The sequence below is a fragment of the Ictidomys tridecemlineatus genome, chromosome 6 (assembly GCF_052094955.1).
Source record: "Ictidomys tridecemlineatus isolate mIctTri1 chromosome 6, mIctTri1.hap1, whole genome shotgun sequence".
Taxonomy (NCBI): domain Eukaryota; kingdom Metazoa; phylum Chordata; class Mammalia; order Rodentia; family Sciuridae; genus Ictidomys; species Ictidomys tridecemlineatus.
In genome coordinates this window covers 96,193,468-96,337,646 of record NC_135482.1, presented here as the reverse complement: position 1 = coordinate 96,337,646, position 144,179 = coordinate 96,193,468, and the positions used below count along the sequence as shown (strand labels likewise).

Here is a 144,179-nt window from a genome sequence, read left to right as displayed (position 1 = left end):
TAGTCTATAGAGGACATGGCTATGACCGTTTTGTTCCAATGGCAGAATTTTCCGAAGGACATGGTCTTCTTATTCACTCTCTGAAACAAACAAAAAAAGGGTGGAGGGGTTTGTAGGGAAATGTGACATGCAGGAGCTTTCTAAAATCTGGCTGGCATCACTAAAGCCCTGCAGGGGAGAGCCCACCTCCTCTTTTCCTGCTTCTCCTTCCACCCTGGTTAGACATCTTGCATTGAGCATACTCTACATTCACACTTACAATATGAGGAAATAAAGATAACTAATGGAAGGGGAGGTATGAGGATTGAAACTCAACATGTTACATTTTTCACTGTGTGAATGTGTGGTTTTAACACATCCCAATATCATGTGTTATTATAATGTATCCATAAAATAATTAACATACCCCATATCATGGATAATCATAATAGATCAATAAAAATAGAAGAAGAATAATTCTGGGATACTAATTTTGTGAATGGTATTGAAAATAGTCATGATCAGATGTACAAAAAGGATAACTGCAAAGTCCAACAATAGTAAGGGTATTACACATGGCTTGATTAGAGAAGGTTTGAATCAGTAATTCCATGAATTATTAAAAAATTCAAAATAATAAACAAAGAAGGAGGCAAAAAGATGGAGAATGAGGAGGTATTTTGAGAAGAAGAAATGGATAAATTCAAAAATTAAGGTAGAGATTTGTTTAGAAAAGAAGAAAAAAGAACAAAAGGAAGAAAAAATGAGGGAAGGATGATGGTAAAATGATTTGTGTATCTCGTAAACTGCTCTGAAATTGTTATAAAATATGGTACTTGAAAGGAGAAACAACGAGATTTGAGTAGAAATAATGATACTCATTTGTAGAGTAAAATCGAGAGATGTGCTCATATGTGTATGCATATATCCAAGAGGATATACAAAAAAATTAATGATCGAGATTTATGGTGGAGGTTATAAGGAAGTACGATAGGTGCATTCCTGATTTAGTTGAACACCTTTGTATTCAGTTGGACTTTCCAGTCAGGTGTAGATTAATTTGCCAAAAAGCATATAAAAATCAAGTGTCCAATTAGGAGCACAGAGGTGAATTCACATGGCAGGGATTCTGGACTGAGAGGCCAAGTGATTAATGGAACTGACTTTACATGGTCACAAGGAAACAGAAAATGGGCAATCATCTGAGTCTGAGCAAGGAGACACAGAACAAAGGGAGATCAATGCCCCCTGCCTCCCAAAAGCAACTATACTCAGTAACACTGACAGAAAGGACATTTGGTACAGGATAACAGATGATCAGAGTTACCTTCAAGAACTTAAAAGGTCATCCTACACTGCCCAAGAATGCCTGATTTTACACATTTAGAAATGGGTTCCATGACCCTGTACTTTCAACATGTTTCCAGATGATTTGTTAGCACCTTCAATTTTGAGAAGCACAACAATTAGGGCCTTTGTTAGAGAGTGAGCTTAAATCATAGCTGCCCCAGAATTCTAGGGTAGACTAGGTAGGTTGAGCTGGGGAGGACTTTATACTCTATCCACTTGGGAAAGTGAAGGTGATGCCCAGGGATTTGCAGGATGATATGAGGCAGAAGCTCCCAATTACCTTCTGATTGGGGGGTTCCCTGTGGCTGTCCAGGACGAGGAGGGCGACCTTGCTGCTGCTGCTGCTGCTGGCCTCCTTGCTGTGGGGGACCCTGTGGCTGTCCAGGACGAGGAGGGTGACCTTGCTGCTGCTGCTGCTGGCCTCCTTGCTGTGGGGGTCCCTGTGGCTGTCCAGGACGAGGAGGGCGATCTTGCTGCTGCTGCTCCTGGCCTCCTTGCTGGGGGGGTCCCTGTGGCTGTCCAGGACGAGGAGGGCGACCTTGCTGCTGCTGCTGCTGGCCTCCTTGCTGGGGGGGTCCCTGTGGCTGTCCGGGACGAGGAGGGTGACCTTGCTGCTGCTGCTGGCCTCCTTGCTGTGGGGGTCCCTGTGGCTGTCCAGGACGAGGAGGGCGACCTTGCTGTTGCTGATGGCCTCCTTGCTGGGGAGGTCCCTGTTGCTGTCCAGGATGAGGAGGGCGACCTTGTTGCTGCTGCTGCTGGCCTCCTTGCTGGGGGGGTCCCTGTGGCTGTCCGGGACGAGGAGGGTGACCTTGCTGCTGCTGCTGGCCTCCTTGCTGAGGAGGTCCCTGTGGCTGTCCAGGACAAGGAGGGCGACCTTGTTGCTGCTGCTGGCCTCCTTGCTGGGGGGGTCCCTGCTGCTGTCCGGGACGAGGAGGGCGACCTTGATGTTGCTGGCCTCCTTGCTGGGGGGGTCCCTGCTGCTGTCCAGGATGAGGGGGATGACCTGGCTGCTGCTGATTGCCTCCTTCTGGTGGTCCCTGCTCTGAGTCATCACCTTCATCTTCATCTTCATTGTCATCTCCACCATCAGCAGGGGGTCTGGGTGGGCGTCCTCCAGGAGGTGGTCTGTGAGGGACTTGTTCGGAGCTCTGGCTTGGGTCCTCAACCTCTGTGTGAATACAGCACAAGGGCAGATGTGATGGCTGGTGAAAGAACCTCAGGGGGCACTTCTCTGGCCTTGGTACACAGACTCTTTATTCTAGAACTTGCCTCTCAACTCTAACCTCCACTTCCATTTCCTCCTCACTGGAGATCTCTTAACTGACATACTCATCACGTGGACTGTTTCTTATCCAGATTTGAAAGTTTTTCTCCTCTGAATTTCCCTTAAGGGAAATCTTTGATACCTTCCAGTTGCCAAGCAAAGCAAAGGGATTGCATATCCAAATGTTACTAGCTTTACTTCTGCATGCAGTGATAACTTGTTGGCTATGAATTCATGTCAGACATCTAAGCCACATGTTGAATGAAGACATGTAGACATTTAGTGACCTACACTAACCTTGATAACATATAATAGAGTGAAGGAAACCCAAGGTGATGGGCCACAGGGAATTGGATTAGAACGGGTAGCATGTATTGATCCTCTAGAAGTACTGATCCACAGTATCACAAGGTACACAGACACACAATTCTGTGCATTTCGTTCCAGAGCTCCATCATCCAGAAGACTTAGGAAGCATTGAATGACCACTGAGGATGCAGATTAGCTCATTTGCATTTTCTGTCACCTCTCAGAAATTCTTTCTCTCAGGGCAACAGCCTAAATCTGCCTTTTGTTATCACACTAGCAGTTCTGGTCATTTTCCCCAGAATAAATCTTTGGAAAGGCTTTTTTATATTATTGAGGGAAATGACCTTCATTAGTTACTGAAAATAAAAATGATGGTAAGGAGGGGTTGTCGAAATGAACTTTCCTGAGGAAAAGGAGGAGAAGGTCATCTTAGGATGAACTGGCCTTACCTGTTGATAGAGTGGAAGGGCCTTCATAGCTGACCTCTAGGAAATAAGGACAGATGAAGTGAAAAGTTAGTCACCAATCTCAGGGGTCACCCATGTTCTCCTGGGAAAGGTGACTTCCAACCACAACCTGGACCCCCTCTAAGTGAACTCAGCCATGCTCTCTGATGCTGAGGAAAACAAAAAAAGATGTGAGAGAAAGGCCTGGTGGGGCCTCTGCTTAGCCTCGCCACTTTCATGAAAATATGAAAACCATTTAGGTCTTAAGTAGCATCTGTAAAACATTATGGTTAATATATTGTAAGAGTTCTGGGTATTTCAATATCACAAGTGGGTATTTTGTTTTTGTCTACCTCTTTGAAACCCTTAGTGCATCTTCACTTCATTTTTTGAGTATGGAAATCTTTCATGCACTTTAAGGCCCACATCATGCACACAGCTCATTGAAATACTGATTGTAAGTAGAGATAAATGAGAAATTGGACCCTGATATTTACCTCCCTCTCTATAGGCAGAGTCCAGTGTAGTCTCTGGATCTCTGTCTCTGACATAGCTCTGATGTTGGGATTTCTCCTTCCTGTGTCCTGAATCTGCTAGAGCCTGGAAGCCTGCAGCCTGTCTGCTTGGAACACAATAATGTCTCCACAGCTGGTTTCCCTGTGCCAGTCTCCCACCTTCCTTGCATCTCTGACAACATGGAACAATGTTTCTTCAAATGCAAAACTTACATCTCCATGCTTCTAGTTGAAAATTTAGAGGGATGTTCCAACTTTACCTAAAAGTCTAAAGCCCTGGCATGAAACAAAGCCATATGCAGTATTACAGTTTTCATAAAAACTCTGTTGTACTGTCCTCATAATCTTCCCTCCCTCCCCTTTCCTCACTGTAGTGTGGCTTCCTAAACCACAGAAGCTCCTACAATCCCCATTTGCTTTTACCTTCATTTGAGCTCTGAGCTGGGCTCAGGGCCAGCAAGGCCACTGTGAGTAGGACCACCAGCATCTTGGAGGAGGTTCTGCAGTTGCTCCCAAATCTGTGCTGGGAGAAGCCCGACAATTCCCTTTATAAAGAGGAGCAGAACAGTGGTGCCTTTGAACTCCATGCTGGGTGACCTCACAGCTGACACACAAGGATGTCTTGCATCCTTGCTTTCTCTTTGGGACCTCAGCCCAGCAGGATGGGGTGGACAGGAGGTTGTCAGTATGTCCTTTCTAGTAGGTACAGCATGTGAGTTGAGCAACAGTGTTGAAGCAAAAATGTCCTCACAATCAGCACCAATATTAGAACAGAAGTTCCCTAATTATGTGAATTTGTCACTTTAATGAGTCTATGAATCTGTCTTTCTACTGTGAATGTGGGAAGTTGTACTGCACACATGTTTTTTGTGTGTCAACAATGACCTTATTTGCAATGTGTTTTGGTTGGTGCATGTGTTTTTAAAACACAAACTCAGTCAATGAAGATGTATGAGTCCCTATGTGTATTGAATATTGTGAAGGTGTTATGAGTTACTGCTATTTTTCCTCAGAACTCTGATCAGTCAGGAGCCACACATGAAAACGTGGTAATGAAACATTGACCCTTAGCCTGCTAGAACCTGAACAATTCCCCAAAAATCATAGGACTGGCAATTATGAGGGAAGTCTTGATGTTCTACTAACACACATGGGCATAAAAAGTTTTGTTTTCACTAATATCTTTGGTTAGATTTAAAGCAAAGTTGTGAGATTATTATCTGTGAAATTCCTATAGCAGTGAAACACATATACACAATTCCAAGATCAGCAGTGCTATTCCACAGTCTCACACTTGTTCAAAGCATTGCCATTTTTCCACAGTGTTCTTTATCACTTCCAGTGAAAATGGGTTGGGCATAATTATTCACTTTATTAGGGCAAGCTCATAGCCCCTTGGAATTCTCAATTTCATCGCATTCACATTCTTTGTTACAGTCAGATTCTATCTGGTTGTCTGAGATTGGTACTCACAATGAGGAACATTCTTTGCAATAATATGAGTGGTCATCATCCCTACTCTCACAAAAATAGGTGATTGATTGTGTTCTGAACTCATCCTCCCTGCATTTATTTATCATTTTATGTTTTCCCCCTTCTTCATTTTGGGAGAATTCCTTTATTTAATCTTACACATCAACTTTTATTTCTTTCTTCACTAGCTGTGTTTCATTTTTTTATTCCAGAATTCTGAAGCAGGGTACTGTGTTTTTGCCAGGTCTCTGCATGACTTGCTGTACCATCTGCTATTCATTGTGCTCTCTAGTAGTTACCTGCTCACCCTTATCAGGGACAATCTAAACCCTTCTGTACTACCAGCTGCATCTCATCCCTTCAGACCTTCTCCAGGGGTGTGCAAATGTTCAGTTATGCAGGACTGGTGATAAGTTGAGTGGCTTGTTTGGAGGTATGGCAGGGAGAGGTATGGGATTGGAAATGGTAAGGTGGGTGCAACTGGATCCTTTGTTCTGTATATGAGTGTCCTTTTTGCACTTTTCTTCCAAAGCAAACTAAAGGAAGTTTCCTCGTAGATATGAACAACTCTTAGAAGGTGACCAGGCTGGCTGTATATATATATATATATATATATATATATATATATATATATATATATACACACACACACACACACACACACACACACACACACACATACACACACAGACATATATATATACACACATATATATATGAAACCATATATATTTGGATATATTTTATATGGGGTGATGGTGTGTATATTACAAGTTGGAAATCCTTTGCAGACTATGTTAAAAAAAGAGACATTGTCCCTCGGCTAATGGGTTTTTTAGAAGACACAGCAGAGCTGCTTTAGCCTGGCACATTCCTCTATTTACTGCCATCACAGCCTGATTTCTGCAGATACAATATGAGAAGAGAACCAGGTGATGAGTGGTCCTCATCAAATGACACACTGTTGATCTTCAGATGGGAAAGAAACTACAGAGAGAGGGAACAAAGTGGAGAGCCAGACTGAGGTTCCTCCTGCTCCATGTGAACAACTATGCATGTTGCAGTCTGGTGGCAGTCATCCTTGTCCTTGGCTTAGTGGCTCCTGGCAGAGAGCAGGTGATTCTTCCAAATATCACTCATTCTGGGCCTCTTCCTGCCCTTTTCCTATATCAGCAATGCATGAAAGCGGCTAGTGTATCCTGAAAGAAAAATATCACTTTTGAATGCACCAGACACAACCACACTGAGGCAATAGAGCACTGATAGAGCATCTGTCAGTTAAGAAGAGTGTGGTTGAAGCCCTGAGCAAGGCCACACCAGGAAGTTTTGGGAGCTCTAGGTGAGTAGACACCCTCCAGCAAGGGTCTTGTCTGAAATGTGTAATCTGTCTTGATGTAGAATAATCCCAGTTAATCTCGATGCACAAAAGAGGATCATAGCTTGGAAAACACACTGGGAAGCTTAGCAAGTGCTGTCTGAAAACACAATAAAATGAGCTGGAGTTAAATTCACTAGTACAGTGAATCTCTTTTCAATGCCAAGTACACAAAAGACAAAATAAAAAATATGAACACATGAAATATGCTAACACAGAAATCTAGATTTCTCCATCTGAATCACCCATCTTTCTTTGTGTTGTCTGCCCAAAATAAACATGTACTGGGTCTAATTAATAACATTAAATTATTTTTCATCAAGTGTGGAGAGTCAGGTCAGCATTTAAGTTATTTTCTCATTATTAAAAATAAAGGAAGGAATAAAATTAAGTAGGATTCATAGGGCATTGGTTCCCACGTTTTAAATTTCAGGATCTGGGAATATAAATTAGGAGGAGTGTGAGTTCTAGGTCAGCCTCACCAGTATAGCAAGATCCTACATTAAATAATAAATAGATAATTAAATCATAAATCAAAATTATATAAAATAACAAATGAATAATTATATGAAATACTTAGAATTTTCAATAGGTTATAATCCCTTGGGAAATAAGATATGTCTTTTCAACTTTGTATATTCTTATAAATTCATATTATTGGTGTTGATATTGGTATTGGTATTGGCCCAAGAAATTGTATAAAATTCTCATGTGCCTGATACATCATGGTGCACTATTATCAGCTACCACTCTATTCTATAAGCCTCATGATGGTCAGAGACAGGAAAAAAAAAAACTAAAAGTTATGTATGAAGATCTCCAGGTTTTAGGTCTTTACAAATCCACTCTACTGCCTACATACCAGATTCACACAGGTTTGGATGAAGAAACATGGGAATCTTGAGAGGGACAGATTTGAGCAATAATACATCTGAGGAGAGAAAAGTTGGGTTCTAGTTAAAAGGTGTCTGAATTTACATCCCCATAATTGGAAAATGGGAACAATGGTTTTGGAAATGTGTAGAACCTCTCAGCCTGTGCAAATTCCTCACTGATACTCTATATCCCTTCTTTCTTGAAAATTTACAAGCACCTTAGTACATATGTTCTCCAAGACTTTTAAAGCTTGCACTTGTCTTATGAAAAGTAAGTGATGCAGGAAACACTGCAATAATTACACCTGACTTGTGGATGAAGAGGAAGGGAAGCTTTCTGGAAGTATCCATGAGAGGGGTCCAGGGTGTTTTTACACTGTGTCTCTGACCCTCACATTCCCCAGAAAGAGAGAGTAATCAGAAAATGCATACTGATTATTTTGTTGGTCTAGAACTATTACTGAAGGACATTGTCTTTCTATTCACTCTCTGAAACAAACAAAAGGGGAAGGTTGTAGGGAAGATGTGACATGCAGGAGTTTTCTAATTTCTGCCTGGCATCAACTGAAGCCCTGCAGAGGAGAGCCCAATTCCTCTGCTTCACTTTCTTACCCTTCCCTTTTTGATTTTCTTTTCCTTCACTCTGGTTAGCCAACTAGCCTGGAGCCTGCACTGCACTACATTGTTGCTTATAAGCTGAGGAATAAAAGATTATTCCTAGAAGGGGAAGTATAAAGATTGAAACGCAACAAGTTTTATGTGTGATTTTTAACAACACATTCTAATATCATGTATAATTATGATGCATCAATAAAAATGATACTATTATTTCCACATTACTAATTCTGAGGATACTCTTGAAAATATTCATGATTATATTTACAAAGAGGATGACTGTAACAATGAACCATAATACTCGCATTAAATAAGCATATTACCAGGGCTTAATTAGAGAAATTAGGGTTAGAAACTTCATGGAATATTTCATGTCCTTTCAAATTAATAGATAAGGATACAGAGAGAATGGATACATGGGAATTTTAGAAAGAAAGCCATAAAAGTTCAAAAATAAGAAGGATTTCCATTTAGAATGAAGAATAAAGAACAACAGATTGGAATGAAGGAAGGACTATGGTAGAATGATGAAAGGCTCTGAATGTATTGTAACATATGACACTTGATGTGAACAACATAGAGCAAAATGGAGGCATGTGCTTATATGTGTCTAAATGTTTTCAAGAGAACACATAAAAAAATTAATGATCCAGACTCATGTTGGTAGATGTGAGGAGGTGCAATAAGGCTTTCCTGATTTAGTTCATGTCTCTCTATTCTTTTGAATTTTCTAGCACAACATAAATTGATTTACAAAACTGCATAGAAAAATCAAACTTATATTTGGCAGCAGAGACTTGAATTCATGTAGCAGGGATTCTGGACTGAGAGGTCCAATGAGAGATAAAACTGATTAGTCCTGGTGACAGGTACAGTAAATGTGAAATTATCTGAGTCTGAGCAAGGAGACAAGGACCAAAAGAAAACACTGCTGGTCTTCACAAAGCAGTTACTTTCAGTAAATATTGGGAGAAAAGATGTTTGGTGCAGTATGCCTCTAATCAGAATTACCTTGGAGAACTTAAAGGGTCATCCTACACGATGCAAGAATATTTATACATATCTAGAAATGGGTTCCATGACCATGTCCTCAGATGATTTGTTAGCACCCTGAATTATGAGAAGCACAAGAGTTAAGGCCTTTGCTGGAGAGTGAGCTTAAATCACAGCTGCCCCTGAATTCTAGACGTGGGGTAGATTGAGCTGGGGAAGAGTTTATACTCTATCCACTTGGGAAAATGAAGGTGATGTCCAGGGCTTTGCAGGATGATAAGTGTCAGGAAGCTCCCAATTACCTTCTGACTGTGTTGAGGCTTGTTTGTTTCCAGGATGAGGATGATTTTGTTGCCATTGTTGATGCTACTGGACTCCTTGAAAAGTCAGCTGGTGTCCAGGAGGAGGAGGTTTAGGAGGCTGCTGATTACCTCCTTGTGGTGGTCTCTGCTGTGAGTCATCAACTTCATCTTCATTCTCATCTCCACCATCAACAGGGGGTCAGGATGGGCATCCTCAAGGAGGGGGTCTTTGAGGGCCTTGTTAAAAACTCTGGCTTGGGTCCTCCACCACTGTGTGGCTACAATGTAAAAGTAGATGAGATGCATGTTGGAAGATTCTCTTCAATGTGCACCTCTCTGACCTTGGCATAGAAAGAAATTTTGATCTTCAGAACTTGCCTCTCAATAGCAATCTCCCTGGTTACCACTGTCTCCACATGAAAATCTCCTGTGATAATACACAGTCATAACTTGTTGCCTATGAATCCATATCTGACACCAAAGCAAGATGTTGAATCAAGACAGATGCTTAGTGACCTAGACCCATGTTGATAAACTATAGCAGAGTGTAGAGAAAACAAGGTGATGGCTCACATGGAACTCATTGATTATCTGTGGCATATAATTATTTGTTACAAGCCTCAGCTAAATGAAGAAACCCAGAGAAATGGGCCACAGACATATATTTTAACAAATAGTCATATAATTGGACAGAGAAACATTGGGGAGGAAGGAAACTTTGAATGACTTGTATTACCACTGAGAAGTCAGAATTAGAACATATTTGAATAATCTACCACATCTTAGCATTTACCTATCCCTGGGGCTACAGCAAATTATTCCTTTTGTAACTGAAGCCATTCCCTGCCATTCCTGCTAATACAATCCAGAATCAAAATTTAGTAAGGTTTGTCTATGTTATTAGGGGAAGTGACCCTTAGTAATTCCTGACAATAAAATGATGGTAATGAGACATTCCTGTGGAAGTGTTAGAGAAAGTGGACTGATGATAAACAGGCTTTACCTGTTGATAGGTCTGCACATGCAACAATCGCTGTCCTTATGAAAGCAGGTTTGATTCATAAGTAATTACTAGGGAATTTTAAACAAAGAGACAAGACTCTCATTTCCTTTAATACCAGATCTGGGATGGCTTCTCCAAGTTCCCGCCTCCAGCCACCTAATGCTGTGGCGAGGTTTACAGAAGAGACTAGCGAGAGAGAGAGAGAGAGAGAGAGAGAGAGAGAGAGAGAGAGAGAGAGAGAGAGAGAGAGAGAGAACATGCCAGGGAGTGGGATTTTATTGGGGAACAAAAACTTCTGGGCTAAATCCCATCCAATGAAGGTTAAGGGGGGCAGCATCCCAAGGTCAGGGGTGACAATTGGGGCAGTGTCCAGGCATGCCTCTGCACGAACAAGCCCTGGGACCTGGAAAAGGTTGGGGAAGGCACTAACACAGCTGTGTCTAAGCACCTTTCACCCAGCCAGGGAGGTAACTCAAATCACGTGCAAAGATGGCCTCACACACATTGCCCCTTTTTTCTTTTAAAAAGCAGGCGATGATTTACTTTCTGGAGTTTATGCACTCTCGCTCTGAAGACTCGACATCCTATCATTACAACACAAAAAAGAATTAACAGCAAAGAGAACAATCCAATAATGTACCAGGCCGAGTGTTTTACAACTTTTCCAGGGTTAAATCCATTTAATTCCTTCAATATTTGATTAGCCAAAGAAGAAGCATCCGAAAAATTAGCTCTATTATTTTGAATATCTTGGATATGATGATGGAGTTCCAAAAGATCCAAGCAATTATTATTCTTTTGCCAAATACCCAACACATGGTTCTTAACATTCTCACAATGCCAGAGAGAAGCATTGTACTTGGCAGATGTAGAATACACATATTTATATCTTGCATGGCATTTAAGCCTTTCTTTAAACATTAAAGGTGAAATTTCATTACCTATATTTATAACAGTCGCCTCTAAGGCATTTAACTTACTCTCAATCCTTTCATCAATATTTACTTTATTGTGCAGAGCCTTGGAAGTATTTTGGGTTAAATTATTAAGAAATTTTGCATGTTGAATATTTTGAGATAAAGTTATTGAGGCTGTGACTGTGGATAAAATGAACAAAACCAAGGCCAAACTCCCACAATTATAAGTCCAATGGCATGTCTAGGTCTCACTAGCTGGATATAAATTTGCTGTGAGACTTGAAAACCACCATCAGTGTACCATGGCTCTGAAATATTAGCAGGCAATAAAACAAAAGAGGGCTGATGAAATACCAGCACTCCTTTTCCTCTATTATATCTAGTATTACAATTGGTTAGGTTACATTTGTTACATGTTACAACATATCTGTCATCTATTAATTTAACTTTTACATTTCCAATGATTAAAACATACGGAGATTGAACACAGGCTTGTAAGCCATAGCAAGATGCCTCCTTACAGCTCTTGCCAACAATGTTTGGTAAAGGCTTGTCTGTAAAATGTAAGAATTGTGAGGTAGCAATTAAGTGCCAGACATCTTTTTGAATACCACCCGCACTGTAAGTCAAAATATTACTAACAAATCTTGCAGGTGTCATAGCAGAATTTTTTTATAATTGTCTTCTATCAATTTGTGGAGATGAGTCTAAAATATACCCACTACCTTTAGACACCTTATGTTTTACTGGAAAAGTATTTATACAATCTATCCATGTAGGAAAGGTGTGAATCTCAATTGTAGAACTATTTGGACAGTGAGGTATTTGTGGAGGTTTTGCAGAAATGACTGATTTGTTATGGGAAAGTCCCATTTTAATCACTGATCTTGTATAAGGTTTTAAGTCTCCATAAATAGTATGATTAGTCAGTCTAGGTCTCCCAACCGCTATCTCTTCCTCAAATGATACTCTCAGACAGCCAGCATGTTTATTGTGGAACCAACACCAATGTAATTGGGCACTGTAGCCAGAATAATTAAATCTAGTCACATGATTGGGAGTAATATGAGTATCTGTAAATCCTCATACATGAATGAGTGATTAGTAAACAATGGAATAGATTCTCCAGTCCATACAGCTGGATATACCAGGGGTGAATCTGGGAAATACATCCAGTAAGTATCTGCTCGACTCCCTTTTACCTGACAGCCCAGCAGGGCAATCACTGTAGCTATCATCATCAATGGAGACTTATTCCTTCCTAGGGTCGAAATATTTGTGAAGCGTGTGTTGTCAGCTTCTTCACATCTTCGCAAGAAATCAGATTTTCAGCTGGGTCATGTTTCCTCTTCATTCTTCTTTGATATCTCTTCCTTTTGAGTGGAGGCTTCTCTGGGTTGATAATCAGTCGCCTGAATCTCAGTTCTATCTATTCAATGTCTGGTTGCGTGTTCAGGCACCCAGATAGGCCAGAAAGCACCTTCTGGAAAAATACAAGCATGATCTCTGCCCCACATAATCACTGGGTCTGGGCCTTTCCACTGACCAGTCTTTAAGTCTTTCCACAAAACTCTGCCTAAACGGCCTGTTGTGGAAGACATATGTCTCTCAGCTGCAGTGTGACCTTGTGTGTCACAATTTTAAAAATTAAAAAAAAAACAAGGCATGGTTCAGGCTATTTGGGGGAGTTATAAACCAATTCCCCCCTTTTAATTTTTTTGTTATTGCAGCTTAATAGTTAAATGAGCTTGTTCCACAATGTCTTGACCTTTCGGGTTATAAGGAATTCCTGTTTTATGGTCAATTTGAAACTCTTGGCAACATTGTTGAAAAGAAGAGTTTACATAAGCTGGTGCATTATCTTTTTTAATCTGTATAGGGCATCGTAACAGAGCAAAGGCTGCTAGGCTATGAGAAATTACATGTTGAGTATTTTCTTTTGTATGTGCTGTGGCAAAAATAAATCTGGAATTTGTATCAACTATCACATGTACATAACATTGTTTACCAAACTGAGGAATATGAGTTACATACATTTACCATATTTGATTGGTTTAAATCCACAGGGATTTACCCCTGATGGCAGAGATACAGTGTGAATAACACACTTAGGGCAATGACTTACAATTTGACAAGTTTGTTGTCTGGTAATATTAAATTTTTTATGTAAGCTAGAAGCATTCTGATGATGCAAGGAATGTTAAGCTTGTGCACAATCATGTGGAGACATCTGATGACAAACAGCTACTAATTTATCAATCTTGTCATTTCCTGAAGTTAAAGGTCTTGGAAGATTTGTGAGCTTGTATGTGTTCTATGAAACTTGGGTATTTTTGCATTTGCACTTCCTTTTATAGATTATGAAATAATTTAAATAGCTCTTGTGATGAAGTATACCCAATAACTGAAGTTTCAATATCCTTGGTAACTCCAACTGCATATAAGCTGGCAGAATAAATATTAATAGGATCATTTGTAAAGTAATTTAAGGCACAAATGAGAGCTTGTAGCTCTGCTCTTTCGGCAGAAGTATATGAGGTTTGTATTACCTATTATCTTTGTGAACATGGATATAAAAACCTGCTTTACCTGAGGTTGAATTATCAGTGAACACTAATAGGGTTCCATCTCTGGGCTGGGCACATACAATCTTTGGAAAAATAAGCAGAGTTATTGATGCAAATTGAAATATTTTATCACGAGGGTAATAACTTTCTATCTGACCAGGAAAATCAACAAAAGTTATTTGCCATAAACTAGAAGCTTGAAAAAGCCATATATTTTGATGAATAGAAAAGGAAATAATTATAATATCAGGTTAACATCCAATTAATTGTAAAACTTTTCTTCTACCTTTAGTTACTAATTGAGCAATAGAGTCATGAAAAGGAATGATTGTCTTTCGGGGAGAGTGAGCTAAATGAATCCACTCAATAACTCCCAATCTTTGCTATATGGCTCCCTTTGGGCTATGCACAGTTGGAAATATTAATAAATATACTAGTTCTTTAGGATTAATTCTAGTAATCTGTGCATTTTTAATTGCATTTTCAAGCTTTTTTAAAAGCTGTGCTAGCCTCCATTGTCAGCTGACGTGGAGAGGTTGGAGAAGGATCTCCTTGTAATATCTGAAATAAAGGACTTAAATCAGAAGTAGTCAGTTTTAAGGATGGCCTCAGCCAATTAATATCTCCTAATAATTTTTGAAAGTCATTAAGTGTATGTAATTCCTCAACTTTTATCCATAGATTTTGAGGATGAAGTGTATACCCTTGAATTATCTGACCTAAATATTGGGGCACCTTTTCTATATTTTGGGGAGCAATGCACAAACCAATTGCTGTAAGTGAAGCCTGTAACTGAGTAAAAATTTCTAAAAGTACTTCTGCATTAGCATGAGTGAATAGTATAGCATTCATAAAATGAATAATATATGCATCATAAAATTTATCTCTTATAGGAGCTATCGCTTGAACCACAAATTTCTGACATAAAGTAGGAGTATCACACATCCCTTGAGGCAAGACCTTCCAGCAATATCTTTTAACAGGTTCTTTAAAATTAATTGCTGGGACAGTGAAAGCAAATTTTTCAGAAACCTCAGGATGCAGCCTTATTGAGGAAAAACAATCTTTTAGATATATTACCATTAAGGTATAGTTTGGAGCAATTGCTGTGGGGGAAGGGAGTCCGAGCTACAATGATCCCATAGGCTGAATTGCATGGATTATTGCCCTTAAATCCTGTAGTAACCTCCAATTACCTGACTTGTTCTTAATAACAAAATGGGGGTGTTCCAAGGACTAAGTGTTGATTCTATATGACCAGCCTGAAATTGTTCCTCAACTAACATATGAATTATCTGAAGTATTTCCAGTGAGATGGGCCACTGAGAAATCCATATAGGCTCTTCTGTGAGCCAGATCATCTTTTGGCTGTCTTTTGTATCATGGATACACTCAAGGCCTCTAGTAAAAATTTTGGTTTGGAATATTAATCTTTGTCAAGGAGACTGGTTTATAAGCAGATACTCTCCTGGATAAGTTCCCTCATTATCTCCAGGAAGAAGCCCTTGATTAATTGCCTCAAATGAGCTCATAGAATTTGTAGTTACTAAAAGTAATCCTATTTTGCTTAATATATCTTTTCCCCATAGGTTTACTGGTAAGGACTCTAACACATAAGGTTTAAGAACTCCACTGTTCCCACAGGATCCTCCCAAGGGAGATAATTTGCACTTTGAGCAGGCTGTGAGATTTGTCCAATTCCTTCTAGGTTAGCTGGTGCTATATGTAAGGGCCAAATTTTAGCCCAGAAATGACTAGACAGAACAGATGTCTAGTCATTTCTGGGCTAAAATGTCAGCTCCTGTGTCCACCACGCCTTTAAATTTTTTTATGATTAATTTTAAGTTCCAGTAGGGGGCACTCCTGCTACACTAATTGAGACTAGTACACTGTGTCTGGTAGTTTGGAAACTGAATTTACTCTTGGGTGTCCATCCAAATTACAGGGTAATAAAATTAATTGAGCCAATGTATTTTTTGGAGTAAGCCAAAGGGCATAATTAGACTTTATAGTAATATTTAATTCTCCTTCAAAATAAGTATCTATTACTCCAGGTATTACCTGGATGGCCCCTTTTAAATTGTTACATCCCAAAATTAACCCTATACTCTCTGTGGAGAGTGGCCTGAAAATCCTAGTAGGGATTTGATGTGGCCCTAATTCAGGATTTAATTCAATAGTCACTGAGGGTCGTAAAGAAACTCTGTGAGATTCTCTCAGGTAATAATGGTGGTTCCCCATGGTCGGCGGTGATGACGTTAATTTGCAAGACCTTCCTTCTAGTTCCCCTGTTTATTAAGCCTGAGGATGGACCAACCACAATTTTTTTGTCTTCTTACCAGGCTGAAGTGATGATTAGAAGGCAGGCTGAAGGTAGTCTGCCACGTGGTCTTCCATCATGTAATATCTACTACCAAGAGCACAGGGAGCCCTGGGCTTAAAATTATGAGCATTAGAGTTTTGCAAGTAATGACCACTCCTCCCACAATGAAAGCCCTTCAGCGGGGTCTGCATTACCAATTCTTGGGGCTGCAGATTTTGTTTTAATGCCACGGCAAGCATAATTTTTTGTAAATGGGCTGGATTTATATCAGAACACAAGCGAATACATTCTGAATCTGTGCCCTTTTTTCTATGGGGTCTGAGAACATCCTGACAATATTTATTTGCATTTTCAAATGCCAATTGCTTAACAATAAACTCACAAGCCCCCGGGTTGCCAATGGAACAGTTTGCAGTTTGGTAAAGTAATGCTAGGAAATCAGAATAAAGCTCATTGGCACCTTGTTTAACTATAGTCAGAAATAAGCTCGGTTGTTCCCTGGAGGCAATCTGTCTTCAGGCACACTTTTCACAGGCTGTAATCTGATCATACACCACAAATTCATAATTTAGATGCCTTTCCAAATCAATAAATTTACCTGTTCCAAAAAACATCTCCATGGGTGTGTGAAGATCTTGCTTCAGATTCCTCTCTGCTTGCTCAGAAGAGAAATCTGTCTAGTATGACCTCCAAAGTTGAAAATCTCCCCCACTCAAGCAAGCCCTGGCAATGGAAATCCAGTCACTCAGCGGGAGTGGTTGAGACCATATAGTCTCAAGCAAGCTCTGCACCAATGGTGAATTTGGACCGAAGATCTTGCAGGCATTTTTTTTACTATTTAATAGTTTTAAAAAGAATTACCGTGTGGAGGCAAACATGCTGGTTTTGGTCATTAACCTGCTCAAAAGCTGGGAAGAGCTGAAATTCATTAGTATCTTCTTCAGCTTCTTGTGCTTTCCTAAGTCCCCACTGCAATGGAGTAAGAAAAGTCATTGCTAGCTCAAAGTATCTTTAAAATTTGTCCTTTTAACAGACAATGGCCATATTTGCATAGCCAGGGTAGGTGCTATTAAGCACAGCCTGTTGGAAATTCCCTGGTAAATCCTGGATTTCATTGTCGGATTCCTCTCCCTCAGTCTGCAATTCCTCCATAGAGTCTCCATTGTCGCCATGTTGAATTTGGGCTTGTAAGCCATGTGGAAGAGCTCTATGAATCTCTTCTGGATTTTCCTCTCTGGGAGAAGGACTATCTATCCCCCAGAGGCTTTCTCTCCATGATCTCCCTCTCTATGGCTTTCATCTAGATTACTCTGGCTTGGCTCAGGCAAGGCTAAGTTTTTTCTTTCTGTTTTGCCCTGAGATTTTTGGTTTGAATATAATTTGTCTTAGTTTTTGTTTTTAGCTGGCTTAGAGGAAAGGAGATTTACTAAGCCTCAGGCAATTTTTCCATTTGAATAGACTTAATGGCTCTCTGAATACCTTTCAATAGATCTTCCAGGGGCCACAGACTATGGCCCATGTAATCAAAAATTCAGATGTCTAATGCAGTCCAAACTTTGTGTACATTCTCAGTTTCCACCTAATTCATTAGAAATGCAAATTTTATCTAATTTCCTTCTTAATTTGTCCCAAGTATGTAAATTTGGTGAATCTTGGTCACAAAACCAAGGGCAAAATTCACCTACACCTTTTAAGAATTGTAGCAACTGAGTCTTTTTAACTTGCTTTTCCTTCTGATCAATTATGGTCTCTATAATAGTCAAATACATGTCTTTATCAGTAGAAGTTGAATTCCCCATTATTAAGATTTTTAATGTCCCTTCACTCCAAAAACTGCCTAGTACTTCCATGACCCTAAAAAAGGTCACAAATTCCGTATTTCTTTAGCCCTCTCCAAACTCAACCTAGTCAATTTACTTATGCCTCACTCCTTGGTGCCACTACTGCAAGTGACCAGCACTGGCTTCATAAAAGAAGGTTCAGTTAATAAGTAATGGATAGGGAGTTTAAAATTAAAGAGAAAAGACTCTCATTACCTTTAATAGCAACTCTGGGATGGCTTCTCCTAGCTCCCGCTTCCAGCCACTGGATGCGGTGGTGAGGTTTGCAGAAGAGACTAGGGAGAGAGAGAGAACATGCCAGGGAGTGGCCTTTTATTGGGGAACAAACACTTTTGGGGAAAATCCCATCAAATGAAGGTTATGGGGGGCAGCATCCCAAGGTCAGTGGTGACAATTGGGTCTTCGGGAAGTGGCCAGGCACACCTCTGCTCTGACAAGCCCTCAGACCTGGAAAAGAGTGGGGAAGGCTCTAACACAGCTGTGGCTAAGTGCCTCTCACCCAGCCAGGGAGGTAACTCAAATCACATGTGAGGATGGCCTCCCACAGATAAGTAAGCAGAAACTTCATAGTTGATCTCTAGGAAATAAGAAAGTGTGAAATGCAAAGTAAGTCACCAATATTGTGCTCCCTGGATCCTACTGTGAAAGATGACTTCCATTCCAACTTGGAAACCCTAATGTGAACTCTCATCCACACTTTGTGATGCTGGTGAAAAGGGAGGAAGATGTGAGAGAAAGACCTGGGGGTGCCTATTCCTAGTTGCCATCTTTGAGTGAAAATATAAAAACCATTTTGGGCTTCACTAGCATCAGTGAAAACTATCAACAATATTTTTAAAATATTTTGCAAATTTCAATGTCAAAGTTAGAATTTTTTTAACCCCTTTGTTTTTTAAACCCTTTGCTCCCATTTACTGCTTTTTCACAATTAAAAACCAGCAATGAATCTTTGCATCTAGTGGTGCAAATAGTTCTCACAGAACACTGAAACACTGAATGTATACAGTTTAGAGGCAAATGAGAAAGTAATTGGGCCCTGATATTTTTAAGTCACTCAATAGAGAGAGTTCAGGTTAGTCTGTAGATCTCCATCTCTGACATAGGCTGATGCATGGATTTCTCCTTCTTTGTCCTACATCTGCTTGCAGTACAATAATGCATCCACAGCAGGCTTCTCTGTGCCAGTCCCCCCACATTCCTGTGTATCTGTGACAAGGTGGAGAGATGTTTCTTCTAATGTGAATTTTCCTTTCCATGTTTCTGGTTGAAGTTTTCATTTAAAGGGGGGAGCACTTCCAATTGTATCTGAAATCTGAAATCCTACCAGGAAATGGGGACATAACTAGACTTGCACTTTTCTTAAACATTCTGCAGACCTGTCCTTCTTATAATCTTTCCTCCCTCACCCTCCCTCTATGCACTGAGATTTCCTAAGCCCAATTGTCACAATCCTCCCCCTTTCTTATACCCACACTTGAGCTATCAGCTGGGCTCAGGGCAGAAAGGCCACTGTGACAGCAGGACCACCAGCATCTTTGAGGAGGCTCTGAAGTTGTTCCCAAATCTGTGCTGGGGGAAGCAGGCCAGCTCGCTTTATAAGGAGGAGTAGAACAGTGGAGCCCTTGTACTCCATGCTGGGTGACCTCACAGCTGTGTCTTTGGGGAAGACCAGGAGGATGGGGTAGGCAGCAGGTTGTTAGTGTCTCCTTTCTGAAACATACAGCATGTGATTTGGGCAACAGTGTGGAAGAAAACTGGTTGCACATTCAGTACAGATATTACAACTGAAGCTCTGTCATTATTTGAGTTTCACTCTGTATTATGATAGTGTGATTCATCTGCACTGTGTACTATTTTGCTAGGACTTTCATTCTTTCCAAGTGTCCCTGTTTATGTCAACACTAACTGTATAGCCAAAAATGAACATGGTCACTATTTCTGAATATATTTACAACTCTAACCCAATCAAACATGAGGGATATGTCCACAAGAGAAAGGGGAGTACAGGGAAACAATATTGATCATATTATATTCTTAGATTGATGCATGCATGGATTAGCTAACTAAAAATCCCACAATCATAAAAAATTATAATACACTAATACATTGATGAGAAAATAATGCTTTATATTCATGTTCTTTTCTGCAGTCTTATTAATTTAAAAAAAGTGAACCTTCTCAACATTAAATGCCTCTTTTCATCATGCTGCTACATAAGTTATGCATTTGCCTTACAAACCTTTCTCACTTTAGTATGGTTTTACAGTGAGGTGAGATTTTATTTATTGAAGTGTTCTAAACTTTTTTTTTTTTTTGCATTTGACAACTTTCTAACATCAAAAGTAAATGAACTCTTTATGTTTTTTTGTATGAGGAGATTCCAGAGAGTCTTGGAATATTCCCCAAATAACATACTTTCTGTTCTAATTAAGGTGAGATATTAACTTAATTAAGATTTCATTTTTTTTTTCATTTGATTCCATCCCATTTATTGATTCTTGGTTTTACTTGTTGTGCTATAGGAGTCATTAAGGAAGTTGGGGCCTAATCCCACATGAAGAAGATTAGGGCCTACTTTTTCTTCTATTAGGTGCAGAGTATCTGGTTTAATTCTTACATCTTTGATCCATTTTGAGCTGAGTTTTGTGCATGGTGAGAGATAGGGATTTAATTTCATTTTGTTGCATATGGATTTCCAGTTTTCCCAGCACCATTTGTTGAAAATGCTATCTTTTCTCTAGTGCATGTTTTTGGCACCTTTGTCTGACAGAAGATAATTGTAATTTTGTGGGTTAGTCTCTATGTCTTCTATTCCATACTATTGCTCTACAAGTCTGTTTGGGTGTCAATACCATGCTGTTTTTGTTACTCTTGCTCTGTAGAATAGTTTAAGTTCTGGTATAGTGATACCACCTGCTTCACTCTTCCTGCTAATGATTGATTAACTATTCTGGATCTCTTATTTATCCAAATGTATTTCATGATTTCCTTTTCTATTTCTAAGAGGAATGCCATTGGGATTTTGGTCAGAATGGCATTAAATCTATATATTGCTTTTGGTAGGATGGTTATTTTGATAATATTAATCCTGCCTAACCCAGAGAAAGGTAGATCTCTTCATCTTCTAAGGTCTTCTTTGATTTTTTTCTTTATGGTTCTGTAGTTTTCATTGTATAGATCTTTCACCTCTTTCATTAAGATGATTCACAAGTATCTTTTCTTTGAGGTTATTATGAGTAGGTAGTTTTCCTCATTTCCTTGTTAGAGGCTTTGTCTCTGATATACAGATATGGGTGTTCATTTGTATCCTGCTATTTTGCTGAATTCTTTTACTAGTTCTAGAAATTTTCTGTTGGAACTTTTAGGGCCTTCTAGGTACAGAATCATATTTTCAGCAAATAGTGCTAATTTGAGTTTTTCTTTACCTATGTGTAATCATTTAATATCTTTCATCTGTATAATTGCTCTGTCCAGTATTTCATCAATTATGTTAAACAGAAGTGGTGAAAGAGTGCATCCTTGTCTTGTTGCAGTTCTTAGAGGGAATGCTTTCAACTTTTCTCCATTTGGAATGATATTGCCCTTGAATTCAGCATACATACCTTTTACGATGTTGAGACACGTTCCTGTTATCCCTAGTTTTTCTAGTGTTTTGAACATGAAGGGGTGCCATCTTTTGTTGAAAGCTTTTTCTGCATCTATTGAGATGATGACATGGTTCTTATGTTTATGTCCATTGATGTGATGATTTACATTTATTGATTTCTGTATGTTGAACCAAACTTGCATTTTTGGCATGAATCCCCACTTGATCATGGTGTAAGACAGTTTTCATGGTGTGCATGTATGGACAAAGAAGAAAGAATGAGACTGAACATAGAAGAAGAATAAGAAATGCCATGGATATCTCTGAAGCTTCTTCTCCAAATGCACTTATCTCATTTTCAAAGATGAAGCCATCTTCTCCTTCCTGAAAAGGAAAATGATTCTGTATTCACAATCAATGGTAAATTTCCAGTGTCATTCCAGAAAAAGTAAGTCATTTCATATTTATTTGAAGAATGAGGTTTATTTGATAATACAAAATGGAGCAACCGGGGAACAAAAATGTTATTCAGATGCAAATAGTACCACGGAAGAGAGTGTTCTAAGTTAGACAGGATTATAAGTTCTGTTTATTATTGCTGAGAAGCAAGTTCAAAAAAACATAGAGCCTGGTGCAGTGGCACACACTTGTAATCTCAGCATCTCTTTGGAGGATGAGACAGGTGGATCATGAGTTCAAAGCCAGCCTCAGGAACAGGGTGGTGCTAAGCAACTCAGCAAGACCCTACCTCTAAATAAAATAATAATAATAATAAGAGGGTCTTGGTATATGGATCAGGTTTTGAGTGCCCCTGAGTTCAGTCCTCAGGACACCCCTCAAATTAAGAGAATTGACAAATATCCATTGATTGCAGCCAGGTGGAAATCTTTCTTTACCTGGATGAAATCTGTTTTAGTAGACTGATGAGGACAGTGTCTTTTTGGGGGGATTGGGGCTACCTGTTGTTTTGATTCATTAGTATGTTGGTTAAATAAGTTATAATGTGGTTCTGCTGAATGAGGAAATGTGAAGTGCTCACATTCTTGCAAATTAGAGGAGATAAAGGCAGGATGCAGCTAACTGAGATAATCTAATCAGGATCTGATCAGAGATGCCAAATTCAATAGGTATTTGGCACCAAACTACCTTCATGAAAATTAAGAATGCCAGATGAGAAATCACATTGTCTAGAGTTGGTATAATAAAGGGAAAAAAGTATTGAGAAACTCTGGAGGAAAAGAGATGGTCATGTAACTCCTTCTTGAACTCCAGGCAGGCAAGTTGGGAGATACCTACCGCTTGTGGGGCAAAGAAGGAATTCAGTCCAGGACTTAGTCTTTGAACCCAGTATTAGGCATAGTTTGATGAATCCCACTTCCAGGCAGATGCTCACAATCCCTCTCTATAGCCCGTTCTTAAAACCTGAATTGCTATACCTGCATTGAACAAGTGGCCAAGGGGCTGCTGCCAGCACTCATTACTCACCTTGGAAGGAGAGGGGATGTAAGAGTCCACTACTGGAAAACAGGGCAAGAAATATAGGACAGGCTTCTGTCTTGAAGTTGAGTGTCCATCATGGAGAAACTCACCGCTGGGCAGACATCAAAACTGCTTTTCTTAGAGCACATCCTGTGTGAGACAGTCATGAGACCTGTCTGCCATTAGGATAAAACACTCTTACCAGGTGAACTGTGTTGAGTTCAGGCCTGCATTATTTTCCACCTTGGAGTGAGACTGACTCATACTCAAAGCCTGGATACTGCATATACCTGCAGGTTTCACACTCAGTTGTGAGTTAATCATGACCTGGAAGCCAAGGTACTGCTTGCACTAACACTACTGACAAATTTAGTGTCATTGTGTGAAGTAAGACTTTGATTCCAGAGGGGAAGACAAACTGCTGGGCACTATACTTGGAACTCAGGACCAGTCTGGTTCAATCTAATAGTGGGCAGAGCCTAAAAGCACACACAGCCAGACTAGTTCACTTGGTAGAGCCTCTAAAATAAACCTGTACAAGGGAGAGACAAATGAGCACAGTCTAACAGAGTTCCCTTGGATCCTGGTGACCTATGGCTGGTTGCAGTAGTTGTGGCTCAGGAATTGACAGACTTATTGGCAATCAATAAAGGGGTGTCTTTTTCCTTCTCAGTGTTTCAATAGGCTCAGAGAGCTTTAAGTACTGAATGTAATCGCATTAAGGTGTGCATGGCCATAGTTCTGGCAGAGTCCTGTGAACTGTCACCCTTAGATGATCCTTTACAGAGTAGAACAGAAATAAGCAGTGACTGATCACAGGCAGCTGACTGATGATAAAAACTCTTTGCATTCTCCAGCTAAAGAGAGAAGCCTGAAGGGACAAAGTACCATTCTGAGGTGCTCTACCTGTTTGTTTGGAAAATACCAGATAGGAATTGGGAGCTAACTTGGACTTGGATTGCCCTCTTCTGCTGAAACAGTGACAACACACCAAAACCAACCCACAGTACTCCTCTACTTCGGCCATCCTTGAGTACTAAAAGAGGAGAAGTGACTAGAGACTCAGAGAAAAGAAGCAGCCTTCTTGGATTTAAGGCAAGATAGTCACAAAGGTTTTCACGCTGTGAAGACTGATATAAGTACCTATCCTTGAATAGGCATAGTATCTTTCATAACAAAAAGCTTCCAAAGCTTTCAGGGAATTAGGGCCTTATTTATAGGTAGAGTAAATTGACAGACTCTGACTGGAAAATATCCAGTATGGGCAAATGCATAGATGAAGAAACTAACTTTTATCTGATTTAAGGAAAATGAAGATAAACTAACTTTCAGATAAACTAACTTTTATCTGATTTAAGGAAAAAAGCTTCCAAAGCTTTCAGGGAATTAGGGCCTTATTTATAGGTAGAGTAAATTGACAGACTCTGACTGGAAAATATCCAGTATGGGCAAATGCGTAGATGAAGAAACTAACTTTTATCTGATTTAAGGAAAATGAAGAAGCTCCAAGAGAGCCCAAAGAAATAATTCAATATTATAGCAGAAAAAAATTAATAGAGAGATGGAAGCGATTAAAAAATCCAACTGAAATTCTTGAACTGAAAAATACAATACATGGAATAAAAAATATCATAAGAAGAATCAATACCAGAATTGGTTACACAAAAAGGGAAATTAATGATTTTGTATAGTGGATTTGAAATTGCAAAGTTAGTGGAGAGAGAAGGAAAAATAATAAAATAGAAGGAAGAAATGGTGGTGGAAACTGGAACAGAATTAAGAGTAAATATTCTAGCTATTGAGGTTTAAGAGGAAATTAAAATACCCAAGTTTTGAAAAGAGATCATGGCAGGAAACTTCCAAAGACAGAGAAAGATATAAATTCAAGGTACAATGAGGTCAAGCAGTAAGACTTGACTCAAATCCACACCAATTAATAGTAATACAAATTAATTAATAGCAATACCTGTGACCAAGGTCACAGGTAAAGAGAGAATTCTCAAACCAGTAAGAAAAAGGGGAGAGAGAGCACTGAAGTGTGTCTCATTTGACCAGACTACCAACTTCTCCAGAAAACCTTTTTGACAAGAAAAGGAAGACATGAATATTTCATGGTAATGAATGAAAAAAAAAAACCCTGTGAACCAAGAATACTGTACCTAGCATAGCTCTCCTTTAGAAATTAAGAAGAAATAAAGATATTCTAAGAGAATTAAAAGCTGACCTTACATGATCACCACTGGACTGATCATATAAGAGCTGCGAAATGGAGTTCCTCAAACTGAGACTGAAACCTCAATGACTAAGAAGAGAACACAAGAAGCAATAAGACTCACTGGTTAGAGTAGCTAAAAAGAAAAATAGAAAATGGCTTGGTACTGAAAACACAGTGAGTAAGCCATTTATGTTTTACTATGAGATTGAAATAAAATAGTTAAGAATAATAATTATAACAGTATGTTAACAAAAAATCGGCACATATTAAAAGGGACATCAAAAGGTCAAAATGTGCAAGCCTATGGTTTTATATTAGTATGTATTATGATTATTTTTTCCCTTCTTATATTATGGTGATACCATTTCAAAATAGCTTTTTGAAGTGAAAACCAACCCTGGTTACATTCAACCAAAAGTTTATAATTGACAAATTCAAGGCAATAAACGAAAAATCAAAAGATACTACTAGATAAGTCACTTAAGTATAACAGAAGATTATAAGAGAAAAAGAAACACAATGAAATGACAAATAAGCTAAAAATTTTGCTTTTGTAAGTCCTACATACTAAAAATTACCTGGAATATAAATGGTTAAAGTATTCAATTAAAAGACATGTTTTGATCAAATGAGTTAATAAAAATATTCAACTATTTGTTGTTTATGAGGATCTCTATGAACATGCGTAGACTGAGATTAAGAAACAGTTGACAAACACTTGACAGTTTTATGTCAAACTTATGTTTAAACTGTTGTAATAGTAGGATTGTAATTTTCAGGAGATCAAGATAATGACCACAAGAAATAAACATACAAGCTAAGAACAGAGAAACCCTGAGCTCACTGATTCTCATTGAACATTCAAAAGTCAACACTAGTAGGTCTTAGATAAAGCATTCATCTTCTTACTATCTTATAAGGATGATTTTCAAACCATGAAGACTTTGCAGACACTCAAACCATATCCAACCATAGCAAAGGGCATAACAGATGATTTTCAAGTATGAATTCCACACTTTTGTCAAGTAGCCCATATATATTTGAGCATTTTTAATTCTGATTAGCTTTAAACATCCCCCTAGTTTCCACTTCAGAATTCTTACAGAAAATGTACTAGGAAAGTAAAGAGTTATCAGGTGGAAAAAGTTCAAACAGACAGCAATAATGGCCACTTTTCAATCCAGGGTCTCTGATTCTCTAAACGTGTAGAAACTGGAATTTCTAGAGAATTGGTGAACTTAAAAAGTTGAGAGTATCATGGCCATTGAGAGGACTTTTCAACCTTAAACATATCATAGTCATCCCATGTTTTCTGAGGAATCTCTAAGCTGCGTTTAGCTCAATTCACAATAGCCAAATTATGAAACAGAACTTGATGCCCATCAAAGAATGGATAAAGAAAATTTGGTATATATACACAATAGAATATTGCTCAACCTTAAAGAAGAATAAAATTATGGCATTTTCAGGTAAATGGATGGAGGTGGAGAATATCATGCTAAGTGAAAGAAGCCAGTCCGCCAAACTAAAGGCCAAATATTTTTTCTAATGAGTAGATGCTAATTCACAATAATGGGGATGGGCAAGAGAGAAATAGAGGTACTTTAGATTAGGTAGAGGAGGGTGAAGAGGGGCGAAGTGGCATGGGGGTATGAAGGATTGTAGCATGAATTAGGCATTATAACCCTATGTACATATCTGATTACTTGACCATTGTGATTGTATAAAATGTACATCTAGAAGAATGAGGAGTTATACTCCATTTATGCACAACATATCAAAATGCATTCTACTATCATGTGAAACTACTTAAAACCAATTTTTACAAAGGAATAAAATCATAGCCAGCCATTGTGGCAGATGCCCATAACTAAAGTGACTTGGGAGGCTGAAGCAGGTGGATTGCAAGTTCAAGGCTAGTGTAACCAAATGAGAAAGGCTCTAAGCAATACAGAACTCTATCAAACTAAAAAATAAAAAGGATTGTGATTGTAGGTAAATAGCACTGCACTGCTAGTTTCCATCACTAATATGAAAAGAAAAAAGATATATATTGTTTTTCTCTTCAATATATTGTAAACCATAATGGATCTCAAAAGTCTTAAAAAATTGGATGTGTTCCTTGTTATTCTCTAATACTGAATGAAAAGTACAATATCAACTTAAATCTGTATATGTACAAAGAACTGTAGTAGTAACATAGTAGTAAGGGAGGAGTCAGTTTGGTGGGCCTTTCAATGAATTATTCCCAGTTGGGAAGGCAGCCTGGATGCTCATAATAGGCCAGAAATAAATGTGAAATTAATGACTGCCATCTCTTTGGTGGTCAATAGCCTCCTTTCTTTCCAAATGACTGCATGGGAGATCAGGACATGGAATATGTATTTGGAATCTGTATATAGGGAGAGGGTTTTTCCCTCTGCTACCTCAAATGCCCTGGTGGCTGCTATGAGTTCAGCTTGTTGGTTGGTGGTATTGGGTGGGAGAGGTTTTGCCTCTATGATGGATGAGAGGGAAACCAAATCATACCCCACCATTTTAACCCCTTAGTGTATAAAGGAGCTACTATCTGAGAACCAGACGAGGTCCAAAGAGGGCAGGGGTCCCTCAGAAATTGTGGCAGGGCAGGGTAAAATCATCTCTAATACCTCCAGGCATTTGTGGATGGGATCTTGTGAGGGAGAAGATGGGAGGAGGGAGGCAGGGTTTAATAAAGAGCAGGACTGAAAAGAGATGGAGGGATTTTCAAGGAATGACACAAGGAGGGATAGAACCCTGGAAGGAGAAACTCACTGTAGCCTCTTGTAAGTGAGGAAATCCTTTAGATTGTGAGGAGATGAGATGGTTAGCAGGGAGCCAAAGGTAAGATTTTATGCTTCTTTCTGGAGGTCATGGGCCACTGCTAGGGCTCTGAGACGTGGGGGACAGCCCCTAACATTGGGGTCGAGCTGTTTGGATAGGTATGCCACTGTTGCAAATGTGAGGCCATATTCCTGACCCAGAACCTTAGACATTGTCCCTGTTTTTCATTTACATAGAAAGTGAAGGGTCAGGAGAGGTCAGGGAGATAAAGGGTGGGTGCCTGGAGGAGGGCCTTTAAAGGATTGTAAAGGGCTTCCCTACCACTGAGGGTAGGGGTTCATCTTGGGGGCTTTTGGCCAGATTATATAGTGGCCTAGTGAGGAGGGAGAAATTAGGAATCCAGGCCCTGAAGTACCCAGCCAAACCCAAGAAGGAGAGTATGGCGTCTTTTGTCTTTGCTGTAGGTATAGACACAATAAGCTGTTTTCTGTCTACCGTAATGGCCTTCTTCCCTTGAGAGATAGAGAACCCTAGATATGTGACCTCTTTACATGCTATTTGGGCCTTTTGAGGAAAATCCTGGTATCCCTTTAAGGGAAAGAAATTATGTATGAGAACTGTGTCATCTATTAAGTGCCTTTTGGATGGGCTACAGAGGAGAAGATCATCAACATATTGCAAGAGGGTGGATTTGGAGCACTGGGGGTGACAAGATTGGAGGTCGGAGGCCAAGGTTTGTCCAAAGAGGTGTGGACTATCTCAAAATCCCTGAGGAAGGACAGTCCAGGTTAGTTGTCGAGAATGTCTGATGGTGGGATCTGTCCAGGTAAAGGCAAAAAGATCTTGTGATTCAAGGGCAAGGGAAATGGAGGAGAAAGCATCCTTTAAATCTATGACTGAGAAGTGTGTGGCAGTGTGGAGGATCTGAGACAGCAGGGTGTATGGGTTGAGAACCAAAGGATGTATGTTCCTAATTGAGGTGTTGATGAGTTATAAGTCCTGAACTAAGCGATAAGACCCGTTGGGCTTTTCTCCTGCTAATATGGGAGTATTGTAAGGAGAATAAGCTGAATGGAGGTACCCCTTGCTAAGAAGGTCCTGAATAATAGGCTGTAGACCAGAAGAGCTTTTGTGGACAGGGGGTATTGAACCTGATTGGGGAAGGTGTTAGGGTCTTTGAATGTTAACTGGTAAGCAGGAAACCGTGGAGGGGATGTGAGTGTCTTATACAATTGGGTCAACCAGGTTAATAGGGAAGAGGTCCTTTTTCATGTCTGTCTCACAAGTGGAGTAGAATGGCCAGTCTTCTGCCAAAAGGGCCAGAAAAGGTGAACAGGCTGATTCTGGGGCTTGGCTAATGCCAGGAGCCCAGGTGTTGATTGTTGTATTAAATTTAGAGAGAATATCTCGGCCAAGCAAAGAAACTGGACATTGGGGCATAACTAGGAACATCTGCGAAAATGGGAAGTTGTCTATGGAACAGAGTAATAGGAGAGTCTTTTGTGGATAGATGGTCTTTCCTCCTACCATGACAATAGGAGAAGTGGACGTCACTCTTTGCCCCCAGAATTCTGTCAGGACTGAGAAGGTAGCCCCGGTGTCAAGGAAAAGTCAACCTTGTGGCCATCCACCTGAATACACACCCTGAGTTCTTGTTTATTAATTGTTAGAGCCGGGGACAAGGACCCTAGGCTCTGTCAGTCTTCCATTGCTATGCCCAGAAGGTCAGAGGGTTCCCTGGCTCTAGAATTCCTACAGAATCTAGGACAGTCAGAACCCCAATGACTTGTTGTTCACATTTAGGGCATGGGTTATGCAGAGTGTGAGGTGCGGGGGATGCCTTGGCCCAATATCCCTCCTTGCCACACTTGAAGCAGACTCATGGGGGGTGGGGGAGGTTGATGATGGGTGGTGACCCAAGGAAGCCCCCTGCAGCACCTGGGTGAGCATTTGAAATTTACTGTGCTTGGCCCTGTGCTTGTGGTGCTCGATTTCCTCATTGTGGTTGTGAAAAACCTTAAAGGCTACCACCAAGATCTCAGTCTTGGGAGTTGTAGGCTTGTTCGAGCTTTTTTAGTTTGGAATGGATGTCGATGTAGCTCTGCAAGAGGAAATATGTCATAAGGACATGACGGCCATCTTGGGTTTCGGGATGTAGGTTAGTATCCTGCTGAATGGCTTTTGTAGGCTGATCCAGAAATTCTGATGGGTCTCCTCTGGATTTTGAAGAATCTCTTGTAATTTTTGGAAATTGACAGCCTTAAGTGCTGCTTTTTTGAGCCCAGCAATAATACATGCAGAGAATTGGTCCCTAATCTGTATGCCAGCTTGAGTATTATAATCCCAGTCAGGAGTTTGATCTGGGGCAGCAAGTGGCCCCAGAGGGTGATTGGGATGAACTGGGTGAGTTTCATCCGCATGGGCTCTGGCAAGTTCCCAGACTCTGGTATGTTCCTCAAGAAGGAGAGTATTAGCCAATAACATATATATATATATATATATATATATATATATATATATATATATATATATATATATATATATCATGGTGAGGCTAAGCCTGGAGGACCCATTGAATCTCTCTAATGTAAGTGGTGGGATTTGTAGTGAATGAGCCCAACCTTCACTCTAGTTGCATGAGGTCTTTCATAGAGAATGGGACATGTAGCCGGATAATGTCCTCAGGTCCAGCAACCTCTCTTAAAGGGGCCATGGTTTGTGGGACTAGGGAGAGGGACCTAGTTTGGGGGGAACTAAAGGTGTCAAGGGGATCAGGGGGAGCCATCTGGGGGGACACCAGGGAGGAGCATCATCTGCCAGATTGAAAGAAGGGTCAGTAGTGTCATTAAGGTAAGAGTATAGGTCCGGATAAGAATGAAACAGATAAAAAGCCTCAACATAGGGGATCTCCTTCCACTTTTATAAGCACTCACAGAAGTTAAACAGATCTCTGAGAATTGCAGGATCTAGGGATCCTCCTGGTGACAATTGACTTTGATTGTCCAATTTTTAATAAGACCAATCTTGTGTGCAGAATTTCATGAGAGTCTTGGGATTTCTATCAGGAGTGAGGGATAGCCGATCCAGATTAGCCAGGGGCATTTTAAGGAGGAGTTTTCAGGGAGGGAAGAAGAGGCACCCCATAATAATCACTAAGAAGGAAGTGGGAAGGTGGGAAGGGTCTGGACAAGAACAGAATTGGATGGGCCTCCTCACAGGCGTCCCTGCAAGGGGAGTTCAACCAATATGAATTAGGAGAGTCTGGGCCGGGTAGACGGTGAAGTAGTCACACGAGATTCCAGATGGCAGGCCCAGAATGGCCAGAACTCATGGACCACCTGGCACCAGGGTTTTTGGTTTATTTAGGACAGGAGACGGACAAGGATGGATAAAGAGGGAGAGAGAGAGAGAGAGAGAGAGAGAGAGAGAGAGAGAGAAAGAGAGAGGTGTGCCTGTTCTTCCACCACTCAGGACCTCCTGCTCATGAGCCAGGTTCCAGAGAGTCTACCGTGATAGTGAAGGTAGTAGTGGGGTGCATTCTTCCCTCCAGAAAGGATGACAGAGGTTTGCTGGACCATCAAGGTCAAAGCCCCTGCGTAGCCCGTCTGAAGTTGGATACCCAATAGGGGAAATCACCTACTGAAGAGCCAGTGTTGTGAGCAGTGCTCAAAAGAGTGGACAAGGACAGCAAGCCTTGAGAGAGGGGGTCCTGGTGCAGCATGGAATTCCCCTTTCCTGGGTTTCAGCACCAATGAAAGAACAATCAAGGCTTGCCATCAGAGAAAATGCCCATTTATTGAGGCAGCTCTGCATATTTATAAGAGCCAAAGTTGGTCTGAGGTTGCAACAGTTTAACAATTTAATGGTTTGGGCAGCTGGCATGGGGTACTTTCTGATTGGTGGTGGGTAAGGATCATGTGAGTCATCAGGACTCACCATTGGATGGCTCTTCTCAAGGGATGGAGAGGTTAGTCTTTGGAGCCAGGGTGACTCCCAACAGATCTCAAATATCTCAAAAAATTGGATGTGTTTCTTGATATTCTCTAATGCTAAATGAAAAGTATCAGATCAACTTGAATCTATATATGTGAAAGAACTGTTTATAGGTATAGTATTTTTCAACTATGTGGTACTAACCAAGGAATTGATAACTCTGTTCAAAAACTGAACAAAAATAAATGCTTATGTAAATTGAATAATGTCTCTCAAAACTATTAAATGACCAGAAACATTATTAAACTTTCTGTGACTTAAGTAAATCATAAGCAAATAGGACAAGTGTCACTTTTTAATTTAATAAAAATATCCATTTGGTCTAACATTTCAGCTTTCAAGATTATATGAGTGAAACATTTTGTCTTCCTTGGGATTTACATCTCTAATGAATGTGAAGTTGACACCACTCTGTGTTCAATAACAAATGTGTGAATGGAAATGCAGAATCTGTTACTTCATGTAAGTCAAACAGCAATGAGAAGATACTGTTATGGTTTGGCTATGTGGAATCCCCCAAAAGTTTCTGTGTCAATGGAGAAAATGAAATGATTATGAGAGCCATAATATAAGCAGTGGATTAATTCATTTAATAAATTAATAATTTGAATGTATTACTAAGCCATAGCTGTAGGTGAGTGAGGTGTGGAAAGAGAAAGTGTGTCACTGGGATTTGCTTTGGGGATTATGTATTTTGTCCCAGGCTGCTCACACTGTTTCCCAGCTGTCATGTGCTGAATAGTTTTTGTCTAGTTTGCCCTACTGCCATGACTTTCTGCTGACCTTATGCTCAGAGAAGAGCCATAATCCAACCATGAACTGAAACTCTGAAACCAAGAGTCAAAAAAATTTTTTTTTCCAACTGCTAACACAGCAGTTGGAAGCCAGAAATGGGACCATTGCTGTGACTAACCAGAACATGTTGTATAGAGTTTTAAAATTAGTTGGTGTGAAGGTTTAGAAAAGTTTGGAGATGCAGGCTAAGGAAGGCTTAAAATGTTGTAAGCACAGCTTAATGAGTGATTCTGATGAGAGTTTCAATAATCAGAATGCAGATAGGAATGAGAAGTGTAAGGAATGTGTTCGTGAGTTTTCAAGGGGAATGGGCACTCTGTTGGAAATTGGAACAGAGGAAGGACAGCTTACACCCTGGTAAAAAAAAAGTTGACATGAGACATTCTGCAAGGTAAATTTAAATTTTATGGACTAATGAATCTGGCAGAGAAAATATCAAGACAGCATAGCATTCATGTACTGTCATAGGTGTTAATGGAATCTTTCAGCCATGTTTACACTGAGAATGGGGAGAAAAAACAAGAAGAAAGATTTAAAACATTTGCAGTTTAGCAAAAGAACAAATACTGGTAATGTGTGTTTGCTGAGGAGATTACCACCACTAATGAGAAATTGAGTGTTTGTATGAGACGATAAGAAAGATGCCTTAAAGGTATCTCAGCATAACCACATCCATTGCAGACTCTGGGGTGTAAAAGTAAAACCCTAGAGAACATGAGAAGACCCTGTTCTCACAGGGGTGCCTAGGAAGTTGTTTCCCCAGGATTTCTTTCACTATGCTCTATCATCCAGGCACTAAGAAGCTACTATAGGCCTGGTCCAAGAGGGTTCAGTTTGGCTCCAGCAGGCACCAGACTGGTATCCTTCATGTGGAGCTTATTTTTCAGGAAGACAGTTTGCTGGAGTTAATGGGAAATTAAAGCTTCCACCAAGATTTCCAAGGAAGGCCTGAGAGATCAAGCAAAGAGTGACAGGGTTAGAAGTCCTCCATGCAACCCCTGAGAGGGTGTATATGAAGCTGTAAAGATGAAATTATGGGTGGAATGGGAAATGCCAGAATTAAGGTACACCAGTGCTATGATATGTCTGCTGAGGAAAGACATTGTCTATGAACAGAGCCAGCTTAAGAGAGGGTCCATGTGGACTGACTGGCAAGGCCATGGGTGTGGGGTTGCCCAGGCCCCTTTGAGATCACACTTTATACCATAGGGCCCAAAAGCTGAATGTGGGATTCCTGGACCTAATGTTTACCTGCTGGGGTTTAATCTTGTTTTTCTCCCAACCCTTCAGTGTTGCCCTATTCTTCCCTTTTGTAATGGAAAGGTGTCCTCTGTGTCTTTAGATATTGGCTGCATATAACTGGCTTTCAATTTGGTGGTTAGGACTCAAAGTCAAGAGTTTCCCTTTAGTCTCAGAGCACAATTTAGACTTGGGTTTTGGGGAAGTGCTAAAATTGTTAAGGCTATAGGGACCCTGGAGATGGACTAATCATATTTTGCATTGTGAGATGAAGATGAGCTTTCTGGGACCAGGGTTGGAATGTTATGGTTTGGATATAAGGTGTAGTTCAAGAGCCTCTGTGTTCAAGTGAAAACTGAAATGATTCAATCCTAAAAGCTATAACTTTTCCATGGATTAATCTAATGAATCAATAATTTGAAAGGATTACCAAGTGGTAAATGCAGGCAGGTGGGTCATGGGTAGAGGAGGTGGGCCACTGAAATCAGGCATTGGGTATTCTATAATTTGTTCCTATCTCCTTGTGCTCTCTCTCTCTCTCTCTCTCTCTCTCTCTCTCTCTCTCTCTCTCTCTCTCTCTCTCTCCTAGTTTACCTCTACCATTTTCTTCTGTCTTGATTTTCTCCCTTGCCTTGGCAAACAGAAATGGAATTGGCTAATCATAACTGAAACTCTCAAAGAGTGGTCCAAAATCAACTTTCAAGTTTTGGTTGTCAGGTATTTCTGTCACAGAGATGAAAAGAATGACATAAGCATTCACTCCAAAATACACATTTTACTGTTTTAGGGTACTTGTGAAATGGCAAAGGAAGAAGCATCCTCTTTGCCTGCCTGATATCTTCTCAAAAACAGAATAGCAATTCTTTCTTGAAAATAACCTAAGACTTTAGTCATCACAGAAGTTAACACAAGTTAAACTACAAACAAACTCTTGAAACTTCCTTCTTTTCCTTAAAGGAATTTGTGAAATCTCTATGTGAAAGACATTCCCTCCTGTCAGCAAATACTAACATGCTTGTTATTTAGGACTGGAAGTTTACCATCAGGGAAAGTGCACAAACCATCACTTTCTTCTCAAGGATGATAATTAAAACAGAAGTATCCAGGTATTTAACTTTGATAGTTTCACTCTGATGACAGGCAAATACTTCAGCCAGAATTAACATGAGAAGATGACTAGCTTTGTCAATCATGATAAAATTTCCATGAGTTTTGTAAATATAATTGTTAATAACAGATGAATATGTGCAAGAAATTTAAAAGTGTATTAATAGGTTTTGCCACTGATTATATTTATAAGTGTCTGTTAAAATATTTTCCAATTCTCTGACCTTGAACTCCTAAGTATTGATAAGTTCAGTAATGTAATGCATATTTAGTAAATATCTAAGTTGGATTACCTAAGATAATTTTAATTGCTAATCGTAAACAGAAATGTATCTATTCTTGTCTTACTACATGAAAAAGAAACACTACTCAATGTGCTAAGAATTCCATTCTGTGGCACAAAAATAGTTATAAAAGCACTAAATGCAACTTAATAAAATCAAAGAAACTAAATGAAGAATTCAAAATAAATAAGGAAAAAAGCTCTATATATGAGATATGTAAAACACTTTTCCAACAAGCAAAAAGATAAGCTCTGAAAGATTTGTTTTTGTGATGAAAAACAAAGCAATTCTTGTAGTTAATTAGAATTAATTGTTTCACAACACGGAAAAAACCTAAATAGATATTAGAACATCATGGTTATTTCTGGAATGGAAATTTTGAAAAACAAATTATAGGTGCAATTAACCTGGCTAAGATTTGATTGCATTTATTCACAAATTATGATTTAAAATGGTTTACACTTCCAATATCATATGGATTTTGGAAGAAAAAGAGAAGTGGTTTTGATCTCTGTTGAAATAATAAATTTTTCTGACTATTGATGTTAAAATGTAGAGGATTTTCTGTTCCTTTCATGCAAATGGTCCAGAAAGCAAAGATTTTGTTTCTTCAAGATACTTTCCATATGCTTCATGTTGTGTTTTACGCAGACCTTGACTTCTTAAGAAACGTGAGTCTTCTCAATTTTACAAGACCTCAATTTCCATCTTACAACTACCTCACCCAATATGTCTGCGTAATATTTTGGCACTTTGGGTTTGTTTGAAATTGAGCTATGATTGTATTTATTCAAATGTTCTTAAACCTTTGGACAGGTTTGAATTCTTTCAAAAACCATATTGTCATTCTAGAGATTTTGTACTTTATAGGATTTGGAAAAATTTTAGGGAGCTTCAAAATATCTCAAGTTATTTTCACTTTAACAAAAATAGAAGGAATAAAATTAATTAGGAATGAATTGTCATGGGATCCAACATTTTCATTCTCAGTTACTTGGGAATATAATGTAGGAGGAGCATGAGTTCAAGGTCAGCCTCACGAAAAAAGCAAGACCCTATATTAAATAACAAATAGATAATTAAATAATAAATAAAAATTGTATAAAACAACTAATAAATAATCATATAAAACACCTAGAATGATTCAATGTGTTATAATTTCTTTAAAGATATGATGTTTTAACTTTGTTGAGCTATATAAATCCATATGATTGATGTACGTCCAAGAAACTGTATGAAATTCTCAAATGCCTGATGCATCATAGTGTGCTATGATCAGCCCAGTCACTACTCTATAAGCCTGATGACGATCCAGAGACTGAGGAAAACCAGAAGTCATGTCTGAAGGTCTCCAAGTTTCATGTCTCAGAAAATGCACCTTACTGTCTATTGAACAAATTCTCAAAGGTTCCAAATTAAGGTGGGAATCTAGAGAGGGACAGAATTAGGCAATGATGAACTCAGGAGAGAAATGATGGTTCTAGGGGAAAGGTGCCTGAATATCCATTCTCATTCTTGGGAAACAGGGCCAAAGATTTTCAAAATATGTAGAACCTGTCAGCCTTTGCAAATTCCTCACTGGTATTTTATATTCTTTCTTTGCTGAAAATTTACAAGCATTTAGTACATATATTCTCAAATAGTTCTAAAGCTTGCACTTGTGATGTAAGGGATGCTGGAAACAGGCCAGTGATTACAACTGACTTGTGGATGAAGAAGGAGGGAAGTTTTCTGTAGGCATCCATGAGGGAGGTGCAGAATAGTTTTACACTGTGTCCATGACCTTCAGATTCCACACTCTCCCACCCCAGAAAGAGAGACAGCAATCAGAAAATGCATGCTGATTATTTTATTAGTCTATAGAGGACATGACTATGACCGTATTGTTCCAATGGCAGAATTTTCCGAAGGACATGGTCTTCTTATTCACTCTCTGAAACAAACAAAAAAAAAAGTGGGGGGGAGTTTGTAGGAAAGATGTGACATGCAGGAGGTTTCTAAAATCTGGCAGGCATCACTGAAGCCCTGCAGGGGAGAGCCCACGTCCTCTTCTTTTGCTTCTCCTTCCACCCTGGTAGACATCTTGCACTGAGCACGCTCACACATACATTATGAGGAAATAAAGATAACTACTGGAAGGAGAGGTATGAGGATTGAAACTCAACAAGTTACATTTTTCACTGCGTGAATGTGTGGTTTTAACACATCCCAATATCATGTGTCATTATACTGTAACCATAAAATAGTTAACATACCCCATAACATGGTAATCACAATGGATCAATAAAAATATACGAATAATACTTGTGGGATACTAATTTTGTGGATGGTATTGAAAATAGTCATGATTAGATGTACAAAGAGGATAACTGCAAAGTCCAACAATAGTAAGGGTATTACACATGGCTTGATTAGAGAAGGTTTGAGTCAGTAATTCCATGAATTACTAAACATCACAAAATAATAAATAAAGAAGGAGGCAAGAAGATGGAGAACGAGGAGGTATTTTGAGAAGAAGGAATAGATCAATTCAAAAAATAAGGTAGAAATTTGTTTAGAAAGAGGAAAAAGAACAAAAGAAAAAAAAAGGAGGGAAGGATGATGGTGAAATGATTTGTGTATCTCGTGAACTGCTCTGAAATTGTAATAAAATATGGTACTTGAAAGGAAAAACAACGAGATCTGAGTAGAAATAATTATACTCATTTGTAGAGTAAAATCGAGAGATGTGCTCATATAGTATGAATATTTCCAAGAGGATATACAAAAAAATTAATGATCCAGATTTATGGTGGAGGTTATGAGGAGGTAGGATAAGTGCATTCCTGATTTAGTTGAACACCTTTTTATTCAGTTGGACTTTCCAGTCAGGTGTAGATTAATTTGCCAAAAAGCATATAAAAATCGAGTGTCCAATTAGGAGTACAGAGGTGAATTCACATGGCAGGGATTCTGGACTGAGAGGCCCAGTGGTTGATAGAACTGACTTTACATGGTCACAAGGAAACAGGAAATGGGCAATCATCTGAGTCTGAGCAAGGAGACACAGAACAAAGGGAGATCAATGCCCTGCCTCCCAAAAGCAACCATGCTCAGTAAACATTGAGAGAAAGGACATTTGGTACAGGTTGACAGATGATCAGAGTTACCTTCAAGAACTTAAATGGTCATCCTACACTGCCCAAGAATGCCTGATTATAAAGTACACATTATAAAAGTACACATTTAGAAATGTGTACTTTCAACATGTTTCCAGATGATTTGTTAGCACCTTCAATTTTGAGAAGAACAACAATTAGGGCCTTTGTTAGAGAGTGAGCTTAAATCACAGCTGCCCCAGAATTCTAGGGTAGACTAGGTAGGTTGAGCTGGGGAGGACTTTATACTCTATTCACTTGGGAAAGTGAAGGTGATGCCCAGGGATTGGCAGGATGATATTAGGCAAAGCTCCCAATTACCTTCTGATTTGGGGGGTCCCCTGCTGCTGTCCAGGATGAGGAGGGCAACCTTACTGCTGCTGCTGCTGCTGGTCTCCTTGCTGGGGGGGACCCTGTGGCTGTCCGGGACGAGGAGGGCGACCTTGCTGCTGCTGTTGCTGCTGCTGCTGCTGCTGCTGGCCTCCTTGCTGTGGGGGTCCCTGTTGCTGTCCAGGACGAGGAGGGCGACCTTGCTGCTGCTGCTGGCCTCCTTGCTGTGGGGGTCCCTGTGGCTGTCCGGGACGAGGAGGGCGACCTTGCTGCTGCTGCTGGCCTCCTTGCTGTGGGGGTCCCTGTGGCTGTCCGGGACGAGGAGGGCGACCTTGCTGTTGCTGCTGGCCTCCTTGCTGGGGAGGTCCCTGTTGCTGTCCAGGACGAGGAGGGCGACCTTGCTGCTGCTGCTGCTGGCCTCCTTGCTGAGGAGGTCCCTGTTGCTGTCCAGGTCGAGGAGGGCGACCTTGCTGTTGCTGATTGCCTCCTTCTGGTGGTCCCTGCTCTGAGTCATCACCTTCATCTTCATCTTCATTGTCATCTCCACCATCAGCAGGGGGTCTGGGTGGGCGTCCTCCAGGAGGTGGTCTGTGAGGGACTTGTTCGGAGCTCTGGCTTGGGTCCTCAACCTCTGTGTGAGTACAGCACAAGAGCAGATGTGATGGCTGGTGGAAGAACCTCACCAAGCATTTCTCTGGCCTTGGTACACAGACTCTTTATTCTAGACCTTGCTTCTCAACTCTAACCTCCTTTTCCATTTCCTCCTCACGGGGAGATCTCTTAACTGACATACTCATCATGTGGACTGTTTCTTACCCAGATTTGAAAGTTTTTCTCCTCTGAATTTCTGTTAAGGAAAAACTTTGATACCTTCCAGTTGCCAAGCAAAGCAAAGGGATTGTATATACAAATGTTACTAGCTTTACTTCTGCATGCAGTGATAACTTGTTGTCTATGAATTCATGACAGACATCTAAGCCACATGTTGAATGAAGACATGTATTCGTTTAGTGACCTACACTAACCTTGATAACATATAATAGAGTGAAGGAAACCCAAGGTGATGGGCCACAGGGAATTGGCTTAGACCGTGTAGCATGTATTGATCCTCTATAAGTACTGATCCACAGTATCACAAGGTACACAGACACAATTCTGTGCATTTAGTTTCAGAGTTCTATCATCCAGGGGATTTAGGAAGCACTGAATGACCACTGAAGATGTAGATTAGCTCACTTGCATTTTCTGTCACCTCTCAAAAACTCTTTCTCTCTGGGCAACAGCCTAACTCTGCCTTTTGTTATCACGCTAGCAGTTCTGGTCATTTTCCCCAGAATTAATTTTTGGAAAGGCTTTTTTATATTATTGAGGGAAATGACCTCCATTAGTTCCTGAAAATAAAAATGATGGTAAGGAGAGGTTGTTGAAATGAACTTTCCTGAGGAAAAGGAGGAGAAGGTCAACTGAGGATGAACTGGCCTTACCTGTTGATAGAGTGGAAGGGCCTTCATAGCTGACCTCTAGGAAATAAGAACAGATGAAGTGAAAAGTTAGTCACCAATCTCAGGGGTCACCCATGTTCTCCTGGGAAAGGTGACTTCCAACCACAACCTGGACCCCCTCTAAGTGAACTCAGCCATGCTCTCTGATGCTGAGGAAAACGGAGGAAGAAGTGAGAGAAAGGCCTGGTGGTGACCCTGCTTAGCCTCGCCACTTTCATGAAAATATGAAAACCATTTAGGTATTAACTAGCATCTGTAAAACATTATGGCTAATATATGATAAGAGTTCTGGGTACTTCAATATCACAAGTGGGTATTTTGGTTTTTTTCCACCTCTTTGAAACCCTTAGTGCTTCTTCACTTCATTTTTCGAGTTTGGAAATCTTCCATGCACTTTAAGGCCCACTTCATGCACACAGCTCATTGAAATACTGATTGTAAGTCAGAGATAAATGAGAAATTGGACCCTGATATTTATCTCCCTCTCTTTGGCAGCGTCCAGTGTAGTCTCTGGATCTCTGTCTCTGACATAGCTCTGATGTTGGGATTTCTCCTTCCTGTGTCCTGCATCTGCTAGAGCCTGGAAGCCTACAGCCTGTCTGCTTGGAACACAATAATGTCTCCACAGCAGGCTTCCCTGTGTCAGTCTCCCACCTTCCTTGCATCTCTGACAACATGGAAGAATCTTTCTTCAAATGCAAAACTTACATCTCCATGCTTCTAGTTGAAAATTTATAGGGATGTTCCAACTTTACCTAAAAGTCTGAACCCCTGGCATGAAACAAATCCATATGTCATATTACAGTTTTCATAAAAACTCTGTTGTACTGTCCTCATAATCTTCCCTCCCTCTCCCTCCCTCTCTGTAGTGTGGCTTTCTAAACCACAGAAGTTTCTACAATCCCCATTTGCTTTTACCTTCATTTGAGCTCTGAGCTGGGCTCAGGGCCAGCAAGGCCACTGTGAGTAGGACCACCAGCATCTTGGAGGAGGTTCCGCAGTTGCTCCCAAATCTGTGCTGGGAGAAGCCTGACAATTCCCTTTATAAAGAGGAGCAGAACAGTGGTGCCTTTGAACTCCATGCTGGGTGACCTCACAGCTGACACACAAGGATGTCTTGCATCCTTGCTTTCTCTTTGGGACCTCAGCCCAGCAGGATGGGGTGGACAGGAGGTTGTCAGTATGTCCTTTCTAGTAGGTACAGCATGTGAGTTGAGCAACAGTGTTGAAGCAAAACTGTCCTCACAATCAGCACCAATATTAGAACAGAAGTTCCATAATTATGTGAATTTGTCTCTTTAATGAGACTATGAATCTGTCCTTCTACTGTGAATGTGTTTGTGGGAAGTTGTACTGCACACATTTTTTTGTGTGTCAACAATGACCTCATTTGCAATGTGTTTTGGTTGGTGCATGTGTTTTTCAAACCCAAACTCAGTCAATGAAGATCTTTGAGTCCCTATGTGTATTGAATATTGTGAAGGTGTGATGAGTTACTGCTATTTCTCCTCAGATCTCTGATGAGTCCGGAGCCACACATGAAAACGTGGTAATGAAACATTAACCCTTAGCCTGCTAGAACCCGTAAAATTGCCCAGAAATCATAGGACTGGCAATTATAAGGGAAGTCTTGATGTTGTACTAACACACATGGGCATAAAAAGTTCTGTTTTCACTCATATCTTTGGGTAGATTTAAAGCAAAGTTTTGAGATGATACTCTGTGAAATTCCCATAGCAGTGAAACACAGATACACATTTCCAAGATGAGCAGTGCTATTCCACAGTCTCACACTTTTTCAAAACATTGCCATTTTCCACAGTGTTCTTTATCACTTCCAGTAAAAATGGGTTAGGCATAATTATGCACTTTATTAGGGCAGGCTCATAGCCCCTTGGAATTCTCAATTTCATTGCATTCACATTCTGTGTTACAGTTAGATTCTATCTGGTTGTCTGAGATTGGTATTCACAGTGAGGAACATCCTTTGCAATAATCTTAGTGGTCATCATCTCTACTCTCACAAAAATAGGTGATTGATTGTGTTCTGAACTCATCCTCCCTGCATTTATTTATCATTTTATGTTTCCCCCCCTCCATCATTTTGGGAGAATTCCTTTATTTAATCTTACACATCAACTTTTATTCCTTTCGTCACTAGCTGTGTTTCTTTTTTTTTTTTTATTCCAGAATTCTGAAGCAGGGTACTGTGTTTCTGACAGGTCTCCGCATGACTTGCTGTACCATCTGCTATTCATTGTGCTCTCTAGTAGTTACCTGCTCACCCTTATCAGGGACAATCTAAACCCTTCTGTACTACCAGCAGCATCTCATCCCTTCAGACCTTCTCCAGGTGTGTGCAAGTGTTCAGTTATGCAGGACTGGTGATAAGTTGAGGGGCTTGTTTGGAGGTATGGTGGGATAGTTATGGGATTGGAAATGGTAAAGAGGTCTGCTGCATTCTGGCTGGGCACAATTCAGGAGCCACTTGTCAAAAGAAACAAACTTTATTTTTGAACCACAGAGGCCAAACAAACAGCTCCTCAGGAAAAATCCTCAGAGCCCAACTGCCACCACCGGCTTTCCACAACCCTCTCACCCAAACACAAGCCTCACCACCTCCCACAATCCTCCTTCTCTTGATGCCAATTGGTTGGGTCACGTGGGCGGAGCCAAAGAAGTCCCCCAATGAGCATCACCGCAGAGGAGCCAATCAGCTAGATGTTGCTGGGGCTGCTGTGAGCCAATCATCAGCTGGCAGTCTGAAAGTTTGCTGGCAGCTGGAAGTTTGCTGGGGCCCCTTCGGCTGTGGCTCTCAACATCTCCCCCTCTGTTTAAACAACAAGCATGTGGCTTAGGGACCATGCCTGCCTTAGGCTGTCCAATAGTACATATTTTCCTTACCCGTTATCGGATGAGCTGACCTCAAGGAGTCAGCCTCTTGTCTTAGGTTGGTACCACTGCAATTGGATCTTACCTGTCACTGACTACCGGTCCAGTATACAGCCACATCTGTGGAGAGGTCTTTGTACCAGCTGGGGGGTGAGGTTCTTTGCCTCACCTCTGTTAGCCCCCAAATTTTAGCTGAACTATCATGACAAGCAGAAGGGAGGAAGATATACCAAGCCAAACTAAAGGCTCCAGGCGATCCTGTATGTGCCCTGATATGTCCTATAAAGAATGGATATTTTCTGTCCCATATTAGTCTTTGTATAGTGGAAAGCAAAGAGAAAACTGTAGAGGAAGGGGAAATTCTACCAGCATCTTCAAGGGATACTATAGCATTAACTATATACTGACTATCAGAAAATAAATTAAATACAGAATCTTTAAACATCACAAAAGCTTGTAATACTGCATTAAGCTCTACCTTTTGAGCTGATTGTTTGGTTACTAAAAATGTGAAAGTTTGATCAGGTGTAACTATTGCTGCTGTACCATTATTTGACCCACCAGTGAATATATTTGGAGCATACATGATAGGTGTTTTTCTTGTCATTTTTGGAAAAATTACAGGATGCGATGACCAAAAAGACAACAAAGGATTAGATGGTAAGTGGTTATCAAATGAAACATTAGATTTGCACATGATTATTGCCCAAGTATTTAATTCATTAGCTAACTCATCAATTTGATCCATAGTATATGGAGTAATAATTTTATTGGGAGAAATTCCAAACACTCCCTTTGCTGCTTTTATTCCTTTGAGTATTAATTGTCCTACAGCTTCAGAATACCTAGTAAGAATAGATAGGAGAATAAGATAAATGTATCCATAATAATGGACCTTCTTGCCAAATTCTCCTGTAGGAATATTTTTTGTTGGTAGTACAATAAATAATAAAGGCAGACTTATATCAATTCTATCCAAATGCATATTTACTATATATGTTTCAATGATTTTTAATGTCTTTCTTGCTTCAGGCGTTAACATGCGGGGTGAATTTGGATTTGATGGACCTTTTAGGATATCAAATAAAGGTCCCAACTCTCCTGTTGCTATGCCTAGATAAGGCCTTATCCAAATTATGTCTCCTAATAACTTTTGAAAGTCATTAAGTGATTTGAGTTGATCTATTCGTATTTGAATTTTTGGTGGACGGACCATGGTTGAGGATAATAGAACTCCTACATAATTAATTGGACAATTTAATTGTACTTTATCTATTGCTATCTCTAGATTATAATTTTTAATAAATTTGTAAGTGTGGCATAACATTCTAGCAATGTGTTTTTAGTTTTGTGTGCTAATAATACATCATCCATATAGTGAAATATTTGTAATTCGGGATTTTGATTTCTAAGTGGCTGGATAACTTTGTTAACATAAATTTGACATATAGTTGGGCTGTTAGCCATCCCTTGAGGGAGTACTTTCCATTCATGTCTCTGATCAGGACCTTCATGATTCAGTGCAGGGATAGTAAATGCAAAACGTGAACTATCCTCAGGATGAATTGGAATTGAAAAAAAACAATCTTTAATATCTATAACTAAAACATACCAGGTATTGGCAAAGAGGACAATTGGGGAATCGCCGATTGAGTAGGTCCCATAATAATCATCTCATTATTAATGGCTCTTAAATCTTGCAATAATCTCCATTTACCAGATTTCTTTTTGATGACAAAAATGGGAGTATTATGGGGAGGTACAGAAGGTTGTACATGTTCTTCCGCTAATTATTGTTTGACCAGGTCATGAGCTGCTTGTATCTTTTCTTTAGTCAGGGGCCACTAAGAAACTCATACTGGTCTTTCTGATTTCCAAGAAATTTTTATTGTCTCAGTGACCCCTCCTGAAAATCCAATCCATGTCTGTCTGTTCCTTGATCTATTTGTATTGGTGCTGCTATACCTTGTTCTTGTTCTCCTAATCTTTTTCCTTTCCTAAAATCTTGTCTAGCCATAATAGTGGACACATTTAAATTGATGTTATTTGTTAATGTTAGTCCTAATTGATCTAGGACATCTCGTCCCCATAAATTTATGGGAAGATAAGTCCTTTTAGAGTAGAAGAACTTCATCCCAATAATAAGCCTACTATTCCTTGGGGAAGAGGTCCTTTTACCCCTGTTGGAATGATTTGAACTCCCATCTCGAGTTAGTACTGCTCTGGTGGAGGTGCAGATGTCCAACCCTGCGCTCCCTCTGGCTCATCTGATGAGAGATCTGATGGATAATGTGTCCTGGGCACTACCCTGATGGTGTTGCTAGGTTCCTCCAGTGCCCCATATGTTTGTGGTTGTGGCCCCTGGAGCACTGGGCCCCCCTGTCCATTTTTTGGCAATGGAGCCCAATGCCATTCTCCATGATATCATGGGTAAACACCTGGTTCTTGTCTATTTTTTGCTAATGGAGTACTCTCTATGGTGTTTTGTGAATGGCATTCATTAGCCCAATGTCTCCCTCTATGGCATCATGGGCAAATATCCGGTATTCTACTCCTTTGATACCTAGTTTTGTTAAACCCTCCTTCTATGAGGCAATTCCTTTTAACATCTAAAGCCTGTTGTACCGAAGCTGCCAAGATTTGCCCTTGTTCATTAATGTCTCTACATAATTTAATATATGTGTTTAAATCTTCATGTTTCCATGACCTCTCTGCACCAATGATTTGCTTGCTCATAAGCCAGTTGTTTTATTAATGGCATTGCTTGTTCTGTATTCCCAAAAACTCTGGTAGCTGTTTGAATAAGCCTATCTACAAATTCAGTGTAAGGTTCATTATCTCCTTGTATTACCGTAGATAATTGACCTTGTAAACCTCCATGTCCTTGTAAAGTCTTCCATGTTCTAACCGCATCTACAGCAATTTGTGAGTATATGGCAGGATCATATGCAATTTGTTGCTGCTGACCCTCATAAGGTCCCTTTCCTAACAACATATCTAGATTTTTCTGAGGATAACTGGCTGCTGCATTTCACCTAGCCATCTCGTTGCAAAATTCCTCATTGGCAACCTTCCATAACAGGTATTGTCCTCCATTTAGCACAGCATTACACATACTAGTCCAATCTGCTGGCATCATGTTCAAGTTGGTAATGGATTCGACCATGCTTATAGTGAAGGGTGCTTGAGGACCATAGGTTGTTATAGCCTCTTTTAGCTACTTCACTGTTTTGAAATCTAAAGCATGGTGAATTCACTGCCCTCCTGCTTACTCAAATACAGGGCATGCTAATCTTTGAGATCCTGTCTCAGAATCCCATCTATCAACTATGGGGGTTGGGGGCCCCCCAGCATATGTTGTCTCCATAGGTGGAGCTGTTGGTTGGACACTTACGCCCTCTGGTGATAGAAAGGTGTTAGTAGCAGCCTAGTGTTGTAACTTTTCCCCTGATAGCTTATCCTGCTCTAAACTTTCTTCCCCTTTCTGACTATCTCGAGAGGCCTCCTCTTTTTCCTGATCTAATATGTCCTCTACCATATCTGCACTGGATTAGCCAAACAAAATCGTATCATTATCCACAATGGCAATGTGCCAACTGACAGAGTTCCTGGGTTTTCCTTTTCTATCCTTTTTAAATCTTCACCATGATGGTTCCATTGTGATATATTCAATAACCCCTCTTTAATGAACCGTGGCTACATTTTTGTGTTGTATCAACATATGCCCTAACTGTTCTTGATTTTACTGGGGTACCTCCTTCCTCTAACAATTTACTTAACACTCTTTCAGTTTGTTTTTTACTAATTTCTGATCCCATAGTTCTACTATAACTGTAACACAACCCAACAAGTTAACACCAAAAAACCCAAAATAGAATGAAACAAAAATGGAACAAAAATTCATTATATCAGCCTTTCTATCCTCCTGAAATGTCCATCCATCCTTTCTCCCTATCTGTTCCTCAGACGCAAATAGTTTTTCCTCAGATGTGAGCAGTTTTTCTTCCATCTCACTCATCTCCAGGGACAGGCAACTTAAAATAAAAGTGAAACAAAATGAAAGAAGAATCTTAAAATGGCTATCCATCCTCTTCCCATGCCCTCAGGGGCGAGCAGTTTACCTTATCACTTACCCTCAGTCATTCCTTGTGCAGGCCACCAAATGCTGCAGTCTGGCTGGGCACAATTCACAAGCCACTTGTCAAGCAGAAATTAACTTTATTTTTAGAACACACATGCCACACCACACAAGCTCTTCAGGAATTCCCTCAGAGCCCAACTTCCATCACCATCTTCTGGTGAGCCTCTCAACCTCCACTCCTCCCTCTCTTGAGGCCGATGGTCTGGTTCGCATGGGCGGAGCCAAAAGAGTCCCCCAATGAGCAGCTCTGTGATCTGAAAGGGTGGGGAAACAGCCCAATGAGCATCACTGCAGATGAGCCAATCAGCTGTCAGCTGAAAGTTTGCTGGGGCTGCTATGAGCCAATCAGCTGAAAGTTTTCAGGGCCCGCTTCGGCTGTGGCTCTCAACACAAGCCAGCTGCCAGGCAAAAACTTCCACTTTCCCCTAACATCTCTGGATTCTATAGGACAAGTGTAATCTTTGAAATTGTTTTTAAAGTATTTGCTAGTCCTTGTAACTTTAGAAGAACAACAAATATGTAATAAATGTGAGAAAATTGTACAAGCTGAAGAAGCCTTCAATTTTCTAAAAATATTTGAACTAGGTTTGGTGAAGGGACATGAATGAAAATGTAGGTTGCTTCTTCCTGAAACCCACCATTCCCTTTCTTCTACTTTATCATTGCTGAATTCTGAGTCTCCCTACGTCCCCCATCATTCTTTATCAAATCCTCAGTAAATTTCATAAGAGGCAGCATGATGGACTTTAAGTTGGAAGTTAGGTGCAGTCCTTCAGACTTGATTTTAAAGTCTTTTCTCTTACGATCTTTGGACACCCGGTAACTTAATTATACTCAATATTAGGAATGATAAGAGGGACACAATTAGATTTTTCAGGAATTTCATACAATCTGAGATATTAATCACATTTATCTATGTGACTCAGCAGATATGAAACATTTCTCATTGCCTGTGAAAATGTAACATAGCCAATAACCCTAATTAGTTTACTATCTCTCTTATATAAAGAAAGTAATTTCTTTGAGGGTATTCCAAGATCCTCAGGAAGCTTGCAAACTGATTGTGAGAGCAAAAATTCTTAATATGGCCTTTGATTTTGGAAAGTTGCCAAAAATGCCCAAAGGCTAAGAACATTTCATTGAAAACAATTACATCTTACTGTGAAACTATATTAAAGTGACAAAATATTGTCAGGCAAATATAAATTATATAGTGGCCAAATGAAAACCAAGTTGTTTTAACACTGAGGAGGCCCCCTTTTCTTACGTGACTTCATAAAAGACAACATGAAGCATAAGAAATCATTTTGAAGAAACACAAAAGTCTTTATTACTTATAGGGTTATTTCAAAGACAAAGAAAAACATCTACCTTTTAAGACAATGTTAGAATAAGATTTTGTCATTTTAACAGAGATCATACTAGCTGTTATATTTGTAACATTTTTTATATTAAGATTTGCCATTAAAAATAAAATATAAATTAATTTATTCAATATTAGCTAGTTTACACAGGTTGAGTTATTTTTCAAGGTTCTTTTTCACAAATCTATAATTTTGTTATATCTATTTAGATTTTGTCCTCTTCTTCTTTATGGAATGAGCAATAATTCTTAGGGCAAAAATGATCCTCATTTTTCCTTAAGAAGAACAAATCCTTTATACTTCAAAGATCCACATGAATACAAATACTTGATTCACTTTTCTCACATGGTTGTTTTCCTTACATATTTTACTTGTAATTTTCATATATATATAGGACTTTTTGTCTCTCAGTAACTTTAGCTGTGTGAAGCAAATGCTTAGTCATAATACAGCTATTGGATTTAGCATTGATCAAGTTCATTAACACAGGAAAATGCCTTACATGTTCTTTAATAAGAGGATACATTTGTATTAACAAATTAGTATTTTTTCATATCCTCATATGAGATTTGAATGAGAACTGGAAATGTTCTAGCAGAAGACATATTATAAATATTATCATTGTACAAAAGTTCATTTAAACACGTTTATCTCTCACAAACTTATTTATATATTCTTAACAATTGTGTTTGGATTACTCATGAATGTTCCATGACATTTGACACAGCTAACCATTATCTGCAGTTAACTCTGTGTACAGTGTTTGTCTATCAGGCAGTCATCATCCGAGTAAGACTCATAAAAAAGTTAAATGCATGTTGATTCCTTGAGAATCAAGTTGCTATTTTTACAGTTTTCCCTCAGCATAAACTTCCAGTTCATCATACTAAACATGTTAGTACCTTTGGATATGAAGGGACTTCTTTCAAATGTAAATTTTATGTCCTTGCTTAAAGAAAAAGAAAGAAGCCCAAAGAGGGTCTTTATTTATTTATTTATTTATTTATTTATTATAGTTTATGCTGGTACCACTCTCTGGGGTGACAAAAGTCTAGAGTCTTCACTAGTAACACAGCATTAATATTCTGCTTTTAAGGAGAAATTACCAAGGCAGAGAGGATGCTTCCTGTATTGATGTTTTGTTTTTTTTTCAATTGCCCTCAAAGATTTTTCATGTGAAAATGCATAGGTGTGACTTCTTATTTTCTCACTGCTGTTTATGATAGACATGAAGTAACAGAGCCTGCATTTCCACTTGTGTATCTATTCTTTGGTTGTGTGATATTAACATTCAGTATGGTTGTAAAGACCCAAAAAGAACAAAAATTATGGGTGCTCATATAATTCTGAAAGCAAATTAGTTACAAAAGAAGACATTTTTCTTAAATAAAAAAAATTAAGCTAGTTTTATTTACTGAAGACTTAAGTCACAGGAACTTGAAAAGCATTTCAGTTCATTTTTGTAAAATTCTTAGAGAATATTAAATTTACATAAAACTTATTTTTCTTTAAGACAATTAAATAGAATTCTTTTATCTCGTCCTTGGGCACTACCATCTATGCTTAAAAATATTGCACATATAAAACATTTACTTGAACTTATATAAATGTACAAATGTTAACAGACCTTATTTTCATTTAGTGTTTTAGAAAACTGTGTGACATGAATAAATATATCCCACTTTTTTCCTGCAGCATTTGAGTTCCCTCATGTTTTCTTCCATTTATTACACACATGAATAATATTTTAGATTAAAAACTTCGCTTTGGCCATGAGAGTCTTAAATTATTTTTCACTAGTTCATCACTGTCTCTAAAAAAAAAGTGCAGTTTGATGATAGAAGAGAAACTGAGTCCCTGGATTGAAATTAGCTCATTATTGCCTTTCTACTGGAACTTGTCCTATCTGATAAAGGTCAGTCCATTTACTGTGAAGACTTCTGATGTGGGAGCCAGTGTAACTTTTGAACCAAGAATATAAGTAACAAAAAATATTGGTGAGAATGTGAGGGGAAAATACACTCATACATTCCAATCGTGGGTGGGACTGCAAATTGATGCAACCATCCTGGAAAGCAGCATGCAAGTCCTCAGAAAACTTGGAATGGAACCATCATTTGGATTATTGATTGCTGCGCCCCTCCCCTGACTCAGGCAATGGCAAGGCCCTACTGAGGTGGATGGCGCAAGGCGTCCATCCTCTGGAGGAGCGCAGTATGTTTCTGGGAATGGGCTGATTTGTTTTTGTATTCCTTTAATAAGTATGGTTTGGATTTCTCATATGACCATTAAGTATAAAGGAAAAATCATGACTTTCCCAATTAATGCAACTACTTCTAAAGCATAGATCTGTTTGCTCTAAATGCAATGATTCAGCTGTGGAGTGTAAATTGTTAATGTCTAAAGAAAAACTCCCTGTATTCCTGTCAGGGAAGTTTTTGAGAAATTAAATTAAAATCTAGAGAAGAAAAGTTAATGTTAAGAAGATAGATTAGTGCTTAGTACTGGGCAACTTGTTCTTGTTCCTGTGCACAATGGTTTGTGCTCTTACTTTTGTTTGATTAAAAGTAATAACAAGTCAACCCCTTGCCGTAACCATGGCACCGGTTCCAGTCAGTAAGTCAAGAAAGAATTGTCAAGGTATAGGCCAATAGTTTGGGACATTTGTAACTATTATTAAAAGTTAACTAAGCAGAAACTGCTCAAAGCAAAACGCGAACTGAAAGTACAAATGCTTGCTTATGCATAAGCCAAGATACATTCTTCTATTCTAATTGTAGCTACATAATATTTTGTTTTGTTTGAATAATGATTCCTGTTTTGTAACCACAAAGTACTGTAAGCCTGCCAAAATTAAAAGTATATATGATCAACTTCACAAGTAAAGATTGGGATCAACACCTTCACTTTGGTGTCTGTGTTGTTTCTCCACCCCCTCTTTCGCCGACTCCTCACCATCCGTTCGTCTCCTGAGACCCCCTGTTGGAGCTGGTCTCCGACAATTGATCCCACTCCTCAGCTTATACACAAAGGAGTACAGTGTATACAGCTTATACACTGTAAGTATACAGTGACACAACCACATTAATGTTTATAGCAGCTCATTTCATAATAACTAAGCTATGGAACCAGCCTGGGTGCCCTTCAACAGATGAAAGGATAAAGAAAATGTATTATATACATAATGGAATATTATTCTGCCATTAAAAATGAATATGATTTTTCTGGTAAATGGATAGATCTGAGACTATTATGCTAACTGAAATAAGCCAATCCTTCCAAAAACACAACAGTTGAATGTGCTCTTTGATATGAGGATACTAACACACAAAAAAAGGGGGAAGTCCAGTGGCTTAAACAAAGTGGAATGAAGGTATGGGAAGGGAGGGTAGAAATAGGAAAGACAGTGAGATGAATCTAGCATAACTTACCTAAGTTCATATATGAATACATCACAATGAATCTCTACATCATGTACAACCACAGGAATTGGATCCTAAGTTGCATTCCATGTATTTATAATATGTCAAAATACACTCTACTGTTATATATGCTGAAAAAGAACAAATAAATTTTAAAAAATTAAACAAATACTCAAATATATTGGGCAACTTGACGCAAATGTGGCATTCATATTTAAGAAACAACACAGCAATGACCTCTGCTATGGTTGGAAATAATTTGAGTATTCACCAAGAATCATATGTTGTTTTTTGATTTCATTGTAAGGTAGTTGGAAGATGGATTTGTCATCTGCGATCTGACCTCTACATGTTCAAGGAGAAGCAATGAGCCCAGGGTCTGCATGTGATTCTCCTGCAGATTACAATCCTGCTATTAGAACAATTTAAAAATAAACTTGAGCGTCCACTTAAATTCGAGGTAATCATCCATGAGTAAGGACTAATAAATCCCATTTAATAATGTGGTTTTAAATTTCATTATAGTTCTTTCTTTCTTCTTATAGTCATCTGTTATGTTTAGATACTTAGTTATATGTTTTGATTCATATATATATATATATATATATATATATATATATATATAAAATTTTTTTAGTTTTTCAATTACAGACTTTTGCTTGGTGGCTACCTTGATGCTCACAACACCATATTTTGATTTTATAGAGTTATTTTAAAATGATAACAACACAATATAATTTTAAAGATAAGAGAAAATATACTAATTAAAATTTCTAACCTTGCTCTACCTTAGTTCCTGCATTTTGAATTTTTGATGTACCTATTTACATATCTTTTTTTTTAATATGGAGATTGAACTCAGGAGTACTTGGCCACTGAGCCACATCCCCAGCTCTGTCTTGCATTTTAGTTAGAGACAGGGACTCACTGAGTTGCTTAGCACCTTGTTTTTATTGAGGCTGACTTTGAACTGGAGATCCTCCTGCCTCAGTCTCCTGAGCTGCTGGGATTACAGGTGTGCATCATTATACTCAGACTACATATCATCCTGAAATGTTTTTTTTTAAAATTTTGGTCTTCATAGTAAAGATATCAGTGGCTTACACACCATGTTTACAAAGTCACAGCATTTTCAGTTTGTCTGTGCAATTACTCCTACCAGTGGGCTTCATATCATCTCATGTTTTCTTCTTAGCAATAACAATCACTTTCAGTTTGATGAATTCCCACTGGCATTTCTTGTATGTTAGGTCTGGTGGATATATAACATCTCAGCTTCTGTTTGTCTGGGCATGTCTTTATTGCTCCATCATTTCTAAATGAAGCATTCCTGGGTACAGTATTCTTAGTTGGCAGATTTTATCCTTCAGCACTGTGAAAACCTTCATGCTACTATTTCCTGGCCTGATAGGTTTCTCTGTAAGAATTTGCTGTCAGGGAAGTTGGGGCACAAGTTGCATGGTTTTAATTTCTTTTCTATTGCTGCCTTGAGTATCCATCCTCTCTTAATCTTTCACTTTGAGATCTTTATTACAATACTACTGGTTTTAGACTTGAGTTATACCTGACTTTTGATTGACTTCCTTGAACCCAGATATTTGTGCCCTTGTCTAGGACTGGAAGTTTTGTTATCTTTTTGAATAAGTTTTCCAAAACTTGGGTATTATCATGTCTCTCTTGTATGCTAATATCCTAAATACTTGATTTTTAATGCTATCCCATGGCTCCCACAATATCTTCATTCCTCTGTATTCTTTTTCCTTCTTTCTCCTCTAACTATGTACTTTCACGTAGCCCAATTTCCAGCTCACTAATCTTGTTTGATATACTCTACTATCATTTTTTTCTTTCCTGTTTTTAATTTCATTTATTTTTCAGCTCAAAATTTTCTGTTTGATTTTTTTCATCACTTTCTTCTCTCTGTTAAGACTTTGTTAGAGTACTGACTCATCCTCTTGGAGATCACTGAATGTCCTTTATTTGTATATCTGTTAAATTCTCTATGTAAGAGTTTGCCCTTGCTGGACAGTTTCTGGATTTTATTTTGATTGTTAGTTGGGGCTGTGGTTCCTTGAGAGTTCTTGGTGCCTGTTGGTATGTGATGTAGTCTGCTTTTCTATGCCTGACTAAGTGCCCTTTTGGTCATCGTTTTTCTTAATTTTTAGTGTATATTAATTATACAGAATAAGGGGCTTCACCTTGCATTTTTATACATGTGTATAATATGCTTGATCATAGCCACCCCCAGTTACCTTCTCTGACATTACCCTGATCCCCTTCCTCTTTTCTAACAGTCTCTGTTCTACTTTCATGTCATCTTACTTTTTTCCTGAAGATTGCACATATGCAAGAAAAATAATATACACTACTTGTTTTTCAGTCTGGCTTATTTTGCTTAATGTGATGATCTCTATTTCCATCCATTTTTCTGCAAATGAAATGATATTATTCTTTTATTTTTACTTTTTACTTTTGGGGGTACTGGTATTGAACTCAGGGGCATTCAAGCACTGAATCACATCCCCAGCCCTATTTTGTATTTTATTTAGAGACAGGATCTCACTGACTTGCTTAATGCCTTACTGTTACTGAGGCTGATTTTGAATTTTCTATCCTCCTGCCTCAGCCTTCTGCACCTCTGGGATTATAGGTGTGTACCAATGCACTAGGTGATGTTCTTTTAAATAACTGAGCAATGCTCCATTGTTTACACATACCATATTTCTTTACACATTCATCCACTATAGGGCACATAGTCTAATTCCTTAACTTGGCTACGTGTTGTTCTTAACATGAGTATGTGGTATCTCTATAGTATACTGCCTTTTTATTTATTAAGGTATGTACTGAAAAGTGGTAGAGCTACTCATATGGTAGTTCTACTTTTAGTTTTTTGCGGAATTTCCATAGGCTGTAGTAATTTACATCCCCACCAATAGAATATAAGTTTTCTTGTCCCCTCCATCTTTAATATCTTTATTATTTGTATTCTTGACGATTGTCATTTTGACTTGGGCGAGAAAGGATCTTTTTTTAATATTTATTTTTTTAGTTGTAGTTGGATACAATACTTTTATTTTATTTAATTATTTTTATGTGATGCCTCACATGTGCTAGGCGAGTGCTCTTCCACTGAGCCACAACTCCAGCCCAAGACAGGATCTTAATGTAGTTTTGATTTTCTTTTCCCTGATGTCTAAAGATGTTGAACATTTTTTATATAAATTTTTGCCATTTGCACTTATTTTGAGAAATGTTTGTTCAGTTCATTTGCTCATTTAGTGATTGAGGGGGTGGCTTTTTAAAAGGTTTGAATTTTTAACATATTCTGGATAATAAGACTCTATTGAAAGTGTAGCTGAGAAAGTTTTTCTCCCATTCTGTAGATTCTCTCTCTAATTTACAAAATCTTTAAATTTGATGTTATCAAATTGTCTATTCTTACTATTATTTCCTGAGCTATTAGTACCCTTTCTGGGAAGTCATTGTCAGTGCCTATATCTTGAAGTATGTCCCCTGTTTTCTTCTAGCAGTTTCAAAGTTTCAGATACTATACATAGGCCTTTGATTCATTTTGAGTTGATTTTTGTCCAGTATGAAATCTAATTTCAACTTTTTACATGTAGATATTGAGTTTTCTCAACAGATTTATTAAAGAGGCTGTCTTTTCTCCAAAGTATATTTTTGGCACTTTTGCCAAGAATCAGAAGACTGTACACATATGGGTTTATTTTCTATGGAGTCAGCCTTTCATGTGTTGTGACCATTTTAGTAGTAGAGGGCAACCGAGATATAAATATGACCTCAATCTATAGTTAAAGTGTTCAACATAAATTGAATGAGCCCCTATTATTCTTTGTATTCTGGATGATTGCCATTTTGACTTGGGTGTTACAGGATCTCTCCTTGCAAGCTTCTTTTTGGGGTTTGGGGGGCATAGAGTCTTCATCAACAGTCACCTGTCTCCTGAAAGAATTCTGCTCTGCTCTGGGAAGAATCACCATGAAGTGACTATCCTCAGGTCACCATACTAGATCTATGATCATGAATGCTACAATGCTGTCACATCCCAAACCCAAAGTTCACTGAGACAAGTGAAGTGCTGGGTAGGACCAAGACACACCCTTTATTTACTTCTCAAGTTGACTTGTGGACCAAGATTACTGCAAACCAGCAATTGGTCACATGAGACAGATTAGAAATCTGGTAGACTGAGGCCAGGTCTCTATCTGGAATAAAACAACTACTGTTCAAAGGAGCAAGGATGAGAATTAACCTGAGGGTGTGCGATTTTAGCATCTGCTCACTGTTAGGCTTATCCAGCCTGGCCCTGAGTTCTAAGACAAACTACTATACATAACCTTGGTAATAGAACCTTGCTCCACACCATCCTGTCCAATATTTTAGTAGTATTAATGAGGGCAGTGCTTTTATCTCCAAGTCTATCACTAAATTAGGTGAGACCCAGTCTCAAAATTTCAGGGAACTATGCCTACTGGGGGTTAGGTGTGAGCCAGGCCCACTTCAAGGATGGAAATAATACAGACCAAAACTAGACTATATCCCACTGGTATGTGGTATCTGCCAATGCCAGGCAGGTATTAAAGCACTCTCTGCAGAAGAGTGGCCTTTGGTGTCCATCTGGTGCCAGGGTCTTGCAATGGTGCACTTGACACCAATCATGAAGGCAAAATCCTGTGCCCTGCTCCTGGGGGATAGAGTCTTACTCCCCCTTCCACTATCCAAGGTTGGGGAGGAGTGGTGGCAGCAGTCCCTCAGGCCACCTGGCTAATTCAAGTATAGCAAGTCTGGTTGCAGTTACCAGTTTCCTGTAGCAATCATGAGGATCAGCCTGGAATTGGATTTCACCAAGGCATTGCTGGTACTGGGCTTCAAGTTTAAAGCCTGGATTAAACTTTTTTCTCACTCTCTTTGCTTAGCTGTGTGAAGTTGGTGAAGGAGTGACATGACCATCTATTTCCTTCTTGGCTTTTTCAGTGTTTCTTTTTATTATTCTAAAATCAGAAACTATACTTTATCAGCTAGATTTTTTAAACTATTATACATGTATTTTTTTGTTAGGGCAATTTGTTCAACTTGATCTGTGGGCAGTTGATTACTGGAGAATCTAGCTCAGCCACCATCAACCTCTACCTCTAATTTGTCAAGAGTTTAAGCACTGAGTGATTCAAGATGGAGGCATCACTATAAGTAGTTGAGCCAGTATACTAAGGAATCAAACAGAAAGTCTTTGTAAGCTTATAAACCAAGTTTCTGTCTCCAACAGTATATTTAAACAACTTGGTTTATAACAATGACTTCTAGCTTGCCACAATGAATGAACATCTTTCAGTTATCATCTTAATTTGATTCTCAGCAGTGATGAACAGAGTTTACAATCCTGTCCTACTTAGTATATTCTTCTCCTTTCGTTCCATGATACTGTACACATCTGTTCTGTTTTAATTCTCTTGATCCTTTTACTCCTTACTTATTTTTCCTTTCAGATACTTTTGAGTGTTTAATCTATGCCTAAAATGTTTCTAGGAATTTACCATTGAGTGTGAACATAATAACTTGGTCCACACACAAAGGTGCTAATAGATCCACCTTTGGAAGGAAATTAGTGTCTTTACACAGGAAACTTCAAAGATCTGTCTTATCTTTACTCTGTCTTCCTCCACATTAGGCTTTTCTTTCTTCCCTTTCCAGTCTTTCCTCCATACAGGGCACTATAACAAGAGCCCTCATCCACCGAATCTGGCATTGATATCACATTTGACTTTCCCCAGAAATGTGACAAATAAATGTCTCCCATTTTTAAAATTACTCATGCAAAAATCTTTTGCTCTTGTAGTATGAGCTGGCCAATACAAAAATTAGTACCAGAAGTGGGATGCCGCTGTCAACAATATTTAAAAATGTAGAAACAGTTTTGGAATGACATAGTGACTGAAAGAGCCTGAAAGTAACATGATAAAAAGCCTGAATAGCCCAAATTGAAATTTTCAATTATAGTAATGGCCCAGAAGAAGAGGGGAACCATGTGAAATCTCTCAATATACATGGGAGTTACTTACAAGACTGTGATCAAATCTTTGCAAAAATATGAACAGTAAAGTCCATTGTGATGGAGAGTTAATGAATGTCATAGCAACTTTGATAAGCCCTTCCTTGCTGTAAAGTGACAACAATTTTGCTGAAGAGTGTTTCTATCCTTGTATCTTTAGAAGTCAAACTTAAGTGTGATGAAATAGTATATTGGGTTGTATAATTTTCTAAAATATATGTCGTGGTTATGCCATGTCTTCTCTTAATTTTTTATAGTAAAAGAAGAAAGGAAAAATTAATTAAAAGTATAATTTATCATTAAAAATTATTTAGAAGTTTAAGAGCTGAAAAATTCTCAGCCTCACCAAGTTGGAAAAAATAATAAACTAGCATGGCAGAGAATATCAAGTATGTTGTGACTAAGAGAATGTGTAATAAGTAGATTAGTATGGAGAGAAGGAAGACAGATGCTATTTATGAAGACAGTGGGAGAAGGACCCTAAAGGCATTCCAAAGATCTTCAGTACTGTAGTTCTGTCCCAGGTACAGCAGGAGAGGAACTTAAAGGCAAGATGGATTGGGGAAATGGTTCCAGTTACCTGTGGGACTTCAGTGTTTGCTCTCTGAGGAGCCAGATGAACATATACTAACAGAGCATATCTTAAATGCTCTACCTGTGGCTCAGAGGGCTTCAGTGTGACTTTGGCTGGACATAAACCACAGGCACAGGACATAAACCATGGCAGCATTCACATGAGTTTGACTCTATTCAAAATAGTTTATTCAACATATAAATGTTCACTTTAGTATTTAAAACACTCCAAAGAAGGGGGAAAAGAAATGTAAGTGGAATGTTGATGAAATAAAGTATCTTTGCACATCAGCAGGTTGCTTGTGAATAAGAATGACATCTACATCCTCATTGAAGTACTAATGATTCTAATCTTTGACATAAGAGACTCAGTTTGTTCTGTATGTGTATAGAGAATGACATCTCTAATTAGGTCTATATTCTCAAGGTAGAAAGTGAAGCCCAATCTCTCATACAGACTATAAGATTCCAGAAGAATATTACCTGCTGTTTCCTTATATCTAAAGTAAACTAAATACCATTTTCAAAAAGATAAGTTTTGTGTAATTTACTCTATTTCTCCCACTAAGAAGTACTAAAATCCCTAGATGTTTTATATAACAAAAACGTAAAGAGACTCTGAAAAATGGGGAAAACAAGGCAAAATTATCAGGGACCCAGAAGCAGATAAGATGGTAAGTTATCTACATTTTCCTTTTGCCTTTATATATTACAGACACATAGCTGAAGAAATCAAGAATAAAGAAAGGCCAATGATCATAAATGGAAACAACAACAATAACAAAAACAAATGCCTGTTTTTTTAGCTGATTAAACAGGAAGTAGACAAGCTGGGAAGACAGAAATTCTATGGTGGCCAAACATATACAGAGAAAGTTATGACCTTCAGACTATATTGTAGATCTTCACATATGTCGGCATAAAGATCCCTAAAGTCTTCATTGTTGCAGTGAGAGAAGAGTAGAAATTGGAAATACCTTTCTACCTAGGAAGATTGAGCCCTCATTTTTTGTTCACGATAGGTAATCAATGGACCATAAATGGGGAGAATGGATTCCCTTCCAAACCAGCAGTAATGAGGCACAACTTGTCTCCACACTGGTGTGTTGTCAATGGAAAGCAGTAACAAGGCATTTTTACCCCTAATAGACAGGGTTGTTTCCCTGGAAGTCTGCAGGGGAGCCAGAATTTTATTCCCAGCCAACAGTCATGACCAAAATTCCCTTTTCCTTAATGTCAACAGAGGTTGAAAGACTAAAGCAGCAGCCTTATTCCCACCTTCTGGTAGACTTTCTTGAGCAAAAGTCAAATAACAAAAAAATTAAATAATATATAAATTCTCATAATACTTGAAATATTCCAATGAACAATATCAACAGTCAGCTGGTTACATGTGGTTTATAACAAAAACCCTGGTATCCTGCCAGCTGAATCACAGAAGAAGAAAAAATAGGATTGTAAAAGAACTCAAGCAAATTAATCCTCAAAACAACCCAAATTTGACAAAAGACACAAACATACAGATTGTAGGTGTGTGATTCCAACTGCCTTAGTCCATTGTGCCGCTACCACAGAATACCATATTCCAGGTGGCTTATATTAAAAAGAAATATATTTCTCATAGTTTAGGAAGCCAAAAATCAGATAGTAAGTGGCCAGTGTGGTTGGGTTCTGATGAGGACCCTCTCCTGGCTTGGAGACAACCTTGTTCTCATTGTATATTTACAGGGCTAAGAACAGAAATACTTCAAGTGTCCTCCTGTTTTCATTATGGCACTAATGTCCACATGAGTTCCTGGCATGCATGATGTGATTTAACCTTAATTACTTTTGAAAAACTCCACCTCCAACTGCCATCAAATCAGGGGACAGGATTTTAACTGATTTGGGGACACATAAACATCCAGTACACAAGTCTAAGTAAGTTTAGCAGTGGCATGTACACCAGGATACACAATATGATAACAAAGACAAAGGGAAAATGCTTAGAAGCATTGTTGGAAGAAATTACACAATGAATCAGGAAACATCGGAAACATGAGAAAGCCACAAGGAAGTAGCTCCAAGTTTCCAAAGTGCTGAAATAAAATATCTGCTCATCCTGACTTCTTTATTTGTTAATTTTTTTTCTTTTAGGAAAGAAAGGAATAGAAAGACAGTGTATGGAGGAAAACAGAATTTGTGAGCAGCAGAACCTACTTTAAAAAAAATAATTAAAGGCAATTTTGTAATCAGTAGTGAAATAATATAAAAAGAAGCTGAAACAACAAAAAAGAAAATACAACATATATTGAAATATACGTGTGAGTGTGATGTATTCTTCTCTTGCTCTTGAGTGTCTAAATATATTTTGTGGTTGAAGTAAAATTGTAATATCATCAGATAGGAACCAAAGTGTGTATTGAGAAATATAGTTATCCTCTGGTGTCCTTGGGAATTGGATCCAGCACCCTGATGGTCCTAAGTTCTTGCAGGCTCATGTATCTTACATAAATGGCAAAATATTTTGTATGTAATCTATGCACATCCTGCCATATACTTAATTTACTTCTAAACCACTTGTAATAGTTAATATAATGTGTTTACTATGAAGATAGGCATTTAGGGTATTGTTAAGACATAAGGAAGAAAAATTGGTACATGTTTGGTACAATCATTGTTTTTGAAAATTTTTGATCCATATGTAGTTGAATGAAAGAAAGTAGAACTCACAGATACAGAGAGCTGATAGAATACAACTATATTTTAAACAGTTGTGGGAAAAGGTTAATATAAGGTTTCCACACTTCACCAAAATGCTAAAATATGAATTGCAGTAGATTGTGTTTAGTTATATATGTATATATATATACATATATATATATGTATATATATATAATGTAAAATCTAGAATATCCATCAAAAGCATTTGTGCAACTCTCAAAAATACTACAGTAACGGAAAATGGAAATCTAACAAAATGTTCAGGTGACACATAGGAAAACAGGACATAGAAACAGGAAGTAATGAGATAAGCATAAATATTGAAAAAAATGGTAGCATTAAGGTCCAACATATCGATAATTACTTGAATGTAAATAATTTAAAATAAATAAAAAGGTTGTAATTTAGAGACATTCTGGATTACAAAAGCAGAAAAGTTTATATCATATCAAAATATACCCGATATTTATATGGGTATATAACTTGTACAAATTTATTTTAAATATTATTTAGCTCATATTTTGCATAATTGATTATGAAATAAATTAATTATTTTTATGCACTTAATAATGTTGTACAGAACTAGTACACATTGTAAATAATGCATGTAAGGCTCTCAGTGAAGTCCTTTCCTGGCAGAGGGAAGCCTTTGGTACCTGCCCTTAGAAGGACAGCAGATGGGTTGGGCTCCTTATCCTTAGCTACTGCCTGTGATATAGGGCCCTCTCAAAAACCTTTCTCCTCTTGACAGATACACTATCTCTAAATGACCCCATCTAAGCCCAGGACTTTGTCTCCCCCTTAGACCAAGACACGCTATTTGCATGGCACATGCACAACTGCCCTGGTTTGAAACCACCTCACTGTTCTCTAGGTAGCCAAATCTGTTCAGTTAAAATTTGAAACAGAAACTTTTTTCCATCATTGCAAACACTAACATGTGACAATTTGAGTCCATTGACACTTTCCACTGGCTAAATTTTGGAAATCATAATAATAATTCATCATAAACTTCCAGGCTAAAAATCTACTTTGAAACTACAAAGAAAAAGTATAAAAAGTGGAAAAATCATGACCAAAACAAAATTATCTTGTTAAAGAAGATCAGTGAAGGGCAAGTCTAAGAAATCTTAAAATTTGATATGCTCTGGTACAAACTTATCATAAGAATGAGAGATTTACTACATGTTGTACAAGAAACATGGATGAACATGAAATATTTGCCTCTGGCATAAAGTAATGAGCAATGATATATGTTAATAATGTCAAACACTTTTGTAATAGTTCTTAAAATATATATTAAGAGAGCAAAAAGAAACTTTCCAACAGACTTGTTTTAATATCTCATTTGACAAGAAATAACTGGGTTTTCTTTGATTAACCCACAGTCAGTATAGAAAGATGAGAAACACATTCCCAGGAATGCACAACCCTCCATGGAAAGGATTGCCCTAATTTTCTAATACAGGAGAAATTCACAGTAAATTTGTTCAATTTTAGTTTGTCACTATAGCGCATACATGCTATGAAGTACAAATTCATACCATATTAACCAATTTTATATGAAATCATACATACCTCTTGCAAATATCTTGTTTTCACATTAACGTGTAATGAACAGTCTCCTTTCAACATCGAAACAAACACAATACAGAGTCATAAGAACTTTTATCCTGTCCACGATCAAAAGAAAACATCCACCACAGATATCTAGGCCATGTGTCCCAGAACCTGTGAATACATGAAATAACAAGGGAAAGCAGAATTAATTTTACTGATCAATAGACCTTAAAATAGAGGGATTATCCTGTATCATGCAGGTGGAAGCAATGTAATCACAAAGGTCCTTAGATATGGCAGAGGAAGAAGCACCAGTGTCTGAGTGAAATGATGTGAGAAGATCAGCCACTGCTGTGCTTGAAGGTGGAGGGGGCAGAAGTCCAGGAGTGAGGGGAACTCCAGGCTGACCTTTCCTAGAGGCTCTGGGAGGGAAAACAGCCTGCTGACCTCTTTCAGACCAAGGGGCCTGTTTTTTACTTCTGACCTACAGATATTTTTATTATTGTAAATTTATTAAATTTCTGCCTTTTGGTATAGTAGTCACAATATAAATGCACTCTCATAGGTCTGTGTGATCTTTTCTGGTGACACCTGTCAAGATTTGGTATTAGGGTGAAAAAAAGGCTACTTGCAGGGAAATTCCACTATTGCTATTCCTATCCAAGGCCAATAAACAGTCTGTGATCTAATGAAATGCAAAACAATCTCAAAATGCAATCTAAATAAACAATTACTGAGTACATACCAAATGGTTAATAAACATCCCCCTCTCCCATCTTTGCACAGTTGGCTCCACCCTGCTCTTTCTCCTCAGCAGGAAAGGCCACCTTATGTTGTGGCTACTTGCTGAAGCTGTGCTGTTCTTGACAGTGTTATTGTATACATTTTTGAATCTCACAATTCATGCAGAGGGTGTTTGGTAGCAGGATTGTGTACACACATATAAAGAGAAAAAAAGAGGACTGCCCTGTGGACTGGTGACCCAGAGAGAGGCCCAGCCCACACCTGCACTCCACACTGGGTTTCCTTAATCACCAAAGTGTGACTCCACAGCCCAACATCAGGGTACATATAAGCTTGAGGCTGCTGTCACCATGAAACTGGGTTATCACTGTTTCTATCAAAGGACAATAAGGACCTGGTAAGCTGTCACCAAGGTCCCTGTGGACCTGGCTGCACCAGAGGTATCTCTACTAGGGGTACTAACCATTATCCTGTTGCTGAGGTAACAGGGAATCTTTCATGGGGTTGCCTCTCTCTCTTGTTTCTCCCACTAACAGCCAACTTGTTATAATTACCCTTTCACTAGTCATATAATCTAATACCTCTATATTCTCATATCCTACCTCACAAACATCTCAGCCAACTCCCCAGTCCCCCCTTCTACAATTAAAAACTATAAACCGTTACACAAACCTATTGACTATATGGTAGAAGATAACTGAACTTATCATTTCTGATTATGGTAACAAAACTGTAAATGTAAAAATAGAAGCTAACTGATATATGGCTTTGTGTTGGGTACATTGAGTGCTGTAATATTGGTCTCCCCATTAAAAGTGAGATATAGAGATACTATAAGAGAATACGGAAGCTGTAGTACCTCAGATCTAAACTGCAAGATAGGAAGACACACAGACATCATGAAAAAACAAGGGAGGAAAGTGCCCCATACAAATCAGGATACTATAGTAAAAGACTCCATAGATATTACAGTAGATAAAATGTCAGAGAAGGAGTTCAGGATATACATAACTAAAATGATCTGGGAATTAAAGAACAACCTAGTGAGCTGATACAGGCACATATGGATCACACCAACAAAGAGATAAGAGAACAAATATAGGTTGTTAGAGATTACTTCAAGAAAGATATAGATTCTGAAAAAAAATCCTTGAAATGATAGAAATAATAAGCCAATCAGAAAACTCAATAGTATCACCAACAAACCAGGACACTTGAAGACAGGACCTTAGACAATAAAGACAAAATATACAATCTTGAAAATAAAGTTGACCTCACAGTCAAAAATGTTAAGAAACTGTGAACAGAATATCCAAGAATTAGAGGATACCATTTAAAGACCAAATTTAAGAGTTTTTGGGATAGAGGAAGATTCAGAGATTTAAACCAAAGGAATGCACAATCTAGTTTGTAAAATAATATCAGAAAATTCCCCAAGCATAAAGAATGAATTGGAAAATCAAATACAAGAGGCCCATAGAACACCAAATGTACAAAATTACAACAGATCTACACCAAAACACATTATAATGAAAATGCCTATCATACAAAATAAGGATAGAATTTTAAAGGCATCAAGAAAAAGAAAAATCAGATTATCTATAAGGGAAGACCAATTTGGATCTCAGCAGACTTTTCAACCCATACTCTCAAAGCCAGGAGATCCTGGAAAAACATACACCAAGCTCTAAAAGATAATAGATGCCAACCAAGAAACTTATATCCAACAAAATGAAGCTTAAGATTTGATGACAAAATAAAAACCTTTCAAAATAAACAAAAGCTAAAAGAATTTACAGCAAGAAATGTTGCACTAAAGAACATTCCTGGCAAAATACTCCATGAGGAGGAAATGAAAAACAACAATGAAAATCTGCAAAGGGAAGAGCTACAATAAAGAAAAAGCCAACCAAAAAAGAATCAATAAACCAAAAGCTAACCAAGTGAAGTTAAATAGCAAAAATAAACAAAAATGACTGGAAATACAAATCATATCTCAAAAATAACCCTAAATGTTAATGGTCTAAACTCACCATTCAAAAGATATAGGCTAGTAGATTGGATAGTTTTTAAAAAGACCCAACAATATGCTGCCTTCAAGAAATTCATCTCATAGGAAAAGACATACACAGACTGAAAGTGAACGGTTGGGATAAAAAGTAGTATCCACATGGTCTGTGTAAACAAGCATGTGTTTCCAACCTCATAGGAAATAAAGGAGACTTCAAGCCAAAGATAATCTAAAGAGATAAAGATGGACATTTCATACTGCTTAAGGGAACCAAGAATCAATAAGACATGACAGTTATAAATACATATGCCACAAACAATGGAGCATATATGTTCATCAAACAAACTCTTCTCAAGTTCAAGAGTCAAATAGACCACAACACAATAATTCTGGGTGATTTTAACATACCTCTTTCACCACTGGATAGATCTTCCAAACAAAAGCTAAACAAAGAAACTATAGTCAATAACTTAGACTTAACTTACATATATATTATCCATCAACAAGTGAATACATTTTCTTCTCAGCAGCACATGGATCCTTCTCTTAAAAATCAAATCTTAGCAAATATAAAAAAGTAGAGATACTACCCTGCATTCTATCAGATTATAATGGAATGAAATTAGAAATCAATGATAAAATAAAAAATAAAAGCTACTCAAACACCTGGAGACTAAACCAAATGCTACTGAATGAACAATGGGTCACAGAAGACATCAAGGAGGAGATTAAAAAGTTCTTAGAGGTAAATGAGAACATAGACACAACATATCAAAATCTCTGGGACACTATGAAAATACTAGTAAGAGGAAAATTCATTGCATGGAGTTCATTCCTTAAAAGAAGAAAAAGTCAACAAATAAATGACCTCACATTACATCTCAAAGCCCTAAAAAAAGAAGAACAAATCAGCAGCAAGAGCAGTAGAAGGCAAGAAATAATTAAAATTAGAACTGAAATCAATGAAATTGAAACAAAAGAAACAATTGAAAAAAATTGACAAAACAAAAAAGTTGGTTCTTTGAAAAAAAAATATAAAATTGACAGACCCTTAGCCATGCTAAAGAAGAGAAGGAGAGAGAGAACTCAAATTACCAGGATACATGTTGAAAAAGGTAATATCAAAACAGATACTACAGAAATATAGAGGATAATTAGAAATTATTTTGAAATCTTATACTCCAATAAATTAGTAGACATTGAAGGCATCAACAAATTTCTTAAGTCATATAATTTGCTCAGATTGAGTCAGGAAGATATATACAATTTAAACAGACCAATATCAAGTGAAGAAATAGAAGAAGCCATCAAATGCTTACCAAACAAGAAAAGCCCAGAACTGGATGGATACACTGCTGAGTTCTACAAGACCTTTAAAAAAGAACTAATACCAATACTCTTCAATTTATTTCAGGAAATAAAAAAAGAGGCAATAATTCCAAACTTATTCTATGAGGCCAATATCACCCGGATCCTAAAACCAAGCAAAGACACATCAAGGAAAGAAAACTTCAAACCAATATCTCTAATGAGCATAGATGTAAAATTCTCAATAAAACTCTGGCAAATCGAATAAAAAATATATCAAAAAGATCATATACCATGATCAAGTGGGATTCATCCCAGAGATTTGAGGTTAGTTCAACATACAGAAATCAATAAATGTAATTCATCACATCAAGAGACTTAAAGATAAGAATCATATAATCATCTTAATAGACACAGAAAAAGGATTTGACAAAATACAGCACCCTTTATGTTCAAAACACTAGAAAAACTAGTGATAACAGGAACATATCTCAACATTGTAAAGGCTATCTACACTAAGCCTCAGGCCAATATCATTCTAAACAGAGAAAAATGAAGGCATTTCCTCTAAAAACTGAACCAAGACAGGGATGCTCTCTTTCAGTACTTTTATTCAACACAGTTCTTGAAACACTGGCCAGAGCAATTGGACAAATGAAAGAAATCAAAGGGATACGAATAGGAAAAGAATAACTTAAAATAGCACTATTTGCTGATGATATGATTCTATACCTAGAAGACCCAAAAAACTCCACCAGAAAACTTCTAGAACTAGTAAATTAATTCAGCAAAATAGCAGGATATAAAATCAACACCCTTAAATCAAAGGCATTTCTGTATATCAGTTACAAAGCCTCTGAGAAGGAAGTGCAGAAAACTACCCAATTCACAATAACCTTAAAAAAAAAAAAAAGATACTTGGGAATCCACTTAATGAAAGAGATGAAAGATCTATAGAATGAAAACTACAGAACCCTAAACAGAGAAATCAAAGACCTTAGAAGATGGAAACATCTACCTTGCTCTTGGATAGGCAGAATTAATGTTATCAAAATGGCCATTCTACCAAAAGCACTATACAGATTTAATGCAATTCCCATAAAAATCCCAATGGCTTTCCTCATAGAAATAGAAAAGGCAATCATGAAATTCATCTGGAAAAATAAGAGAACCATAATAGCTAAAGCAATCCTTAGCAGGAAGAATGAAGCATGTGGCATCACTATACCAGACCTTAAAGTATACTACAGAGAAATAGTAACAAAAACAGCATGGCACTAGCACCAAAACAGTCTGGTATAGCAATGGTACAGAATAGAGGACACAGTGACTAATCCACATAATTACAGTCATCTTATATTAGACAAAGGTGCCAAAAACATGCAGTGAGAAATAAGAGCATCTTCGACAAATGGTGCTGGGGAAACTGCAAATCCATTTGCAACAAAATAAAATTAAACACCTATCTCTCACCATGCACAAATCTCAACTCAAAGTGAATCAAGGACCTAGGAATTAAACCAGAGACCCTGTGTCTAATAGAAAAAAAAGTAGGCCCTAATCTTCATCATGTGGGATTAGGCCCCAACTTCCTTAATAAGACTCCTATAGCACAAGAATTAAAACCGAGAATCAACAAATAGGATGGAAGCAAACTAAAAAGTTTCTCTTAAGCAAAAGAAACAATCTGTGAGGTGAACAGAGATCCTACATCCTGGGAGCAAATTTTTACCCCTCACACATTAGATAGAGCACTAATCTCTAGGGTATATAAAGAACTCAAAAAGCTAAGCACCAAAAAAAAAAAAAAAAAAAAAAAACAACAAATAACCCAATCAACAAATGGGTCAAGGACGTGAACAGACACTTCTCAGAAGAGTACATACAAACATATGCAAAAATGCTCATCATCTCTAGCAATCAAAGAAATGCAAATCAATACTATCTAAGATTTCATCTCACTCCAGTCAGAATGGCAGCTATTATGAAGACAAACAACAATAAGTGTTGGGGAGGATGTGGGGAAAAGGTACACTAATACACTGTTGGTGGGGCTGCAAATTGGTGCAGCCAATACAGAAAGCAGTATGGAGATTCCTTGGAAATCTGGAAATGGAACCACTATTTGAGCAAGCTATCCCTCTTCTCAGATTGTACCCAAAGGACTTAAAAACAGCAGGGACACAGCCACATCAATGTTTATAGCAGCACAATTCACAATAGCTAAACTGTGGAGCCAACATAGATGCCCTTCAGTGGATGAATGGATTGAAAAAAAAATGTGGCATATATACACAATGAAATTTACTCAGCATTAAAAAAGAGTAAAACCATGGCATTTGCAGTTAAATAGATGGCATTGAAGAAGATAATGCTAATAGAAGTTAGCCCCGTGCTGAATGTTTTCTATGATATAAGAGGCTGACTCATAGTGGGGTAGGGAGGGGGAGCATGGGATGAATAGATGAATTCTAGATAGGGAAGAGGGGAGGGAGGGAAAAGGAGGAGGCAGAGGATTAGCAAGGGTGGTGGAATGTGATGGACATCATTATCCAAAGTACATGCATGAAGACTCAAATTGGGTATCAACATACTTCATATATAAACAAACATGGAAAATTGTGGTATATATGTGTAATAAGAATTGTGATGCAAGAAAAAAAATAAAGTACATGTATAAAGGCATGAATTGGCATGAACATACTCTATATACAAATATATGAAAAATTGTACTCTATATGTGTAATAAAAACTGCAATGCATTCTTTTTGATTTTTTAAAAATACACTGTCATGTATTTTTAAAGAATCAATAAAATGGGAAAAAAAGAAAAAGAAAAGATTCTTAGAGGTGAATGAGAATACAGATATAATGTGTCAAAATCTCTGGGACACTATAAAGGCAGTTCTAATAGGAAAGTTCGTTATATGAAGTTCATTCCTTAAAAAAAAAAAAAAGTCAACAAATAAACGACTTAATATTATATCTCAAATCCCTAAAAAAAGAAGAACAAATCAACACCAAAAGCAGTAGAAGACAGGAAATAATTACAATCAGAGCTGAAATCAATAAAATTGAAACAAAAGAAACAATTAAAAATTGACAGAACAAAAAGTTGGTTCTTTGAAAAAAAATAAATAAAATCGATAAACCCTTAGCCATGCTAACAAAGAGAAGTAGAGAGAAAACTTAAATTACTAACATACATGATGAAAAAGAAAATATCATGACAGACACTACAGAAAAACACTACAGAAGATAATTAGAAATATTTTTGAAACTTGTACTCCAATAAAATAAAAAATATCAAGTCATCAACAAATTTATAGAGGCATATGATATGCCCAAACTAAATCAGGATGATATACACAATTTAAACAGATCAATGTCAAGCAACAAAATAGAGGACATCATCAGAAGCCTACCAACCAAGAAAAGCCCAAGACTTTATGGATATACAGACTTTTAAAGAAAAGCTAGCACCAATACTGATTACTACAAGACTTTTAAAGAAAAACTAACACCAATACTCCTCAAACTGTTTCATAAAATAGAAAGAGAGAACACTTCCAAACACATTCTATGAGGCCAATATCACCCTTATTCCAAAACCAGACAAAGACACATCAAAGAAAGAAAACTTCAGACCAATATCTCCAATGAATATAGATACAAAAATTCTCAATAAAATTCTCTGTCAAATTGAATACAAAAACATATCAAAAAGATCATGCACCATGATCAAATAGGGCTCATCCAAGGAATGAAAGCTTGATTCAACATATGGAAATCAATAAATGCAATTAATCACATTAATAGACTCAAAGATTAAAATCATATGATCATCTCAATAGATGCAGAAAAAGCATTTGACAAAATACAGCACCCTTTATGTTCAAATTACTAGAAAAACTAGGAATATCAGAAACATATCTCAACATTATAAAAGCTATCTACACTAAGCCCCAGGCAAATATCATTCAAAATGGAAAACATTGAAGGCAATCCCTCTAAAAATTGGAATAAGAAAGAATGCCCTCTTTCACCACTTCTGTTTAACATGGTTCATAAAATTCTAGCCAGAACAATTAGACAGATGAAAGAAATTAAAGGGATACAGATAGGAAAAGAAAACCTCAAATTATCACTAATTGCCAATGATATGATTCTATACCTAGAAGACTGCAAAAATTCCACCAGAAAACTCCTAGAACTAGTTAGTAAATGAATCAGCAAAGTAGCAGAATATAAAATCAACACCCATAAATCAAAGGCATTTCTGCACATCAGTGACAAATCCTCAGAAAGAGAAACTAGGAAAACCACCCCATTTATAATAGCCTCAAAAAATAAGTAATAAAAAATACTTAGGAATCAACTTAATGAAAGAAGTGAAGGACCTATGCAATGAAAACTACAGAATGCTAAATAAAGAAATTAAAGAAGACCTTAGAAGATGTAAAGATCTTCCTTATTCTAGGATAGGCAGAATTGATATTGTCAAAATGACTATACTACCAGAAGCACTATACAGATTCAATGCAATTCCAATGACATTCCTCATAGAAATAGAAAAAGCAATCATGAAATTCATCTGCAAAATAAGGGACCCAGAATAGCTAAAGCACTCCTTATCAAGAAAAGTGAAGCTCGTAGCATCATTATTCCAGACCTTAAACTATACTATAGAGCAACATTAACAAAAACAGCATGGTACTGACACCAAAATAGACCTATATACCAATGGTACAGAATACAGGACACAGAGACAAACCCACATAATTACAGTTATCTTATATTAGACAAAGGCACCAAAAACATATATTGGAGAAAAGATAGCCTCTTCAACAAAATGTGCTGGGAGAAGTGGAAATATGCATGTAACAAAATGAAATTAAACCTCTATTGTCACTATGCACAAAATTCAACTCAAAGGGGATCAAGGACCTAGGAATTAAACCAGAGACCTTGCACCTAATGGAAGAAAAAGTAGGCCCAAATCTCCATCATATTGGATTAGGCCCCAATTTCCTTAATAAGACTCCTAGAGTTCAAGAATTAAAACTAAGAATCAACAAATGAGATGGATTCAAACTAAAAAGCTTCTCAGCAAAAGAAACAATCAGTGAGGTGAATAGAAAGCCTGGGAGCAAATCTTCACCACAAGCACATAAGATAGAGCACTAATCTTTAGGATATATAAAGCACTCACAAACTTAACATTAACACCAAGAAAGCAAATAACCCAATCAATAAATGGGCCAAGGAACAGAACAGACACTTCTCAGAAGAGGACATGCAATCAATCAACAAATATATAAAAAAAATATTCAACATTTCTAGTAATTAAAGAAATGCAAATTAAAACTACTTTAAGATTTCATCTCCCTCCAATCAGAATGGCAGCTATTAAGAATATGAACAACAGCAAATGTTGGTGAGGATGTTGGGGGAAAGGTGCATTCATACATTGCTGGTGAAACTGCAAGTTGGTGCAGCCAATATGGAAAGCAGTATGGAGATTCCTTGGAAATCTGGGAATGGAACTACCATTTGATCTAGTTATCCCACTACTTGATCTATACCCAAAGGACTTAAAAACAGCATACTACAGGGACACAGACACATCAATGTTTATAGCAGCACAACTCACAATAGCTCAATTGTAGGACCAACCTAGATGCCCTTAAGTAGATGAATGGATAAAGAAACTGGTACATATACATAATGGAATATTACTCAGCAATAAAAGAGAAGAAAATCATGGCATTTGCGGGTAAATGGATGGTATTGCAGAAGATAATGCTAAGTGAAGTTAGTCAATCTCAAAAGTCAAATGCTGAATGTTTTCTCTGATATAAGGAGGCTGATTCATGGTGGAGTAGGGAGGGGGAGTGTGGGAGGAATAGATGAACTCTAGATAGGGCAGATGGGTGGAAGAGATAAGGAGGAAGTGTGGGGTTAGACGTGATGGTGGAATGTGATAATTATTATGATCCAAATTACACATATGAAGACATTAATTGGTGTGAATATACTTTGTATACAACCAGAGATATAAAAAATTGTGCTCTATATGTGTAATAAGAATTGTAAAGCATTCCAATGACATGCATACATTTTTAAAAATGGTTTAAAAAAAGAAACTGTGGTACATATACACAATGGAATGTTATTTAGCAATAAAAGAGAATAGAATCATGGCATTTGAAGGTAAATGGATAGACTTGGAGAAGATAATACTAAGTGAAGTTAGCCAATCCCAAAAAACCAAATGCCAAATGTTTTCTCTGATATAAGGAGGCTGAGTCATAGTGGCATTGGAGGGAGAACATGGGAGGATTAGATAGGACAAAGAAATAGAACTCTAAATAGGGCAAAGGGTGGGAGGGGAAGGCGGGTAGAATAGATGGTGGAATGAGATGGACATCATTACCCTAAGTACATGTATGAAGACACAAATGATGTTAATATACTTTGTATACAACCAGAGATATGAAAAATTGTGCTCCATATGTGTAAAATGAATTGTAATGCATTTTACTGTCATATATAACAAATTGAAACTAAAATTAATTAATTAATTAATTAATTAATTAGAGAGGAAAAGAAATGCAAAGGGAGAAAAATAGGAATCACCAATAGTGAAAAGAGGCAGTACTCAGAACACCAACCCCATCTTTTCACACTAATGACCATGGTCCTTGACACAAGGCTTAATTTCTGGTGGGCTTCTCCTGCCCATGGTACTGTGGATTGAATCCATGTCGTGTGCATGCTAGGCAAGTGCTTTACTGCCAGGTTATGTCCTCAGCATGATACTTAATTTTCCATATTCTTTCTCCACATCCATGTGCTTTGAGATATCTACACACAGTTCAGGTATCCATTTTACCTTCAGCAGATCCAACATTAAGAGATTAAGAAAAAGACTATGACAAAATGTTGAAATTAGGTCCCCTTATTTTTACTAGGCCTAGAATTCCTAGGCTTTGGAATTTTTAACCAAATCACCTACTATATTCAACAGAAAACTTGATGGCAGTTTTCAGCATATACCTTAGAAACTCCATGGACCAGACTGAACTCCATACCCTATCCTTCCTCCATTGCAATAATATTAGAAAATTCAAAGGAAAGTGTATGTTCATCCTATGTGTACTTAGGACTAAAAATCCAGACCTATAGAAATGGAAGACCTCAGGAAGGAAAGATGTTGATGTCAGGTTGTGAGAACAAGTACATGGAGTACTGCATACATGGCATACATTAAGGGTGTCTGAATAGCAGGCCACTCCCCTTGTGCTAGGCATGTGAGCTGCAGGCTGCTTATCCCATAGGGACAGCCCTGAGCATGAGGCCATGTGGCCATGTGTTGCAGTCCCTGTGCTTGCTCCATGGCCCACTCTTCGATTGGTCGCTGCAAGAACAGTTAGCAGAAACTGCATTGGTGGCTGCCTATAATCTGCTTAGCTACTGCCTCAGTATATATATGTAGTAACTATGCAAAAAAAAATCAGACCTGCTTCCTGCTTGGTCTCTGGAGGTCTTGATTAGTGACTCCACAGCCACACTCTCCTCCACCCTGTTCCATTTACCTCCTCGTTGGACAAGAGACAGCCCATGCATCAGGTTCCTCATTAGATTACAGAGTTGATTTGAGCACCTGAAAAGTAGAAGGTTTGAAATTCTTTTCTACTGGATTAAAATCCACATCAAAAAGGTATCAAATATCTAGCAAGACATCAGGTACAGGAGACGATATTTATAAACATGCACTGGGATGGAATTCTTGCTTTCTGTGGAGGTGCTGGTGCAGTCTGCAATTAAAGAAATGGTTTTCATGTACTTTCAGTATCAGCCATGACATGTCCAGCATTCTTTTAACAGGCTCATGTTCTTTTAGTAAAAGTAGGATTTCACAAAGTCTGTGGCAACAATCTTACTTCAACAAAACACCCAGGAATGGAGTTATTAGGGCTGAAATTTCCCAGCCAGAGTGGCATTCAGAAGGGTGTGGTGAAGGTTTCTGCATCCACTCACACTCTGGTTCCTACCACAAAGAGGACTTAACCACATGAATTGGACTTACCTTCATATACCAGGACTATATTTCCTCTTTTCCTTAAGAGTTTATTCAGCCAAACAAACATAGTGCTAGGTGAGAACAGCATATAACTGGTAACAGAGCATCAGAGTCCTTCTTCTTGATTTATTCCTGGAATGCCAGGGAAGAAAAATCACTCAAAGTCCACAATAAAGAAAAGATGCAAAGACCTTTGTCCTTACCTACTGTTCCAGTCTAGTGTTCATCAGAATAAACAGCAGTTACATCACTTGAATTAGAAGAGTAAAGTTATATGACATGATTTCAGGAAAATTTCTCTTCCTATTTAAAAACCAAAGAGTCACAGGGTTTTGATTATTGCCACAATGGAAAACCATCTTTTGATAGGTAGGTGTGGACATGCCTGGGGTCTAAAACACTAGCAGAAATCTCCTGAAAGGGCAGGACTTTGAGCTTGCTTTGTATTTGCTCTGATAATCCAAACTGAGAATTTTCCTGATATCACAGGGGCTATCAAGGAAGGAAGAAAAACCTAGCCTTAACTATCCTCACGAATTAATAATTGGAACACTGCAAACACTGACATGGAACATCATTTGGCAAGAAAGGTATATTCTTCAAAGCTAGCAGAAGAACAAGAATCAACCAATCAACCCCATTTTAATAGGGACCTCAACCTCCACTAAAATACAATTTTGAGGTTCCTAAACTACAATACAAACCTTCAATACTCTTAGGATAGTGCTGAAATACCATCTGCTATTATCTGTACATTAAGAATCGGACTATCTAGAAATTTGTTTTTATACATGAGAACCAAAGCTCCCTGGGAGCAAAATCCCCAAACATATGACAGGCTACTGAAGTTAGTTCATGGACAGAAAGCATTGAAATCTTGTTATACCATGGGTAAGTGGCAGATATGAAAGTGAAAAAATTAGGAGGGTTGAGCAAACAAGAGGCAGAAATAGGACAACTGCTTACTCATGGAGAATTTGAATCTATTCTTCTTCTGTTTGGTCTACCCAGGGTCTTGCATGAACCCTGTGCAGATGAGGGATCCCAATAATCTTATTAGAAAAGTTTTAAAGCCAACACTAATCTATATGATATCTTTGTATGAAGGTGAGGAAAAACAGGATAACAGAAGTCTGGGTAAAAGTGCTTATGATTTCAAACAATTATTCAGCAAGATATTGTTTCTCAACTCATCTATTAATACCCTAGAAAGCTTTCCTTTAACTAACTCCAGAAACAAGTAGTTATGTTTGTTCTCTAGATCTCATTCCTGCTCTCCTTCAAAGCAAACAAACAGCAGGAAAGCAGTGGAGCCTAGCAGCAGGAAACAGCCCTGGACATGGCTGCCTCTGTGACCACTGTCTTCACAGCAGCCTTGTCCCATGCCTCATGATCCCACCTGCAAAAGTGAGATGATGATGATAATCAGCGATACCTAATAACTAGGTTCTCCCAATGAAATGGATTGCAATAAGGGCTGAATGAAGGTTCTTGATTATACCCAGCCTTGGAGATGAGAGTTGTTAGAGACAATCACTGCCTGAATCAGGATTTTGGAGTAGATTACACAAGTGGTCATATTTAGGATGCACTTGGAAAGTAGAGTCAAATAGATTTGGAAATAGGCAGGGTCTTGGGGAGTGGGGAACCAAAAAGACTCCTTTATTTAAAAAAATAGTTTAGTGAAACAGTTGTCATTAGCTGAGAAAGCACTGGGAGATTTTATGAGCTATATTTTCTCCCTTTCCCAGAGTTCCTCTGAGTTTAAGACTTACTTCTGGGTTTAGGACCTCAGAACATTACTATATTTGGAGGCAGGCCCTTTAAAAATGCTTAAGTAAAAATGAGGCTGTGGCAGGTATAGTGGTACATGCCTATAATACCAGTGGCTCAGGAGGCAGAAGGATTGCAAGTTCAAAGCCAACCTCAGCAACGGCAAGGCACTAAGCAACTCAGTGAGACCCTGCTTCTAAATACAATATAAAATAAGGCTGGGGATGTGGCTCAGAGATTGGGTGTCCCTGAGTTCAATCCCTGATTCCAAAAAAAAAAAAAATGAAGCTGTTAGTGTGTTAGTGTCCATCCTAATACAATATGACAGGTGTCCTCATAAGAAGATGGTGTTTGGATACACAGAGAGACAGCAGGGATGCATGTGCATAAATGAGGTCCCCTGTGAGCACGGAGGCAATACTCTGGGAGCCAGGAACAGAGGCCTACAAAAAAGACAGAGCTGCTGCTACTTTCATCTTGAACTTGTAACTTCAAACCTGTGTGAAAAAAAAAAATCTGCTGTTAATTTTACCCAGACTATAGATTTTTTTCGGCATTTGTTTCAGACTAAGATGATTAAAAAATAAGAATTAGGATGTAGAAGGCAAGAATTCTACTGATGACAGCTAAGTATAACACATGTATTCAAGAGAAGTGGGTTATGTGAGGTCTGCAATTCACCTTAAGGCACCTCACCTGCTACCAAGGTCTTGCTTATTGCTTCAACCATATCCTTCCTACCTGACAGTCTTACCTGTGGGTTCTTCCTTAACCACTGTTTTGGTTGTGTGTGGTGGGGTCACAGGTGATATTTTTCTTTCATACTACACTAATTGCTTTCACTCATTGCTAACTTGGGAGAAGGTCAGACAAAGGCCTAATCGGAGTGATATTTGAAAGAATCACAAAGCCAGTGAAAAATTGCCAACAGCATTTATATTCCCCTTTAGAATACATCTATGATTATGCCGGAGAAAAAAATCCATCAGCCTGGAAACCTGTGAATGTCATGTTATCTACAGAAAAACCCATTGTTTAAGAGATCTTCCTGCAATAGGTCTGCATACTACAGGAAGGGCCAGAAGACTGGACAATGGGCCTATTTTTAAGATTTCCAGTCACAAGCCTGGGGCCTTAGTTCAGTAGCAGAGCGGTTGCCTAGTATGCTTTTGAGGCTCTGGGTTCGATCCTCAGCACCACATAAAAATACACAAATAACATAAAGGAAATCTGTCCATTTAAAACTTAAAAAAAAAAAACAAACAGATTTCTAGTCACATGGCCATCCCTGGTATATCTCCAACGAAGCTGTCCTCAATTTACCACGAACTCTGAATTGAAAGGAATCACACACACACACACACACACACACACACACACACACACACACACGATCTAAAATGATAAGATGCAGCTAGTGAGACTGATCAATCTAGATCTTCCATGAAAAGGATGAGCAGGTAAGTACCTGACACAACAGAATAAGCACAAGGTGAAAAGAGGTAAATAATGCAGATATCCAAGAGGACTTGTTGGAAACACAATACCTTTTAATCAAATTTTGAAGTAAAAATTTTACAATCTAATGAAACATAGAATCAATGGAGACTTGTAAGATTCAATAAAGTAGTTCATTCTAATATAACCAATAGCTCCAGTTTCAACCTCTGGCTTAGTGTCCTGACTTGGATTTACAAAGAGCAAATTTTCACTGTGTCCTGAAGTACAATCAGCAGACATTTATAATCCTTTGCGTGATATCTCTTGTGTACAGGGAAACATCCTCTGGGAATGGGAAGGCATCCAAGACCTTCCTTTTTGGCAGAATTAAGTATAAATACTCGTCATACGTAGATGTTAGACATTCCACACGATTAGTACACAGGCTGAGGGGAGGTCCTCATGAGGAAACACTGGACACAAGGGAGGTTAGCAGTTAAAAAGAAAGTCTGGCACAAAATGTCTGTGTGACAAGGTCAGAGAAGTAGATGGTGAGGGGTTCTTCCACCACTGATGCCATCTACTCCTGTTCTGTACCCACCAGAGGTTGAGCTCTGAACAAGCCAGAGCTCCGAACAAGTCCCTCACAGACCACCTCCTGGAGGACGCCCACCCATACCCACCCACCCTGCTGATGGTGGAGATGACAATGAGGATGAAGATGAAGGTGGTGATTCAGAGCAGGGACCACCCCAAGGTGGCAATCCTCCTCGTCCTGATGACCAACAAGGACATCCACAAGAAGCAGCCCATCAGCATCTAAAAATGACCACAACTGTGAAGGAACAAACCCCAAATCTGTCAGTTTATATCTCTAAGTTGTTATATTTTGAATGTTCAAAATGGCAAAAATATCTAGGGTGAAGTATATTCCATAAATAAAGGATCATTTTCAAGCCATGCAGTTTTTTAAAACTACATAAAACATGAGGTGATTGCAATCTTGGTGCCGGAATGGTGCCTGCTCTACTGACTTTCTGCCCAAGATCATTTGACCTCTTCTACTCAGACCTCTACATGATTATCAGAAAATAACATATTTTATAATGATCAACATAGCAATGTTTAGATTTTCCAAAAAATTTTGCTTTCTATTTAGATTGATCATGATACAATAGAACAATCTCCAAATAGAACAATCCAATAAGTGCAATTTTAAAAGTCCTGCATTAATAACAACATTTGGTATTATAAGAGGTAAAATTATTTGGATTTTAAAAATGATTACTATAGAATAAAAATTAGATATCCAAACAAAACTTTCATTGCTGTACAAAATGCTAAATTTAATTCTATAGTCTATTGATGCAAAGAATTTTAAGATCTATACCACATTTTCCTAATTGGGATTTTGAAACAATAAGCATAATTCTTAAGCAGATTACTACAACGTTTGCTCAAAGGACAAGCTCCCTTTTGCCAAGAACTCTCTTCTTTAGGTTAGTTGAAGGAATTTCCATTATAAATTCTTGAAAAGCAGTTCTAAACATGATTTAAAATGTCTTACTTCCCTCCCTGTCTCTTGACTTTTTCTTTATGTGGTAAAGACATGTGCACAGAAAAATGTTCTTTTGACAGAAGTTAATAAATTTAGTTTCCTGCTTAAATGATAACATTTTGTATGTTTGACTTTCTGTCTGGCATACTACATAATGTTTCTGTAGTTACGAATCCAAACAAACCAGCCAACTAGAGCATCCCAGCGTTCAAATCAAAATTTTGGACACAACCCTATTTATTCTGGATGATGCTCAATTCTACACATAGTTCAGGGAAGACACATCCATAAGAATATCCAAAATGTTATGTTACCGAACTCTAACATGTGATTGTGCTCTGTTGGATAATACTATCCACATCTACAAAATACCGAAGTCAGGTTGTGGAGACCAATTTGCTTTTGCTGCCACAGTAATTCACAACCATCATCTTCGAGATTTCCAAGCTGTTCTAGAATAAGGAGTAGTCCTTTTTTTTTTTTTAATCTGGTGGCTTAAAGTAGGAATAAACAGGTTCTGCTGGATACTCAGCATCAGAATTTTCTGCCATCATTTTCAGCTTTTCTTCAATGGCTTTAATCTTTGCTGTGACACATAGGTTAGACTGAGTAGGCTCAGTGCTTGAGGAAGGTTCAAGACTGATTGGAAGAATCTTGTCATTTTTGTTATGATTGTATCTCTTTACTTGAGCCCATCATACCACCAGCTTCTTAGACAGTGCCAGCTTGCCTTTGAGACACTGGATGGCTTTTTCTGCTTCCTGCTTAGTTTCAAAGTTAACAAAACAGTACCCTCCAGGCTGTCCCTCCAAAGCACCTGACTTGTGGAAGAGGAAGTCAAACTGCTTCATCTTACCAAACTTCTGGAGGAGATAGGGGAGGTAGTATTCTGTGATTTTGGGGTCCAGGTTGCCAATCCATAATCTGTGCCCTTGCTATAGAGAACTGAAAGGATGGATGCGTTCTCCAAGGGAAGAGTTTTGGTTTCTGCTTCTATCAATCTCTATGAAATACTGGTGGCCTCAACGTTGTATCCTCAGCTCATGCCCCAAAAGCAGGTCCTAACTCCGGGTCTGACGGACGTCTAGCTCCATCCGCTTCAACACCCAAGTAGAATTTATTGTGATATATACTTAAGAATGCACATGACGTCATTTGGTCAGTTTCATTCTGCAGTTCCTCCCCTTTCCCACTCCCTTCTCTATCTGCCTTCTTCTACTCCACTATTCTCCCTTCTATTTTCAAGACATCTCTCCCTTTTTAAAAAAATTCTGTTTTTCTCTCTAGCTTTCACATGTGAGAGAAAACATTAAATCCTTTACATTCTGAGTCTGGCTTATTTCATGAGGTATGAAATTACCCATTTCTATCCATTCATCAGCAAATGACATACAGTCCTTTTTTTGGCTGAGTAGAACTCCATTGTGTATATATCACATTTTCTTTATCCATTCATCTGATGGTGAACACTAGGCTGGTTTTACAATTCAGCAATTGTGAACTGTTCCACTATAAACTTTGGAATGCATATATCACTATAGTATCCTGAGTTTAACTCTTTTGCATAAATACCAACATGGGATGGCTAGCTCATATGGTGCTTCCATTCCTAATCTTTTGAGGAATCTCCTTACTGCTTATTAAAGGGGTTGTACTATTAATAATATTGTGTAAAATATCTACTTGTACTGTTACTGAGTACTGTTGTACACTTTCTGAGAGTGGCATAGAAAGTGATTGTTAGCACACTGAAAAGTCTCATTGTTCTATAATAAAAACCCACACATGAACAAATTTGTATTAGCAAATTAATGTGTTTTATATAATTATTTAGATTACTTAGATATTTATCATATATGCATTATTGAACTTCACTGATCAAAATCCTAAAAACTGAAGGTCTGAATGAATAATGAAAAATATTCTAACAGACATATCATAAATAAAATTATTGTTAAAAAGTTTACACTTTTATCTTTCTCCCACACCTTTGCTTGTTCTTAACAATTATGCTTAGACTGCTTATGAAAATTTTATGATATTTGATGAAGGTAGCCATCATCTCCATTAGTTTTCCTGCTAAATGTGTGTATAGCATTTTCCTGTTTGGCAGTCATCATCAGAGTGGGACTCTTAGAAAAGTTTATAGGTCCTTATTGTTATCCTTGAGAATTAAGCTGCTGTTTGTTCCTTAGCATAAACTTCTTAAGACAGTATGTGGGTACTTTCTGATATGGGGAAATCTTCTTTTACATGGGAATTTTATGTCCTCCTTTAAAGGTAAAGAAGGAAGGTCAAAGTACCTCTGCAGTGATGCAAGTCTAGAGTTGTCTCCAGTACAGAATTGATATTCTGCTTTTGAGCAGATTCAGAGAGGCAGGGGGAATGCTCCTACACTGATTTTTCACAATTTTCCATAAAAAAATAAATGAATAAACTCTATGTAAAACTGCATGTCAGTGACTTCTCATTTGACCTTTGTTGTGACAGTGGTACATGAAGTATCAGAAATCACATTTCCATTCTCACAGCTGTCCTTTGGTTGAACACAGAGTTGTGTGCTCTTATACTGTGCTCATATGACCCTGGAAGGTGACCAGTAAGAATAAACAACCATTCACATTAAATCAAAAAACCGAAATAGTCTTGTCTTCTAAAGTTCTACACAAGTGACATGAACTTGAAGAGCATTTTGGTAATTTTTATATTTCTGAGAATACTTAATTAACATAAGTTTATTATATCATCATATATTATCATAATAACTGTAAATAATAAAAATAGCCAACAACAGAGGACTGCTTTAATAAGTTACAAGGCATACATATATGGGATGTTACATAGCCATTAAATTTTTGTTTTTTTTTTTCAAATTTTGATTTGTTATATATGACAGTGGAATGCATTACAGTTCATATTATACATATAGGGCACAATTTTTTATATCTCTGGTTGTACACAAAGTATATTCACACCATTCATGTCTTCATTCGTGTACTTTGGATAATGATGTCCATCATGTTTCACCATAATTTTTAACCTCATGCCCCCTCTCTTCTCCTCCCACCCCTTTGCCCTATCTAGAGTTTGTCTATTCATCTCATGCTCCCCCTCCCTACCCCACTATGAATCAGCCTGATGCTGGTTGTTTTAATGAATAATAATAATAGCCATTATTGGGCCTGGGATTGTAGCTCAGTGGTAGAGAGCTTGCCTGGCAGGCATGAGGCACTGGGTTCGACCCTCAGCACCACATTAAAAAAATAAAATAAAGATATTGTGTCCATCTACAACTAAAAATATTTTTTTAAAAAAAATAATAATAGCCATTATTTATCAGGTGGTTAGTATGTGACTAATACTGTTAGAACACTTCATAAACTAAACTTCTTTTTAAGGTCATATTTGTTGAGATATAACACATATGGTACAATTTGCCCTATTTAGTTTTATAGTTATATGAATTTTGACAACAAAAATATAAAAAATGACAACATATATATTCATATGGATATATAGTACTACAGTCAAGATACAGAATATTTTACCTTGTTTCCTTTACTTCTTTTTTTAATGACACATAGAGAAATTAATTTTAATATATTTTCATTTATCCCAATGGATCACCAACATAATTTGCAAAGAAAATAATTGTTAGCAATATATTTCATGTTCATTTTGTTTGAATTACTAAATTCTTTATAATCTAATGTCTATTTAACACATAGCACACCTCAATTCAGACTAGACACATTTTAAATACTCAGTAGCTTCATGTAACCAATGCCATTGGCTACATTGGCTCCTTTCTCCATCTTTAACCTTTTGGTGAGATATATGTTATAGGCTACATTATAAGTCCCCTTGTCATGTAGTTTCTTGTTGAGTTGCATCAGAAAGGGACACCAAAGAGACGAACTTGAAATATACAAAAGTAAAGCAAGGTGCTTTATTCCTCCCTATAAGACTCTTAGATTGTGAGTTGGTTTTTTCATGCTTTTCCTGGGAATAACTTCAGTTAGCTCACCTCTCCTACAAGGTTTTCATACAAGGTTTTCTCTTCTTTCACCTCCTATACCTCCAAGTGTACAGAAGGAAAGGTGCTTCACAAAATTTGTTGATTTCCTTCAACCTTGCCCTTACCTTTATAAATACCTTATTAAACAATTTTTACCCTGATTGATCTTTTTCATCCTTCAATCTTGAATAATGGTTTTTTAATTATAACAAAGTAAAATATACCTCATCTCATATCACAGGCAATGTATATACAAATACCAGATTAATTATATAATGAAATATATAAAATGCTAAAACTTTTAAAGAAAATATTAGTGTTACTTGGTGAAGAGAAATGGAAAACAAAAAAAATACAAAATAAACCTGAAAAATTAGGTAATATTATAGTAAAAATTTACCAAAAAGGGTTGAAAGACACATGAATTTCTTACTACTTATTTTTGTTTATTTTTGGTATTTAACTTGACTTAGTTTCTCCTTTGGTTAGCTTTTCCTTTATTGTAGTTCTTTCCTTTGAAGATTTTCATTGTTGTTTTCCATTTCCTCTTCATGGAGTATTTTGCCAAGAATGTTCTGTAGTGCAGCCTTTCTTGCTGTAAATTCTTTTAGTTTTTGTTTTTCATGGGAGGTTTTTATTTCATCATCAAATTTGAAACTTAATTTTGCTGGATATAAGATTTTTGGTTGGCATCCATTATCTTTTAGAGCTTGGTGTATGTTTTTTCAGGATCTCCTGACTTTGAGAGTCTGGGTTGGAAAATCTGCTGAGATCAAAATTGGTCTTCCTTTATAGGTAATCTGATTTTTCTCTTTTGTGGCCTTTAAAATTCTATCCTTATTCTGTATGCTAGGCATTTTCGTTGTAATGGGTTTTGGTGTAGATCTGTCTTTAATTTTGTACATTTGAGTCCCATAGGCCTCTTGTATTTGATTTTTCAATTCATTCTTTATGCTTGGGAAATTTTCTGATATTATTTTACTAAAGAGATTGTGCATTTCTTTGGTTTGAATCTCTGAATCTTCCTCTATCCCAATAACTCTTAAATTTGGTCTTCTGATGGTATCCCCTATTTCTTGGATATTCTGTTCATGGTTTATTATCATCTTCAGTGTGAAGTCAACTTTATTTTTAAGACTGTATATTTTGTCTTCGTTTTCTGAGGTCCTGTCTTCCAAGTGATCTAGTCTGTTGGTAATGCTATCTACAGAATTTCTTGATTGGCTTATTGTTTCTTTCATTTTTTAGGATTTCTATTTGTTTACTTGTTTTTTTTTGTTAGTATTTCTATCTCTTTCTTGAACTAACCTCTTACAATCTGCTTTTGTTCTCTTATCTCTTCGTTGGTGTGATTGATGTTCACCTGTATTTGTTCTCTTATCTTTGTTAGAATGATCAATTTTTGCCTGTATCTGCTCATTTAGGTCATTCTTTAATTACCAAATCATTTTAGTTATATATATTCTGAACTCCTTCTCTGACATTTCACCCTCTGCACTACCTATGAATTCTATTGTAGTATCTTGGTTTGTTTTGGGCACTTTCCTCTCTAATTTCTTCATGATATCTATGTGTCTTCTTCTCTTGCAGTGTAGATCTGAGGTATTACAGCCTCTGCCCTATTGTCTTACAGTATCCCTATAGGTTACCAATATCTCACTTTTAAGGGGGAGATTAATATTACAGCACTCAATGTACCCCAACATGCAGCCATATATCAGTTAGCTTCTATTTTTACATTTATAGTTTTGTCGCCATAATGAGAAATGATGAGTTCAGTTATCTTCTACCATATAGTTAACAGGTTTGTGTAGTGGTTTACAGTTTCTAATGGTAGAAAGGAGTCTGGAGGGTTGGCTAAGATGTTTATGAGGTAGGATGTGAGAATATGGAGGTATTAGATGATATGGCAAGTGACAGGGTAATCATAAGAAGTTGGCTGTTAGAAGGAGAAACAAGAGGCTTGTGTGAGGTGGCTCTCTATGCGGGCATGGAGTGGCTCTCTCTCTGGATCTCCAGGCTGCAGTGTCCATAGCCATTAAACTTTACATTAACCAGTAATTTTGGATAAAATGGGGAAATGTTTACAATGCACTAAGTGAAAGAAGTGGCAAGCAAAGCTATTTATATAACACCATCTCATCACTCTTTTGTAAGTTTGCATGCAGAAAAAAAGTAGAAAGCTATAAAAAGTGGGTAAGATTACAAGTGATTTTTATTTTATTCTTTACAGTACTCCTTTGTCTTTCCAAGTTTTCTATAATAAGCATGAATTACTTGAATAATTAGAGAAGTATTAACTTAAATTACATCCACAATATGGCACTCAGTGGCATGGAGACCTTCTGCTTATGCTGGTGCCGTCTAACTCTCATTATTTCCTAAGCACATCTGACAATTAATGGCCATACCTTCATATTTTTCTTCTTAATATTCTGTTTGGAATGGCTTCTAGGCAGCATTCTATGGAGTTCTTCTAGGTAGCATTTTGTGCAACTCTCCTAGTAAAAATGGATAGTTTTCTCAACTTTTTAAAAAATTCTTCTTAGATACACATGACAGTAGAGTGTATTTTGATATATTATGATGAAACAGTATTTTTAAAGTTGAAAATTCCTCTCTTTGACCACAATATCCTTAAATTATTTTTTGTTAGTATATTGATATCTCTAGAAAAGTACAAATTTCAAGATGAAAGAGAACCAGAGTCCCTGGATTGAAATGGGTGCATTATTGCCTATTGGAACTTCTTCTACCTGAAGCCTCTTTACAGGAACCAGTTCATTTTCTGTAGGGACTTATGGTGTGGAAACCAGTCTGACTTTTGAACCTAGGCAGGATCAAGAATGTTCAAATGTATTTGGGCAACTCAAGCATGGCATTCATATTTGAGAGATGTCCCAGTGATGACCTCTGCAATGGTTGGGTATGGTTTGAGTGCCATCAAGGTTTCATGCATTGAAATTTAATCCTCATTAAGAGCATGATACATTTTACATGATACATCATCGGGTACATTTTGATGACGACCTCTATATGTTCAGAGAGAAGCAATGAGCACAGGAGTTCCACACTTGTTTTCTTGTTGCTTCCTGTGGTCTTTATCTGGGATCTCCTGCAGATTATAATCCTACTATTAGAATATTTAAAGATAAATTGACTATATTAAAATTGTTGAGTTTGTCTCCTCTCTCTGCCCTCAATCTCTGTGTGTCCTTAGAGTTTCTTGTAAAAAACATATTGTTGAGTCTTTTTTTAAAATCCATTCACTCATATGTGACTTTTAATGAAAGAATTTAATCCATTTGGATTTGATGTAACTATTAGTGAGTAAGGACTTACAAAAGCCAGTTCATAATTTGGTTTTGAGTGTCATTAGGGTTCTTTTTTTCCTCTTCCTTCACATTTTCTCTTGTTAAGAGACTAACTCTAATAAGTGTGTTTTGGTTTCTTTCTTATTAAGTTTTTCAATGACAGACTTTTGCTTGGTGACTACCTTGAGGCCTAAAAATTTATGTTATGACTACTACAAACTATTCTGAATAATAGTAACATAACATAATCTTTTAAAGTAAGACAGAAAAAGTAAAAAGGAAGAGAAAATACACTAATAAAATATTATACTTGCAATCCATACCTCTCCACACTTTGAATTTTTGATGTCCCAACTTACATATTTTCATATTTCCTATCTCTTAACACATTGATGTAGTTATTGTTCATAATTGTTTTGTATTTTAGTCTTCATAATAAATGTATCAATGGCTTATACATCGTGTTTACAATGTCACAGTATTTTCAATTTGTACAGTTACTCTTAGTAGTGAGCTTTAGACCTTCTTGTGTCTTCTTAGAAATAACAGTTTCTTTCATTTTGAGGAACTCCCTTTAGCACTCCTTGTAGGACAGGTCTAATGGAGATGCATCATCTTACTTTTTGCTTGTCTGGAAATGTCTTTATCTCTCCTTTATTTCAAAAGAACAGCATTTCTATATGCAAGATTATTGATTGGTGGGTGCTTTTCTTCATTACCATAAAAAATCTCAGTCCACACTTTCCTAGTCTAATAGATTTCTATGGAGAAGTCTGCTCTTGTACAAGTTGGTGCACCCATTTGTGGTTTTTGGTTTTTTTTTTTTTTAATTCTCTGGCTGCCTTGAGAATTTTTAATATTCTCCTTGAGGTCTTAATGGCAAAGTTACTTGGTTTAGACTTGTTTGGATTAAATCTAACTGCTGCTGTTTGACCTCCTTGTACCTTGGTGTTAGTATCTGTCTACAGCATTGGGAGTTCTCTGTAGCAATATCTTTGAATAGGTTTCTACACTTGAGCATTCTCAAGTCCATCTTGAATCCCAGTATCCTAAGCATTTGCTTTTAATGCTGACCTCTAGTTCTGATAAACTTTCTTTATTCATCTTCTTTTTATTCTTCTTTATTTTTCTCTGTGTATTTTCAAACAGCCCACATTCAAGCTCACTACTTTTCTCTTTTTTTGTTTGATCTACACTGCTGTTGATCACTTATATGCTGTTGTTAATTTCATTTATTGTATTTTTTGGTTCATTCAATTCTGTTTGTTTGGTTTTTTTAACTACTTGCATCTCTCTGTTAATTTTTTCTGTTAGAATTTTGAATTATTTCTCTGTGTTCTTTTGAAGCTCGCTGAATTTCCTTTAAAATAGCTCTGTTAAATTCCCTATCTAAGAATTTTGTCACACTGGATACTAACTGGTCAGTTTCTGGTAATTTATTTTGACATGTTAGAACAGGCAGCAACTCCCTGAATGTTCTGGATGTTTGTTGATTTGTGACATAGTCTGCACATTGAAGAATTAGGTATTTTATTTCAGTCTTTATAATCTGGGAATTTTTGACTGTATTTTCTTAAATTCAACTATGCTGTTTCTTTTATCTGTGTCTATAATAACCTCTGCTGTTTTAGCAGTCAGTGGTGGCATAAATACAAGTTTTTTGTGGGTTTGCTTTGGTATTTTGTCAATATTTCAGCAGAAGAGGACAATTCAAGTCCAGGTTAGCCCCTAATCTCTGGTTCTTGTATTCTGAATAAATTAGGTAGACATCAAAAAATACTAGTCTCCTTTCAAGTCCTCTGGGGCAAGGGAAGCACAAAGATTCATCATCAACATGCACTTGCCTATGATTTAGCAAAGCAGAATTCTTTTCTGCTCTGGGAAGAATTACCTTGGAGTGACTAGCCCCAAGCCACTATACCAGACTTGTGGCCATGAATGCCATAATTCTGTCACATCAAGAGTCCACAGCCCACTGATATCAGTACAGTACTAGGTAAGAACAAGACACACCCTTTATTGGCTTTCTACTGTCTATATGTGTTTGTGGGCCAGAGCACTACAGTCCGTCAGGTCAGACTGTACTGAATGACTGAGGCCACATGTGTCAATCTGACACCAGGCTTGTTTAAGAGGCTCAACTGTAGGAACTGGCCTATGGAGTGTGAGTTTTTAGAATCTGCCCATTATTGGGTTGAATAAGTCTGGACATGAATTCCAAGGTAGTGTTGTGCCTAGTACCATGTTACACCCTCAGTAAATGGAGTTTTGCTGCATACGCTCTGCTGCCAAAATTTTCAATAGTGTTGGTGAAGGCAGTGCCCTGACCTCCAAGTCTGTCACTAAGCTAGGTTGTACTGGCATCTCAAAAGCTGCAGGAACCTGCACAGTCCATGAGTCTGGCCAATTCTAAGAAAGAAAATAATTTAGCAGGCCAAAACTTGACTCTGATCCACTGGCAAAGGGGTATTTGTCTAATGTCAGACACATCTCCAAGCTAGATTTTGCAGGATCTGGCCTAGGCTTAGTGTTCTTTTATGTCTTTCTAGTGCTGGGTCTCAACATGGTACGTCTGACACTAAGACCCAAAGCAAAATCTTGTACTGCCTTTCATGCCCTTCTTCCCAAGATGGAGGAGTCTTACTCCATACTTTATCTAAGTGGAGTAGGAGTGGTAGAGTGGTCCTTTGACAACCTTGCTATTGCATTTGTAGCCTCTTAGCTTGCTACAGGAGTCATCTACCTGGAAATAGGTTTTACCAAGCCATGTGTAGTACTGGGTTTCAGGTCTAAAGCCTGAACTTAATTCCTTCTCTCTCCCTCAGATTGAAAGTGTCTCTGTCCCAGCATAGCTGCATAGAGTTAGGGAAGGAGTGATATGAAAATCTCTTTTCTTCCTGACTTTTTCAATCTTTTTTTCCTTATTATTATACTAAAACCAGTCACTATGGTCTTACTGGGTTTTCTTAGTTCTTGAGAAAGTAGTTTAGTGCTTTACTAGCTGGCTATTCAACTTGATGTATCTGTGGACAGATGGTTGCTGGAGAATCTAGCTCAGCCACTATCTTACTCCACCTCCTCTAATTTGTCCAACATTTGAGCATTCAGTGATTCATGGTTTAGGGTACATAAAATTGCAAACAGTTTAGTCAATACACTAAGGTATTAAATTAATTTAACCTTAAAAGTCCATATTTTGGCCCCCTCAGTCTACTTAAGCAGCTCACATCCAGATAGACAATGAATTTTGAGTTTACTACAATCTGGTGTTTCTGTCCTATTATTTTATACAGGGCAGAACTTAAGAGTGATGAACTCAGATATTGGGTGGCATAATTTTCTGAACAATAGTATGTGTGTGTGGCATTCCTTCTCTTGACTTTCTGTAGTCTTTGAATCTTCATCTGAACTTGCTTCTTGACAGTGATGGCCATGGTTTCCAATTCTATTCTAGCAAGCACATTCTCCTTTGGTCAATGACATTGTTTGCATCTGTTTGTGTTCTAATTATTTCTTTGCTCTACTCCTTACCTATTTCACTTATCAAATATTTATTGAGTGATTTGTCTATGCCAGAAATGTTTCTAGAAATTTATGATTGAGTGTGAATACAAAATCATGGTCCCCATCATGAATAAACTGATGGTTCCAACTTGTCAATGAAGCTAATGCTTTTGCAGAAGAGGCTTCAAAGATATGTTTGCTCTTCTCTCTTTCCCTCTATATGAGGGTTCATCCTTCCTCCATCTCTAGCCTATCCTCCACACAAGCATACTATGAGAAGCTGTCATATAAGAAAAAGGCCCTCACCATACACTGAATCTGACAGTAATATAATGTTTGACTTCCTATGCCCCATAAATGTGAGAAATAAACACCTACTATTTTTAAAAAGTATTCAGGATAAAATCTTTTGTTCTCGAAGCTGACCAATGCAAAAATTAGTACCAGAAGTGGGAGGTAGCTGTTAACAACACATAAAAATGTAGAAACAGTTTTGGAATGAGGTAATAACTGGAAGAGTCTGATAATGGATATGAGAAAAAAGATCTAAATTCCTAAAATTATTATTTTCACTTTTAGTGAAGGCTCAGAAGGATGGGAGATTGGTATGGAAGCTTCAATGTGCATGGTGATTACTGACAAGACTGTTATCAGAATCTTGTTAGAAATAAGAACAATAAAGGTCTCTATGGACTATGCTAGAAATGAGGAACACATTATTAACTACTGTAAAGTCTATTGTTGGGGGAAAAATGTCAAAAACACTTGATTGAATGGTGCTTCTGTCCTATTGTTTTATGGAGGGCAGAACTTACCAGTGATGAACTCAGATATTGGGTGGCATAATTTTCTGAGAAATAGTATATGTGTGTGGCATTCCTTCTCTTGCCTTTTTGTAGTCAACATGGAAAGAGAGTATAAATGAATAATAGAATTTGTAACTCAATGGGAGGCAGAACTTGAAGCACTGGAAAATTTTCAGTCTGACCAGGTTGGAAAAAATGAGAAAATTTATTTGAATGAGCACACCAAGAGTGTGATCAGCATATATATCATTAGTAGACTGGTATGTGGAGAAGGAAGACTGGTGCATAGTTCTCATGAGAATTATGGGAAAATGACCCCAGAGGTATTCTGGAGACACTTAATGCTGCCAGTCTCATCCAACACCCAGAATGAGAGGGCTTAAAGATAATATAGTTTAAAGGGATGGTCCCAGTTCCATATGGGATTTGAGAACTTGCTATCCAGGGACAGATGCTCTACAGAGCCTAGCAGAACAAGCCTGATATGCTTCTGCTGTGGCTCAGGGGGCTGAAGTCTGACTTGGGCTTGATATCTAGGAAGCACAGGATTTAAACCATGGCAGCATTTACATGAGTTTGACTGTCCTAACAGATTACTGATAATCAGATGCTCTCTTTAGCAATAAAAACATGAAAGGGGAGGGGAAAGAACATCTAAGAAGAATATGACAAAATAGGTCTGGGGTTGTGGCTCAGTGGTAGAGTGGTTGCCTAGCACGTGCGAGGCCCCAGGTTCTATCCTCAGCACCACATTTAAAAAAAATAAACAAAACAAAGGTATTATGTACAACTAAAAAATAAATATTAAAAAAGAAGAATATGACAAAATAAAGTGTCACACCTAAGTCTGCATCCTCACTGAAGTGCTAATAATGATTCCAATACCTTGACAGAGGAGACTCAGCTTATTTTCTACGTGTACAGAGAAGCCTGACACCTCCAAATAGGTCTGCCTCCTTAAAGTATTTTTTTAAAAGAAAGGGAGAGAGAAAATTTTTTAATATCCATTTTTTAGTTTTTGGTGGACTCAATATCTTTGTTTTATTTTTATGTGGTGCTGAGGATCGAACCCAGGGCTCCACGCATGCCAGGCAAGAGCACTACCGCTTGAGCCCTCCTTAAAGTATTTTAATCTCAAAAATGAAGCCCAATGACTCTGCAGAAGCAAAGACTCCAGAAAAATACTGCTGCTTCCTTATAACTTAAGTAAACCAAGTTCCACTTCCAGAAAGATAGATTTTATTTTGTACTTTGCTCTATTCCTCCAAGTACTACCCAAATACCTGTATTTATTTTTTTATATATAATAAAACCATAAGGAGATTCTAAAAGATGGGGAGAATGAGGTATTAGGAACCAAGGATAATACAAGATGGTGAGTTTTGTTTTATTTTTGGCTTAAAAGTCACAGACACATAGCTGAAGAAACCAGGAATAAAGTAATGCCAATGGTCACGAATGAAAAAAGCCCCAACAAATGCCTATTGTTTTCAATCAAAGGACCAGGAAGCAGAGAGGTTGGAAAGACAGAAACTCGTTGACAGCCAAATACCACAGAAAAAGCCATGACCTTAAAAGTGGAGCTTAGACCTCCATGCTGTAAGGCAGACGGATGACGCTCCAACCTTTCACCAGGTAGAGTGAGAGAAGAACTAGAGGGATGAGCCCCTCACTTTTTCCTCACTGTATGTGATCACTGAATAACAGGTAGGGATCCTGGATCCTGTCACAAACTAGCCATGATAAAGCACTCCTCCTTCCACCCTGGAGACCGCTTGGGAAGCAGTAACAACATTCTTCCACCTCATAGAAGAATGGTTTCTCTTCCCCTACACAGAAGTGTGGAAGTCCAGAGGGGAGCCAGAATGTGATCCCACACAAAGCAGTAAGAAATAAGCCTCATGAATAAGGGGGCTTATAATCCAGAGAAATTAATTTCTTGCAGTTCTGGAGGCTGTAAGTGGGAGTTCAGGATGTCTTCTGTGGGGTTCTGATAAGGGCCCTCTTCTGCAATGGAGGCAAGGTGTCCTCTCATTGTGTCCTCAGTGGGAAAGAGCAGAGAAAGGAGTGTGAGGAATCCCAAGTCTACTCATCTTTTTATTAAGGCACTACTGTTGACACACAATCTCCACCTGCTTTACAAATGGCCCCCTTGGAAATACCTTCATATTGGGTTGAGATTTCAATGGATGAATTTTGGAGGAACACATTCAGTCTGTACCACCAACCAAGAGAAGCAATAAAACCATACCAAGATGCCTCACAATCAAATATCTGACAATAAAGACAATGAAAATCTTGAAAGATCAAAGGAGTTTTTCTATGGGAAGGGGGCAATATAAATGAAAGCAGAAAGCATGAAAGCCATAGGAAGGAGCACTTTATTTTTAAAGTGTTAAAATGAAAGAACTTTCAATACTGATTTCTGTATTTGGTGAATTTATTTTTCAGGAATGAAAGGAATGCAAAGATGATATGAAGAAAAACTAAGGGAATTTGTCAAAAGCAGACCTAACTTCAAATAATGACTAAAGGCAATTTTCCAATCTTTAAGAAATTGTTTTTCAAAATCTTGAAACAAGAAAGAGGAAAAAAAAAAGGAATAGAAAATACAAGCCTAGCAAGTCAATATTTACTTCATTTACAGACATTTTAGTCCTTTGATGATATTTGGCATTATTTCCACATTTCAGAAGAAGGAATAAAAGCTAAATATAATTGGATGACTCTTCTAAGGCCGTACATTTATAAGCATCAGCACAGTTAGGAAATATGAGACAGAGGAGGGGGAAGAAGGGAGGGAGGGAAAGAAAGAAATAGAAATGAGGGATGTGCCTTGTTCATGAGAAAACTTTTAATTAATTCCATACATTTAGGACAGTACTGGAATATAATTTGCTATTATCTGTAAATGTTATTTGGGTTATTTAGACATTTTAGGCTTTTGTAAATAAGGACCAAATCTCATTATTTGGCGCTAACTCCAGATAACTCTCAGACTGCTGAAGTTTTAGTTTTGTTGCTATTGTTGTTGTTGTTTTGTGGTGTGCAAAGTATGGAAATCTTACCACATGAGTAAGAGCCAGATATAAAATGAGAAAGGGCAGTAGCTTGAGAGAAGGAGTAGCAGAATGAGAACCACTGCTTTGCATCCCTCTCACTCCCAGTACTGGGGATTGAATGCAGAGGGGTCTTCACCACTGAACTACATTCCCACCATTATTATCTTGAGACGAGTTCCCGCTGAACTATGCAGATAGCCTCAAACTTATGATTCTCCTGCCTCTGTCTCGTGAGTCACTTTGATTACAGGAGCATGCCACCATGCCTGCGGGACTGCTGCTTATTCATGGAGCTTTAAATCCATTTTTCTCCTCCTCAGTCTACATAGGATCTTAGAAGAAGCCTGCACAAAAGAAGAACTCCAAAACTTAAGATTTTTAACTTTGTAGAAAATTCAAAAAACGTTTTAGAAAAAGGAATTAATCTGCAGGAGGATCTTTGTCTGGAGATGAAGAGAAACAGAGTAAATGATTATGATTTTAGCCAAATAATTATTCAGAAAAAAATATTATTTTCCTGTCTTGCTTGTTAATGTAACCCAAGACGTTTCCCTTAATCATTTCCAGAAATAAGAACTTTTGCTTCTTCTCTGAGTCTCATTCCCTCCCACCCTTTAAACAAGTATATATCAGGAAAGTGGTGAGGCAAGAATGCAGGCCCTGGGCCTGGCTGCCTCCCAGACAATAATGGCCTTTTAAAAATAGCCTTGTCCTTGTCCCATCATCTCATCTGAAATAGTAAGTAAGGGGTAATGATAATCAGAACTAGCTAGTAAGATGGTTATGATTAAATGGGATGCAGTAAATTCTGGGTAAATGTCCTCTGTCATACTCAGCCTTGGAAAGAATGAGTTGGTAGAATATTAATAGCCCCAAAGAGAGAGAACCAATATGCTTAAGGAAAGATTATACAAGTGGTCATATCTGGGATATATTTAGAAGGTAGAGTCAACTGAATTTGCTTATGAGCCATGTGTGAGGGAGAAAGGAATTAAAGTGATATCCTATACGGAACAATTTGTGAAACAACTATCATTAACTGAAAAAGCATTGGATGTGTTTTGTCCCCTTTCCTGCATTCCTATATTGAAATCCTAACTCCAATTCTTCACAAAATGACTACACTTAGAAAATTTGTCTTTATCAAGATGATTAAGTTAAAATTAGCCTTTGAGGACAGGCCCTAACCCAATTATTTCCTGTGTTGTGGTAAAAAGAGCACATTTAGTCACAGAGAGAAACAGTGGGGCTGCTTGTGCACAGAGGAAGCTCCACAGGAGGACCCAGTAGAGATGACACTGAAATCAGAGAGGAGGAGAGGGCCTTGGAAAAACTGAACTTCCTGACAATTTAATCTTGGATTTTTACTCTACAAAGTTGTATGAAAATAAATTTCTTTTACTAAGTCCACAAGTTAGTAGTTTGGTTTTTTTGTTGATGTTGTTTAGTTGGTTTTTGTTTTTGTTTTGTAATCATATTAGGAGGTGGAAATCAAGTCTGTTTGTGAAATGAAGTACAAAATACATATTCCAGGAAAGTGGGTTGCTTCAGGGCTTTTACTCACCTAAAGGTCCCCAAGAGCATGCTGCAGATTTGCTCAATCTTCAACCCCACCTTTTTGAGTCTTTCCTCTCAACTCTTCCATAACCTTGGTTTGGTAGTGTCTGCTGAGTTCACAGGTGATATTTTTCTTTTATGACACTTTAATCCCATTCATGCATTGCTGACACTGAAGAAGGTCAGGAAAACCATGGCCCTGTGCTAGGACCCACCAGGCCAAAGCCCTCCACTTCCATAGCCGCCCACACAGGATGTGAGCACATCCTTCCAGCTCTTCTCTATACTTCTTCTCTTTCAGTTTCCTTTCCCACCTGAAGGTCAACCACCAGTCACCTGGTGAACACCACTCTTCTCCAGATTTCCTTCACAAATAGAGAAAGAAGTAGCCATAAACATTCATCCCTAGTAACACAGAGGGACCTCCAGACACAAATGTTCCCTGCCTCTCATAAGACCCATAAGCACAGCTAGAACCATTCCGCTTTCCCTGCAGGCAGCAAAGTGTCAACTACATCTACAGTCCCTTTCATAATATAGTCATGGCTGTGCCAGCACAGCACAACAGCACATTCATCCTGCAAGAGTCATATTATCTGTAGTCAATACCATTTTTTAGAATATTCTCTGCACCCTTACAGAGAGGGCTGCAATAGACACTCATGAGCAGAGCATAAGACCCAGTCTTCCATAATGGACAAGGCCCTTGTCTTTAGGATCTCCAGTCACATGAGCATCCCTACATTACCTCCAGCCAAACTCTCCTTTAATTACCATCAGTTCTGCAGTAAACAATAATTGAGAGGTAACAGGGATTAAATGAAGAAAAGCATCTGGTTAGAAAGATCTTTGTAGATTTCTATGAAAAAAAACAAGCCAATAACTACTAGATATAACAGAATCAAGAGTAGAAGAATAGAGATCAGCAATGCAAATACCCAAGGAAGACCTATTAGAAACATAATACCTTCTTACTAACTTTTGAAAATAACGCATAGCAAAGAATAAAACAGAAAACAACTTGGAGATCATCTAAAGGACTTCTACCCAAATGCACGAGAAAATAAACCAGATTCAAGATGATAAACAAATAGAGGGAGTATTGGTTTAGAATATAAAATATCAACAAATAAAATTCAGAAGGAGAGCAGGATAGAATAAGCATCAAATACTGTAGATAAAGTTCTGTGTGGTAATGACTGCTCAGAGAAACTGTGTATCTGATTAACACAGAAGGTGAATGCAATGCAGTGTAGCTACTGAAGGTGATGTCAGACTCTCTATTCAACAATTATGGCCAATTAGTATTTTGCTCTATTCCATTATTTCAGTACATTCTCAAATTTGGTAGGAGCTTTGAAGAAGTCTGATAGTCTTCAAAGAGTGCATTACTTCCAGGAACTGTGTATTCCTGTTGCTCTTCTGTGGAAATCCCATGGTGGTTACTGTGACTATTTCAGCTGTCATAACCCACAAGAATTATAATAAGCATAGTATGTTTAGTATATTTGTCCCTACAACAATATTTTCCTTATTAGAACAATCCAGTGAACCTTGGATAATATTTTTGGGTTTGAGGCAGCTGTGGAAGTTCAACCTTGCCCTTGGCCTGGTGGGTCCTGGCACTGGACAGGTGATTCTACTGGTGGGTCCCTTTTCCTAACCTTGTGTTCACTGAGATATGTATATTCATATGTATTCATGTGGTTTCCTAAACCCTTACAGACTTGAACAGGAATGATCTGGATATTATCAAAATTCATCAGAATATTATACACTTGGGAATCAGGTATCTTGGTGGATAGAGTTTGGGCTATAATAACATTCAAAGGTATTGACCATTTTCTCTTTTTCTATAGGATCAGGGCTGACATGACTATACACATTTGTGTGTGTGTGCGCGCACACACACATACACACAAAACCAGCACAAACACAACATACAGTGTAAGACAGAGTTATACAATATCAAACAGACTAAATTCAAATAATGATGAAACTTTAATTCTAATATTTGTGCTGAATGGTCAACCAGTTTTCTTCAACACCATTGCCCAAGTCACATATTGCACCTCTTAGAAAAGAGACACTGGGCTGAGGTCCCAAAGAGAAAGCAGGGATGCAAGGCATGCTAGTGTGTCAGGTGTGAGGTCACCCAGCATGGAGCTCAAAGGCACCACTGTTCTGCTCCTCCTCCAGGGAGCTGCCTGGCTTCCCCAGCAGAGACTTGGGAGCAACTGCAGATCCTCCTCCAAGATGCTGGTGGTCCTGCTCACAGTGGCCTTGCTGGCCCTGAGCCCAGTTTGGAGCTTATATAAAGGTATAAGAAAAGGGGTTGGGGGCATCTCTGTCTCCTGGGGCTTAGACCATCCTACAGCAGAGGGAGGCAAAATTATGAGAAACATGGAACATCAGAGTTTTTACAAAAAGTATAAGTCATGTCCACATTCCATGTCAAAGCCTTAGAAATTAAGGTACATTTGAAACAGGAAAAAAAAAATCTGTTTTGACCAGAGGAATGGTAAGGTAAATTTTCCATTTGCAGAAATATCTTTCTATGCCGTGAATAATACACATGAAGGTGGGAAGACTGATACAGGGAATTCTAGTTGCAAAGACATCAACTAGATGCTGGCAGCCTTGCTGTACTGTGGATACGGGAAAAATGAAGGAGATACTCTTACATAATTGTGCTATTTCACAAAGTCATGAAATAAATTTGACTCTCTACATAAGAGATAACAATATCAGGGCCCAATTTTTTATTAATCTCCTCAACATTCAACATTTCACTGTGCTGTGAGCAGTGTTTAACATTGTTCCCAATTGTTTGCTGCTCTTGGGAAAGCATGTTAGTATAAGCAAAAAAATATACTGAGGAAAATGGCTAAAGGAATTCTAAAATAAATCATTGAAACACTCAGAATACTTAACAAATACCAGTATGAGGGATGCTTGAGAGGACCAAAAGGGCTTTGATTGCTTACTGGTTTGAATTTAGTCTGTTAATTTGGACCATGTGGTTGAGATGCAGTGTAGCAACCACCCAGCCACCCCCTCAAAGCTTCCTGTCTTGCCAACAGCATCATAGACAATGACTAAGGGGTTCACTTATGGGATGTACAGGTTGGGGTTGGAAGTGATCTTTCCCTATAGGACACTTATGAGACCTGAGATTGGTGACTAACTTTTCACTTTATCCTGTTCTCATTTCTTAGATTCCAGCTATGAAGTCTCTTATTCCCTATCATCAGGTAAGGCCCAATTCATGCTCAGCCAAACTTCTTTTCCTCACGAATGTCTTAGTTCTCCAGTGTCTTCTTATCATCATTTACTTAGGTTAGTAATGAATGAGTGTCCCCAAAGACATACGTAAATATTCTCCAACCTTGATTCTGGGGACCAAGAGCACTGTCTTGAACAACTGACAGGCCTGGCTCCTTGGTAACAGGTTTATTTTTCTCACTCCCTCCCACAAAAGTGACCGCTGGAAGATAACACACAAATACACAGTGTCCTCATTCTGACTCCTATGTGGTACAGAGAGTCCCTCAACAGCTTCTTCCTTCCCCAATCATCCCTTTCAGAATTATATGGTTTCATGATGAAATGCACAGAAATAAGTATCTCTGTATCTTTTTTCTGGATTTCTCCACTCAGCTGTGTGCCACAGGTAAACAGTGGACTCCCCCATCAACTGTCACTTTGTCTTTCTCTTCTCTCCCTCAAGGTTTCTCATTGTGGGTCTAGGATGCTGAATAAAGTAACTCATTTCAACATTTGGCTTAGATATCCAGACTTGGTTTCACAGGCAGCAAGTTAGCACCATGTTGCAAAATATCACTGGTGACATAACTGAGGTTTATAATCCTTTCACTTTGCTTCTCCCTTGTCCTGGGGAAATAATTTCTGGGAATGGCAAGGAAGTCAAAACTTTATTCTTCAACACATTCAAGGGTACATGATTGTCCCAGGAACACAGATATGAAGCTTTCCACATCATCCATATTTGGATTGAAAGGAGATCTGTATGAGGTTACTGTAGATACAGGAGAGGTTAGCTGTTCAGAGGCTAGTTCTGGGACAAAGTGTCTGTGTGACAGGATCAGAGAGGTACACAATGAGGAGGTTCCTCTGCCACTAATGCCATCTACTCTTGTGCTGTACCCACACAGAGGCTGAGGACCCAAGCCAGAGCTCCGAACAAGTCCCTCACAGACCACCTCCTGGAGGTCGCCCACCCAGACCCCCTGCTGATGGTGGAGATGACAATGAAGATGAAGGTGAAGGTGATGACTCAGAGCAGGGACCACCCCAAGGAGGCAATCAGCAGCCTCCTAAACCTCCTCGTCCTGGACACCAGCAGGGACCACCCCAACAAGGAGGCCAGCAGCAGCCAAATGGGCCCCCTCATCATGGACACCAGCAGGGACCACCCCAACAAGGAGGCCAGCAGCAGCAGCCAGATGGCCCCCCTCATCCTGGTAACCAGCAGGGACTACCCCAACAAGGAGGCCAGCAGCAGTAGTCAAATGGCCCCCCTCCTGGTAAACAGCAGGGACCTCCCAATCAGAAGGTAATTAGTAGCAACTTGCCCAATTACATCCCAGATGGCCCAAAGGGATATTCCCTAAACAACTGTTCAAAACAAATCAACCCAATAATCTCGAACTCAGTGATAAATTTGATTTATGTTCGCTCTCCAGCAAAGAACTTCACACTTTAGTGAAGTTCAATGTGGCAACCAGTCATTTGGGTGTACTTTGAAATTGTATGGTCTTGAACCATTTCTAAATATCTCTATTTAAGATATTCTTGGGTAGAGTAGTAAGATTTTTCTTTTTATAAATTCTCCAAGGAAATCATTTCAAGGATCACTACCCCAAAATGTTATTTTTCTTAATAATTACCTACTTTCACTGCTGCTGTTTTTAAGAAATGGAGCTGTGTTCTTTCTTTGGTTCTTACCCTCTTTTTTTCTGTAACTCTTTTTTTTAAATTATTATTATTTTCATTTTTCCTTCCTTTTTTTAAGCACTAGTCTGTGCTTTGCAAACAGAATCAACAAAGGTCAGCTTCTCTGAAGAAAAGCATTTCTATAGAACAAAGACAGCTACATGTTTCACTGCCATTTACACAGCTCAAAGCAGGAAAAGAAAATATTTACAAAATACAAGTTTTTTAATTTTTGTTTTTTGGGTTTTTTTTTTTTTTTTTTTTGGTTTGGTTTGGTTCTTACCCTCTTGCTGGGACTCAATGACTTCCTATTTCCTTTTTCCACCTGGCCACTCTCAGTTCACTTCTATCTCACACCATGGCTCTTGGGTCCATTTTTCTTGCTAAATGGCATTCAAGTTTATGATCCTAAATGTCTTGTAGTCTTTTAATGCTTACTAGCAAATCAACCCAACTTTATGCCAAAAGATAATACAACTGAACAGAAAGGTAAGAAGCCAAATCTGATGGCGTATCTCATTCTACCACCTATATCCCTCAGCAAATGTCACAATACCATTTCTTATGGACATCCTCTTGGAATCACTTATACATACATAAGCATGTTATTCCCTTTTTCCTGCGAGGCATACCATAAATTATATGTAGACATATCTGTTATTCCTTTCAAATAACACATTTCTTTGAAAGCTTTCAAATCAGTTTGTAGAGTTATACAGACCTTCCTAGCAACTTTCTCTTTTTTCTCCCTCTCCTTTCTTCCTTGTTTCATTCCCTCTTTATTTTAGACTTCTTTCTTTCTAAATGTGTTCCTTTCACTTCTTCTCCTACCTATCTTCTTGTCTACCATTTCACTTCCTCCTCCTTCCCTCTCCTTATTCTTCTCCTTCTTCTCATTTACCTTCTTCTTCGTCGTCAACTTCTTTATTTATGATTTTGCCAATTTATAATATTCCATTGTTTGTCTGTGCCATAGTTTGTGAAACCTAACCCTGTTGCTTGAATTTAAGTTGGTTTTAATTTTGCTAACTTAGATGTAACTTGCAAGGATACTCTTGGTAAATATATCTTTGGTCATTTCAATAACAATTAAAAGATAAACAATCAAGACATAAATTTTGTTTCTTTATCTTAAAAAGCAACAATTTAGAGAACATTATGTGCTTAGATGCCTAGTAAGAGTGAATATAAAAACTTAGGATTCAAAGGTTGGGATGAGAAAGGGAAGAGGCCCAGGAGGTGGGCTCTTGCATGCCTCTCCTCAGTGATGCCAGAGAGACTTTAGAATATAACCTGTATGTCACATCTTCCCTATAACCTTCTTTGTTTTGTTTTTGTTTTTTACAGAAAGTGAATGATAAGATGATGTCCCTAATGAAGTTATGAATAATGTGATCATAACTGTATTTTCAATATCCCAATAAACTAATCAACATACAATTTCTGGTTTCAGTACCTCTTTTCTATGTGTGGGTGAGCCTGAAATTTTAGAGTCTTAGGCATGATACCAGAACATCCAGGACCCCTTCTGATGGTTGTGTTCAAGAAGTCTCTCCTTATTCACAAACCACCTGTCACATGAAAGAGTTCCATTTTTTCCTTGCCTTCTAGGATTTTATGAGACAAATGAAATTTCTAAAATTGTTTTCAGAATATTTACTAATATTATTATATTTTAGGGGGAAAAGGAATAGAGACAAAAGTGAAGAAATTTCAGAGACACAGGAAACCTTAATATTTCCAAATAATCTTGCTTTCTTGGGAACTGAATGTGTTTCTAGCCTTCTTCTCCCTCAAATTCATTATCTTCCTTTTCCTTCATTGGTGTATATACAGTACCCTCCCCCAGTAGGTAACCACCATTCTTTAGTAAAACCTGTCTGGATTCATAACAGAGATACTATGATGGATTTTAAAAGATGAGTAATTTGGTTCTTTCCAGCATTTTTTTCTTGCCAGCTCTGGACTCCCAGAAAGCTAACACAATAACCAAAATTGTGACTAATAATGCTATACCAGGACATATCAGGATTAGGAATATTATGAATTTCATATAATTTCTGGAACACATATTAATAACATATATCTAATATTAATCAGATAAATCTACATAATTCAAAGGTTAAACTAACCTTTCCCTCCATTCCTCATTATCCAATCTACTACACTTCTATTCTTTCCCTCAACACCCCACCCTTATGGTGAGTTAGCTTCTACTTATCAGAGAAAACATTTGACCTTTGTTTTTTTTTGGGGGGGGGGACTGGCTTAATTCACTCACGATAGTCTCCAGATCCATCCATTTGCTCATAAATGTCATAAAGTCACTCTTATTTATGGCTGAGTAAAATTCCAAGGTGTATATATACAATATTTTCTTTATCCATTCATCTATTAAATGGCAACTATATTGGTTTCATAGCTTATTTATTGTGAATTGGGCTACTATAAACATTAAATGTGGCTGTGTCATTCCAGTGTGCTGATTTGAACTCCTTTGGATATATATGAAGGGGTGGAATAACTGGGTCAAATGGTGGTTCTATTCCAAGCAAGAGGCATCACAATACAAGATCTAAAATTATATTATGGATCTATAGTAATAAAGACAGCATGGTATTGGTGCCAAAAGAGGTAAGAAGACCATTGGAGCAAACTCACAAAAATACAGTTACCTTGGCTGGGATGGTGGCTCAGTAGTAGTGCGCTCGCCTAACATGCATGAGGCACTAGGTTCTATCCTCAGCATCATATAATTGTAAAATAAAGATATTGTGTCCCCCTAAAACTAAAAAATAAATATTAAAAAAATACAGCTACCTCATACTAGACAAAGTTGCCAATAATATACATTGGAGAAAAGATAACTTTTTCAACAAATGGTGTTGGGAAAACTGGAAATCCATATGTAGTAGAGTGAAATTTAACTCCTATCTCTCAATGCTGCACAAAACTCAGCTCAAAGTGGATCCAGGACCTAGGTATTAGATGAGAAGCCCTGCATATACTAGAAGAAAAAGTAGGCCCAACACTCCAAAGTATTGGCACAAGACTACCTTAATAAGACCTCTAAAGCACTAGAAGTAAAATCAATAATTGATAAATGAGATGCCATGAAACAGAGTTGTTTTTCTTACCTCTGGTAATTTTTATGTATTACAGTTCTTAACTCCTAGTAACTTTAATTTTCTAAAGCATGTGTTGTGTAATAGTGTAGTTATTTAATGTGGCACATAATGGTTCATTAGCATATAGAAAAGTCTTTGATTTTTTTGTAGTAAAAAGCCAAAAGTGGATAAATAAATATGTTATGGCTATGTTTTGTTATATTAGCTTATTTAGGAAAACAGAAACCATACTTTCATAAAAGTGACTGGAAGAGTTTGGAAGTGAATGCTGTCAATAGCCGACATTACTAGAATCGTTAATTCTGATTCAGGTGAGGGTTATGAAGGAAAGGAGAGCATATAGAGAAGCTTTAGGACAAATTGGGATTATTTAAGAGGCTGTGATCAGAAGTTCAGTAGAAATGATATTAAAGGCCATTCTGATGAGGACCAAGACAGTAATAAGGAACTTATTATTGGAAGGTATAGTAAAGACGTTTCTTGCTAAAAAGTGACTGTTAAAATACTAGGCTAAATGGTGTTCCTGGCCTCACTGTTTTTTGGAAATCAGTACTTAAGATCTATTAACTTGGGTATTTGGCAGTAGAAATTTCTACCCAATGTGTTGTGGGTATAGCCTTAGCTCTTCTCGACTGCTTATAATAAACTTGGGAAGAGATAAACAGATTAAAGATGAGATTCATCATTCAAAGGGAAGCAAAACTTTTGAGAATTGGAAAAAATCTCACGCTGTGAAATAAAGAATGAGAAAACATGCTTGGCAGGGAACACCAGGAGTATGTCCAAGCAAATATTTAATAAAGAGATTTGTGTGGAAAGAAGCAAGGCCGATGCCCTTATGGAGACAATAGGGTAATGAACATACAGGCCCTGGGGAGATTTCCAGTGACCATACTCCTATTTCAGGCCAGTCATTCCTTGGCATATGCACCACAAATACCCTGTTTGGACCCAACTCATTATTTTCTGGGCATCCACTAGTAATGGATCTGTTGGAATATGAAATAGTGATCATTTTCCATTCTGGGTAGATATACAGATGTGACTGTTTGGAATCCATTCCCACTTTACCCTGGCTTCATTTTTTTAAGTCATCCTCATGTTTCCTCACAAAATACCAGGATAGTATTCCCTTGAAATGAAGAAAAAGTGAAGGGAAATTGGAAAAATATTGATTGCAAAGACAAAATTTTCTTCATGTTAAAAAAGATCAGGGGGCCTTAAAACTATTTTTCTACTTAGAGGAAAAGTCCTGAGACAAGGTCTTAACAGAGACAGTATAAGGAATCCCAGCTCTGATGTGCTCTGGTTTGAGGTTATTATGACAGGGAGGAATGTATTCCATGTTGTATAAGAACAATTGATGAACATGCAACACTTACCTCTCACATAAACTAATAAGTGTGTAAGTAATAAATACAAGCATTGCTGTAATGGTTCCTGAAATATATATTATGGGAGCCAAAAGGAACTTCCAGATAGATTTGTGATACCTATCTCATTTGAAAAGGTGAAGCTGGGTTTATACAAGACTATCCCAGTCAGTAGTAGAGCTAGAATAAGAATGCACAGCTTCTCATTTCTAAGTATGCACATCACTCCACAGGGAAAGGGGTATTCAGAGAGAAAAACTTTCTACATTTCAGTTGAACTGCTAAAATATTGACCCCCATCAGACTGACTAGTTATATATGTGCAATGTAAAACCTAAAGCATCCACTAAAAAAAAAATCTATGTAAAAAGATACACTTAAAAATACTCTAGAGGGCTGGGGATGTGACTCAAGCACTCACCTGACATGCGCGGGGCGCTGGTTTCGATCCTCAGCACCACATACAAACAAAAGATGTTGTGTCCGCCAAAAACTAAAAAAAATAAAATAAAATATTAAAATTCTCTCTAAATAAATACATAAATAAATAAAGATGTTGTGTCTACTGGGAAAAAAAAAAACTCTAGAGAAGCCAAAATGGATAGCAATGAGATATGTCCAAGAAACACAAAACACACAGGAAGGAAACAGAGGAAATAATAATGAATAAATCATGAAGTAAATTGGCAGAGTTCAAGCTAAATATACAAATAATTACATTAAAAATTGTCTAAAATAGTTGAAAATGGGGGTAAGGGTGATTCTAGATTATAGAAATATTAAAGATTACACTATTACCAAATTCTACACAATACTTAAAATTGTACATAAGCTGGATACATTTGTATTAATTATCATTTAATTTATTATCTTACATGATAAGATGTTGATATAAAACAATTAGTTTTGCAAAAGTAGTAACACTGTAGCTGCCCAGGATTCTTCGTCCTTTGTTATTCTCTATAATACAGGGCTGACTCAAGAGTTTTACTCCTCCTAGAATCTACACAATTTCTAAGGGACCCTAGTCAAACTCATGATTTTAAGTACCACTTAGACCAGGGCCAGTCCAAAGACTGGATGTCTCCAATCTGCAAATGTGGAACAAGCTCACCATATAATTGTAAGACTTCAGTTTGTCATTTACACCATGGCATGCATATACTACAAAATACAAATGCATACCATGATAACAAATTTTATATAAATTCATAAAATCTTCTTGCAAAATTCCTATTTAAACATTACCAATGTGTGAATAATTATCTCCATTCAACATAGAAACAAGTATGGTTAAGAGGCATAGGATCTTTCCTGTCTGTAGCTGTCTAAACATGTTCATATTCCAAATCCTAGAACTTGTAATTATATTAAATGACGTGATAAGGGGAAATTCATATTACTGGTCATCTGACTTTCAAATAGAGAAATTATCATGCATTACCCAAGTAGGACCACAACAGGCTTTAATGTGGCAAAGGGAAGAAGTTTCAGGATCCAGTGAAGTAATGTGAGAAGATCAACCATTGCTGTGCTTGAAGGTGGATGGGAGAAGCCAAGGAGTGAGTGAACTCCAGGCTGATACCTCCTAAAGCTCTAGGAGGGAACACAGCCTGCTGACGGGCACCTTACTTTGACACCAACTGGGCTCAATTTTTATTTCTGAACAATAGAGTTGCATGATAATTGATTTGTGTCATTTAAAGCAATTCAATTTGTATTCATAAGTTATACTAGTAATAAGGGAAATGTACTTCTATATGTCCAAGCCATTCTTTTCCATAACGCCTGTCAAGATATGGAGCCAGGATGTAAAAAATCTAATGGTGAAGAATAGTTATTGTAGCAGTAATCCAAAACAATAAAACAATCCATTCTTTCATAAAATAAAAACAAATCTCAAAATGGAATCTAGAGGAACATTGAGGATACCTACCCCTCCCTGATCTGTGCACAATTCCATTCACCCAACTGCTTCTCCTCAGCTATCTTATGTGCATTGAGTTTTCTACAGTTATGCAGTCCTCCTAACTGTAAGGGCAGGTTTGTTCTGTAGCTCAGGATCTTCTCAGCATGTGGTGAGAAACAGGGTGGTGGACTCAGCCAGTGGAACGTTTGTGTCATTTATTTTAAAAATATGGGGAGTAAAGCAAAGACAGAGAGAAATGAGGGCTTCCAGGGGGAAAGAAGAGAACTAATGCTGAAAAGATCAGCCACATTTTTTTCTCACTTGCCACTGTGACCTTGGAAATTAGCATGAATAGTGGGCACAGGAAAGAATAAGAGAATTTGGCTATTAGCAGGATAAGTAAAGAGAAAAGAGAAATGAACAAATGAACACAAAACAAAACAAAAATAAAAACTTTAAAAGGCAACACAAAGAGAAATAAAAAAAAATTTAAATGCTAAAAATTTTTAAAAAACACACAAGTATGTGTATATGAACCAATCATTACAGCAAGAACACACACTAAATAAATAAATAAATAAACAAATAAATAAATAAATGGAAAGATTCTTAATAAAAAGTAACAGAATCATCTCCACTGAGGTGGTCACATAGTCAACGAGAATGGATGTTCATTGTCTATGCTCAAATGTCTTTTCTTACTGTTTCTTTTTGAACTATGCACTCAGAGAGAGAGAGAGAGAGAGAGAGACAGAGACAGAGACAGAGAGAAGGAGAGAGGGAGAGAGTGCAAGAGCAAGGGCTGGAGGTTGTTGGCCCCTTTCTCTTTTTATGTTGCTCAATGAGCTGCCAGTTGGAGTGGCCTCAGATTGAAGCAGTTTGCAATGGCTCTCACCAGTGTAAGGTAGGATGGAAAGGGAAGTATTGTCATTTGGAGTTTTGTCTGGGCAGACCTAATAAATGCACTTCCAGCGTCAGGATTCCATAGAGATGTATGCAAGAAGTTCTAGCCACTGGAGCTTAGGTCTAATCAGGCCTCAGGGACTTTGTTGAGTGACATCTGCTCTAGAGAGATTAGGTCAACACACCCCTAGGTCCTGGGACTTGGTCTCTGTCAGAAGTCTGAATCTCAGGAGCCTCCCAAGAATTCTACTTATGAGGTAGGGGAGCCAGCCCTCACACACTCTGCTGCCCACAAAAACAGCCTTCCCAGGCTTAGTCCCTGGGTGTTTTCACCCCCAACTGTTCAGATTCGTGACCCCCTTCAACTGGTCACATGAGCTACCAGACCCAAAGGAGAAGCAATGAGGGCCCCCCTTCACTTTTACTTCTTTAATTCCCTGGGTAAAATCTTCTCTGTGCCTGTGTAACTTACATTCTAAAGGTCTACCCTAGATGACATGGACAGTGTGGCAGTGTTTGCTATGATCTCCTGGCTCCGTGGCAGCTGCAGTGTGGCATCCTCAAAATGGCTCCTGCCTCAGCTCTCTGTGACCAGTTGAAAAACACCGAGCACTTTAAAAAAAAAAAAAAAAAAAAAAAAAAAAAAAAGAGCCACATCCCACATCTTCAGCATTTTTTTTTTTTTTTGAGACAAGGTCTCTAAGTTACCTAGGGTCTCACTGAATTGCTGAGGCTGGCTTTCAACCTGTGATCCTCCTGCTTCAGCCTCCTAAGCCACTGGGATTATAGGCATGCACCACCACACACAGCTTCACACAAAGCACTTTTAAAGCACGAGTTCACAGTATAACCTCTGGATCAGCTAAGTTCAGCCTGTTTTCCTTATCACAAATTTTTCTGTACCAACTTTGTCCATCAGGTTTTTCTCTGTGTTCTCCTTCTCCTCTGTGGTGAATCAGCACTGCTGCTTGATTCCAATGTACTCTTTCTTCTTTGTTTAATGTGCCCAAATTTCTGTGTCTCTAAGATTCTCTGCCTAATATTGGATTTTGGGGAAATTCCTCTTTTACTCCTCTTGCTGAGAAGCAGGACTCTTGCTACTTGAATCCTGAGCCATGGAGCAACTAGGAATGCAGCTTTCCTCTACCCTGCCAACTTGAATCTCCTCCAGAATGGATATGCTTTGAAGAAAAAAATCACATAATGACCATTAAAGAGAAAATGAAAAGAACTCGGGCCTTTCCTGTGCCCACTCCTGTACACACCAGAATAAACAGCTGTGACATTACTACAAATCAGGAAGTGTGTTTTAAACATATGAATTAGAACTTCCAGGGAAATTACTTTTCTTTGTATAAAGCCAAATTGTTATGAAGAGTCTTTGTTTTCCATTCCTATTTGTGGAATTCCATCTCTGGCAGAGCCTTAGGAGAAGGAAAGTTATTGGGACATTTATTGGAATCCTATATTACCAGACCACTTGACCATTAATACTAGATCTTTGTAGTGATATTCCTGGAAATTAATGAAATCCATTTCTTTACTTAATTGCAGGCCAAATAGGTTTCAGGTAATTGCTTCAGTCAGGTTATGACTACATTTGGAGACAGGACCTTTAAAAAAGCAATTAAGTTAAAATGTATTTGTTCTAATCTACTCTGACTGACACCCTTATATAAAGAGGACATTTGTACACAGAGAGACAGTGGGGATGCCTGTGTACAGAGGAAAACCCACATGAGGACACAGCATGAAGGTGCCCTTCTGGAAGCCTGAGAGAAAGGTCTAAGAAAAAACAAAATTTCTTCCAGCTCAGTCTTGGACTTCTAACCCCTCACTCAGTGTGTAAGAAATGCATTTCTGCTCTGTATGCCACCCAGTCTGTGATTTTTTTTTTCAACATTATTGAACTAACATGGAAGTGGGGCTAGCAGGGGGCAAAAGGCACTAGGATGTGGATATCAAAAATTCTTTTGGGGACAATCCAGGTAAATATACACTACCTTAAGCAAGTAGATTGCTTGTGGCTTCAATACTTTATGGAGCCTCAACTGCACAATACAATCTTGTGCTGTGCTTCAACCCACCTTGCCAAACTCAGTCATCTCTTTCAGATCTCCAGGAACATCTGTTTGGTTGTGTCTGATGAGTCCACTGGTAATATTTACTCTTTTATGAAAAGTTATCTCCTTCAGTCATTGATACTGATAACAATTATAGAAAGGGCCCAGCTGAGTGACATGTGGAAGAATCACATGCGCTGTGCCATCACCCACTAGGCCAAGTACAAGGCTTGCTGCCATCAGGACCTCCACTTCCACAGTGCCTACAAAGGGTGAGCATGTCTACCTTGTACTCCTTTCTGCTTCTTTTCTCTGACCTTTCTTTCCTACCTGAATGTGAATCATCAGACACCTGGTAAGGATCACTGATCACCTGGTTCCCTTCTCAAGTAGTATCTGCAGAAATCAGACAATAAAAAAAATATATAAACTGTCATTGCAATAAACAGAGGAATCTGATAGGACCAATCAATGATTCTGTCTCTCATAAAGCCCACAGAACTCTTCACCTTTTGCAATGTCCATTGCATTTATATTCCCCTTCAGAATACATTCATAATTGTGGTAGGGACTAAAAATCACCAGCTTGGTCACCCTACAAGGGTGACATTATCTCTAGCAAATGTCATTATTTAGGAGAGCTTCCTACAAAATTCTCTGCACACCTGGAGAAAGGGCCAGAACAGATACTCATGTGCAAAACACAGGCCCAATGGTTCACACTGGACAAGGGGATCATCTTTACAATCATGGCCCTCCCTGATTTCACTCCTTCCTAAGTATCCTCAAATCACCACCATCCCAGCACTACACTGAGCAGTCACACAGACTTGGAAGAGAATGAAATGACATCTGGTTATACTGATTGATTTAGATCTTCCATGAATAGAGTGAGCTGGTAACTGCAAGGTATGACAGACTAAATAGCAGATGAGAAGAGGGCAAGTAATGCAGGTACCTGAACAAGACCCAGTGGAAACACAATGCTTTGTTACCAAATTTTAAGATAAAAAACAAACAAACAAACAAAAAACATTGCTGTAATCTCAGTGACTTGGGAGACTGAGGAAGAAGGATTACAATTTTGAGACCAACCTCAGCAACTTGAGGCCCAAAGCTTAGTGAGAAACTATCTCAAAATAAAAAAATAAAAAGGGAGTTGGGGCTGTAGCTCAGTGGCACAGAGCTTACCTAGCATGTGTAAGGCACTGGGTTTAATCCTCAGCACCACATAAAAATAAACAAATAATGGCATTCTGTCTGTTTACAACTGCAAATAAATAAATAAAAAGGACTGGGGATGTGGCTCAGTGTTAAGCACTGGGCTCAATTCCTGGTATAAAAGAGAGAGAAGGTGGAAAGGATGATGCTAAATAAATAAAGGAATTCTCCCAAAATGCAAGGGCAGGGGGAGCTAGATACAAGAAGATAAATAAACATTGGGAGGATTGATTCAGAATATAAAATATCAACAAATCAATTTAAGAAAGAGAATGAGGGGGAATGATGTACCAGAATGTTTCAGAGAAAGTTCTATGTTTAATTCCCTATCCAAGAAAACAGTGTAAGTACTGAGAATAAGACAGAATGGTACTGCAATGTAACTGAATTTGAAATGAGCATCAGACTACCTTATTCAAGTGCATGGTGACAGCCAATGACTTATTAGTGTGATTTATTAACAATATTTCTTAGAAAAAATAATGCTGCAAACCAATCTTCTAGAATATTCCAAAAAAAGGAGAGGAAAATGGAAGAAGTAGAGATATGGAATACCATGTTTAATTCTAGGAAACATGTATTTGTGTTGCTATGCTATGAAAATCCCATGCCATCCCTGCTTGTGGCCACTTTTGCTTTAATATCCACCATGGACATCAATATGAACATAATGTTATTGGTCTCCTATGCTCTTTAACACCAAGGACCTCCTGATTGCAGCCATGTCCAAAGGATCCTGGTAAAGCTTTCTGAGTCTGAGGAAGCTGAGGCTCAAACTTCTTTCACTGTGTATGACTAGGAATACTATAACCCCTCTTTATTATTGAGAATAAATGACCTATATGTCATTAGAGATATAAGCATAACAAGGTACATGAAAGATAGAGTTGAGACTATTATAACAGAGTTAATGTCCATTGTTATTTTGAGGTATAGGGATGTCATTGATAAAATACATATGTTTGTGCTATCTAATAGAGAGAGACAGAGAGAGAACAGGACAGTTTTATAATCTCAACAAGCAGACTGAAACTCAAATAAAGATGGAACTTCAATTCTATCATGGGTTGTACCTTTTAGAATAGGACAAGTGCAATACTACATGCACTTGTCCCCAAAATTACATTTTTATAAGAATATTATGTAGTATCATTGAATTTATTTTAAAAATCCATGCATCACTAGTAAATTTTCCATTTTCATTTTTGAAATTGACAGTTTTCCTTTTTAAAAAAATTTAAGTGCAAAAATCAATTGTAAATTAACTTTTCTGCTTCTTCTTTCTTTCTTTCTTTTTATTTAGATGCTACATTCTACCTTTCATGGTAGCCAGAAAACATTGAGGTGACCCAATTATTCACACAGCAAAAACAATATTGATTCACCCGATGGTCTCTTTTCAAGTCTGCTTTATGGAACTCTTAATAAGAAATTTCATATTAGGCTTTTAAAATCCTATCTGGGCCATTACATACTGATAAATATAATACACCAATAAAAAATATGAGAGAAAATCTTATCTAGGCTAGGAAGCCATGTAAATTAAGAATTTGCCATCACACTTTATAAGCAATACGTATAGATTTGGGTAAATTATTTTTTTAATTCTGAAAATATTTTTAACTTTCTTGGGTCTTTCTTCTATAAGATTAACAAATTCTTAGAGCCAGATACCAGGCAGTCAAAGCTCTGGTAACACAGTCAATTTTTCCATTGTTTACAGTCCAGAGTTGAGAAGAAAGACAGGTAGACCTTAAGACTTAACTGCAGCACTTTAAATATGTCCCATTTTAAAGAGAATAACTCTTTATGAAACTCATACAAATAACTGTATCACCATAAAAGAAAGAGAACACCCACTAATACTTTCTAAATTTTAGAGATCAGGTAAGGAATAAAAGTAAATGCTTCTGTTTTGTTCATAAAATGTATGCTACCAAATTACTGTAAGACATAGATAAATTTAAGAAAAACAATTTTCTTAAATCCAGAAAATGATATATCAATGAACAAGCAGTTTTTTTTAAGTCATAAAGAACTCATCATTCTTTTTTGTCAGTTTATTCAGTCCCACATAATTCATTCTTGCTCTGCTTGATGTTGGGTTAGTAATTTTATAAAACATTCAATTTCTTCACAGGAAATTTATTAGAAATTCATAACCAGTCCAAATGTATGTATAGTCTTAAAATTATCAGAAACATATACTTGCAGGAGTTCTTCCTATAAATGACCTTGAAGATGAAACATTTTAAGATCATAATTGCTTGCAAAAGCTTTCAGGAAAGAATCAGAATAAAACAATTAATTGCAAGTAACAAGACTTAGAAGTTCCTGGTTAGGGATCTGAAAGGAGCTCATCATAATGCAATTGACAAGGAAATTTGGTTATGTGTGTGGTATAAAATAGTTTAACATAGTAACTGATATGAGTGAAAATATTATAACAAGTCATATTAGATTTTTAAGAATTTCAAACAACTTCTAAACATATCTATATAACTCAAAGAAAATCAAACATTATTTCTCATTTGACAATGTTGCTCCTGCAAATTTAACACATCAAATAAACTTAATTAGTTTACAATCTTTCTTTTTATAAGGAGAGAGAATATATTCTTTGGGGATATATTTCAATAGCCCTGTGGAATCTACCCAAGTTACCGTGAGGAAAAACAACTGAGTTTAAAATTTGATTTAGCGAAGTTACCTAAAATGTCACAAAGTTAAATGGGATCACATGGCACTGTGAAAAAATACAAAAGTAACAAAATATTTTAAAGGCAAACTAAACAAGTTACAGAGATTTAAGAAAAAATTTGCTGTTTTAATACCGAGAAATCTTACTTTTCTTAAGTAAACAAGGACTCAATGAAATGCCACAGGAAGCACAAGTAATATAAAACACAAAATTTTTGTTGCCTAGGCAAATTGCTTGAAAAATATAGAAAAACTCTACATTTTTTAGACCAATATTTCAAGAGAACTTTGTCATTTATAACAGAGAGAACACCAGCTTCTCGCTTTCTAGCAAAATACTTAGATATAGTGAATAAGAAAATGAATAACACTGTGCACACAGTGGGGTCACTATTGTATAAAACATTGTACACAGAATGAGAGGACAAAACAAAATGCCAATAGTGGTTATCCCTGGACAAATAGACTACAGAGGATGAGTGGTATTTTCTTTATACTTGTTTACATACTCAAATTTTCTGTGGTCCTGTTTATGAAGTATCAGAAAGGAATGATATTAACTTGGATATTAACACAAGGCAATTAAGCAATCTCCTCCCTCCTGAAATAAAGCCACTCTCAAAATGCAATTCCAGTAAACATTTATTGAGCTCACGTAAAGGGGACATAGTCAAGAAATACCTCCCTCCCATCTGTACACAGTTCACTCCCTTTAGCCCTCAGTTCACTGTCTCAACTATTTCCCTCCAACTGGGTACTTCCCATGTTTCTTTAGTTTTCTACAATTGGGCAATATCCTGTACTATAGTGGTAAGCTTCTTCAAACGATGAGAATCTTCTTAGAAAGTGTTCATGGCTCCAGCTCATGGAGAACATGCTTCATTTTCTAAACAAAAAAAAAAAAAAAAAAAAAGAAAGAAAGAAAGAAAGAAAGAAAGAAAGAAAGAAAGAAAGAAAGAAAGAAAGAAAGAAAATAAGTCTCAGGAGAGACAAAGAGAAACAAAGAACTAGTTCTCAAAAGATTTGCCCCATATTTGCTTACTAGCCACCGTGACCTCGGGCATAGGACTAACTGAACATGGCACCTAGGTGAGAAGTTTATAAAACAGGACAAAGTGTCAGAGTCCCACTTCTCCAGTCTTTCCTGGAAAGATTTTCAAGATTAAAAAAAAAAAAAAAGAATCCCTCGAAGAGCAAGAAATCAGAAAAGAAGCAACAATCTTTGGCCTTGCCTGCTCTTCTAATCATGGGCTCTCCATATTAAACAGAATTAACATTTGATAGAAATAACCAATAATATTTCTTGTTCTTAAAAATAAAATCTGCAAGGAAATTTCTCCTTCTATTAAAAACAGAAGCTTCTTAGTTTGTGAGTAATTGCCATAGTCAGAAACCATCTCTTGAAAGGCAGGTGTTGAAAGAGGTGGGATTCAGTATACTAGCAAAATTGACCAGATACCCTCAGGCATGACACTCCTCCTTGCCTTGTAGTAAAACAGGAAAATTTTCCTGGTGTGTGTGGATTTTCAGGTAAGAAGAGCTGTTGGACATTGTTAACTTATTAACTAACCACCATGGTTCGGGTAGTTAGAGTACAATGCTGAGATATTGTTTTATTGCACAAATGAGGTCCATTTTAGCAAAAAGACAGTGTTAGAGCAAGAATTTAAAGCCAGACAACCATCCCCTTTAACAGGCCCTTCAGCATCTATTAAAAAACAGTTTCTAGATACCTCCAACTACTCCCAGTAATCCCTGAATGCATTTAGTACAGTGTTAGAATACAGATCTCAGTAAATGTTAGGTATTATTTGTAAACATAAAAACAAAATTACTCAGAAATCTTCTTTCATAGGTAAAGTCTAAGGCTCTTTTCTAGCAAAATTCAGCTATCCCTCAAAACTATTGGGGTTTATTTGTGGGGGCAGAAAGCACTGAAATCCTATGATGCCTTCACTAAGTGGCAGATAGGGAAAAAAAAAGAAGGTGGATGGTGAGAAGGAGTGGGCATAAAGGACCACTGCTCAAATCATGAAGACTTTAGATCCCCCTTTCTCTTGTTCAGTCTAAAATGACATTTATACTTACAAAAATTTTCATTCGCAAAGATGTCGTACAGAAATACATCATAATCACCTGAAAAAAAACAGTCGTGATTAACCATATCCTGTCACCACATCTGTCAACCCCACTGAGCCACCAAGGAGCTGCTCCCCTTTAGAGTAGCCAGAGGCTGATTCCAGAGATGGAGGCAGAAGCAGGGCTGGAGCTATGTTGATAGCTGACAAATTCCAACTACGCTGGTGAGAAAATGCTTACATTTTCCTCACATTTCAAAGAATTTTAACCAAATTTTATTTACTTCAGAGATCAAAGCAGCAAAGGTACTTCAAACATAAGTTACCACAGGACATTCCCATGTAATGAAATACAAATAAGAAAAGGGATTCAGGGAGAAATCCCCCCCCCCTTACCTGGGGCCTCACTGGCTTCTTCCACAGGGGTGGCAGTGGAGAATTCAGGGAAAACCAAATGAAAGACAGGTGTGGTCATCCAGTACATGGAAAAAAAGCAGGCATTCTCAGGAATGCAGAAGATAGGGGTCCAGAAACACCTGAGTCCTCATTAAAGCAAGATTCTCACCTGAAGTCTGTGTGACATCCAGGTACGAGTCTGTGGTTGATTCTGGGTCTGTAGTCTGGTCTAGGTCAGCAACTGAATCTTGGACCTTGACCTCCTCTCCATCAAGAATTAACTCAGGGATCCATTGCGTAGTCTGGTCTTGGTCAGCAACTGAATCTTGGACCTTGACCTCCTCTCCATCAAGGGTTAACTCAGGGATCCATTCCTTAGTCTGGTCTTGGTCAGCAACTGAATCTTGGACCTTGACCTCCTCTCCATCAAGGGTTAAGTCAGGGATCCATTCCGGTAGATCAGTGGTTGATTCTAGAGGAGCCAAAAAGGAAACAGCAGTTCAAGTGCCTTCCTGTTAGAATGTCTCTGCCGCCTCCATGCCCGCCTGTTGCTGGCTAGACCTTTCCTCTGGGGAAAGTGTAGAAGGTAAGGTGGCTACTGAAGCCTTGGTGGTCTCACATAAGTCTCCCTCCTGCCAAGGGTAAAAAGTTCCTGAGCCAGCTGCTGCCCAGGAGCTGATCAGCGCCCCCAGATACTGTTCTCGGAATGCACTGGTTAGACTGGCACAGAAGAGTCCCCATCTATGTCCTTCCCAGGACCTTAAAGCTAAAAAAAAAAAAAAAAACTGAGGGAAAATAGCTATTGCTAAGTACAAGCAAGAGTGTTATGGCCTCTAAACTAGGCAACTCCTAATGTGTTTTCATTTAATTAATGAACTATGTCTAGGGCTCAGTGTCCTCAATGGGGCTTGCTAACCATATAAGCATCATAGTCGAGTAGGTTTTTGGGCAACAAGCTGGTCTCCGGAGGCTGCAGTGGAGACAGATGCGCAGTCGCTGTGGCAGGTGTGGGCACCTGCCCAAGAGGCCCAAATCGCTAGTCCTCCACTGTCCTCACCTTGCTTTACCCCTCAGCCAAAGGCAGGAAGAACCAAACCCAGCCTCCCAGAAACACAGCCACCAGAGAAGGAGCTGAGAGGAAGAGGGCCAGGGGAATGACCATTTTAATGCAAATAAGCACACATTTCTCTTCCTGAGAAATGGGCTTGAAAGCAGGAAGAAATGGACAAGAAAGTTTTGGGGTGAGAAATTCCCTTTCTCTCTGCTTAGGAAGACACCCATTTCTTTCCTTTCTCAACATGCTTCACATGTTCCTTTCCAGACCCACTGATTTCCACTGTCTGTGACCCAGCTGGCTGCTAAATCTTGCCAAAATTGATGGTACTCCACTATGAAATGAGGTTCCTGCCACAGAACTTTCAGCCTGAATTAACTAGAATAACGTCTAACACCCAGCAGGGAAAGACACCCAGGAAACCTCGGCACCTCTGATCACCCACCTCACCCCACCTGGCTCAGCCTCATTACCTTCCTGCGGCCAATTGGAATTCACAGCCTGAATCATTACTTAGTCACTCAACTACCGGGGCCCAGAGCTCAGCCGCCCATCCATCGTAGCCTACCTAAGACCCTCAGACCGAGTCCCTGTACATTTTGCCCAATTCCACTTTACAACTTCATTGGGGGATTTCTATCCCCCACACCCCCATCACACAGTGAGTTTAGCGGGATTCCCCCAAAGACCTCTTACAGGGCATGTACCGGGAGGCAGTGTAGGGAACGCCACCGCCAGGGCGCACAGAACCTGGAGGATCAGGACCTTGCGGAGCATGGCGCTGGTATCACGCGGAGGGCAGAAGTCTGGCCAAGAGCGCACAGGAAGGCAAGTGGCTCAGGACAGTTGCGCTGGACTTTTATAGACCTGGTTGTCCCTGGCCTCTACTGGAGGCGTTCCCCAGGTGATTGGAGTGGAGGACCCCTCACCCAGTCGGGAGAATGCCCCTGAGGGAAGGTGGGAAAAGAAGTAAGAGGAGAGAGAAACAAGGAGGATGTTTGGAGAAATCACTGATAAGTTCTTTGTGAAATAGATTGTGTGGTCCCTCTTACCTTTTCCTCGGTTTATCTGCTTCTTGGAGGAGAAATTCCTGTTCCACCAGATGCCAGGTGACTCTTCTCCAGGCCATGGGTGCAAGTTTGTCAGCCAAGGTGGAGCCACACACTGCTTTACTTTTGCTCCCCAAAGTCTGCTTCGCTGAGAATGTGGAACCAGGTTTCAGAGCAAGTATCCAGATGAGTCGAGAAGTTTTAGTTCAGGATAACCAAGCCTTTGGTTTTCTCAAAAGACCCTTTGAGTCGGCTGCCTACTTTGACTATTAGAGTCAAACATTTACCAACAATATCCTAATCCTGGCAGGGTCCTGAAAAAGCATGGTGAATGATAACTATTACTACTAGACTAATAGCAATATCCAAAATAGGACTTCAGAGAAGATACTATCTCATTTGATTCTCAACATGAGCCTATACAGTAGAAATTATCATTCCCGTTTTTCTGTGTAGATACTTAAAGCTGAGAGATTGAGGGACATGGTATTTACCAAATATATTAACTCTCTGCAGTAGTGTCATAAATGTGGAGTACTTTTTGGCCCCTTATAGTGAATTTGTCAGTCCTCTTGGGTCAATACTAAGCTGAGGGCTATCCTTAGTTGTAGCACAGACTTTAACCCATGGAAGAAATGGGAAATAGGCATAAGAAGAGTAAGGGACCAGCTCATGTATGTGAGCCTCATTGCTTAATTAAAAGTCGCCACCTGTACCTGAAAAGGAGCTCTTCAACTGATGTGCAAGATTCCCATCACAGAGTCCCACTGAGGTCTTTAGGTTTCACTTTTCTTTACTTAGAAGTTCACAACTAATCAATGATTCTCAGAAACCTCCAAGCTGGTGTTATCATTGAATCTTCTCCAAAATTATAAAAATAAGAGCTAATATTGATGAAATATTTATATGCTATAGGTATATATCACTTTATCCTCATGACAACCCTAAAGTGATCTCATTATCCTCCTTCTATAGATAAGCAAATCATGGTCCAAAGACATTAGTTAACTTAGGAAAAGCCACACAATAAATGTTACAAAGTCAGGAAGCAAACACACCTGTGTCTGAAGTTAGATCCTATAGTCTCAACCATTCTACTACTTGCTCCCACACCTCTCTGCCCCAGACATACTGATCTCTCTGATTTTCTGCTTGCTGGTTTTCTCCTGTGAAAAGGAGCATTACAAGAGACTTCATCCTAATGAAGGGAAGATACACTAACACACTGGAGAACACTTTGAGACTGAATGAGAAGGCCTCACCAAGGAAATAGTAAGGAGCTTGGGAAGCAAGAAACCTGTGAAGAAATTACAGGTAAATAAATTAGTAAACAATAGGACTCAAAGAAGATAGTGAGGCAGTGAGTCACAGGCTAGTGAAAAAAGGGGACATCTTCCTTGCATTGGGTTTAAGGTGAAAATATTTCCTGCCATGAAAATGTGCAAGAATCAACTTTCACATGTGCTAGTTAAAAGGGAACCAAAGGGCAAAGTGACCTCCTCCCTCTAGCAGCTTTGTCTTGCTCCCAACAGCCTACAATCAAGAAGCCTGCTTATGACATCCTTCCACAGGTCATGGCGCCATGTTCTCCCTCAGGTTCTACTGCCATGGGCAAGAGAGTCCATCTGATGACCACTATGTTGCAATGGGGCACATGTTGCTTTCCAGTCCTGGGGAAGACAGTATGCTGGAGTTAATGGGAAATTAAAACTTCCACCAAGATTTCCAAGGAAGGCCTGAGAGATCAATCAAAGACTGACAGGGTTAGAAGTGCTGCATGCAACCCCTGAGAGGGTGTATATGAAGCTATAAAGATAAAATTATGGGTGGAATGGGAAATGCCAGAATTAAGGTACACCAGTGCTATGATATGTCTGCTGAGGAAAGACATTGTCTATGAACAGAGCCAGCTTAAGAGAGGGTCCATGTGGACTGACTGGCAAGGCCATGGATGTGGGGTTGCCCAGGCCCCTTTGAGATCACACTTTATACCATAGGGCCCAAAAGTTGAATGTGGGATTCCTGGACCTAATGTTTACCTGCTGGGGTATAATCTTGTTTTTGTCCCAACCCTTCAGTGTTGCCCTATTCTTCCCTTTTGTAATGGAAAGGTTTCCTCAGTGTCTTTAGATATTGGCTGCATATAACTGGCTTTCAATTTGTGGGTTAGGACTCAAAGTCAAGAGTTTCCCTTTAGTCTCACAGCACAATGTGGACTTGGATTTTGACATAAGAATGACATAAGCATTCACTCCAAAATACACATTTTACATGACTGCTGTTTTAGGGTACTTGTGAAATGGCAAAGGAAGAAGCATCCTTTTTGCCTGCCTGATATCTGCTCAAAAACAGAAAAGCAATTCTTTCTTGAAAATAACCTGAGACTTCAGTCATCACAGAAATTGATACCAGTGCAAACTACAAACAAATTCTTTAAACTTCCTTGTTTTCCTTAAAGGAATTTGTGAAATCTCCATGTGAAAACATCCCCTCCTGTAGGCAAATACTAACATGCTTGTTATTTAGGACTGGATGTTTACCATCAGGAAAAGTGCACAAACCATCACTTCTTCTCAAGGATGATAATTAAAACAGAAAAATCCAGGTTTTTAACTTTGATAGTTTCACTCTGATGACAGGCAAATACTCCAGCCAGAATTAACATGAGATGATGGCTAGCTTTGTCAATCATGATAACATTTTCATGAGTATTCTAAATATAATTGTTAATAACAAATGAATATGTGCAACAAAGTTAAAAGTGTATTAATGGGTTTCGGCACTGATTATATTTATAAAATATCTGTTAAGATATTTTCCAATTCTCAGACCTTGAACTCCTAAGTATTGATAAGTTCAGTAATGGAATGCATATTTAGTAAATATCTAAGGTGGATTACCTAAGATAATTTTAATTGCTAATTGTAAACAGAAAAGTATCTACTCTTGTCTTGCTACAAAAAAGAAACACTACTCAATGTGCTAAGAATTCCATTCTGTGGCACAAAAGTAGTTATACAAGCACTAAATGCAACTTAATAAAATCAAAGAAACTAAATGAAGAATTCAAAATAAATAAGGAAAGCAGCTCTATCTAGGAGAAATGTAAAACATGTTTCCAACAAGCAAAGAGATAAGCTCTGAAAGATTTATTTTTGTGATGAAAAACAGAGCAATTCTTGTGGTTAATTAGAATTAATTGTCTCACAACAGGGAAAAAACCTAAATAGATATTAGAACATCATAGTTATTTCTGGAATGGGAATTTGAAAAACAAATAATAGGTGCAATTAATCTGGCTAAGATTTGATTGCATTTATTCACAAATTATGATTTAAACTGGTTGACACTTCAAATATCATATGGATTTTGGAAGAAAAAGAGAAATGGTTTTGATCTCTGTTGAAAGAATAAATTTTTCTGACTATTGATGTTAAAATTTAGAGGATTTTCTGTTCCTTTCATGCAAATGGTCCAGGAAGCAAAGATTTTGTTTCATCAAGATACTTTTCATATGCTTCATGTTGTGTTTTATGCAGACCTTGACTTCTTAAGAAACGTGAGTCTTCTCAATATTACAACACCTCAGTTTCCATCTTATAACTACCTCACCCAATGTGTCTGCATAATATTTTGACACTTTGGGTTTGTTTGAAACTGAGCCACGATTGTATTTATTCAAATGTTCTTAAACTTTTGGACAGGTTTCAATTCTTCCAAAAATCATATTCTCATTTAAGCCATTTTGTACTTTATAGGATTTTGGAAAATTTTAGGGAGCTTCAAAATATCTCAAGTTATTTTCACTTTAACAAAAATAGGGGGAATAAAATTAATTAGGAATGAATTGTCATGGGAACCAACATTTTCATTCTCAGTTACTTGGGAAAATAATGTAGGAGGAGCGTGATTTCAAGGTCAGCCTCACAAACAAAGCAAGAACCTATAATAAATACCAAATAGATACATAAATAATAAATAAAAATTATATAAAACAACTAATAAATAATCATATAAAATACCAAGAATGACTCAATGTGTTATGATTTCTTTAAAGATACGATGTTTTAACTTTGTTGAGCTATATAAATCCATATGATTGATGTATGTCCAAGAAACTGTATGAAAATCTCAAATGCCTAATACAACATAGTGCACGATAATCAGCCAAGGCTCTACTCTATAAGCCTTATGATGATCCAGAAGTCATGTCTGAAGGTCTCAAAGATTCATGTCTCAGAAAATGCACCTTATTGTCTATTGACCAAATTCCCACAGGTTCCAAAGAAAGGTGGCAATCTATAGAGGGACAGAATTAGGCAATGATGAGCTCAGGAGAGAAATGATGGGTTCTAGAAGAAATGTGCCTGAACCTCCATTCCCATTTTTGGAAATCAGGGTCAAAGATTTTCATGTGTAGAACCTCTCAGCCTCTGCAAATTCCTCACTGATATTCTATATTCTTTCTTTGCTGAAAATTTACAAGCATTTTGTATATATATTCTCAAGTAGTTTTAAAGCTTGCACTTGTGATGTAAGGGATGCTGGAAACATGGCAGTGACTTGTGGATGAAGAAGGAGGGAATCTTTCTGGAAGCATCCATGAGGGAGGTGCAGGATATTTTTACACTGTGTCCATGACCTTCAGATTTCACACTTTCCCACCCCAGAAAGAGAGACAGCAATCAGAAAACGCATGCTGATTATTTTATTAGTCTATAGAGGACATGGCTATGACCCTTTTGTTCCAATGGCAGAATTTTCTGAAGGACATGGTCTTCTTATTCACTCTCTGAAACAAAAAAAAAAAAGGGAGGAGTTTGTAGGGAAGATGTGACATGCAGGAGGTTTCTAAAATCTGGCTGGCATCACTAAAGCCCTGCAGGGGAGAGCCCACGTCCTCTTCTTTTGCTTCTCCTTCCGCCCTGGTAGACATCTTGCACTGAACATGCTCTATATTCACACTTACAATATGAGGAAATAAAGATAACTACTGGAAGGAGAGGTATGAGGATTGAAACTCAACAAGTTACATTTTTCACTGTGTGAATGTGTGGTTTTAACACATCCCAATATCATGTGTCATTATAATGTATCCATAAAATAGTTAATATACCCCATATCATGGATAATTATAATGGATCAATAAAAATATAAGAAGAATACTTCTGGGAAAGTAATTTTGTGGATGGTATTGAAAATAGTCATGATCAGATGTACGAAAAGGATAACTGCAAAGTCCAACAATAGTAAAGGTATTACACATGGCTTGACTAGAGAAGGTTTGAATCAGTAATTCCATGAATTACTAAAAAATTCGAAATAATAAACAAAAAAGGAGGCAAAAAGATGGAGAACGAGGAGGTATTTTGAGAAGAAGATATGGATAAATTCAAAAACTAAGGTAGAAATTTGTTTAGAAAGAAGAAAAAATAACAAAAGGAAGAAAAAATTATGGAAGGACGATGGTGAAATTATTTGTGTATCTCGTGAACTGCTCTGAAATTCTTATAAAATATGGTACTTCAAAGGAGAAATAATGAGATTTGAGTAGAATTTATGATACTAAATTGTAGACTGAGCGTAAATCACAGCTGCCCCAGAATTCTAGTAGAATTTAATGACACTAAATTGTAGAGTAAAATAGAGAGATGTGCTTATATGTGTATGAATATTTCCAAGAGGATATACAAAAAAATTAATGATCCAGATTTATGGTGAAGGTTATAAGGAGATATGATAGGTGCATTCCTGATTTAGTTGAACACCTCTTTATTCAGTTGGACTTTCCAGTCAGGTGTAGATTAATTTGCCAAAAAGCATATAAAAATCGAGTGTCCAATTAGGAGCACAGAGGTGAATTCCCATGGCAGGGATTCTGGACTGAGAGGCCCAGTGGTTGATAGAACTGACTTTTCATGGTAACAAGGAAACATGAAATGGGCAATCATCTGAGTCTCAGCAAGGAGACACAGAACAAAGGGAGATCAATGCCCTGCCCCCCAAAAGCAACCATGTTCAGTAAACACTGACAGAAAGGACATGTGGTACAGGATGACAGATGATCAGAGTTACCTTCAAGAACTTAAAGGGTCATCCTACACTGCCCAAGAATGCCTGATTATACACATTTAGAAATGGGTTCCATAACCCTGTACTTTCAACATGTTTCCAGATGATTTGTTAGCACCTTCAATTTTGAGAAGCACAACAATTAGGGCCTTTGTTAGAGAGTGAGCTTAAATCATAGCTGCCCCAGAATTCTAGGATAGACTAGGTAGGTTGAATGGGGAGGACTTTATACTCTATCCACTTGGGAAAGTGAAGGTGATGCCCAGGGATTTGCAGGATGATATGAGGCAGAAGCTCCCAATTACCTTCTGATTTGGGGGGTCCCTGTTGCTGTCCAGGATGAGGGGGGCGACCTTGCTGCTGCTGCTGGCCTCCTTGCTGGGGTGGTCCCTGCAGCTGTCCAGGACGAGGGGGACGACCTTGCTGCTGCTGCTGGCCTCCTTGCTGGGGGGGTCCCTGTGGCTGTCCAGGACGAGGAGGGCGACCTTGATGTTGCTGGCCTCCTTCCTGGGGGGGTCCCTGTGGCTGTCCAGGACGAGGAGGGCGACCTTGCTGCTGCTGCTGGCCTCCTTGCTGTGGGGGTCCCTGTGGCTGTCCAGGACGAGGGGGACGACCTTGCTGCTGCTGCTGGCCTCCTTGCTGTGGTGGTCCCTGTGGCTGTCCAGGACGAGGAGGGCGACCTTGTTGCTGCTGCTGGCCTCCTTGCTGGGGGGGTCCCTGTGGTTTTCCGGGATGAGGAGGGTGACCTTGATGTTGCTGGCCTCCTTGCTGGGGGGGTCCCTGCTGCTGTCCAGGACGAGGGGGACGACCTGGCTGCTGCTGATTGCCTCCTTCTGGTGGTCCCTGCTCTGAGTCATCACCTTCATCTTCATCTTCATTGTCATCTCCACCATCAGCAGGGGGTCTGGGTGGGCGACCTCCAGGAGGTGGTCTGTGAGGGACTTGTTCGGAGCTCTGGCTTGGGTCCTCAACCTCTGTGTGAGTACAGCACAAGAGCAGATGTGATGGCTGGTGGAAGAACCTCAGCAGGCACTTCTCTGGCCTTGATACACAGACTCTTTATTCTAGAACTTGCCTCTCAACTCTAACCTCCATTTCCATTTCCTCCTCACAGGGAGATCTCTTAACTGATATACTCATCACGTGGACTGTTTCTTACCCAGATTTGAAAGTTTTTCTCCTCTGAATTTCTATTAAGGGAAATCTTTGATAACTTCCAGTTGCCAAGCAAAGCAAAGGGATTGTATATCCGAATGTTACCATCTTTACTTCTGCATGCAGTGATAACTTGTTGTCTATGAATTCATGACAGACATCTAAGCCACATGTTGAATGAAGACATGTATTCGTTTAGTGACCTACACTAACGTTGATAACATATAATAGAGTGAAGGAAACCCAAGGTGATGGGCCCCAGGGAATTGGCTTAGACCGTGTAGCATGTATTGATCCTCTAGAAGTACTGATCCACAGTATCACAAGGTACACAGACACACAATTCTGTGCATTTTGTTCCAGAGCTCTATCATCCAGAAGATTTAGGAAGCACTGAATGACCACTAAGGATGCAGATTAGCTCAATTTCATTTTCTGTCACCTCTCAGAAATTCTGTCTCTCTGGGCAACAGCCTAACTCTGCCTTTTGTTATCATGCTAGCAGTTCTGGTCATTTTCCCCAGAATAAATCTTTGGAAAGGCTTTTTTTATATTATTGAGGGAAATGACCTCCATTAGTTGCTGAAAATAAAAATGATGGTAATGAGAGGTTGTTGAAATAAACTTTCCTGAGGAAAAGAAGGAGAAGGTCAACTGAGGATGAACTGGCCTTACCTGTTGATAGAGTGGAAGGGTCTTCATAGCTGACCTCTAGGAAATAAGAACAGATGAAGTGAAAAGTTAGTCACCAATCTCAGGGGTCACCCATGTTCTCCTGGGAAAGGTGACTTCCAACCACAACCTGGACCCCCTCTAAGTGAACTCAGCCATGCTCTCTGATGCTGAGGAAAACAAAGGAAGATGTGAGAGAAAGGCCTGGTGGTGCCCCTGCTTAGCCTCGCCACTTTCATGAAAATATGAAAACCATTTAGGTCTTAACTAGCATCTATAAAACATTATGGTTAATATATTGTAAGAGTTCTGGGTATTTCAGTATCACAAGTGGGTATTTTGGTTTTGTCCACCTCTTTTAAACCCTTAGTGCATCTTCACTTCATTTTTTGAGTATGGAAAACTTCCATGCACTTTAAGGCCCACTTCATGCACACAGCTCATTGAAATACTGATTGTAAGTCAGAGATAAATGAGAAATTGGACCCTGATATTTATCTCCCTCTCTATAGGCAGAGTCCAGTGTAGTCTCTGGATCTCTGTCTTTGACATAGCTCTGATGTGGGGATTTCTCCTTCCTGTGTCCTGCATCTGCTAGAGCCTGGAGCATGTAGCCTGTCTGCTTGGAACACAATAATGTCTCCACAGCAGGCTTCCCTGTGCCAGTCTCCCACCTTCCTTGCATCTCTGACAACATGGAAGAATCTTTCTTCAAATGCAAAACTTACATCTCCATTCTTCTAGTGGAAAATTTACAGGGATGTTCCAACTTTACCTAAAAGTCTAAAGCCCTGGCATGAAACAAAGCCATATGCAGTATTACAGTTTTCATAAAAACTCTGTTGTACTGTCCTCATAATCTTCCCTCCCTCCCCTTCCCTCACTGTAGTGTGGCTTTCTAAACCACAGAAGTTCCTACAATCCCCATTTGCTTTTACCTTCATTTGAGCTCCGAGCTGGGCTCAGGGCCAGCAAGGCCACTGTGAGTAGGACCACCAGCATCTTGGAGTTGGTTCTGCAGTTGCTCCCAAATCTGTGCTGGGAGAAGCCCTACAGTTCCCTTTATAAAGAGGACCAGAACAGTGGTGCCTTTGAACTCCATGCTGGGTGACCTCACAGCTGACACACAAGGATGTCTTGCATCCTTGCTTTCTCTTTGGGACCTCAGCCCAGCAGGATGGGGTGGACAGGAGGTTGTCAGTATGTCCTTTCTAGGAGGTACAGCATGTGAGTTGAGCAACAGTGTTGAAGCAAAACTGTCTTCACCAATATTAGAACAGAAGTTCCATAATTATGTGAATTTGTCTCTTTAATGGGTCTATGAATCTGTCCTTCTACTATGAATGTGTTTGTGGGAAGTTGTACTGCACACATGTTTTTTGTGTCAACAATGACCTTATTTGCAATGTGTTTTGGTTGGTGCATGTGTTTTTAAAACCCAAACTCAGTCAACAAAGATGTATGTGTCCCTATGTGTATTGAATATTGTGAAGGTGTGATGAGTTACTGCTATTTCTCCATAGATCTCTGATCAGTCAGGAGCCAACATGAATACGTGGTAATGAAACATTGACCCTTAGCCTGCTAGAACCCGAAAAATTGCCCACAAATCACAGGACTGGCAATTATGAGGGCAGTCTTGATGTTGTACTAACACACATGGGCATAAAAAGTTCTGTTTTCACTAATATCTTTGGTTAGATTTAAAGCAAAGTTGTGAAATGATACTCTGTGAAATTCCCATAGCAGTTAAACACTGATACACATTTCCAAGATCAGCACTGCTATTCTACAGTCTCACACTTGTTCAAAGCATTGCCATTTTTCCACAGTGTTCTTTATCACTTCCAGTGAAAATGAGTTGGGCATAATTATGCACTTTATTAGGGCAGGCTCATAGCCCCTTGAAAGTCTCAATTTCATTGCATTCACATTCCGTGTTACAGTCAGATTCTATCTGGTTGTCTGAGATTGGCATTCACAGTGAGGAACATTCTTTGCAATAATCTGAGTGGTCATCATCCCTACTCTCACAAAAATAGGTGATTGATTGTGTTCTGAACTCATCCTTCCTGCATTTATTTATCATTTTATGTTTCCCCCCTCCATCATTTTGGGAAAATTCCTTTATTTAATGTTACACATCAACTTTTATTCTTTTCTTAACTAGCTGTTTCATTTTTTTTTATTCCAGAATTCTAAAGCAGGGGACTGTGTTTCTGACAGGTCTCTGCATGACTTGCTGTACCATCTGCTATTCATTGTGCTCTCTAGTAGTTACCTGCTCACCCTTATCAGGGACAATCTAAACCCTTCTGTACTACCAGCAGCATCTCATCCCTTTAGACCTTCTCCAGGTGTGTGCAAGTGTTCAGTTATGCAGGACTGGTGATAAGTTGAGGGGCTTGTTTGGAGGTATGGCAGGGAGAGGTATAGGATTGGAAATGGTAAAGAGGTCTATTATCAAATGGGTGCAACTGGATCCTTTGTTGTGTATGTGAGTGTCCTTTTTGCACTTTTTTTCCAGAGCAAACTAAAGGAAGGCTTCCTAAATAATGGGGTTCATCGTAGATATGACTAACTCTTAGAAGGTGACCAGGCTGGTGGATATACATACATACATATATATATATAATATTATATATTTGGACACATTTTATATGGGGTGATGGTGTGTATATTAAAAGTTGGCAATCCTTTGCAGACAATGTTAAAAAAAGAGACATTGTCCCTCGGCTAATGGGTTTTTTAGGAGACACAGCAGAGCTACTTTGGCCTGGCACATTCCTCTATTTACTGCCATCACAACCTGATTTCTGCAGACACAATATGAGAAGAGAACCAGGTGATGAGTGGTCCTCATCAGATGACATACTGTTGATCTTCAGATGGGAAAGGAGCTACAGAGAGAGGGAGCAACATGGAGAGCCAGTCTGAGGTTCCTCCCGCTCCATGTGAACAACTATGCATGTTGCAGTCTGGTGACAGTCATCCTTGTCCTTGGCTTAGTGGGTCCTGGCAGAGAGCAGGGGATTCTTCCAAATATCACTCATTCTGGGACTCTTCCTGCCCTTTTCCTATATCAGCTATGCATGAAAGCGGCTAGTGTATCCTGAAAGAAAAATATCACTTTTGAATGCACCAGACACAACTACACTGAGGCAATAGAGCACTGATAGAGCATCTGTCAGTTAAGAAGAGTGTGGTTGAAGCCCTGAGCAAGGCCACAGCAGGTAGTTTTGGGAGCCCAAGGTGAGTAGACACCCTCCAGGAAGGGTCTTGTCTGAAATGTGTACTCTGTCTTGATGTAGAATAATCCCAGTTAATCTGGATGCACAAAAGAGGATCATAGCTTGGAAAACACACTGGGAAGCTTAGCAAGTGCTGTCTGAACACAATAAAATGAGTTGGAGTTGTATTCACTAGTACAGTGATGCTCTTTTCAATGCCCAGTACACAAAAAACAAAATAAAAAATATGAACAAATGAAATATGCCAACACAGAAATCTAGATTTCTACATCTGAATCACCCATCTTTCTTTGTGTTGTCTGCCCAAAATAAACACGTGCTGGGTCTAATTAATAACATTAAATTATTTTTCATAAGTGTGGAGAGTCAGGTCAGAATTTAAGTTATTTACTCATTATTAAAAATAAAGGAAGGAATAAAATTAAGTAGGATTCATAGGGCATTGGTTCCCACATTTTAAATTTCAAGATTTGGGAATATAAATTAGGAGGAGTGTGAGTTCAAGGTCAGCCTCACCAGTATAGCAAGATCCTACATTAAATAATAAATAGATAATTAAATCATAAATCAAAATTATATAAAATAACAAATGAATAATTATATGAAATACAATTTTCAATATGTTATAATCTCTTGGGAAATAAGATATGTCTTTTCAACTTTGTATATTCTTATAAATTCATATTATTGGTATTGATATTGGCATTTGTATTGGCCCAAGAAATTGTATAAAATTCTCATGTGCCTGATACATCATGGTGCACTATTATCAGCTACCACTCTATTCTATAAGCATCATGATGGTCAGAGACAGAAAAAAAAATAAAAGCTATGTATGAAGATCCCCAGGTTTCAGGTCTTTACAAATCCACCCTACTGCCCACATACCAGATTCACACAGGTTTGGATGAAGAAACATGGGAATCTTGAGAGGGACAGATTTAAGCAATGATAAATCTGAGGAGAAAAATGTTGGGTTCTAGATAAAAGGTTCTGAATTTACATCCCCATAATTGGAAAATGGGAACAATGATTTTGGAAACGTGTAGAACCTCTCAGCCTGTGCAAATTCCTCACTGATATTCTATATCCCTTCTTTCTTGAAAATTTACAAGCACCTTAGTACATATATTCTCCAAGACTTTTTAAAGCTTGCACTTGACTTATGAAAAGTAAGTGATGCAGGAAACGCTGCAATAATTACACCTGACTTGTGGATGAAGAGGAAGGGAAGCTTTCTAGAAGTATCCATGAGAGGAGTCCAGGATGTTTTTACACTGTGTCTATGACCTTCACATTCCCCAGAAAGAGACAGTAATCAGAAAATGCATACTGATTATTTTGTTGGTCTAGAACTATTACTGAAGGACATTGTCTTTCTATTCTCTCTCTGAAACAAACAAAAAGGGAAGGTTTTAGGGAAGATGTGACATGCAGGAGTTTTCTAATTTCTGCCTGGCATCAACTGAAGTCCTGCAGAGGAGAGCCCAATTCCTCTGCTTCACTTTCTTATTCTTCCCTTTTTGATTTCTTTTTTCTTCACTCTTTTTAGCCAACTAGCCTAGAGCCTGCTCAACATTGTTGCTTATAAGCTGAGGAATAAAAGATTATTCCTAGAAGGGAAAGTATAAAGATTGAAACCCAACAAGTTTTATGTGTGAATGTATGATTTTTAACAACACATTCTAATATCATGTATAATTATGATGCATCATTAAAAATAATAATATTATTTCTACATTACTAATTCTGAGGACACTCTTGAAAATATTCATGATCATATTTACAAAGAGGATGACTGCAACAATGAACCATAATACTAGTATTAAATAAGCATATTACCAGGGCTTAATTAGAGAAATTAGGGTTAGTAACTTCATGGAATATTTCATGTCATTTCAAATTAATAGATAAGAATACAGAGGAAATGGATACATAGGAATTTTAGAAAGAAAGCCATAAAAATTCAAAAGTAAGAAGGATTTCCATTTAGAAGAAGAATAAACAACAACAGGATGGAATGAAGGAAGGACTATGGTAGAATGATGAAAAACTCTGAATGTATTGCAACATATGACACTTGATGTGAGCAACATAGAGCAAAATGGAGGCATGTGCTTATATGTGTCTAAATGTTTTCAAGAGAACACATAAAAAAATTAATGATTCAGACTTATGTTGTTAGCTTTGAGGAGGTGTGATAAGGCTTTCCTGATTTAGTTGCATATCTCTCTATTCTTTTGAATTTTCTAGCACAACATGGATTGATTTACAATACTGCATAGAAAAATCAAACTTATATTTGGCAGCATAGACTTGAATTCATGTAGCAGGGATTCTGGACTGAGATGTCCAGTGAGAGATAAAACTGATTAGTCCTGGTGACAGGTACAGTAAATGTGAAATTATCTGAGTCTGAGAAAGGAGACAAGGACCAAAAGAAAACAGTGCTGGTCTTCACAAAGCAGTTACTTTCAGTAAATATTGGGAGAAAAGATGTTTGGTGCAGTAAGACTCCAATCAGAATCACCTTGGAGAACTTAAAGGGTCATCCTACACTATGCAAGAATATTTATACATATCTAGAAATGGGTTCCATGACCATGTCCTTTCAACATGTTCATGGATGATTTGTTAGCACCCTGAATTATGAGAAGCACAAGAGTTATGACCTTTGCTGGAGAGTGAGCTTAAATCACAGCTGCCCCTGAATTCTAGACCTAGGGTAGATTGAGCTGGGGAAGAGTTTATATTCTATCCACTTGGGAAAATGAAGGTGATATCCAGGGCTTTTCAGGATGATAAGTGTCAGGAAGTTCCCAATTGTCTACTGACTGGGTTGGTCTTTGTTGGTTTCCAGGATGAGGATGATTTTGTTGAAATTGTTGTTGCTACTGGACTCCTTGAAAAGTCAGCTTGTGTCCAGGAGGAGGAGGAGGTTTAGGTGGCTGCTGATTACCTCCTTGTGGTGGTCCCTGCTGTGAGTCATCAAATTCATCTTCATTCTCATCTCCACCATCAACAGGGGGTCAGGATGGACATCCTCAAGGAGGGGGTCTTTGAGGGCCTTGTTAAGAACTCTGGCTTGGGTCCTCCACCACTGTGTGGCTACAATGTAAAAGTAGATGAGATACATGGTGGAAGATCCTCTTCAATGTGCACCTCTCTGATCTTGGCAAAGAAAAAAATTTTGTTGTTCAGAACTTGCCTCTCAATAGCAATCTCCCTGGTTACCAATGTCTCCACATGAAAATCTCCTGTTATCCAAGGACACAGTCATAACTTGTTGCCTATGAATCCAAGTCTGACACCTAAGGAAGATGTTGAATCAAGACATAGATGCTTGGTGACCTAGACCCATGTAGATAAACTATAGGAGAGTGTAGAGAAAACAAGGTGATGGCTCACAAGGAACTCATTGATTATCTGTGGCATATAATTATCCACTACAAGCCTCAGCTAAATGAAGAAACCCAGAGAAATGGGCCACAGACACATATTTTAACAAACAGTCATATAATTGGAGAGAGAAACATTAGGGAGGAAGGAAACTTTGAATGATTGTATTACCACTGAGAAGTCAGAATTAGAACATATTTAAATAATCTACCACATCTCAGCATTTATCTGTCTCTGGAGCTACAGCAAATTAGTCCTTTTGTCACTGAAGCCATTCCCTGCCATTCCTGCTAATACAATCCAGAATCAAAATTTGGTAAGGTTTGTCTATGTTATTAGGGGAACTGACCTTCAGTAATTCCTGACAATAAAATGATGGTAATAAGACATTCCTGCAGAAATGCTAGAGAAAGTGGACTGAGGATAAACAGGCTTTACCTGTTGATAGGTCTGCCACGTGACCATCGCTGTCTTTAAGAAAGCAGGTTTGATTTATAAGTAATTTCTAGGGAATTTTAAATGAAGAGACAAGACTCTCATTTCCTTTAATACCAGCTCTGGGATAGGTTCTCCTAGTCCTGCCCCCAGCCACCTAATGCTGTGACGAGGTTTACAGAAGAGACTATCGAGCAAGAGAGAACATGCCAGGGAGTGGACATTTATTGGGGAACAAAAGCTTCTGGGCTAAATCCCATCCAATGAAGGTTAAGGGGGGCAGCATCCCAAGGTCAGGGGTGACAATTGGGTGTTTGGGGCAGTGGCCAGGCATGCCTCTGCACGGACAAGCCCTGGGACCTGGAAAGGATGGGGAAGGCTCTAACAAGGCTGTGTCTAAGCACCTCTCACCCAGCCAAGGAGGTAACTCAAATCACTGCAAAGATGGCCTCACACATATTGCCCCTTTTTTCTTTTAAAAAGCAGGAGATGATTTACTCTCTGGCGTCTCTGCACTCTCACTCTGAAGACTCACCATGCTATAAATAACAACACACAAAAAAATTAACAGCAAAGAGAACAATCCAATAATGTACCAGGCAAGTGTTTAAGAATATTTCCGGGGTTAAATCCATTTAATTCCTTCAATATTTGATTAGCCAAAGAAGAATCATCTGAAAAATCAGCTCCATTTTTTGAATATCTTGGATATGATGATGGAGTTCCAAAAGATCCAAGCTATTATTATTCTTTTGCCAAATACCCAACACATGGTTCTTAACCTTCTCACAATGCCAGAGAGAAGTGTTGTACTTGGCAGCTGTAACACACACATATTTATATCTTGCATGGCATTTAAGCTTTTCTTTAATCTTTAAAGATGAAATTTCATTACATATATTTATAACAGTCGCCTCTAAGGCGTTTAACTTAGTCTCAATCCTTTCATCAACATTTAGTTGATTGTGCAGAGCCTTGGAAGTATTTTGCCCTAAATTATTAAGAAATTTTCCATGTTGAATATTTTGAGATAAAGTTATTGAGGCTGTGACTGTGGATAATGAATGAAACCAAGGCTAAAACTCCCACAACTATAATTCCAATGGCATGTCTAGGTCTCACTTCCTGGATATGAATATGCTGTAAGTGTACCATGGCTATGAAACATTATTAGGCAATAAAACAAAAGAGGGCTGATGAAGTACTAGCACTACTTTTCCTCTATTATATCTAGTATTACAATTTGTTAGGTTACATTTGTTACATGTTACAACATATCTGTCATGTATTAATTTAACTTTTACATTTCCAATGATTAAAACATATAGAGATTGGACACAGGCTCGTAAGCCATAGCAAGATGCCTCCTTACAGCTCTTGCCAACAAATTTTGTTTAAGGCTTGTCTGTAAAATATAAGAATTGTGAGGGAGCAATTAAGTGCCAGACATCTTTTTAAATACCACGTGCACTGTAGGTCAAAATATTACTAACAAATACTGCAGGTGTCATAGCAGAATTTTTTCATAATTGTCATTTATCAATTTGTGGAGATGAGTCTAAAATATACACACTATCTTTAGACACCTCATGTTGTACTGGAAAAGTATTTATACAATCTATCCATGTAGGAAAGGTGCCAATCTCAATCGTAGAACTATTTGGACAGTGAGGTATTTGTGGAGGTTTTGCAGAAATGACTGATTTGTTATGGGAAAGTCCCATTTTAATCACTGATCTTGTATAAGGTTTTAAGTCTCCATAAATAGTATGATTAGTCTGTCTAGGTCTCCCAACTGCTATCTTTTCCTCAAATGATACTCTCAGATAGCCAGCATGTTTATAGTGGGACCAACACCAAGGTAATTGGGCACTGTAGCCAGAACAATTAAATCTAGTCACATGATTGGGAGTAATATGAGTATCTGTAAATCTCATACATGAATAAGTGATTAGTAAACAATGGAATAGATTCTCCAGTCCACACAGCTGGATATACCAGGGGTGAATCTGGGAAATACATCCAGTAAGTATCTGCTCGACTCCCTTTTACCTGAAAGCCCAGCAGGGCAATCACTGGAGCTACCATCATCAATCGATGCTTATTCCTTTCTAGGAGTTGAATTATTTGTGAAGCATATATTGTGAGCTTCTTCACATCTTCCCAAGAGATCAGCTTTTCAGCTGGGTCATGTTGGCTCCACTTCTTTCTTCTTTGACATCTCTTTCTTTTGAGTGGAGGCTTCTCTGGGTTGATAATCAGTCGCTTGAACTTCAGTTCTATCTCTTCCATGTCTGAGTGCATGTTCAGGCACCCAGATAGGATGGAAAGCTGCCGCAGTCTGGTGGGCACAATTCAGGAGCCACTTGTCAAAAGAAATAGACTTTATTTTTAGAACACACACACCAAACCACACAGCTCCTCAGGAAAATCCTCAGAGCCCAACTGGCACCACCACCTTCCCACAAGCCTCTCAACCTCCCCCACTTCTCCTGCTCTTGAGGCTGATTGGCTGGGTCGCATGGGCAGAGCCAAAAAAATTCCCCCAATGGGCAGCTCCCTCTTCTGAAAGGGCAGGGAAACAGCCCAATGAGCATCACCACAGAGGAGCCAATCAGTTGACAGCTAGATGTTTTCTGGGGCCCCTTTAGCTGTGGCTCTCAACAGAAAGCACCTCCTGGAAAAATACAAGCATGACCTCTGCCCCACATAATCACTGGGTCTGGGCCTTTGCATTGACCAATCTTTAAGTATTTCCACAAAACTCTGCCTAAACGGCCTGTTGTTGTGAAAGACATATGTCTCTCAGCTAGAGTGTGACCTTGTGTGTCACAATTTTAAATTTAAGAAAAAAAAAAGAAGGCATGGTTCATGACTCTATTTGGGAGAGTCATAAACCAATTCCCCCATTTTAATTTTTATAATTGCAGCTTAATAGATAAATGAGCTTGTTCCACAATGGCTTGACCTTGGGGGTTATAAGGCATTCCTGTTTTATGGTCAATTTGAAACTCTTGGCAACATTGTTGAAAAGAAGAGTTTATATAAACTGGTGCATTATCTGTTTTAATCTGTATAGGGTATCCTAACACAGCAAAGCCTGCTAGGCTATGAGAAATTACATGTTGAGTATTCTCTTTTGTATGTGCGGTGGCAAAAATAAATCTGGAATTTGTATCAACTATCACATGTACATAACATTGTTTACCAAATTGCGGAATATGAGTTCATCCATTTGCCATATTTGATTGGTTTAAATCCACAGGGATTTACCCCTGATGGCAGAGATGGAGTGTGAATAACACACTTAGGGCAGTGACTTACAATTTGACGAGTTTGTTGTCTGGTAATATTAAATTTTTTACATAAGCTAGAAGCATTCTGATGATGCAAGGGATATGAAGCTTCTGCACAATCATATGGAGACATCTGATGACAAACAGCTACTAATTTATCAATCTTGTCATTTCCTGAAGTTAAAGGTACTGGAAGATTAGTGTGAGCTCGTATATGTTCCATGAAACATAAGTATTTTTGCATTTGCACTTCCTTTTATAGATTATGAAATAATTTAAATAGCTCTTGTGATGAACTATACCCAATAACTGAAGTTTCAATATCTTTGGTAACTCCAACTACATATAAGCTGGCAGAATAGATATCAATAGGCTCATTTGTAAAGTAATTTAAGGCACAAATGAGAGCTTGTAGCTCTGCTCTTTCAGCAGAAGTATATGAGGTTTGTATTACCTCTGTGTGAACATGGCTATAAAAACCTGCTTTATGTGAGCTTGAACCATTAGGGAACACTGATAGGGCTCCATCTATGGGCTGGGCACATACAATCTTTGGAAAAATAAGCAGTGTTATTGATGCAAATTAAAAAATTTTATCATGAGGGTAATAACTTTCTATCTGACCAGGAAAATCAACAAAAGTTATTTGCCATAAACTAGAATCTTGAAAAAGCCAATTATTTTGATGAACAGAAAAGGGAATAATTATAATATCAGGTTAAGATCCAATTAATTGTAAAACTTTTCTTCTACCTTTAATTACTAATTGAGCAATAGAGTCATGAAAAGGAATGATTCTCTTTCGGGAAGAGTGAGCTAAATGAATCCACTCAATAACTCCCAATTTTTGCCATATGGCTCCCGTTGGGCTATGCACAGTTGGAAATATTAATAAATATACTAGTTCTTTAGAATTAATCCTAGTAAGCTGTGCATTTTAATTACATTTTCAAACTGTTTTTAAAGCTGTGCTAACCTCTATTGTCAGCTGACGTGGAGAGGTTGGAGAAGGATCTCCTTGTAATATCTGAAATAAAGGACTTAATCAGAAGTAGTCAGTTTTAAGGATGGCCTCAGCCAATTAATATCTCCTAATAAGTTTTGAAAGTCATTACGTGTATGTAATTCCTCAACTTTTATCTGTAGATTTTGAGGATGAAGTGTACGCTCTTGAATTATCTGACCTAAATATTGGGGCATCTTTTGTATATTTGGGGGAGCAATGCACAAACCAATTGCTGTAAGTGAAGCCTCTGAGTAAAAATTTCTAAAAGTACTTCTGCATTAGCATGAGCGAATAGTATAGCATCCATAAAATGAATAATATATGCATCATGAAAGTTATCTCTTATAGGAGCTATCACTTGAACCACAAATTTCTGATATAAAGTAGGACTATTACACATCCCTTGAGGCAAGACCTTCCAGCAATATCTTTTAACAGGCTCTTCAAAATTAATTGCTGGAACAGTGAAAGCAAATTTTTCAGAAACCTCAGGATGCAAACTTATTGAGGAAAAACAATCTTTTAGATCTATTACCATTAAGGTATAGTTTAGAGCAATTGCTGTGGGGAAAGGGAGTCTGGGCTGTAATGATCCCATAGGCTCATTGCATGGATTATTGCCCTTAAATCCTGTAGTAACCTCCAATTACCTGACTTGTTCTTAATAACAAAAATGGGGGTGTTCCAAGGACTAAGCGTTGATTCTATATGGCCAGCCTGAAATGGTTCTTCAACTAACATGTGAGTTATCTTAGGTATTTCCCCAGAGATGGGCCTCTGAGAAATCCATATAGGCTCTTCTGTGAGCCAGATGTTCTTTTCTGCTGTCTTTTGTATCGGGGAGACACTCAGGACCCCTAGTAAAAATTTTGGTTTGGAGTATTTACTAATCTCTGTCAAGGAAACTGGTTTATAAGCAGATACTCTCTTGGATAAGTTCCCTCATTATCTCCAGGAAGAAGCCCTTGATTAATTGCCTCAAATGATCTCATAGAATTTGGAGTTACTAAAAACAATCCTATTTTGCTTAATATGTCTCTTCCCCATAGGTTTACTGATAAGGACTCTAACACATAAGGTTTAAAAACTCCACTGTTCCCATCAGGATCCTCCCAAGGGAGATAATTTGCACTTTGAGCAGGCTGTGAGATTTGTAAAATTCCCTCTAGGTTAGCTGGTGCTATATGTAAGGGCCAAATTTTAGGCCCAAAACAACTAGACAAAATAGATATGTCAGCTCCTTTGTCCACCATGCCTTTAAATTTTTTTATGATTAATTTTAAGTTCCAGTAGGGGCACTCCTGCAGCACTAATTGAGACTAGTACACTGTGTCTGGCGGTTTGGAAACTGAATTTACTTTTGGGTGTCCATCCGAATTATAGGGTAATAAAATTAATTGAGCCAATATATTTTTTGGAGTAAGCTGGAGGGCATAATTTGACTTTACAGTAACATTTACTTCTCCTTCAAAATAAGAATCTATTACTCCAGGTATTACCTCAATTGCCCCTTTTAAATTGTTATGTCCCAAAATTAACCCTATACTTTCTCTGGGTGTGGCCTGAAAATCCCAGTAGGGATTTGATGGGGCCCTAATTCAGGATTTGATTCAATTGTCATTGAGGGTCTTAAAGAAACTGTCTGTGAGATTCACTCAGGTAATAATGGTGGTTCCTCATGGTCGGCGGTGATGATGTTAAATTGCAAGACCTTCCTTCTCGTTCCCCTGTTTTTTCAGCCTGGGAATGGGCCAACAGCAAGTTTTTTGACTTCAAACCAGGCTGAAGTGACTGCTAGAAGGCAGGCTGATCAGAGCCCTCTTGGTTCCACACGTGGTCTTCCATCATGTAATATATACTACCAACAGCAGAGGGAGCCCTGGGCTTAACATTATGAGTATTACAGTTTTGCAAGTAATGACTGCTCTTCCAACAATGAAAGCATCTCCAGCGGGGTCTGCATACCAATTCTTGGGGCTGCAGAGTTTGTGAGCATAATTATTTGTAAATGGGCTGGATCGATATCAGAACACAAGCTAATAAATTCGGAAGCTGTGCCCTTTGTTCCATGGGATGTGAGAACAACATGACAATATTTATTTGCATTTTCAAATGCCAATTGCTTAACAATAAACTCACAAGCACCCAGATCGCCAAAGGAATGGTTTGCAGTTTGGTAAAGTCGCGCTACAAAATCAGAATAAAGCTCATTGGCACCTTGTTTACCTTTAGTCAGAACTATGCTTGGTTGGTCCCTAGAGTCAATCTGTCTCCAGGCACACTTTGCACAGCTGCCTTTCCAAATCAATAAATTCACCCATCCCTAAAAACATCTCCATAGGTGTTTGAAGATCTTGCTTCCCATTCCTCTCTGCTTGCTCAGAAGAGAAATCTGTCTAGTATAACCTCCAAAGTTGAAAATCCCCCTGAATCGAGCAAGCCCTGAAGATGGAAATCCAGTCACTAGGCAGGATTGATTTAGAGCATATAGTCTCAAGCAAGCTCTGCAGGAATGGTGAATTTGGACCATAGAACTTGCAGGCATTTTTTTACTCTTTAATAGTTTTTAAAAAAAAATTACCACATGGATGCAAACATGCTGGTCTTGGTCATTAACCTGCTCAAAAGCTGGGAAGAGCTGAAATTGGTTAGTATCTTCTTCAGCTTCTTGTGCTTTCCTAATTCCCCACTGCCATGGAGTAAGAAAAGTCATTGCTAGTTCAGAGTAACTGTTAAAATTTGTCCTTTTAACAGACAATAGCCATATTTGAATGGCCGGGGCAGGTGCTATTAAGCACAGCCTGTTAAAATTCCCTGGTAAATCCTGGATTTCATTTTTGGATTCCTCTCCCTCAGTCTGCAATTCCTCTATAGATTCTCCATTGTTGCCATGTTGAATTTGGGCTTGTAAGCCATGAGGAAGAGCTCTATGAATCTCTTCTGGATTTTCCTCTCTGGGAGAAGGACCATCTATCCCCCCAGAGGCTTACTCTCTATGATCTCCCTCTCTATGGTTTTCATCTAGATTACTCTGGCTTGGCTCAGGCAAGGCTAAGTTTTTTACTTTCTGTTTTGCCCTGAGATTTTTGGTTTGAATATAATTTGTCTTAGTTTTTGTTTTTAGCTGGCTTAGAGGAAAGGAGATTTCCTTAGCCTCAGGCAATTTTTCCATTTGAATAGACTTAATGGCTCTCTGAATAACTTTCAATAGATCTTCCAGGGGCCACAGACTATGGCCCATGTAATCAAAAAGCCAGATCTCTAATGCAGTCCAAACTTTGTGTATATTCTCAAAGTTTCCACCTAATTCATTAGAAATGCAAATTTTATGCAATTTCCTTCTTAATTTGTCCCAAGTATGTAAATTTGGTGAATCTTGGTCACAAAACCAAGGGCAAAATTCACCTAGACCTTTTAAGAATTGTAGCAACTGACTCTTTTTAACTTGCTTTCCCTTCTGATTAATTATTGTCTCTATAATAGTGAGATACATATCTTTATCAGTAGAAGTTGAGTTCCCCATTACTAAGATTTTTAATGTCCCTTCACTAAAAAACTGCCTAGATTTTCAGGATGAAGTGTACGACCTTGAATTATCTGACCTAAATATTGGGGCATCTTTTGTATATTTGGGGGAGCAATGCACAAACCAATTGCTGTAAGTGAAGCCTCTGAGTAAAAGTTTCTAAAAATACTTCTGCATTAGCATGAGCAAATAGTATAGCATCCATAAAATGAATAATATATGCATCATGAAAGTTATCTCTTATAGGAGCTATCACTTGAACCACAAATTTCTGACATAAAGTAGGACTATCACAAATCCCTTGAGGCAAGACCTTCCAGCAATATCTTTTAACAGGTTCTTTAAAATTAATTGCTGGAACAGTGAAAGCAAATTTTTCAGAAACCTCAGGATGCAACCTTATTGAGGAAAAACAATCTTTTAGATCTATTACCATTAAGGTATAGTTTAGAGCAATTGCTGTGGGGAAAGGGAGTCTGGGCTGCAATGATCCCATAGGCTCATTGCATGGATTATTGCCCTTAAATCCTGTAGTAACCTCCAATTACCTGACTTGTTCTTAATAACAAAAATGGGGGTGTTCCAAGGACTAAGCGTTGATTCTATATGGCCAGCCTGAAATGGTTCCTCAACTAACATATGAATTATCTTAAGTATTTCCCCTGAGATGGGCCACTAAGAAATTTATATAGGCTCTTCTGTGAGCCAGATGATCTTTTTTGCTGTCTTTTGTATCGCGGAGACACTCAGGGCCCCTAGTAAAAATTTTGGTTTGGAGTATTTACTAATCTCTGTCAAGGAAACTGGTTTATAAGCAGATACTCTCTTGGATAAGTTCCCTCATTATCTCCAGGAAGAAGCCCTTGATTAATTGCCTCAAATGATCTCATAGAATTTGGAGTTACTAAAAATAATCCTATTTTGCTTAATATGTCTCTTCCCAATAGGTTTACTGGTAAGGACTCTAACACATAAGGTTTAAAAACTCCACTGTTCCCATCAGGATCCTCCCAAGGGAGATAATTTGCACTTTGAGCAGGCTGTGAGATTTGTCCAATTCCCTCTAGGTTAGCTGGTGCTATATGTAAGAGCCAAATTTTAGGCCAGAAACAACTAGACAAAATAGATATGTCAGCTCCTGTGTCCACCATGCCTTTAAATTTTTTTATGGTTAACTTTAAGTTCTAGTAGGGGGCACTCCTGCAGCACTAATTGAGACTAGTACACTGTGTCTGGCGGTTTGGAAACTGAATTTACTTTTGGATGTCCATCCAAATTATAGGGTAATAAAATTAATTGAGCCAGTATATTTTCTGGAGTAAGCTGGAGGGCATAATTTGACTTTACAGTAACATTTACTTCTCCTTCAAAATGAGAATCTATTACTCCAGGTATTATCTCAATGGCCGCTTTTAAATTGTTATGTCCCAAAATTAACCCTATACTTTCTCTGGGAAGTGGCCTGAAAATCCCAGTAGGATTTGAGTGAAAATATGAAAACCATTTTGGGCTTCAAAATCATCAGTGAAAACTATCAACAATATCCTTTAAATATTTTGCAGATGTCAATGTCAAAGTTAGTATTTTTTTAGCCCCTTTGTTTTTTAATCCCTTTGCTCCCACTTACTGCTTTTACACTTTTGGAAAACCAGCAAGGAATCTTTGCATCCAGTGGTGCAAATAGTTCTCATCGAACATTGAAACACTGAATGTATATAGTTTAGAGGCAAATGAGAAGTAATTGGGCCCTGATATTTTTAAGTCACTCAGTAGAGAGAGTCCAGTTTAGTCTGTAGATCTCCATCTCTGACATAGACTGATGCATGGATTTCTCCTTCTTTGTCCTGCATCTGCTTGCAGTACAATAATGCCTCCCCAGCAGGATTCTCTGTGCCAGTCCCCCCATATTCCTGTGTATCTGTGACAAGATGGACAGATGTTTCCTCTAATGTGAATTTTCCTTGCCTTGTTTCTGGTTGAAGTTTTCCTTTAAAGTGGCGAGAACTTCCAATTGT

The 144,179-nt window shown here is 38.2% G+C and overlaps 3 protein-coding genes across 5 annotated transcripts in view; all 3 read right to left on the bottom strand.

Annotated features, from left to right (window-relative positions):
* LOC144364933 (uncharacterized) overlaps positions 1-4,577 on the bottom strand; it is a 4,596-nt gene extending 19 nt beyond the window's left edge. Inside the window, exons 1-4 of the mRNA XM_078015234.1 lie at positions 4,287-4,577; positions 3,352-3,387; positions 1,610-2,497; positions 1-80 (exon numbers count right to left, since the gene is read on the bottom strand). The exon at positions 1-80 is cut by the window's left edge and continues 19 nt beyond it. Of these exons, the coding sequence (XP_077871360.1) occupies positions 1-80; positions 1,610-2,497; positions 3,352-3,387; positions 4,287-4,292 (1,010 nt within the window). The 5' untranslated portion in view covers positions 4,293-4,577. The remainder of the gene's footprint in view (positions 81-1,609; positions 2,498-3,351; positions 3,388-4,286) is intronic.
* A 32,904-nt stretch (positions 4,578-37,481) lies between these two features.
* Positions 37,482-117,706, bottom strand: LOC144364932 (uncharacterized). 3 transcript variants are annotated; one of them, XM_078015233.1, is made up of 14 exons: positions 117,250-117,706; positions 116,864-116,911; positions 111,185-111,250; positions 106,401-106,472; positions 96,530-96,887; positions 75,497-75,622; positions 74,927-75,070; positions 63,360-63,512; positions 52,445-52,566; positions 47,642-47,903; positions 41,535-47,542; positions 40,599-40,634; positions 39,106-39,745; positions 37,482-37,580 (listed from the first exon to the last, which is right to left on the bottom strand). In XM_078015233.1, exons 11-14 carry the CDS (start codon positions 41,538-41,540, stop codon positions 37,570-37,572), a joined length of 693 nt encoding a protein of 230 aa, XP_077871359.1. In that variant the 5' UTR covers positions 41,541-47,542; positions 47,642-47,903; positions 52,445-52,566; positions 63,360-63,512; positions 74,927-75,070; positions 75,497-75,622; positions 96,530-96,887; positions 106,401-106,472; positions 111,185-111,250; positions 116,864-116,911; positions 117,250-117,706; the 3' UTR covers positions 37,482-37,569. The 3 variants fall into 3 exon arrangements, 1 of the variants encoding a protein (XP_077871359.1); XR_013423085.1 differs by lacking the exon at positions 41,535-47,542 and having other exon boundaries at positions 117,250-117,703; XR_013423087.1 differs by lacking the exons at positions 37,482-37,580; positions 39,106-39,745; positions 40,599-40,634; positions 96,530-96,887 and having other exon boundaries at positions 46,232-47,542; positions 117,250-117,698.
* Positions 117,707-117,764: 58 nt separating this feature from the next.
* On the bottom strand, positions 117,765-126,687 carry LOC144365069 (uncharacterized). Its single transcript, XM_078015861.1, has 4 exons — positions 126,584-126,687; positions 125,730-126,466; positions 119,011-119,109; positions 117,765-118,015 (listed from the first exon to the last, which is right to left on the bottom strand). Exons 1-4 carry the CDS (start codon positions 126,685-126,687, stop codon positions 117,765-117,767), a joined length of 1,191 nt encoding a protein of 396 aa, XP_077871987.1.
* Between the last annotated feature and the right edge of the window lie 17,492 nt (positions 126,688-144,179).

What these genes read in the sequence shown, in the direction of transcription:
- LOC144364932 (XM_078015233.1), bottom strand. An exon ending in CCCTTCCACTCTATCAACAG is followed by an intron (nt 39,746 to 40,598) that starts GTAAGGCCAGTT and finishes GTACTCACACAG; the next exon opens with AGGTTGAGGACCCAAGCCAG.
- LOC144365069 (XM_078015861.1), bottom strand. Translation starts at nt 126,687, where the DNA reads ATGGTAACATTCGGATATACAATCCCTTTGCTTTGCTTGGCAACTGGA. An exon ending in AGAAAAACTTTCAAATCTGG is followed by an intron (nt 126,467 to 126,583) that starts GTAAGAAACAGT and finishes CTGTGTATCAAG; the next exon opens with GCCAGAGAAGTGCCTGCTGA. An exon ending in GGGACCCCCCAAATCAGAAG is followed by an intron (nt 119,110 to 125,729) that starts GTAATTGGGAGC and finishes GCTCTTGGCCAG; the next exon opens with ACTTCTGCCCTCCGCGTGAT.